The sequence below is a fragment of the Nipponia nippon genome, unplaced genomic scaffold, assembly GCF_047370975.1.
Source record: "Nipponia nippon isolate SJK-2023a ecotype South Korea unplaced genomic scaffold, ASM4737097v1 scaffold_22, whole genome shotgun sequence".
In the NCBI taxonomy this organism is placed as follows: domain Eukaryota; kingdom Metazoa; phylum Chordata; class Aves; order Pelecaniformes; family Threskiornithidae; genus Nipponia; species Nipponia nippon.
In genome coordinates this window covers 8,861,866-8,989,965 of record NW_028262339.1, presented here as the reverse complement: position 1 = coordinate 8,989,965, position 128,100 = coordinate 8,861,866, and the positions used below count along the sequence as shown (strand labels likewise).

Below are 128,100 nucleotides of genomic sequence, written 5' to 3'. Positions count from 1 at the left end.
AAAACAAAAAAAATCTTGAGTAATGAGAAACTGAATTTTATTTTATTTTTAAGAGATTTGCTTTCAAATCTGAATTTCAAAATACCAAAACTTCTGGAAACCAGAAAGTCTGACTTCAGGCAAGTTCTACATAGGAGCCTTTGGACCCCTGTGTCAGTCTGTTCCAGGTAGGCAAGCAACCTCCCCAGCAGCTAGCTGCTGGCAAACACCAGCTATAGCACTATCCCAGCAGAATAAAAATGTGAAGACTTGGAGCTGGCAAACATTTCTAAGAGCAGTGAGCTGCACCATGATCACCATGAGCAGTGAATAAGTCAATCATCTTTTTAATTACAGCAAACAGAACAAGATTTTACCTATAGCTATGTGCAAATTAGGACTGACAGCACTTGCCTGGGCACTGAGTCCAATCCCCCTTTGGTAAAAAGCAACTACATGGCCTCCCTCATGACTTGCTCGAGCTATACATGGAAAGCAGTGGTCCTCCTCCTGCCCTGTACTTCCTTGGGTTTATTATAAAACCTCAGTGTTTACAAATCTTCTTTGATTTTTCCATTAAAATGTATATATTTGTTCCTATGTGAAGGCTGCCCTTTTGGTAGCATTTATTCCCTGATGTATTTATAGGCAGCAACTCTATCCCTTCTCAAACTGTGTTTTGAAAGGTTAGATAGAAGTCCAAAAGAGCTTAGCTTATCAGAAAATAAATGCCCCTTCTTCTTCCAATCCCATTAACCCTCTGCAACTCTTCAAGTTTTAGTTAATCTTTTCTGAATGTACACATGCTAAATTATACATTTAATCTATATGGAAAATACTTCTGCTACATGTGAAACTGCTCATAGCAAGCACACAATCAAGTGGTTTGCCTGCTCTTCTTATTTGTTTTCCTACACTAGTTTATTTCAGGAGTTCTCATAAGCAGCTCATCAGCACTCAGGAATATGAGGTTTCATGCTGCTACAGTCTTCACAATACTGCTGCAATAGCTTGATTTTCAACTGCAACAGTAGTGTTTCCCAGCTTCATTTAATTGGCGCATTCTCGCACTTTGTGAAGGCCCCTAACAACAATATTTATAAAAGTGGGTCCTAAAACCAATCTTTGAGGAACTTCAGTAATATCTTCTTTACTGCTCAGTGCCTCTTTTCTGGAGATGACCTATTATTTTTCCCTGTTTTATTAAATCTTTACTTTACAGTCCTTATCCTCTTCACTTTAATTAATACTCACAACTGAAATTATATCAAATAATTTATTGAAATCCTGGTAAAGTAACCCAGAACATTTCCTTTGTCCAGAGAGATACTAGATTAGTTTGGTACAAAATCATTTTAGGAAATATGTATTCCATTTTATCCTTCTTCCTGCTTATTCTATAACTTTCCTTCATCTAAAGATATCTAGATCCCTTTTCTCCACTGAAAGTGAGGTACATTTATTATTCTCTCGTGTGGCACCACCTTCAGCTAGACACCAGACCTGCAAGCTGATTGTTGCTTCTTTCAGCTCTGGGGCTGTAAATTCCAAGCCATTTGAACGCCTTAATCTCTGAGCTTTATTCTGGATGGGGTGGTCTGTTCTTATACTTGCTTTTTGTTGGGTCCTCTGCTTCTGTTCCTGTGTCTAGCAACATGGAGGCAAATACTTCAGTTGTGGAGCCACACCTGAAGTTTAATTTTTATTCTTTACATAGGGGCCATCTCCCCTCTGTTGTTCCCCCAATCCCCTTCAAATACTACTAAAGACCCTTTTGTGGAGTATTAGAGTTTCCTCTGTAGGGTCTTGACTGGGAACGATTCTCAGGTTTTTCCATGCACATCTTCACCTCCAAGCCACAGCATCCTTTGCTGAGCCACTGCTTTTACTGCTGCTAGCAGATTCTTTGTTCATTCTCAGTATCATTCACTGTAGTTATACAACCACTGAGGGCTGGATTTGCCCCCTAAAATATTTACACATTATTCAGGACACAAGTTTCAAACAGCTTTTGTACTAAGTGAACAAAAAAATTCCATGCCACTCTATTCCATGCCAAGTCCTCATGCTTCTCAATCCAGGTGACTTCATTAACTAGTTTCTGTAATTTATTTCTCTAACTGCTGTCCTTGAAATTAAGAATCTTGATTGTCCTGGTGGGTTGACCCTGGCTGGATGCCAGGTGCTCACCAAAGCTGCTCTATCACTCCCCCTCCTCAGCTGGACAAGGGAGAGGAAGTATAACGAAAGGCTTGTGGGTCGAGATAAGGACAGTTTAATGAAAGCAGAAGCAAAGGCCACATGTGGAAAAGCAAAAGGAAAACAAAAAGATTTTATTCTCTACTTCCCATCAGCAGCGATGTCCAGCCACCCCCCGGGAAGCAGGGCCCCAGCACGCGCAGCGGTTGCTTCGGAGGACAAACTACATAAAACAACGAATGCCCCCCCCCTCCTCCTTTCTCCTAGCTTTTATTACTGAGCGGACGTCATATGGTATGGAATATCCCTTTGGTCAGTCTGGGTCAGTTGTCCTGGCTATGTCCCCTCCCAAGAGACAGCTTTGATGCTGCGCAAGCACCACTCAGCAGCAGCCAAAACACTGGTGTGTTATCAACACCCTTCCAGCTATCAATACAAAGCCCAGCACTATGAGGGCTGCTATGGGGAAAACTAACTCCATCTCAGCCAGACCCAATACAATTGTAAACATTTTTAACCTTCTACTTTATGTAATTAATTTTTTATCACTCAATATAAGGTTATTTTCTGTAACCAGCTTGTATACAATAATTTCCCCACATCTAAGAAACAATGTTAATGACCATCAGCTCAGGCTAGTTCCCTGGATGTCTAAATTGAGCAAGCAGTGGCTGGTGCAAGTGGCTTCTGTTAAAAGCCACTAGCAAACTCTGAAGTGTGTTATAGGCACAGGAAACTACCAAGTTACTCCCCCGTCTGTTGTCACAGTGTGAACTGGCATTAGGGAAAGAGAAATGACATCTCAATGAATAAGAAATAAGCAGAGTTGAGGATCTTGTCTGTAATTTACAAAAAGTTGTGAAGTGCTTCCTGGTAAACATTTCCCCAGAACTGCAAACTCCATACCCCTAGAAACCAAACATGTTTTACTACTGAGAAGATAGTCGATGCTGGTTAGAGCTACTCAGGCAGATCACTGGCATCAGGATACTTTGTCCTGCATGGTGACTTTTTCTTCCTTAAGAGTTTCTCCAAAAAGGGAAACGGTCTAACAAAGCCTCTGTTGGGGCCATAAGACCACAAGCCAGATATCTAAAGGAAGGGGAATTTGTGGGACAGCAAGTTAAAAATAACAACTCTGAATTCCTGTGACAGTGTCTTATTGACCTAAAGCAGTTAAACCAAAATAGGAAGTACCTGGGATGGGGGGTAGGATACCCCCATGGCAGAACAAGCAGAGGAGTTTGCAGTTATAGACTTACAGCTGCAAAAAGACTCACTAGACCATTCTGTCTGGCTATGCATCACCTTACCCAGTCACTCCTGGCACTGAGCCCAGTAGCTTGTGTGTGATTAAAGCTTTGCTTCTGGGAAACACATGGTTTGATCAGAAACCTTCAAATGACAGAGCTGCAAAAACTTAGGGGGACTTAGGATTTCCCTTAGGAATCTCCTCCAAAGGATGTTGAAATGACATGCTTCATATCTGTTTTTCATTAGTCTGACTGTAACACCAAGCTGTTGGTTCTCATTCTGCCTTGCTGTTAGTTCAGGATTCTGAACAGTCCCCATGTATTTTCCCATATCCTAACCAAAGAACCTTTCAATAGCCACCTTGATAAACAAATCAAATGAAGCCCTTTAAGTTTCTTTCTGGAGGGCATTTTCCCAGACTTAGAGCAGTCTGTAATTTTTTCCTGTGCCCTCTCCAATTTTACATCAAAGTTATTTCAAAGATGTAGACACCAGAACAGGACTCTGCGTCAGTCTCAGCCTCACCAAAACTGATCATGGAGGAAGAATCCCTTCCCTGTTCCCACTTACTGGTCCAGGATCCTTGGCTAGAAAAGCATTAGCTCCTCCTGGCACAGCATCCTGGTAGGAATTCATACCATTCTGCTCATAGGACTCAAGACCATTTTCCAGCACATGGATTTCCAGGAAAAACTCCTTAATTTCTTAAGCCTGCCCTGCCCCCTGCCCACATGCTTGGCTTTCATGGGCCATGCTTTCCAAGAGATCCAGGCCACTTGGGCCTCACAGTTAATCCTCACTTTGACAGATTTTGAGTGCAGCTCGGATTTTACCAGAGGGCCCTTGTATTAACCTCCAAAACAGAGATTACTCCCACCTAGAACCAGTTTCCCACCAGCGGCTCCTGACAGTCAGCCTAGCAGGGCATTTCACAAGGGGAAGGAACTGTTCAGCCATCAAAAATCTCCAGAAGCTGAGTGGTGCCACTCAGCACCCATCTTCCCCATGCATTAGTGCCAGCTGCAGACACACAGCCACAGGACGGAGGCTGCATCTTTCACAGAAGGGCACTGGTCAGATGCAGAGAGATGTAGTACACAAAAAAAAGAGCTTTTACTCATGGCTACCTGGCTTAATTGCCTGAATCAGGCTTATAAAAAGCTAATGTCTCTCAAGTCCCGTCAGCACATGCTAGCCTTGATCTTCTGCAGCCTGTGCCCAGGAGTCAGGCCCTCCTGCATGCAGCGGCAAGCAGCAAAATAGCTGACAGGCAATGATCTCAGAAGGGATTTGCAGCCAGAGCTCCCACTGGCAAGACTCGCTGCAATGCAGTGGTTGCTGGGTGAACCCACGCCCACGACTGCTATACAATAGTGCAAACATAAAAGAGCTATGGATCGAACAAGCCAAATGGCTCTGCCCAGCACAGTGGTGCTGCCAGGGCACAGCATGTCCCCCTTCACAATGGGACGGGACTTTATTCATTTTGCCAGAATCGGAGGTGAAGAGAAGGGGGGGGTGAGCCTGCTTATCACAACCACAAAGCGTTACTTGTCTCCCATGCAGCGTGGGCACTGTGGGTCTGCCCTGCACAGCACCTGTGGCCAATGTCCATGCACTAATCAGCTGGAAACAAAGTCACCCTGGAGAAGGGCTGGGAAAGAGCTCCGGCTCAGCAGCACCCACAGGACCAGTCTTGCCTACTGAGCAGGCTCTAATATTGCTGGGTGACAAATGGAGCTGCGAGGGGCCGTCATAGAAACTAATTTCTTAGAACACAAGCAGTATAGCCAAAATATGGTCTCTTGGGCCAAAATCATAGAATCATAGAATCGTTAAGGTTGGAAAAGACCCTTAAGATCATCCAGTCCAACCGTTAAACTAACACTGCCAAGTCCACCACTAAACCATGTCTCTAAGCACCACGTCTACCCGTCTTTTAAATACCTCCAGGGATGGAGACTCAACCACTTCCCTGGGCAGCCTGTTCCAGTGCCTGACTACCCTTTCGGTGAAGAAGTTTTTCCTAATATCCAACCTAAACTTCCCCTAGCGCAGCTTGAGGCCATTTCCTCTCGTCCTATCACTTGTTACTAGGGAGAAGAGACCGACCCCCACCTCACTACAACCTCCTTTCAGGTAGTTGTAGAGAGCAATAAGGTCTCCCCTCAGCCTCTTTTCCAGACTAAACAACCCCAGTTCCCTCAGCCGCTCCTTATAAGACTTGTGCTCTAGACCCTTCACCAACTTCCTTGCCCTTCTCTGGACACGCTCCAGCACCTCGATGTCCTTCTTGTAGTGAGGGGCCCAAAACCGAACACAGTACTCGAGGTGCGGCCTCACCAGTGCCGAGTACAGGGGCCCTATCACCTCCCTGGTCCTGCTGGCCACACTATTCTTGATACAGGCCAGGATGCCATTGGCCCTCTTGGCCACCTGAGCACACTGCTGGCTCATGTTCAGGCGGCTGTCAACCAACCTTTTCAGCCAGGCAGCTCTCCAGCCTCTCCTCCCCCAGCCTGTAGCATTGCATGGGGTTGTTGTGACCCAAGTGCAGGACTCGGCACTTAGCCTTGTTGAACCTCATACAGTTGGCCCCGGCCCAACAATCCAGCCTGTCCAGGTCCCTCTGTAGGGCCTTCCTATCCTCCAGCAGATCGACACTTCCACCCAACTTGGTGTCATCTGCAAACTTACTGAGGGTGCACTCGATCCCCTCATCCAGATCATCAATGAAGATGTTGAACAGGACCGGCCCCAACACTGAGCCCTGGGGAACACCACTCGTGACCGGCCGCTAACTGGATTTGACTCCGTTCACCACCACTCTCTGGGCTCGGCCGTCCAGCCAGTTTTTAACCCAGTGCAGAGTGCACCCATCCAAGCCGTGAGCAGCCAGCTTCTCCAGGAGAATGCTGTGGGAGACTGTGTCAAAGGCCTTACTAAAGTCCAAGTAGACAACATCCACAGCCTTCCCCTCATCCACTAAGCGGGTCACCTTGTCATAGAAGGAGATCAGGTTAGTGAAGCAGGACCTCCCTTTCATAAACCCATGCTGGTCGGTCCCGATCCCTCGGTTGTCCCGCACTTGCTGCATAATGGCACTCAAGATGATTTGCTCCATGACCTTCCCCGGCACCGAGGTCAGGCTGACAGGCCTGTAGTTCCCCGGATCCTCCTTCCGACCCTTCTTGTAGAGGGGCGTCACATTTTCTAACTTCCAGTCATCTGGGACCTCCCCGGTTGACCAGGACTGCTGAGAAATGATGGAGAGTGGCTTGGCCAGCTCCTCTGCCAGCTCCCTCAATATCCTCAGGTGGATCCCATCTGGGCCCATGGACTTGTGCGCATCCAGGTGGAGGAGCAGGTCAGTGACTGCCACCTGTTCGACAACCGGGACTTCACTCTGCATCCTATCTCCATCTCCCAGCTCAGGGGCCTGAAAAAGCCAAGGATGACTAGCTTGATTATTAAAGACTGAGGCAAAGAAGGCATTAAGTACCTCTGCCTTCTCCTCATCCTTTCTGGCAATGTTTCCCTCTGCATCCAACAAAGGAAGGAGATTCTCCCTGGCCCTCCTTTTGTCGCTGATATATTTGTAGAAACATTTTTTGTTATCTTTAATGGCGGTGGCCAGTTTAAGTTCCAGCTGGGCCTTTGCCTTTCTAATTTTCTCCTTGCATATCCTCACAACATCCTTGTAGTCCTCCTGAGTTGCCCGCCCCTTCTTCCAAAGATGGTAAGCTCTCCTTTTTTTACTGAGTTCCAGCCGAAGCTCTCTGTTCAGCCAGGCCGGTCTTCTTCCCCGCCTGCTCGACTTGCGGCACATGGGGACGGCCTGCTCCTGCGCCTTTAAGACTTCCTTCTTGAATAACATCCAGCTTTCTTGGACTCCTTTGCCCTTCAGTACTGCCTCACAAGGGACTCTGTTAACCAGACTCCTAAACAATCCAAACTCGGCCTTTCTAAAGTCCAGGGTAGTGGTTTTGCTGACCCCCCTCCTTACTTCTCCAAGAATTGAAAACTCTATCATTTCATGGTCACTGTGCCCAAGACAGCCTCCGACCACCACATCACCCACCAGGTCTTCTCTGTTCATAAACAGCAGGTCCAGTGGGGCACCTCCCCTGGTTGGCTCGCTTACCAGATGCGTCAGGCAGTTATCTTCCACACACTCCAGGAACCTCTGAGACTGCTTCCTCTCTGCTGTGTTGTATTTCCAGCAGATATCTGGTAAGTTGAAGTCTCCCACGAGAACAAGGGCTAGGGATTGTGAGACTTCAGCCAACCGCTTGTAGAATGCTTCATCTGTTTCTTCATCCTGGTTGGGTGGTCTGTAACAGACTCCCACCAGGATGTCTGCCTTGGTAGCCTTCCCCCTGATCTTTACCCATAAGCACTCAACCTTATCATTACCATCATTGAGCTCTATACAATCAAAACACTCTCTAACGTATAGAGCTACCCCACCACCTCTCCTTCCTAGCCTGTCCCTTCTGAAGAGCTTGTAGCCATCCATTGCAGCACTCCAGTTGTGTGAGTCATCCCACCATGTTTCCGTGATGGCGACTATGCCATAGTTTTCCTGCTGCACAGTGGCTTCCAGCTCCTCCTGTTTATTGCCCATGCTGTGTGCATTGGTGTAAATGCACTTCAGTTGAGCTATTGATCTCTTCTCCAACACAGGCATGCCACCCCTAGGCTCATCCCTAGCAAGCCTGGTTTTATCCCCTTCCCTCTTCAAACCTAGTTTAAAGTTCTCTCAATGAGGCCTGCTAACTCCTGAGCTAGAATCTTTCCCCCTTTGCGACAGGTGAACCCCATCTGTCTCCAGCAGTCCTGGTGCCGTGTAAACTGCCAAAAGGACCAGTCCCCTGCTTTGCAAACACCATACCCATGCTCACTTCCTCTTCAGACAATTAGAGACTTTATAAACCCCAAGCCAGACCTGGCCAAGGCTCTATGGCAGCCTTATACCACAACAGAAAGATCCCAGACATTTCTATCTGTCTTCTCTGGTTTCTGTCTGCTGCTAACTTCTGGCACATGGCAATGCTTTGCCTCTCACCCAAAGTGATGCAGCTCTTCAGGGGATAGGAGAGCCCAGAGGCTTTGGACCAGAGGGACCTGTGCAAACCAGCCCTCCCAGCCTGAAGGGCTGCCTGCCCTCCTCCTGATTTTCCTGGGCTTAAACTCTGCATTTAGTGCTGGCATACAAGGGAAGCATTGCCCAAGCAAGGTGCTCTGACAAATTAATTTTGTTTCCTAGGTTTCTTGGCAGGGCCTTGATATCACATGCACCCAGGTTCCTTTGCTACCCTAATCTATGCCTTTTAGCTGGCAGTAGCGCAAGGCAGAAGGCATGTTATTCAGCAGTGCTGACCCTGAGCTGCAGGAAGCACTCCCTGAGCACAAGGGCTTTGGGGTGTCCCAGGGCCACACAGCTCAGTTTGGGGACACCTACCTACACCCCACCGTTGTGTTAGAGACCAGCCAGTATTTCTGCCTCCTGCAGAATCAAAGGACTCCCTAACAAATCCTCCTACAACCTCATTAGCTCACCAAACCAGCATTATCAACCAAGCTGGCCCTTGTAGGTCTCTGACCCAGTTGTGCCTGGATCTCCTCTTCAGTTATATTGACTTCCAGCACATGTGATGCCTGAGGAAGCTGATGCTGCTGGCAGAATGCAGTAGGAGTGCTCCCAGGATGCTCATATAGCAGCTGGGGACCTGACCCCATGCACCTCTCTGCACAGTATTTTCTCAGTACTTTCTTACCTTAAACCCTTCATAACCTCTCATGGCTTTTTTTAGCATCAGTTTTGCTGCCGACGTGCTCCAGACCAGGCATCCCTTGCTTCAAATGCTAACAGAAGGCATCAGGCTCCCCTGGGATGCTTTGTCACTGCTAGAGGGACTGCATGTCCATGCGGGCAAGGACAACAGGAGCTCCTGTGGATGCGGTGTGGGTTGGGGCTCAGAGCATGCTGCATGTGGTGGATTGAACCTAGCTGAATGCCAGGTGCCCACCAAAGCCACTCTATCACTCCCTTCCTCAGCTGGACAGGGGAGAGAAAATATAACAAAAGGCTCATGAGTTGAGATAAGGACAGGGAGAGATCATTCAGCAATTACTGTCACAGGCAAAACAGACTCAACTTGGGAAAAAAAAATTAATTTATTACCTATCGAATCAGAGTAGGATAATGAGAAATAAAAAACAAACCTTAAAAACACCTTCCCCCCCACCCCTCCCTTCTTCCCAGGCTTAACTTTACTCCCAAATTCTCTACCTCCTCCCCCTGAGCAGCACAGGGGGATGGGGAATGGGGATTGTGATCAGTTCATCACACATTGTCTCTGCTGCTCCTTCCTCCTCAGGGGGAGGACTCCTCACACTCTTCCCCTGCTCCAGCATGGGGTCCCTCCCACGGGAGACAGTCCTCCATGAACTTCTCCAACATGAGTCCTTCCCACGGGCTGCAGTTCTTCACGAACTGCTCCAGCGTGGATCCTTTCCATAGGGTGCAGTCCTTCAGGAACAGACTGCTTCAGCGCGAGTCCCCCACGGGGTCACAGGTCCTGCCAGCAAACCTACTCCAGTGTGGGCTCCTCTCTCCATGGGTCCACAGGTCCTTCCAGGAGCCTGCTCCAGCACTGGCTTCCCATGGGGTCACAGCCTCCTTTGGGCATCCACCTGCTCCTGCATGGGGTCCTCCACGGGCTGCAGGTAGATATCTGCTCCACCATGGATCTCCATGGGCTGCAGGGGGAGAGCCTGCCTCACCATGGTCTTCACCAGGGGCTGCGGGGGACTCTCTGCTCCAGCATCTGGAGCACCTCCTCCCCCTCCTTCTTCACTGACCTTGGTGTCTGCAGGATTGTTTCTCTCACATATTCTCACTCCTCTCTCTGGCTGCAATTGCCCAGTTGTGCAGCAACTTTTCCCCCTTCTTAAATATGTTATCACAGAGGTGCTACCATCATCGCTGATTGTCTTGGCCTTGGCCAGCGGTGGGTCCGTCTTGGAGCTGGCTGGCATTGGCTCTATCGGACATAGGGGAAGCTTCTGGCATCTTCTCACAGATGTAGCCACCCCTGTAGCCCCCCTGCTACCAAAACCTTGCCACACAAACCCAATACACTGCAACATACTGTGGTAAGCATAACCAATGCTGCTGCCCCAGGCAGGAATGCAAGATGGAGGGAATCAGGGGCAGCATGAGAAAGCCCATAGCCCCACACGATACCAGCGTCCATCTGCCCAGCAAGTGGAAAAGCCCAAAACAGCAAGACTGCAAGTTTGTGCAGGCGCTGTAGCAATGTGCTCCCAGGAGAGAGATGCATGGGTGGTATCAGTAGGCAGCTGCAGCTGGTAGGAACACAGCTGCCCAGGGGAGCAGAAGTAGGGCAGATGCTCTGCACTGTGCAGATAGGAGCAACCAGTTCCCACTGCTGCTCAAGTGATGCCAGGACAGCCCAGAGCTACCAAAGCAGGAGACTGTCCCTGAACGGGGAGGTGGCCCAGGGCACTTGGTGTAGGCTGCTGCACCGCCGAAGCAGCCCAGGCAAAGGGTGGGATCGTGCTGTGTGGAGAAGGGCAGCAGGAGCACAACTGCCCTAGCTCTACAGCTCCCATGAACACCTTGCTCTCTGCGACTTGGCATTAAACCCGCTGCAGAATTTACGGTGTCATTTTAAAGGTTAAAAGCAAACCAACCCCCAAAACTTTGACAGTGGCAAGTCCCACCTGCCCGCCCCAGAGGGCTCTGCCCATGGCTTCAAGTGGACAATCTGAGAAGACAGAAAAATGAGCTGGCATAAGCCACCAGTCAGCAGCAGAGCCGACATGTACTCTGGGTCCTCCTGAGCCCCAGGAGGAGGCCTCATGTAATGTGGTGAAGACTGCATGAAAGCTTTCCCCTGGGCCATCTGAGAGGTCTGGCCAGGTATTCCTGTGGTCTCTTATGGGCTTAAGACACCGTGAACTGATGAGTCCTTTCCTGGTGGCAATTTAAATAGACCTTCTTGTTACGCAGAGACTCTTCTCTAGCAGGCATAATTACAGCAGGAATGCAGAGAGTACAGTTTTAGTTACAGCAGATGCTGGTATTTCCCTCCTTCCACAATCAGTCTTCCAGCATTTTATTTGTCTGACAAATCAGATCCCATTTTGTTAGAGGGGAAAAGAGTTAGCAAAACACTTAGCAATAACAAATTGTGTCATTAAGTCAGGTAATCACAGAGCTGAGACTTAATGCCCTAATTTATCTACTTCCCACAGAAGAGTTCCTCAGTGCTATATCCAGCTGTTGTTGCTGATGGACATTATATGCATCCAACACTGGAGAGCAATGGAGACCCTTTGCATTAGATCTGGACTGACATTGTCCCTTCCAAGAAGCTCCAGACCTTTCAGCTCCTACCAGGATGGCAGAGATAGGAGTCTGCCAAGCCAAAGCTCTGGGGAAGCATGCTACAAATTCAAACCTAAAGACAGTCCCCAACTGCCAAGGAAAAACCCTCTGCAAACAGCAGACTCTCCTCTCCTACTCAAGACCAACTAGATCAACCATCTCCTTTGGCAGCAGTCCCTACAGAAAGGGATACAGTTTACATGAAGGGGGCAAAGGAAGAGCAACCGGGTTGTTTTGGAATAACAAACCAGCGTGAACACAGTGAGAAGATATAATTGAACAAAGATGTTAATCACTGAAACGAAGAAAGAACACAGAACTACATGACTATTTTACATATATATATATGTGTATATACATATATATGAGAAGAGGAAGTAGAAAAGATCTGTAAAACATCACACTGAGTTTGGCCAGTGTGGGCAGAATGCACCAGGTGTTAAGTACAAAACCTGGACAACTGCAAAGTCATCTACACATGCTGCTGATTTTCAAGCAGGACAACAGAGAAACCTAGGCCATTTATTATTAAGCTGCAGACCAGCCTCTTTCTCAAACTGTAGCCTCAATGGAGGATAAAAATCTGTCTGAGAAAAACTGAAGTTTGCAAACCCCAGCAAAACAACGAGGAAACCCCACCCCAGAGCCAGGACTCCCAGGTCCCCTGTGAGCTGCCTGTCGGCAGGGCAGCCTTGGCAGCATTGCTCTCCTTCCTTGCTCTGCTGCCCACTGCCAGGCTAATGCCAGAGGACAGCTGTGGGGCCCATTCAGCGCTCAGCACATCAGAGACCCAGCCCTGGCCTCTCGCTCTTGCTGCAGCAGAACCACGAGGGGATAACAGGGTCAAAAGAGCAGTAACGAGCTCTGGGAACTTGTCAGACAAATGTGTTTTTAACTGAATCTCAAATGAGTCACTGAAGGGGAGCATTAGTGCTGTCACGTGGAGCACATGATTTTGGAATTCATTAAGCCTTTGATGCAGTGTTAGCACTGCTGTCCCCTGTCTCAGCCATTAGCCATCTGGCTGAAAACTGGCCAAGTTTCCTCCACCCCAGGACTGGAGGAACGGCCTGCATTTGCAGCAGGTTGCAGGAGCTACAGACCTAGAGGATGCATGCACTAGACAGGATGATTGCACTGGTCTTGAGAAAAAATGGCACATCTTCTTGGAGTCCTTGACACAAACATGCCACTCCCCATGTCCTATGAGGCTTCTTCAGAGAAACCAGATGCTTCCAGAGAAGCTTCCTTTCTTCTTTCTCTGAGACAGGTTACAGAGGAATGAAAAATTTAGTTATGGAGAAGTGGAACTAGAGCTGGAAGTCCTGCATTTAGTTACTGAGAACCAGAACAGAAGCACTTCAATTTGGATGAAACCAGAACAGAATTGCAGCTGAAAGCTAAAGGCAAATGTTACTGAATGTTGTCGGCTATGGCATAGGGTCATGTTTTGCAGCACTATCTCAAATACAAAGTCCCCTCCGAAACTCCAACTCTCCCTTGTTTGAGGGTTGTAGATTAACCATGCTGTGGATGCGAAGACACAGAGGTGGCTCCATCCACAACCAAGACACAGTAAACATCTTTATAGTTTGCTTTCCAGTCTAGAAAAAGCTCAGCTGCTTTTTCACAAGAGCTGAATCAAGTATCTGTGCAATTCCATCTCAAAACACTAGGGATTGTGCACCAAGACACCTGTGCAGCTCTGTGCAGAGGCCACGTGGTGCCCCATACTCCTGGCGGATGCAAGCAGCATGATGCAGAGCTGGCTTGGAGCCAGAGCAGCACCCATGCTAACACCCACCCACCCCACCCCCCCCGCAACTTCGGCATTAAGGAGCACAGTGCACATATAAAAACAGCTCTGCAGGAAACAGCTAGTGTTAGGTGTAGTAGCTCTGGATCAGGGGTGACCATGCCAGATCCAGGCTGGCTTCTGCAGAAGTTTTTCTGTGTCCTTGCACTGGCAAGTACTTGCCATTACCTGTCCCGTTGGGACTGTAGTCCATTCCCCCTCACTCCCCATCCGGGAAAATAGCAAACCTGTAGGCATACAAATACACAAGTTATATCTCTTACAGCCTTAAAATAAAGTGATAACTGCCTATTCCTAACTGGGATCTGCATGGCGTCACGGCCTCAGTTCCTCCCGGGGAGCCGCCACACTGTCCTTGGGCTGTGCAGAGCTCCCACAGTACCTGCCACTTTCACCCTGCACTCCTACCAGCACAGTACATGCAGTGGGGTGAGGTTGGAGCAGCCTCAGCTCAGCAGGCCCTTGCTGTGTGGTTGCTGTCGCTCCAGCCTGGGCAATATCTGGGTGAGACGATGTCTTTGGCAGAGACTCAGCAGCTGTGCTGATGCCCACCACAATGGCCACAGCAGGGCTCAGTTGCTGGCAGACACCTCCGAGGCACAAAAGCAGCAGGAGAAAACCTGTGAAATGCTCTCCCAGAACTCTTGACACTGTGAAGTGGTCTTTCTTCCTAATTTGCCAAACATTTTTGCTTGACTGGAAGCCAAGCACAGCTTTGGGAACAAAATCTGCACTGCACCGGGGGTTCCCCCAGCTGTTAACTGCCAGGATCTGTGATGCTAAGAGCTGACCCTGGACACGGCAAGTTCAATGCATAGACCAAAACCGAAGCTGAAAACCCTCCAGCCCAGCCTGCCCTGTCCCAGAGCAGCTGTGAGTCTCAGAAATGCTACACTTCCTCCAGGGACCATGCTGCGAACATGCCCATCTGTGGGCCTGTAGTCAACAGCATCCTAAAACGCAATGATAGCGGGGTCAGTAACTGCCCAGAGCCTCATTCAGGTGTGAACGTACCACAGAAGGGGCTAAAGACTGGCCATAGCTTTGCTGCTGGACGCAGGTCCATGGTGCTGCTTTGGGCTTTAATCCTGCACCTTCATTGGATGCTTCATGTCCCAACCTCCTCCAAAGCGGCTTTAAAGGAGCTCAAGGTGAAACTGCTGAAATCTTAAGTGGTGTGTAACCTGCTGTGTAAAGCTAGCTGCGAGTGACAAGTTATTAAAGCTGAAAAACTATAAAAAAACACAAACCACCCCAATACAAAAAAACATTTTCACACTGGAGGCTTGCCAGAGAGTGAACAGATAACAGAGGTGTGAAAGACCATTCAGAGAAGATAGAGGCAGAGCAGAAAAGCACAATGAGTTATCCACACTATCAAGGAACGAAGGGAAATTCCCACACTACAACCTCCTTTTACAGGGAATGGGACAACCTGCTTCAAGTGAAAGTGTCAGCAGGGTATGTTTCAAAACAAATTTATAACACGAACAGTAAATTACATAGATGGCATTTATCCAAGAGCTCTAGAGGAACCTAAACACAGATTTCTTAGCTGCTATGGGGCATGCAACCTACTGCTTAATTCAGCCTGAAACCAGAGGAATGACAGGAGGCAAATGAGATGCCAGGGTCAGGGTTTTGGGTTTTTTAAGGGCTTTGGGTAAATTTGGGACCTATGGCTTGTGAATCTGAGTTCCACAATGGGAATTAGGAATAGCATTCCTGGGCACACAGAGAAATGGGATTAAAGAGGAAGAAACAACCCCACTCTAGCAGAAGGAAGTCATGTCTCACTCCTTGAAGGAGTGAGGAATCCTGTTTCATGGGTGTGGCTGGATAGATGAATGCACTTGGATGCCCAAAACACTTTCAGCAAGGTCCTGATACAAAAATTCACGGATGCTTCTCCTCACAGTCCGAATCTCCTCAAGGGAGAAACGGAGTATTCAGAGAGTCCCTGAAATGAAACTCAATAGCAACGAAGTTATTACTAAGCAGGTATTCTTTATTGCAGCGCTGGGCAGCACTGGGGATTCTCCACCATAAGTGCTCCACCGATTTGGTGGACTTTCAGAGATTATATACTATAAAATCCTACATATTCTCAGGATTTCCGAGAAATCATTTACATAAACATGAGGTTTCCTGGAACTCATTAACATATGCAAATGTCCGATCCGCATGCGCAGTCGTCTCCCGTGGTGGTCTTCAAGTGGTCTTTGGGGGTCTTCAGATGAAGGCTCATAGTCTTCTTCACTGTGCTCGCTGATTGACCTTTGCTTCTGCGCAAACTCAGTCCTAGGATCACCTAAACTGTGTCCTTCAAGGCTGTTGTCATTCTTTTGCGACTTCCTATCTTCCATGCATTTGTTCTCCCAAGGCCCAGCTGTCTGAGATGGGATTATCCCGGAGCCCCCTTATCTTACAACCATTCTAACTACTCCCTAAATCCCAAAGGCCTTTCTTTTGTTTAGTTAAGTGACTAACATATTTAAATATACTCCTTGCCCCTAGGCTTTTCAGGAGGCATTTTGATGCAGTGGCTTTGTCTATCTTGGCTTTAACTCTTTCAAAGGATTTGAGATAACAACAGATTAACTAGAGTGTATTAAGGAATTTGTATCTGTTAACAGTTATCGGTCGTAATATTGATTCATCCGTTCTCCGTACTAGTCTACCTGATCTGCACCATGCTTTTGTTTTTGCTGTGGGTGTTGAAGATTGGTGTGGGTTTTTTCAGTTTGCTGTGCTTTGCCATAATGAATGATGTTTTGCCTGGAAGACTGGTTATTAAAACACTGACCTTGAGTGCTATCTGGTATTTGGATTCTGTAGTGAAGCCATTACTGTACTTCGGGTACCACCTCATGGAGACAATTAGCAATTATACCTCTTCTTCTGAGAGTTTTTTTAGGGAGGAAATACAGAATGGCACCTTTGTTGCTTTCTTCTGTGATGTTTCCTCCTTCATTACAACAACTTTTCAGTATCATCTTGAGCATCCTTGGGTAGTTAAGATATATCCATTGGTAGTTCTTGGGAATTTTGTTTCAGTTTTATCTAAGGTTAATAAGCAGCTTAAGAATATCATCCAGAGATCTGCTCCAACGCTGGATAGTTATGAGTGGCAGGGTGTGTGGGAGAGTATGGGCAAATACCTAGGACAATGGGCCCCTCCAGTGTTTTGGAACTTCACCCCCGAACAAGTGCAGAATCCTGAAAAACTAGTAAAGTATTTGGAAAATGTATGTTGTCACCCTGGCAACTCCAGAGAGACACAGATCACTGCAACGTGCTGGGGCCTGGCCCGTGCCTACCGAGCCCTATTCAACACTATGCAGTACCCTCAAGGGAAAGAGAAGGTCTCTGGATCGGATGACAAAATGCCGGCCCCCATGGCTGCGCCGGCCTCCGTGGCTGCGCTGGCCCCTGCCACAGGCACAGTGGCTGCGCCAGCCCCTGCGCCGGCCCCCGTGGCTGCGCCAGCCCCCATGACAGGCACTGCGGCTGAACCAGAGAACGAACCCATGCCAGTATCACTTGCCCCTATACAGAAGAAAAAATACACAAGGAAATCAGCTCGTTTAGTAAGGGCTGATGATGAACCAGGGCCATCAAGAGAACAGGAGGAGGAAGAGGCAAAACCCATAAATGAGATGGTAACCACCCGATCCCTGTCCCTGAGTGAGCTGCGAGATATGCGAAAAGATTTCAGCCATCCTCCAGGTGAGCACATCATCACCTGGCTGCTCCTATGCTGGGATAATGGGGCCAGTAGCCTCGAATTAGAGGGTAGGGAAGCCAAGCAGCTGGGATTCCTTTCTAGGGAAGGGGGCATTGACAAAGCGATTGGAAAAGGGGCAAAAGCCCTCAGCCTCTGGAGGCGACTCCTGTCAGGTGTGAAGGAAAGGTATCCCTTCAAGGAAGATGTTATATGTCACCCAGGCAAGTGGACCACCATGGAGAGAGGTATCCAGTACCTGAGGGAATTAGCTGTGCTGGAAGTGATTTAAAATGACCTGGACAACGAGCAGTTACCCAAAGATCCAGATGAAGTCCAATGCACACAACCCATGTGGTGGAAGTTTGTATGGAGCACACCATCATCACACGCAAACTCATTGGCAATAATGACCTGGAAAGATGAAGAGGGATCAACGGTGGATGAAATGGCTGGCCAACTTCGACAATACGAGGAAAGTCTCTCTTCCTCCCTACAGGCCTGCGTCTCAGCTGTGGAGAAACTGTCCTGTGAGGTCCAGCAACTCGAAGAGGATATATCCTACTCCTCACCTGTATGGACCAGTATCTCAGCAATTAGGACTAAGTGTCCCTCTGTTCAAGAGAGAAGATATAGTGGATACACACCACGGGCCACCCTGTGGTTTTACCTGCATGACCACGGAGAGGACATGAGGAAGTGGGATGGAAAATCTACCTCAACCCTAGAGGCACGGGTAAGTGAGTTGCAAGGAAAAACAACTACAAAAGGTGGTTCTCCCAGGAGAGTTGCGGCTCCAGTTTCCAGCGAGCAGTTCCCCAGACAGAGTAGAAGGGCTGATTTTGTTTCCAATCCTAATAAAGGGATTTTTGATTCGCATTTACAAGAAGTGAGTAACGAATGCTATGACCAGGACTAGAGGGGCCCTGCCTCCAGCCAGGTGGAGGAAAGGGACAACCAGGTTTACCAGACTGTGTGGATTCGATGGCCTGGCACATCAGCCCCACAGGAGTAGAAGGCTCTAGTAGACACCAGTGCACAGTGTACCCTAATGCCATCAAGCTATATAGGGGCAGAACCCATCTGTATTTCTGGAGTGACAGGGGGATCCCAAGAGCTGACTGTATTAGAGGCCGAAGTGAGCCTAACTGGGAATGAGTGGCAGCCAAGTGGTATGCCACCACTGACATCGCTAATGCGTTTTTCTCAATCCCTTTGGCAGCAGAGTGCAGGCCACAGTTTGCTTTCACTTGGAGGGGGGTCCAGTACATCTGGAATCGACTGCCCCAGGGGTGGAAACACAGCCCTACCATTTGCCATGGACTGATCCAGACTGCACTGGAAGAGGGAGGGGCTCGGAACACCTGCAATACATTGATGATGTCATCATATGGGGCAACACAGCAGCAGAAGTTTTTGAGAAAGGGAAGAAAATAGTCCAAATCCTTTGCCATAAAACAAAGTAAGGTCAAGGTACCTGCACAGGAGATCCAGTTTTTAGGAATAAAATGGCAAGATGGACGTCATCAGATCCCAATGGATGTAATCAACAAAATCACAGGCATGTCCCCACCAACCAGCAAAAAGAAAGCACAAGCTTTCTTGGGTGTTGTGGGTTTTTGGAGAATGCATATTCCAAATTAGTCTCATCATAAGCCCTCTCTATCAAGTGACCCAGAAGAAGAACGATTTCAAATGGGCCCCTGAGCAACGACAAGCCTTTGCACAAATTAAACAGGAGGTAGTCCATGCGGTCGCCCTTGGGCCAGTCCGGGCAGGACAAGATATGAAAAATATGCTCTACACCGCAGCCGGGGAGAATGGCCCTACCTGGAGCCCCTGGCAGAAAGCACCAGGGGAGACTCGAGGTTGACCCCTGGGGTTTTGGAGTCAGGGATACAGAGGATCCAAGGCTGGCTATACTCCAACTGAAAAAAGAGATATTGGCAGCATATGAAGGGGTTCGAGCCACTTCGGAAGTGGTTGGTAATGAAGCACAGCTCCTCCTGGCATCCCGACTGCCAGTGCTGGGCTGGATGTTCAAAGGGAGGGTCCCCTGTACACATCATGCAACTGATGCTATGTGGGTCGCACTCATCACACAGTGGGCTCAAACAGGAATCTTGGAAGTGATCATGGATTGGCCAGAAGGCAAAGATTTTGGAATATCGCCAGAGGAGGAGGTGATGTGTGCTGAGGAGGCCCCACCGTATAATAAACTACCAGAAAATGAGAAGCAATATGCCCTGTTCACTGATGGGTCCTGTCGTCTTGTGGAGAAGCATCGGAGGTGGAAAGCTGCTGTGTGGAGTCCTGTATGACAAGTTGCAGAAACTGCTGAAGGAGAAGGTGAATCGAGTCAGTTTGCAGAGGTGAAAGCCATCCAGCTGGCTTTAGATATTGCTGAATGAGAAAAGTGGCCAATGCTCTATCTCTATACTGAGTCATGGATGGTGGCAAATGCCCTGTGGGGGTGGTTACAGCAATGGAAGCAGAGCAACTGGCAGCGCAGAGGCAAACCCATCTGGGCTGCTGCATTGTGGCAAGATATTGCCACCCGGATAGAGAACCTGGTTGTAAAAGTACGTCACATAGATGCTCACGTACCCAAGAGTCGGGCCACTGAAGGACATCAAAACCACCAGCAGGTGGATCAGGCTGCTAAGATTGAAGTGGCTCAGGTGGATCTGGACTGGCAACAGAAGGGTGAATTATTTCTAGCTCAGTGGGCCCATGACACCTGAGGCCATCAAGGAAGAGATGCAACATATAGATGGGCTCGTGATCGAGGGGTGGACTTGACCATGGACACTATTGCACAGGTTATCCATGAATGCAAAACATGTGCTGCAATCAAGCAAGCCAAGCGGTTCAAGCCTCTCTGGTATGGAGGACGATGGCTGAAATATCAATATGGGGAGGCCTGGCAGATTGATTGTATCAGACTCCCACAAACCCACCAAGGCAAGCACCATGTGCTTACAATGGTGGAAGCAACCACCGGATGGCTGGAAACATATCCCGTACCCCGTGCCACCACCTGGAACACTATCTTGGGCCTTGAAAAGCAAGTCCTATAGCGACATGGCACCCCAGAAAGAACTGAGTCAGACAACAGGACTAATTTCCGAAACAGCCTCATAGACACCTGAGCCAAAGGGCATGGCATTGAGTGGGTATATCACATCCCCTATCACGCACCAGCCTCCGGGAAAATAGAACGATACAATGGACTGTTAAAGACTAGACTGAGAGCAATGGGTGCTGGGATGTTCAAATGCTGGGATATCCATTTAGCAAAGGCCACCTGGTTAGTCAACACTAGGGGGGATCTGCCAATCGAGCTGGCCCTGCCCAATCAAGACTTTTACGTACTGTAGAGGGGGATAAAGTCCCTGTAGTGCACATAAAAAATATGATGGGGAAGACAGTCTGGGTTACTCCTGCCTTAGGCAAAGGTAAATGCATTCATGGGATTGCTTTTGCTCAAGGACCTGGGTGCACTTGGTGGGTGATGCGGGAGGATGAGGAAGTCCGATGTGTACTTCAAGGAGACTTGATTTTGGGGGAAAATAGCCAATGAACAGAATTATATAATGTTAGTTGCTATATAATACTGTATGTCATCACTTCTATGGTGACTATATGCCATATCAACAGTATACGGTAAGAATCACTCAAATTAATGAAGAATGAACTCTGAGGAAACCAAGCAAAGTGCAGAGGTAATAGAACTAGAACTGTCTTCAGCATGCTACAGTCCAACACCACACACTACCTCTCCTGCCCAGAAAGACCGTTATGACGGATGAATCACAAAGTCATGGACTAAATGAACTCAACAAACGTTCTAGAGGGATAGCCTATAGACTAAGGGAATGATACCCGTGTATTGTATCAAAGGAAAGGAAGGGGGTGGTGGTTAATGAGGATGTGTTGGATAATGTGGGACCTGGGCATGACGTAAATGGTATGGAATAAGGGGTGGATAGTATCCTGGTTTCAGCTGGGATAGAGTTAATTTTCTTCTTGGTAGCCGGTATGGGGCTGTGTTTTGGGTTTAGGATGAGAACAATGCCAATGCGGATGATATACTGATGTTTTCGTTCTTGCTAAGTAGTGCTAAGTAGTTGCTAAGTGGCACTCACACTCGTGAAGGACTTTTCAGCTTCCCATGCTCTGCCAGGTGCACAAGAAGCTGGGAGGGAGCACAGCCAGGACAGCTGACCCAGACTGGCCAAGGGGCTATTCCATACCACATGACGTCATGCTCAGTATATGAGTGGGAGGAGTTGGCCGGGGGAGGGGCAACGATCGCTGCTTGGGGGACGTGCTGGGCATTGATTGGCGGGTGGTGAGCAATTGTAGAGTGTATCGCTTGCTTTGTATTACTATTGTACTATTATTACTTGTTTTTATTATTGTTATTATTACTATTACTACTGTTCTATTTTTATTTTACTTTAGTTATTAAACTGTTCTTATCTCAATCCACGAGTTTTCCCCTTTTGCCCTTCCGATTCTCTCCCCCATCCCACCGGTGGGGGAGTGAGCAAGCAGCTGCGTGGTGCTTAGTTGCTAGCTGGGGTTAAACCACAACACCTTGGCACCCAGAGCAGCAGATAGACAGGACCAAAACAGAGACAGAAGATTTGAGGAGAAAGAGGTAGGAAATCAGTACAGGTATCTGTGAGAGAACATGTTGTTGGGAGATATCCAGTTTGTGACTATTAACAGTGCGAGGCGAGGGGGCTCCAGGCACATTGAAATATTGACATGCAGGCTGTCAGGCACTGTGGATCTGTGCAGAGTGCGACTGTTCCCATCCTCTCCCCTCTGCCAGAACGAGACTGGTCCAGATACTGCAGTCTGAGCCACTGACTGATACCAAAGACTTAAACAATTTAGTAAAAGATCAGGCCCCTTTTTGTCCTTTTATGTAAAGTTTGTAAGGTGTAAACTTTGTAAGATAAAGGAGTCTGCATGTCAAAGGTCTCAATAGTAGTATCTCCTGGGTTGTAAAGCCTGACAGACTGAAAGCTGGATGTGATAAGGAGGAACTGAAACAATGAGATGAGGAGGGAGGAATGATTACATGTCCGAAGGAATAGTTACATGACTGCCTAAAACCAGTTTCTGGAGGGTTGAGGCTTTAGAAACTTGTCCATAATCTCATTATGCAAATTACTAACCAATCATTGTAAAGAGAATGAGCTTTGCAGTTTTTGTGTATAAATGTATTGTGGAAGTCCTGTTCGGTGTGCACTTTAGGAGGAAAGATCCCCCATGCACCCAGCACTGCAATAAACCAATGTTGGCTTTCTAAACTATCATTTGGTTTGGAGAGTTTTCTTGGTTACTATTTTCGGTAACAAGACCATCGGAGGGCTGAAGAAAGTTCATTTCTGCAGCAGTCCTGTCTAAAGGCACAGGGCCAGCTGGGTACAGAAGAAAAAAAAAAAGGCTGCTGTATGTCTGGCTATGTTCAGTGCCACTTTGACCTGCAAGAAAGTCAGGAAACATAACTCAGTGGAGGACATAGAAGGAGGGCTCCATTCAGCAATCCCAGTACAACACACTGATGTGCGGCAACAGACTCCACAACCCGTAAGGTTGTAAAGTAGGTATGTTTATTCAGCGCTGGGCAGCACGGGGGTCATCCCGCCAAAATCGTGCGTGCCCGTGTGGTAGCTTGTCTTGGATTTATACAGCAAAGTGTTACATATACATAAGGTTTCCCAATACGCCTATACATATGCATGACCTATCCCCGCTTCGTATTAAAATTAGCCCCAAGAGGTCGTTTCCATAAACTCCTCCCAACTGCGCTTGCGCAGTGCTTCCTGGTGGTGGTCGCGGGGGTCGTGGGGATGAAGGCTGATGACTCCTCTTCGTCACTGCTATTAACCCCTTGTTCTTGCGCAGACTCAGTTGCTCCTTGGCTCTTGTCCAAATCGCAGGGTCGGTTTCAGCTGGTTCTTGAGACAAGTTTCTGTTCTTATCAGGGACTGTCCTTTGTTGTGAGATTACAAGGCTCCTCACTTTAATCATCTTGCACAATAGTTAGATAAGCGTTAAGCAATAGTCAAACTTTTATAGTTAGCTCTAAAGCCCCTTTTCAACACTTGCAGTCATCTATGTAGATCCCACAAGTTTTGTTTTTTTCTTCTGCCTAGCCTCAGGCACAAGGAGCATCCTCTGGGTACATCAATACCCACATACAGGAACAAAGCAACTGAGTTAAACACTTCAGGGAGAGGATTTTCTGAGCCATCAAGAGGAAGACAAGACAGGCTCCAGCTAAAAAGCTTTGCTCCAACACGAATTCCTGGGAGCAGAACCATGCAGGGAACTTGGCAATCCTGGTGCAGGGCTGCAAGCCCTGCAGCGAGTCTGCAGCCAACAGCATGCTCTTCTGATCCCTCTCCATTCCCAGCTGTTACAAATCCAGATTTTTCCAGAGCTGTACAACAGCTCCACTACTGCTTCCTCTTGACTTCAGCAACCGAATGGGACAGGGATTTACCCACTGACTGCACAAGGGAGCTGTGCATCCACTAGATGCTTCAGACAATTAGCTCATTGGGCATAGCCAGCTGTGTCAGAAGGCCCTTCCTGGCCCCCTCCATATACTCCTATAACCCACCCAGTATATTACAACCTCAGCAACCAGCTGTGTCTCCAGCTGCTGAGACTTTATTTAAAGTCCTTATTTAAAATCCTCACAGACTGCTGCCTTTTCTTATGTTCTCAGCCTTGCCTTCAGCTCATTGCTTCTGCTACGCCCCCCAGGGCTCTCTGCCCAGCATCCGCTTCTGATATGTGCCTCTCTCCACAACATTAAACCACTGCAGTTGACTACTGTAGGTGCAGATATGCTAATAGTACTCATCCTTTCAGCCTTAGGCCTCTGAATTGCAGCCTTTAACAAACTGTGAGCTCCCTCCAGCAGCCTTGTTATTGTACTGCAAGCACACTGTGCACCACAGGTGCTAGGAACCCAACCTTATGCTGATTGTTCCTATTTTTCCTGGTCTCTTTGCAGTCCTGGAATAGAAGCTGGCAGTTGCTCTCTGTTTTTTCCTGCTATATTTCTAGGTAGTTGTTGGCGAAGAGATGCTCCAGGTGGAGCAGGTAGGAGGGGAAGAGCCCCTTTGCTCCTCCATTTCCCAGGGAAGCTGCAATTGCTGTCTGCCCTCCTGTGTGTCATCTCCTCTTACCACGTCACTTGGGCTGTACATCCTCAATGCCGTGGGCTCGACTGCAACTCCGTACAGGAGCCATTCAAGGGAATGGAAGAGAACTGCAGTGAGAAGCAGAGAGCATTAGAGGAGCACTGACTGGGTGGCTGGCCACATCACAGCCCCTTGTGTTATGGACTTCTCTTTGGGCATCTCAGAGAGTCTCTACCAGGGTCTCTCCCAGCCTAGCACTTTCAACGAGCACAGTCTTGATCCCAAAACCACTGAATAAAACCTGTGACCCAGGAGCTAGGAAACTGAGCACTACTTGTGGAAGCCTCCTCTCTCCTGCCCCTGGGCAGGGCAGCTCCACATGTCCCACTGCAGCCATGGGTGACAGGGCTGCAGCAGAGGATATGCACTGGAAGGCTGGAGCCGCCCCAGCTCACCTGCTGAATTTCCTGCATCGCCAGGCGTGTGGAAGAGTGGAGGCAAGGGAAGGCCCGCTGGCTGTCTCCCTCCCTCCTTGCCTGGGCTTGGCTTTGTCCTGCTCTTGTCCAGGCTCTGTTGCTCTTGGTAATTCTTTGTCCTCCTGAACCACACACATCTGAGAACTGTGGCTGCTCCTGACTTCAGAGCGGGTCTACCGGCGGGAGGCCTGGAGGGGCAGGGCTGCTCCTCTGGAGGGATCTCCTCCTAAGCCACTGGTGGACCCAGCCTGAGGCACTCCGGGTCTTCGTAATCCAAACTCTCACTGCTTTTCTGAGGGAGGGAAGACCGGATTCAGCAGTGGCTTGCAGATCCTCCACACACCCCAAATAGCACAAAGAGGAATACCCAGCTGCGTCCACTGCTGACATTCAGGGGGTAGGGAAGTGTCACCCACCTGCCAGGGACTCTCCTCCACCCCAGGACTCCCCAGTGCCCAGCTAGCAGTGTTCCCCAGTGTGTGCAGAAGAAGCCAAGCTGCTTGGCCAGAATGGGACACCCCCAAGAGAGATGCTGCCACAGTGACTCTATCAGCTCAGGACACAATCCATGCCCCATCCCCTTTTCCTGCTGCAGATCCTCAACATTCACCTGCCCACAGGGAACAGTCAGTATCTCCATGAAGGGCTGACCGCCCATGGTCTGGTGATACTGAACCAGTTCAGTGAGCGAGGCATGAGCCCAGTCTTCCTCCAGGATGATGTAGTGTGCATTGGGCTGCATCTCGATCATGTGTCTGCAGTGGCCTTCACCCCTGGGGAGATGGACAGACAGAAATAGTCATGGCATGAGGCTGCAGCATCTCTCCAGGACCCAGTCATTGCTTTTTGCACTTCTTGTATCAAGAGGCCAGGTGTGATCAGGAGCTACAGTAACAAATATCACAAAGATGCAGGAGATGTTCCATCCTAGAGTGTCACGCACTGTGCTAATAGGTGCTGGAGGAGCAGCATTTTCCCCAAAGTCAGTGACAGGGGCAGGAGAACCCTGGCAGCCGGATCCAAACCCCAGCAGACTGTACTGCCTCCCATGCCTGTTGTCCACATTACAGCTCTGCCCTACCCCTTTCCTGATGCTGTACAAAGACCATGCCCTTGTAGCACTTTGATTGCCTCTCCTCAGGCCCTCCTCTAGACTCATCTCCTCTGCTCAAGTCAACGCTTCTTCCAACCCAATTTGCCCACTCAGCCATATAGCACAGCCCAAGCAGGACCTGCATCCTGCATGCCTTGGAGCCGCAGCACCCTACCCACAAACAGATCTAGTTTTTGGCAAGAGACAGACTGTGCAGTGTCCTGTCTGCTACTCCAAACTGTCTGAGGCACCCACAACAGGAGAGGCTGAGCATCATCCTCAATGGACTCCTCTGTGGAGGAGGTTAACTCCTCCAGCCATGCTGTCGCGAATGAGCGGTTAGGTCGCTTAAATAATCACTGCCAAAGATATTTGCAAATAGTGATTTCAATAGAAATTTATAAAGGGGTGATTTAACAAAGCTGATGGCAAGGTTCACTCTATTACTTATTAAATGAATGGAATATATGTATATAGAGAGAAAGAGAGAGAGAAGAGAAGATTGAGATAGAAGGAAATACAAGGAGGGGTAAAGGAGGCCCTCCTGTTGAGTCACGAGGTTCAGAATGGACCCCCTTGCTTTCTGAACTCCTTCTCAGAGAGAAGCCTAGGTGCGGCTGCATCCAATCCTAGTCTCAGACTTGGTCAACGGTTTATGGCTAAGGATTATATGTATTTAGCAGCAACTTAAGATTTGTTCACGCCAAGGAGAGAATCACAAGAATTTAACAGTAACTAATCATTGGTTACTCTAGCATCTACAAAGTGATTAAACGAGGTTTACTACAATATTTGTATCAATACATGCACACATACAATAGGCCTAATAAAAGGTACCTATTAAAATTCCCTAGGGTTTAGTAAAAATAAAATATGCGCAGATAAAGGTACCTGGTAAAAATTCCCCTCGAGTTCAGTGAAATACTCACTTCAAATGATTGTCTCAACAGGCGAAAGTTGAGCCTCAAGGAGCGAAGGGCGCTGGACATCAGCCCAGGTCCTGTTGCCAGGCCTCCGTATACAAACTTAAGAGTTCGCAACTCTGAGAGGACTCCCACTCAGAGGGAGATACTGGCACAGCCCGCTATGGTCCAGAAGAGCTCAAAGGGTCTCCCTTGGTACCGCTGTTTATAGGCTTGTGAGATGATTGACTTTAGGCATCAGTAAATTTCCATTCTGGCCACAGCTCTGGTCGGTAATTGCTGAGTTCTCATCAATCTCAGCAAGGCAGGTACGATCCTCCCGTACCGATCCACCTGAGTTACGATCCACAATGATATGTTCCCGTGCTGTCAGGGGGTGACTGATTATGCCAGGTGAGATCAAGGCATTCTTGTTCCCCAGCTCAGCCATGCAAGAGTGCCTGGTACGACCAAGGGGCGCTTAACCGCCAGACTCATTGCTCAAAGGCCAAGCCTTGATAGGAGTCCCTGTGATCGTAAGGTGGTCTAGAGGAGGGGGGGGGTGTGTGCACCACCACACATGCATAGCTCAGTGTAGGACCTTCTTTCTCCTCTGCAAGGCTCATTACCTGTATGTCAGGGTGTTGCCTGGTCAGCTCTGGCTGATCTGAACAAGGAAGCAACCCAAAGGCTTGTCAATCAGCAAGTTTTCAGCTTCCCTGGAAGCAAGAGTTTTTCAGTGGACAATGAGCAGCTGCCTCTGTGCAGGGATTCCCAACTTATTGGAAGAGGCTGGTAGTGCACCATGGTAGTGCTCCCAGTCCACAGGGAGGCCAGCATCAGCCCCATGTGTTCCCAGCTAGAGGTTTCCAGACTCAGGCTTGCTGGTGCAGTGAGGCATTAGCATGCTGAGAAGGCACAATACTCTCAGCCAAAGCCTCTTCAAGCAGGGCTGCTCCAAACCTGCTCCAGCAGTCTGACTAGTGCAATAGCAACAGCTGCCTTCCAGCACAGAGCACATTACAAAGCATTGCTGAGATGAGGAGGCTGTGTACATGTGCATTTCCTACGCTCCAGGGCTGACGGAAGAAGTCAGGATGCTATGGGATAGTGGTGCTCAGCACAAGGTAAGCCCGGTGCCTTGGAAAACACCAACTTGGATTACACCACTCTGGCTCTCTAAACTTCCTGCTGGAAGGAGGTCTTCCCCCTCTCTGCCCAACAGACAAAGCACTACTTTGTGCTCATCATTTGCATTGCTCCAGGCTGAAGGTGACTGCAAATCACCAGTGCAATTTGGGATTGCTCTGGCTGCTCTATGAGGCTGAGCTTACAGTGCTGTACAGAGACTTAAATCCAGCAACAGGAAACACCACTTAAAAAGTATTTAACTTCAGTATCTTTGGGAAGGATCTGCAGGCAGAGAACCTGCTATGTCCTTCATTGTGAAGTGCTCATGGCTAGCCTATATTCAAATTCAGACAGTTTTGTCTTCCAGGTGCTAGTTCCTCTTCTGCATTCTTGGATCTGCGGACAAAAGCATTAACGCAGATGGGGACCTTGTTAATTATCTTAAAAAAAGAAAAAAAATGCAGCTACCAGAGAGTTGTCAGCTACTGTAGTGTCCTTTACTAAGCTAATGTGCTGTATAATGTCTCTGAGTAATGTTCACATTGACAAGCTAACAAAATCCAGCAACTTGTGATCTAATAAGACTGAAGGAGACTTGCAGCTTTAACAGAAAAAAGTTACAAACCGGAACAAGATGATAAGGGTGTTCAAATGACAGGCACATTTGGCAGCAATGCCCACACACAAGTCCCCCTAAATAAGGGACACTGGCAGTTAGCAAGCATGCAACACCATACATTAATTTGCACACAGAGCTATAGCCAGAAACTCTGACATCTACCTACTAACCCCACTGTCTTGCTCCTATCTGATCACTGGCATAATCAGCATTTCACTGATTATCACACTGCTTGGAAAGAAGTAGTGCTTGGCTCAGCCAAGAGAGTGAAGTGGAGACATACCCAGTAGCAGAATTTCAGGCATTTAAATAGAAGTTTTGCCAAAAAAGCTTGAGAGTTCAGAGTCTCCTAAACATCTTCACAAGAAGGTAGGGCTTTGTGGATGTCTTTCCCAGCCTAAAGGGTTATAAATTCCACCTATGCTGCACTCTCCTTAGCTGGGCAGAGGTATCAACAAAAAGCCTTCCTTCTCCCATATCTGGGGGCTTTGGGGAATCTTGCTATTGGGTACTCACTAAAGCCCCTCTTAATATTTTTTAAAATAAACATACATTGAATTCTGTATTCTCCTGCTGTAAACTGAGGTCTCCTCCTGACCTAAACTGAGAGAGATGAGAACAGTCTGTGCTGGTTTTGGCTGGGGTAGAGTTAATTTTCTTCACAGTAGCTAGTATGGGGCTATGTTTTGGATTTGTGTTGAAAACAGTGTTGATAATACAGGGATGTTTTTGTTACTGCTGAGCAGTGCTTACACAGAGTCAAGGCCTCTTCTGCTTCTCACACCACCCCACCAGCGAGTAGGCTGGGGGTGCACAAGAAGTTGGGAGGGGACACAGCTGGGACAGCTGACCCCAACTGACCAAAGGGATATTCCACACCATATGATGTCATGCTCAGCAATATAAAGCTCGGGGAAGAAGAAGGAAGGGGGGAACATTCAGAGTGATGACGTTTGTCTTCCCAAGTAACTGTTACACGTGATGGAGTCCTGCTTTCCTGGAGGTAGTTAAACACCTGCCTGCCGATGGGAAGTAGCGAATGAATTCCTTGCTTTGCTTGCGTGCGCGCGCGGCTTTTGCTTTACCTATTAAACTGTCTTTATCTCAACCCATGAGTTTTTCTCACTTTTACTCTTCCGATTCTCTCCCCCATCCCACCAGGGGGGAGTGAGTGAGCGGCTGTGTGGTGCTTAGTTGCCAGCTGGGGTTAAACCATGACACAGTTATAATGAGTCAGACCAAAAGTCCATCTTCATTCCATATCATGTCTCTGCAAATGGTTCAGAACAGGGTAAACACATTTGTGTATTTCCTCTTCAAGTACTTTCCCAGCCTCCCTTCCCTGCACAAGATCTGTATTTAGGAACCCACAGTGGATTTATTTCCCATGAGTTTCCACAGTCTTTCCCTGGACCCATGTAAAGTTTCAGCATTTGTATCCTGTGAGGGGGAGCTCCAAGCCTCCACCTAATGGTTTGAAGCTCACAGCCTAAAAGTGAAAGGATATGCAGGTCACTCCCTTGCCTTAAGGAGGCAAATCCCAGCGAATTCAACCTACGCACTCTTCCTAAGGACACAGCAGCTTCTGCCTGCCTGACACAGCCCAAGCTGCGGCCACTGTGTCCAGTGTACTCACCTCCAGCTGATCATCCCATGCAGCCAACTTGGAAAGGCCCCATCATCCTGCATGATCTTCTGGGCCTGTGTTTCTGAACCAGCAGAGAGTTGCTCCTCTCTGCATTTCCTCATTTTTACCTCTTCTCCAGTCTGTTCCTCTGTCTCCATAACAGGGTGAGGCACAGAAGTGTCCAGGAAGTTATTGAAAGGAGTGGACTGAAAGTGGGGAGAGGGGGAAAGTGGGCACAAAAGCAAGGTCAGAGGCAGGGGCCCTTTGAAGGGATCACTTTGGTAGTGATCCCATTCCTGAGTCCCTTAAGACAACACCAGTTGCAAACTATCAGATGCTGCTTTCAGTTCCTCAAAGGTCATGACCACACTTTTTAACTAACCAAAGTAGGAAAGGACTCTCTTGCTTCGTCTAAGAATGACAATGTTCTCCTGGGACCACACGCAGGAGAATATGCACATGCAGAAGGTGGAAGGTGCAGGAAACCAGCACACCTGGCTAAGGGGCCCCAAGCAGAGCCAATATCACTACCTCTGTTAGTTTGCTGCATGGCCGTGGCACTGGTGGCTGTGGTAGCATATCAGGAGGATGGGGACAAGGCTGAGGGCACCTCTTCCATGGCACAGGGACTGGAAGGAAGATTCTTTCTGCAACAAGAGGAAAGTAGTAGATGAAATCTAGGATCCAAGATCCATGGGATCCATCCTCCATGTGCCCAGGATAGGGACAGGCTCTCTTGCATGGAGCGGATGGGAAAGACACAGCTTGGCGCTCCTCCCAACACAGCCAGGCAAATGACCTTCACCACGCTGCTCCTCACAGAGAAAGCAGCACTTTCAAATGGCAGAAATGTTGGCACCTCCCTGCCCACTGCATTGGTGGAGCCCCAGCCCCACGAGAGCCAAGGGCAGGCCATCATCACCTGGAGCTTACAACACTTCAAGGTGATCATAGCACAAGTGGCCATGCATGGGGGCAGTGGGAGTGGGAGCAACTTACTCTGGGTCTCTGCTTCCACCACCAGCTGCCTGCTTCTTTCTCTCTCTGCCTCCTCCTGTAGCCGCTGTGCCTGAGCTCTCAGCTCAGCCACCAGTTTTTAGGTAACTCTTCCTGCATCTGAATCACCTGAAAGCTGTTCAGAGAAAAGCTGTGGTTAGAAAAAAAATGCTGACCATGCCTTTGACACTCCCTGGGGGAAGCACACTGGGTGATGTTCCTTCACCCAGTGGAACAGACAGATCCAGTCCATTAATACATGGCTCCATGGCTGGTGTCAACATCATAATTTTGGGTTTTTCAATAATGGGATGGCCTACACGGCACCAGGCTTGCTGGCATCCGACGGGGTTCACCTTTCTCAAAGGGGGAAGAGGGTCTTTGCTCAGGAGCTTGTGGGGCTCATTGACAGGGCTTTAAACTAGATTTGAAGGGGGAGGGAGTCGACACCAGGTTTGCCTGTGACAAGGGGTGGGATGGCACGGTGTGGTTAGAGGGACAGGGTACTAGTGGGGGATGGGATGCTAGCCGGGGCCCTCAGCCTGTTGATCTGAGGCATGCTGGAGACACTGCAGCACAGTTGAAGTCTTATGGGGATGAGCGGGGTGCTCTTGAGGTAATAGGAGCCAACAGGGAAATATCAGAGAAATTCCTCAAAAGAACCAAGGGGTGTTCCTCCAAGAAGGTGATGTGGCCGACAGCCCAGCTGAAGTGCCTCTATACCAATGCACGCAGCATGGGCAACAAACAGGAAGAGCTGGAAGCCACCATGCTGCTAGAAAGCTACCGACCTAGTTGCCATCACTGAAACTTGGTGGGACAAATCCCATGACTGGAGTAGTTCAGCTATCGAAGGCTACAGGCTGTTCAAAAGGGACAGGTGAAGAAGGAGGGGCGGAGGCGTTGCCCTCTATGTCAAGAAATGGATAGAATGTGAAGAAGTGTCCCTGAAGAACAACCATGAGCAGGTTGAAAGTTTATGGGTAAGAATTAGAGATCGAGGCAACAAAGGGCACCTTGTGGTTGGGGTCTACTACAGGCCGCCTGATCAAGGGGAGCCTATTGATGAAGCCTTTTTTCTTCAGCTACAGGAAGCTTCGCGCTCACAGGCTCTTGTCCTGCTGGGGGATTTCAACCACCCCGACATCTGCTGGGAAAGTAGCACGGCAGGTGGTAGGCAATCCAGGAGACTCCTGGAGTGCATAGATGACAATTTCCTAAGCCAGGTAATAGATAGCCCTACCAGAGGGGACGCAGCACTGGACCTGGTGGTCACCAATGTAAGTGAGCTCATTGGTGATGTCAGGATTGGAGGCAGCCTGGGCTGTAGTGATCACACACTGGTAGAGTTCACAATCCGGAGATGTAAGGGTCAGGTGAAGAATATAGTCAGGACCCTGAATTTTAGGAAAGCAAACTTCCAGCTGTTCAAGGAGTTAGTCAATGGGACCCCCTGGGAAACTGCCCTCAGGGACAAGGGAGCAGAACAGAGCTGGCAGATCTTTAAGGATGCTTTCCATAGAGCGCAAGAGCTCTCGATCCCCAGATGTAAGAAATCGGGAAAGGAAGGCAAGAGACCCACATGGCTGAGTCAAGACCTGCTGGTCAAACTAAAGGGCAAGAAGGAAATGCACAGGCAGTGGAAGCAGGGACAGGTATTCTGTGAAGAGTATAGGGATGTTGCCCGGTTGTGTAAGGATGGGGTGAGGAAGGCCAAGGCACGGCTGGAGCTGAACTTGGCAAGGGACGCAAAGAATAATAAGAAGGGCTTCTATAGGTATGTCAGCCAGAAAAGGAAGGTCAAAGAAAGTGTACTTCACCTGATGAACACGACTGGCAGACTGGTAACAATGGACGAGGAGAAGGCTGAGGTACTCAACAACTTTTTTGCCTCAGTCTTCACTGGCAACCTCTTCCCACACTTCTTGAGTGGATGGACCTCAAGGCAGGGACTAGGGGAGAAAAGTCCCTCCACTGTAAGAGAAGATCAGGTTCGTGACCACCTGAGGAACCTGAATGTATATAAGTCTATGGGTCCCGATGAGATGCATCCCAGAGTCCTGAGGGAATTGGCTGATGTAGTTGCCAAGCCACTCGCCATGATATTTGAAAAGTCATGGCAGTCAGGTGAAGTCCCTGGGGACTGGAAAAAGGGAAACATTGCACCCATTTTTAAAAAGGGTAGAAAGGAGGACCCTGGGAACTACCGACCTGTCAGCCTCAGCTCTGTGCCTGGGAAGATCATGGAACCGATCCTCCTAGAAGCTATGCTGAGGCACATGGAGGACAGGGAGGTGATTCAAGACAGCCAGCACGGCTTCACCAAGGGCAAGTCCTGCCTGACCAACCTAGTGGCCTTCTATGATGGAGTGACTGCATCAGTGGACGAGGGAAGAGCTACGGATGTCATCTACCTGGACTTCTGTAAGGCCTTTGACATGGTCCCCCACAACATCCTTCTCTCTAAATTGGAGAGAGATGGATTTGATGGATGGATTGTTTGGTGGATGAGGAATTGGCTGGATGGTCGCATCCAGAGGGTAGTGGTCAATGGCTCAATGTCCAGATGGAGACCAGTGACGAGTGGTGTCCCTCAGGGGTCCGTACTGGGGCCAGTGCTGTTCAATATCTTCATCAATGACATCATAGACAGTGGGATCGAGTGCACCCTCAGCAAGTTTGCAGATGACACCAAGCTGAGTGGTGCAGTCGACACACCTGAGGGATGGGATGCCATCCAGAGGGATCTGGACAGGCTGGATAAATCGGCCCGTGTGAACCTCATGAGGTTCAACAAGGACAAGTGCAAGGTCCTGTACCTGGGTCAGGGCAATCCCTGGTATCAGTACAGGCTGGGGGATGAAGGGATTGAGAGCAGCCCTGCGGAGAAGGACTTGGGGGTACTGATAGATGAAAAGCTGGACATGAGCCAGCAATGTGCTCTTGCAGCCCAGAAGGCCAACCGTATCCTGGACTACATCAAAAGAAGTGTGTCCAGCAGGTCGAGGGAGGTGATTCTGCCCCTCTACTCTGCTCTGGTGAGACCCCACCTGGAGTACTGCATCCAGCTCTGGGATCCTCAGCACAGGAAGGACATGGACCTGTTGGAGAGGGTCCAGAGGAGGGCCACAAAAATGATCAGAGGGATGGAACACCTCTGCTATACGGAAAGGCTGAGAGAGTTGGGGTTGTTCAGCCTGGAGAAGAGAAGGCTGTGGGGAGACCTTATTGCAGCCTTTCAGTACTTAAAGGGGGGTTATAAGAAAGATGGAGAGGGACTTTTTAGCAGGGCCAGTAGCAATAAGACAAGGGGTAATGGTTTTAAACTAAAAGAGTGTAGATTCAGACTGGATATAAGGAAGAAATTTTTTACAATGAGGGTAGTGAAGCACTGGAACAGATTGCCCAGAGAGGTGGTAGATGCCCCATCCTTGGAAACATTCAAGGACAGGCTGGATGGGGCTCTGAGCAACCTGATCTAGTTGTAGATGTCCCTGCCAATTGCAGGGGGGATGGACTAGATGACCTTTAAAGGTCCCTATGATTCTATGATTCTGCCTGCAAATCCAGGCTGTGAAACCATAGTGGCACTTTTTGCTAATATCTCGCATAGCAAAGCAGAAGTGGTTTTCCTTTTTACCTCAGTCAACTTGCGCTGTGCCAGAATCTATATCCAAGGTAATTCTTTTCTCAAAAGCATCCTATGATTTTTGTGTCTGAAAACACACTGTGCTGCCTGTCTACCATCACCTCTCTCATCCATGAGATTCTCTCTTGACCTCACTTGCGTTTGCAATTCTTATTAATTGTCAGTATTAATTTATCATCAGATATTATTTATCATCAGTAACTTCACGGAAGCTCTGTGAGGGCTGGAGGAGTGATCTTTTCCAGGAGAACATTCAAATCCTTTTCTAAAAGACTAAATAAATAAATAAAAATCAGCTGGCTGCCCTACATGCTTCATTCTCATTATCAGTCACAATTGACCATGGCAAGAAGAAGGGACTGGGAAAGTGGAGGAGAGGAGGTGGGAAATTGCTGCCCTAGATGTAGGAAGGAAAACACTGACAGGGTAAGACTGCAGAGCCAGAATGACATTTACGTGTGTAAGGAACAAACAGTCAGGTTCTGAAAGTGCTGCGGGTATATTATGCCTGTACACATAAAAAATTCTTGGACCAGAAACATCCTCTCTAGCCTGGGAGACATTCAGTGCTGGCTGCTTAATCAGCATTATTTTCTTCTTCTCCCATGAGACCATCAGGGAAAAACCTGGAGAGGCACCTGGCAACTGTGCTGAGACCCTGCCATACTGAGTTCAGTGGACATCCTTGACTCCCTAAATTGAGTATATTAGCCAGTTCTCATTCCACAGGACAGCAAGACTTTATAGCAATTGAACTGAATTGCTACATAGCAATTCAAGAAAGATTTCATTCATCATTGTACCAAATGCTTTTTAAACACTAACTGTCTTTGTCTAGGAATGTGTTCCCCATCACCACAAAAACCCATCCTCACTTTGTTCCTTTTACTCAGTTTGCTATGCTACCCTGAGAGCAAAAGTCTCTGAAGAACAAACTGGATTACACATGTTAGCAAATAGTTAATTGAGGCTTTGAATATTACTGTGCATTTAAGAATAGTTATTGTATAGGGTAATTTAGAAAAGATGAATTACATGAATTGTATAACTACAGGTGTGTTATATTAATCTAAGTCCATGCTACACTGCTCATTTTGTCCCTGTATAACCCTATCCCATGACTGGATTAATCACCAGCCGAGTTAATCAGTAGATAAAGATAGATGTAGTAAGAAAAGATGAATAACTGAACAGCTGATTAAGACATTTTAACTGATGTAGACATTAGATGAGAATAAGGGTAAGGTAAGCATTCATAATATAAGTTAAGAGGTCAGATTCTTAGAATTTAAAGACGGTTTTAAATAGAGCATTGTGAAAATAGACGTAGAAGGGAAATAAATGACTTTTATGATCTTGCATCAGACCAGTGGTTGAAGTGGTCTACGTGGTCAATAAACAGGAACTGAAACGGAACGCAAAGAACCGGTTTACCGATGGGAAATCAAGAACTGTCTGCTGACCAGAAGAATGAAGAATTGAGAACACGGTGGAAACCTTAGGTGGACTTTGATAATAATGTAATTGTTATAGAAACATATATAAGGTGACAATTGTAACAGTTGCCACTCACTGAGGTGATGGCCCAACTCTGAGTTGTTAATAAAGCAAACCTAGAGATACCCACTTTCTGGTGAAAATTCTTCAACAACACATAACAAAGTAAGGGTTCCTACCTTTCTTTTGTGAGGGAAACATCTGGTTTAACTAGAAGAATTCCATATCTGTGAAAGACAAACCAATTCAGCAGGGTAAGAGCCCCATCCTTGATGTGCTGAGCTGATCTGTCACCCTCATAGCAAACAACAATAAATCAGTGTCCTTCCCACTCAGCCTCCCACAGCAAACAACCCCATGATCTCAGGCATGTGAACTTTAAAGAGGTAGTTTAATTCCCTGTCCATATCTGGTTACCAGGGTTGCTTTCCTAACAATATCTAAGAGGGAACATTCAGAGGTTTTAACAAACCTTTCAGCAAATTCCTCAAATTAGGGTCTCCAGGAGAAACCACCTCTTTGGATCCGGATCATCTCCAGCAGCCCCAGAGCTGAAGCAGCACCACAAAGAGGATCAGATAAACAAACAGAAATGGGTCATTAGGACATCAGTTTGTCCCTCTGCGGCCAGAAATTCCTTCATTCAGCCCTAAAGCTCTCTAGTTCAAAACAAAAAAGTTTCTTTCTGAAAATGTTTCCTTGGTTAAAGACTGAATTTACCACATCCTGTAACTCTGATGATTAACCACTCTCAGTTAAAAGTTGGAAACCATAAAAACCAATGACTGAAATAATTTCACCTTCCAGCCACGGGTACTGCTTTGCCCCTGTCCCTTAAAGGATAGCCTTCTACTTCCAAATCTGTACACAGAAGTACTCTGAGGCACAGATGAACTTCCCTCTTAATCCTATCCTTTCTTATATACATTAAACAGGCCACAGAGCTTTCTGAACTCTTCTAATCATTTTCAGTATTCTTTAAAGTGTCTGGATCTCAGACCTGACACAATATCCAAAGACAGTCACATCAACACATATCAGCTCCTATCAAAGCGATCCCATCTTGGCTCCTATTCAGAGTTGCCCTGGCTGATGGGTGAGAACAGTCTCCTCCGGGAAGCATAATTTTTTTCCTAGAGTACTGTCTGTACCAGTTCTCATCCAGGAGATGCAAAGACGAACCCTAGTACCTGACAAGCAGATCTCATTGCATTAATGAAAAAGAAATGGGAGAGAACTAAGATTGCAAAACCTGGACCTAGCAGTCTGTGTCACAAAACCAACCAAGTACCCAGAACCTTTACATGCATAAAAAGTGTGCCTGCTCTTTCTCCTGCAAGAAGAGACTCAGACCAGTCAGCTTCCAGCTATCTCCATAGCCTTTCAGTGGGGTCTGCCCTCCTCACTGAGATGTGGCAGAAGTACCTGTAAAGGACACTGGTTTTCCTCACTTTCTGCAGCACCACCTGGCTGTCCACCACACCTGGCTCCTTCTGGCTGTTGGGGTTTATACAGCACACAAAGTGGGGGTTGGCAGAATACATCCTCTCCATGAGCACCATCAGGGAATGCTGGTGAGGGTAGAGAAAGACCAACAGTCCAGCAAGCCAAAGCACTGCGAGAGCCCAGTGTGCAATATCCTGTAGTGAGAACTGTTTTCCCACCCCACAGCAACTTCCCAGGCTCTGACAGCAACTGGGTCACTCCCACCATGATCAGCTGTGCTTGGCACCCAGAAAAAACCCTGTCTACATGCTGGATGCTTTAACTATGCTTAGCAGGCTGAAAGCTCTCACAAAAATATCACTGCACTCATCTCAAGGGGCACTGCAGGGCAGCAATACTTTACCTAGAACTGAGCTCCGACAGACTGCTTTCATGTGCTGTTGAACTTGTCGTCTGCTCCTGGTATGACCTGAAACCAGACCCAAACAAAAGGATTACTCCTGGAAGGAGTGCTTGATTATCATCTAAAGAGCTCTGCTGGAAAGCAGATGGCAAAAAGGAGAGAGAATGGATTTCAGGGGAGGAAAGAAAAGTTAAACATATCAGTAGAGTGTGACTGGTACACCCTGCTCCCAACTTCTGGTAATATGGTTAGCATAACTAATGCCATTTTATAAGGCAAGTGGCCATTCTCTGTGACTGAGCTGGTCATGTATTAGTCCCCTTTCCCCTCATTATCAGGCCCTGAAGGTCCTGTGAACCAAGTAGACAAACCAAGCAGATTTCTTCTTCCCCTCCCTATCAGCCTCAGGATTCCTGGGCACCAGGCTGATTACTCCCCTCCTTACCGGCCTTGAAGGTCCCAGGTACCTGGCCAACCAGGTGGTGGTGATGACCCCATCACAGAACAGGGAAGCATAACAGCGCACAGAGCACTGTCTATGAAATCAAGCAGTTACAGGTACTAAGTGGGAGAACTTGGACTGCTGCTGGACAGTGAGACCTGTGACCCCCTGGTGGCCAGGGATGCCTCCACTGTCATCTGCTTCCTCTGAGGATTGAGTGACTTGTATTCTTTTATATGATTTTCGAGTCTAGATTATGATTGTTATGTTGATACAGCAAACCAAGTATTAAGATTTGACCCAATCTGCAGAGGGTCCAGGTGATTAGAAACCATAAGCTAAGCAGTGCTATAAAATTCTGTACTGCGCTACTTATAAAATTGTACTACACTGATTCTGCTTATAGAAATCTTGTGCTATTCTGATTATAAATTCTATGCTATGCTAATCATAAAATCCTGTTAAGAAAATAAAGCTTTAATTATAACTACAGCTTAGTGCTGTCATTCTGCCAAGGATCCCTAAAAGAACCTGTCTGTCCCCTTAGTGTCAGGTGACAGTAGAGGCAAGCAGAAACTCTGTAAAAAAAAAACAAACCCAACAACAACAACAAAATAAAGGAGAAATTGTTGCAAGCAGATTGCTGTCTGCTCTTATTTTCAACCAATTCCTGTCTGTTTTCATTTTCAGCTAGTTTCTCAAATAATAAATATCAGGTAACTATGCCATCATTTATCAATTGTCATGTGGACCTGAAGTGCAATACCTTGGCTTTCATATGAGGCATCAGTGTCCCCATCCTGGAGATAGTGGCTGGAAGAACAGAGACAATAGTTAATTTTGTACCTTTGCTCGCAATCAGCCACATCTAAACATTCAAACCTCACTTCACACACAAGTTTCCCTACAAATACTGAATCACACACAGGACTTTAGGTTTCACCATCTGGAAATAGAGCTAAAGAAAGGGAGAAGAAAATGCAAATATATGAAGCATGCCATCCAGGCAATATTATTTTCTGCCACTGAGAAGACAAGGCAATCAGGTTATTGAACAACCCTAAATGACCTTCAAAAGAAATATCATCAACAACAGGCATCTAACAATGCAGAAAAAAGTATAGATAGCAAATGGGAAGCTCACCTACAACGGTCAACATGGGAGATCATATAAAATCAGATAACTTAAAACTAATTCAGTGACAAGATGAAAAATTCAGGGAAGTTGAATTTACCGAAGGATCTAATGACAGTCTTGCACACCCTTGATGCAACAGTCTTATGTGAATCATAGAAACACAGAATGGTTGAGGTTGGAAGAGACCTCTGGAGATCATCTGGGCTCTGACTCAGCAGGGCCACCTACAGCCTGGTTGTCCAGTCCTGGGCAACCAACCTGCACTGAGAACAGGTTATCTCTGCTGTTTATGAACTTTCAAAGAGTTGGAACTAGACTAAATATCTTCAGTAACAGTGAGGAAGTGGTAACAAAGAAAGATACTCCTGAGCAGAAGAGCTGAAAAACACAACAGAGAATAGAAATGAAATTCATCAGTTACTTGTAAATCCCAGGAAGTGGCTTGGACTGAACAGAACAACAACAACAAAAAAATCTCAACCAGAAGCACTGTGTTCAGCCAGACAAATTCCAAGGAAGCATCCACCTGACTTTTCTTTACATGTTTACTTTCATAGAAGCTTTGGAGACTCTGAAGGTTTATCAATAACTGGAAAAAGGGAGTGTAGTGGTGGGAGAGAAATAATGCATGACCTCAGGGTTTTTTTAACAAGTTGTATCTGGAAACCAAAATGTGTTCAAAAAGGATCATCTCTACACTCATCGCTTGTGGCTCTACAGCACTCTATTTTCAGTGTGAACAGTTAGGAGCTATGGCTTTGTCCACCTTCATTTCTAGACAAGAACAGAGCATATGGAAAGGGCCAGTGGAGACAGTCCTGCACTGGCCCTGGAGAAGATGGGCTATCTGATCTGAGAGAAGACATCTGAGCAATGGCTAATTCTCTGGAAGAGGATACAACCTGCCTTGCTTTCCAGCCATGGTCAAGCCAAAAGATGCTGGCTAGAAAATCTACTGCGTAGATCCCAGGAGGTCTTGCTGATGGGAAAACTCTCATCCTGCCTCAGCAAAAAGACAGCAATTAACCAAAAACTGATCCCTGGAAAGAGCAGGCTCTGCTATAACTAGCATCTGTAAAGAAGGTCAAGCTTGTGGTCAGAACTATGCCTATGCAGTGGCCCTTCAGTTCTATAGGAAGAACACCTCTGAAGGCTATTCCTGCTATTGTGCCTAGGGGAACAAACAGCTCCAACAGCTCAGTATGCCAGCAGCCCCACTCCAGGCTGCAGCCTTCCCAGAGTCTCCCTGAGGCTGCCAGCTGTGAAACATATTCATAGTACGTGAGCCTCATCCCCACACTTAAATCTTGCCAAGGTGGGCCCTGATTCATGTGGGATATCCTATTGTAACAGAGGGACTTGCCTGTGAACAGCACACTGAGCAAGAGGGTGATGCTGTTGATGCAGAAGCCATGAACATTAGCTGGCAAGGTGTCTCTGTTCTTCTCTAGAAAGCCCCCAGCAGTATATTGTACCTAGGGGAAAGAGCAGCAAGTCACTAAGGCCAGCAATGCTCACAGGCTTGCTGTGAAAGCCACCTCCACAGCTTGCCAGGAGCAACTGTTAAGCTGAATGTACACTGGCTTGCAAGTGAATTCTGTAAATGCATATGCACCCCATTCAGATGCAAATCCTGAGGAACAAAACCCAGAGGATGGCACTGAGGCATTAGAACCACGGGAGTGCAGCATAACACTGAGACATTCACCTTTTCTTGTTCTGCTTTCCTTGATTATGAAGTTTAATTTACTTCTGGTTTATGCTTCACTCTTTCCAAGTTGTCTCCAAGTTTGTTTCCAAGAGGCTCCAAGTTGTACTTGGAAAATTGAATGGTTCTGTTCCTCCTGGCCCACAGCTGCAAAATGTTTAAACACTGTGGGCAAGAGGAGGATGCAATTGATGGAAAACTTGCTGACATTCTAAGGAGGAGGAGACCAAATCAACAGGACCTACTGCATGATGCACCTACTGATGGGAGATGTTTATTTTATTGTCTAGAGAAATGCAAGAGAAGACATTTGGGAAGCAGAACTAGACATAATTTGCCGTTTGCACTTTTTTCTTCCATTTCTTTTAAGCAATAATCTAGGAATCCTGGGATTTCATGCTTTTTTTAAAAAAACAAAACAAAACACACTTATTTTAACTGAACCTTTTTGTGCATATTATCTTGGATTATTTTCTTTTCTTATTGAAAGGGAAAATAACATCTTGCGCTTGTTACTTTAACATACTTCCCTTTCATCTCATTCCTTCCCTGATACTGTGCTATCTCACTGATTTTCTCAGTTATTTCTCCATCTACTACCTAGAGCTCTGCACACTGCCAGCACTCTGCTACAGGAGCCTTCCCGTCTTTTGTACAAATACCTACAGTTTTCTTCTAGGCTGGATTGAGGGAGAAAGCAAGGATAATTCCTTGGTTTCTCATTTAATCTCTGCAGTCTCCTGGAGATCAAACAAAAGCAGCATTAATGGTCCTACATGTCAGTAAGAGACTAAGCAGATAAACACTGATATACTTGCCTCTGTGCAAGAGGAATGAGGAAGTGGCACAGACATCTTTGTTCCCAAGAAGTTGCACATGTGTGGGAATACCCTTCCATCAAATATGGGTCAGTCTTTCTAGCCAGCACATCTGCAATTCATTATGTTTCTTACCTTCTGCCTGCTGCTGGGTGTGAAAATGCTGAATCTGCTCGCCTCGGGTCACCAACATTGTACAAATGAGGCATTTTAACAGTTCATCTTCTTGGACTTCAAACTGACCCTGGGAGAGAGGAAATAGATGAGGACAGTAAATACTAAACCTTTATTCTACATGTGAGGATTGTATCTCCTTGTGTCTGCGTGACACCCAGTGTAATGAGGCCATGATTCAGATTAAGGCTTTTGAGTTCTGCTGTAAAATAAGTATTACTGATAAGATCTTGCAGCACTGGAGTCAGATGCACGCTCTGAGATCTGCATTATCCCATACAGTGACCAAGCTCACTCCTGAGCTCTCTCCGAAATACTTTCCGTTTTCCTCTCCCAGTGCTGCTTTTCATCTTTGGGAGTCACACCAGTCCCTGCTGAATGGTTTAATGACTTACTGAACAGCACCACACCGGGATGACTGTGCAGGTGCTGAGGTGTCTGAGCTTCAGCAGACATCAGAGTCACACGAATCCACAAGAGACAGGAAACAAAGGGAACTCAGATGCAACTGAAATCCTCAGTGATTGCTTTAACAGGAATTCCCCTCCCGTGGGCAAAAACCAAGGAGCAGATTTTAAGACAAAAAGAAGTTGGCTGCTGAACAGATGTAGGTGGTTGTTTCAGGTATGGTGTAGGAGGGAAACAGGCAAAGAGATGGGAGTGAAACCAAAAGCCAAGGGTGCTGGGATTTCAAACAGGTCAAAATAAAAAGACATAGAAAAGGCAGAAATATGTTACATTTTTCTGTTCTGTGTTGCTAACAAAGCAGGATAATGTATCCATCCTATATAATAAAAATGGGATGGTCCTGGGGAATATATACTTCTTAATCTGTGATAATTTCATGTGAAATAGTAGAAAGTTTAATTCAGGATTACCAATAAAAATTGATAGCAGTTAAGGTGGTATCCTTGGACAAGATCTGTCTAAACCACAAAACTAGTGTTTGGATACTGCACACCTGAATTTCTCCAAGGCATCATACTTAGTAACATATAACATTTGATTTTAAAAAGCTTGCATTATATGAAGTCAACAAAAAAGGCATGTGTAGTATCACCATATGCAAGACACTGGTCCTAGATACACAAGAAATAGAAGCTGGGAAGTGTCTCTTTGGGCATCAACAGCAGTGAACACAAAGGCAGTCATGGGGTCATACTGTGCATTTCTGGAAAAACTCCTTGTTCCTCGGGAGTATCCATACTCTGAGGCAGAAACATCCTCTGCCATCTCTGGCAGGAGCAGCTCCTGCAGTCACACTGCCAGTGGGAACCAGCATCACATCCGTAAGGTTTCTGCTAACTCTTCTTGTGACTCACCAGCCTTCAGCCATCCCCCAGGAGGCTTCACTCACTTTTACAGACCCGTTCCTCTCCTGAGGCTCAAAGGTCACGTTGCCCAGAGACAACACACCAACCAAGATTGCCTGCATGTCCACTTGCTCCTAAAACACACAAGAAGGGCAAGTGAAAACCTATCAGCATGTAACATATACAATACAGAGGCCCCAGAAGGTGGAGAGGTGAGGGAAAGGCACAGGCAGCCTGTGTGAAAAGGCCCTACACAAAATCTGACAGATTCAGGTGATTTGGAAGCAATATGGAAAATCCAGAAGGGAGGGAGAGAAATAGGACTGATCCTCAAAACAGCAGCCAGAAAGAAACCCTATGCCTGCAAGAAGCACAGATGGAAATGAAATGACCCCAGAATTGACCTGTTCTTGGAAGCCCACCATGTCAAGGGCATTGCACACCTTTTGGTATTTGTGCTTCCAGCGCTGAGCTACATCCTGTGTACCAAATCACCCACTTCTTATGTACCTGAGAAAGTGTCTATCCCATACAAAACCGTCACACAATCAGCACAGGAAGTCAGTCCTACCCCAAGGGAACAAGGCAGATCAGCAGCAGTGAAGACATGAAAGGGAAAGAAACTTTTACAAGGTAATGCAACAAAGAAGACTCCAGACCTCCCGGTTTCCATGATAATCCATAAGATCTCTTCATGTAGCTCCATTCAGATGCCACTCCAGTTTCCATTCATTTGTTTACCTATGCCAGGCTCTACAGGTAGAGTCATAGGGCAGAGGCATAGGCTCCATTACGTTGCTTCTGCCTCCACCCCCCCATCAAGAAGACTAAACTAGGGTCTGCCTTTGAAGTACCTGTAGAGTGAAGGATCCAATAGCCCATACATCTCTTTCTTCTCTGAAGAGAGTCCAGCAAACATGTAGTAGAAGATATGGAAATTCCTCTCCCTGGTATCTTGTTGCACTACCCGTGACTTCTCTAACAGGTACTCACTCAGCTTTGCACCTCAGATTACACACAAGAAGGTGACAGGGTAAACTTTGCACTTGGGGACATGAAGCTGACTGAGCTGTCCCGCATCTCTTAGTTGTGATAGGAGCATGGAGTTGTCTAAAATAACTTTCATAGAATCATAGAATAGTTTGGGTTGGAAGGGACCTTTAAAGGTCATCTAGTCCAACCCCTGCTACAACGAGCAGGGACATCAACTAGATCAGGTTGCTCAGAGCCCCATCCAGCCTGTCCTTGAATGTTTCCAGGGATGGGGCATCTACCACCTCTCTGGGCAACCTGTTCCAGTGTTTCACCACTCTCATAATAAAAAATTTCTTCCTTATATCTAGTCTGAATCTACACTCTTTTAGTTTAAAACAATTACCCCTTGTCCTATTGCAACAGGCCCTACTAAAAAGTCTGTCCCCATCTTTCTTATAAGCCCCCTTTAAGTACTGAAAGGCTGCAATAAGGTCTCCCAGGAGCCTTCTCTTCTCCAGGACAAGCAACCCCAACTCTCTCAGCCTTTCCGTATAGCAGAGGTGTTCCATCCCTCTGATCATTTTTGTGGCCCTCCTCTGGACCCACTCTAACAGGTCCATGTCTTTCCTGTGCTGAGGACTCCAGAGCTGGATGCAGTACTCCAGGTGGGGTCTCACCAGAGCAGAGCAGAGGGGCAGAATCACCTCCCTCGACCTGCTGGCCACATTTCTTTTGATGCAGCCCGGGATATGGTTGGCTTTCTGGGCTGTAAGCACACATTGTCGGCTCATGTCCAGCTTTTCATCCACCTGTTAAGGGAGCAGCAGCTGCCCAAGCATTCACACACCATCCAGGGAGTCGCACACACACCACCCGAGACTTTAACTGCTAGGACCGGAGTCCCTTCACAGCTCCACTGAGCTGACGGGCGCCCCTTTTGGACTCCTTGCTCACACACACACTCAACCTCAGGCACTTCCTCTCCCTTCAGGCCCGACCCTAGGTTTCCCCGAAGCAGAGTCTCCGACATGAGGTATGCCAGGCGAATTTATTGAGTGGTACAGTGTTGAAGAGCAGCTCGAGCTGGGTGCCTCCAGAGAGGGACCCCGAACAAAGAAATCCCTGGGCAATTATACCCTTACAGTCTAAGTTCCCCTCCCTTCATGCGAACGTTCAGCCCAATAGTAATATTTGGGTCTGGGGTCTTCTTGTTCCTTATTGGATCCTTTACCTGTCTCCAGGCAGGTCATTCTTTTTCTTATCTTGATTAGCTGCAGCTTCTGCTGATGGTTGTGGCTACCTTATCTTCCTGGTTTGCACCGGTTTCAGGGCCTTCCTTCATGTAGCTAGGTAAGAGTTCAGCATACGGTCAGCGTATCTGGGTGAAAGTTCACAGCTTGCAGTCTAAGGCTTCAACAGGCCTTTGGATCCTTATTTGAGCTAAAAATGACTTCTACAACACCACCAGTACCCCCAAGTCCTTCTCCGCAGGGCTGCTCTCAATCCCTTCATCCCCCAGCCTGTACTGATACCAGGGATTGCCCTGACCCAGGTGCAGGACCTTACCTCATGAGGTTCACACAGGCCCATTTCTCAAGCTTGTCCAGGTCCCTCTGGATGGCATCCCATCCCTCAGGCATGTCAACCGCACCACTCAGCTTGGTGTCATCTGCAAACTTGCTGAGGGTGCACTCGATCCCACTGTCTATGATGTCATTGATGAAGATATTGAACAGCACTGGCCCCAGTACGGACCCCTGAGGGACACCACTCGTCACTGGTCTCCATCTGGACATTGAGCCATTGACCACTACCCTCTGGATGCGACCATCCAGCCAATTCCTCATCCACCAAACAATCCATCCATCAAATCCATCTCTCTCCAATTTAGAGAGAAGGATGTTGTGGGGGACCATGTCAAAGGCCTTACAGAAGTCCAGGTAGATGACATCCGTAGCTCTTCCCTCGTCCACTGATGCAGTCACTCCATCATAGAAGGCCACTAGGTTGGTCAGGCAGGACTTGCCCTTGGTGAAGCCGTGCTGGCTGTCTTGAATCACCTCCCTGTCCTCCATGTGCCTCAGCATAGCTTCTAGGAGGATCGGTTCCATGATCTTCCCAGGCACAGAGCTGAGGCTGACAGGTCGGTAGTTCCCAGGGTCCTCCTTTCTACCCTTTTTAAAAATGGGTGCAATGTTTCCCTTTTTCCAGTCCCCAGGGACTCACCTGACTGCCATGACTTTTCAAATATCATGGAGAGTGGCTTGGCAACTACATCAGCCAATTCCCTCAGGACTCTGGGATGCATCTCATCGGGACCCATAGACTTATATACATTCAGGTTCCTCAGGTGGTCACGAACCTGATCTTCTCTTACAGTGGGAGGGACTTTTCTCCCCTAGTCCCTGCCTTGAGGTCCATCCACTCGAGAAGTGTGGGAAGAGGTTGCCAGTGAAGACTGAGGCAAAAAAGTTGTTGAGTACCTCAGCCTTCTCCTCGTCCATTGTTACCAGTCTGCCAGTCGTGTTCATCAGGTGGAGTACACTTTCTTTGACCTTCCTTTTCTGGCTGACATACCTATAGAAGCCCTTCTTATTATTCTTTGCGTCCCTTGCCAAGTTCAGCTCCAGCCGTGCCTTGGCCTTCCTCACCCCATCCTTACACAACCGGGCAACATCCCTATACTCTTCCCAGAATACCTGTCCCTGCTTCCACTGCCTGTGCATTTCCTTCTTGCCCTTTAGTTTGACCAGCAGGTCTTGACTCAGCCATGCGGGTCTCTTGCCTTCCTTTCCCGATTTCTTACATCTGGGGATCGAGAGCTCTTGCGCTCTATGGAAAGCATCCTTAAAGATCTGCCAGCTCTGTTCTGCTCCCCTGTCCCTGAGGGCAGTTTCCCAGGGGGTCCCATTGACTAACTCCTTGAACAGCTGGAAGTTTGCTTTCCTAAAATTCAGGGTCCTGACTTTACTCTTTGCCTAGTCCCATATCCCTCAGGACTGCAGACTTCATGATCTGCATGATCGCTGCAGCCCAGGCTGCCTCCAACCTTGATGTCACCAATTAGCTCACTTGTGTTGGTGACCGACAGGTCCAGTAACGCAGCCCCTCTGGTAGGGCTGTCTATTACCTGGCTTAAGAAGTTATCCTCAATGCACTCCAGGAGTCTCCTGGATTGCCTACAGCTTGCCGTGCTACTTTTCCAGCAGATGTCAGGGTGGTTGACGTCCCCCAGCAGGACGAGATCCTGAGAGTGCGATGCCTCCTGTAGCTGGAGTAAGAAGGCTTCGTCAATAGGCTCCCCTTGATCAGGCGGCCTGTAGTAGACCCCAACCACAAGGTGCCCTTTGTTGCCTTGGTCTCTAATTCTTACCCATAAGCTTTCAACCTGCTCGTGGCTATTCTTCAGAGACACCTCATCACACTCTATCCATTTCTTGATGTGTAGGGCAACCCCTCTGCCCCTCCTTCCTCGCCTGTCCCTTCTGAACAGCCTGTAGCCATCGATAGCCACACTCCAGTCATGGGATTTGTCCCACCAAGTTTCAGTAATGGCAACTAGGTCGCAGCTTTCTAGCAGCACGGTGGCTTCCAGCTCCTCCTGTTTGTTGCCCATGCTGCATGCATTGGTGTAGAGGCACTTCAGCTGGGCTGTCGGCCACATCACCTTCTTAGAGGAACACACCTTAATTCCTTTGAGGTATTTCACTGATGTTTCCCTGTTTGCTCCTATTACCTCAGGAGCCCCTGGCTCCTCTCTGTAAGACTTCAAGCGTGCTGCAGTGTACCCAGCACACCTCAGATCAACAGGCTGAGGGCCCTCGCTAGCACCCCGTCCCTCTAACCTTGGCATGTCATCCCACAGTTTGTCACGGGCAAGCCTGATATTATCCCCTTCCCCCTTCAAGTCTAGTTTAATGCTCTGTCAATATGAGCCCCGCTAGCTTGTGAGCAAAGACCCTCTTCCCCCTTTGAGAAAGGTGAATCCCATCTGATGCCAGCAGGCCTGGTGCAGTGTAGGCCATCCTGTTATCAAAAAACCCGAAATTGTGGCGGTGACACCAGCCACAGAGCCATGTATTAATAGGCTGGGTCTATCTGTTTCTTCCAATACCACTGCTTGCAACTGGAAGGATAGAGGAAAAATTACCTGTGCTCCAAATTCCCTTACCAACTGTTCCAAGGCCCTGAAGTCTCTTTTGATTGCCCTTGGACTACACATTGCAGTTTCGTCACCACCCACATGGAAGAGCAATAATGGGTAATAGTCCGAGGGCCATACCAGGCTAGAAAGTTTCCTAGTGATGTCCTTAACCCAGGCCCCAGGGAGGCAGCAGACTTTCCTAAGAGGAGGGTCTGTCTGACATATTGGACCATCTGTTCCCCTCAGAAGGGAGTCACCTACAACTATAACCCGTCTTTTCTTCCTTGCAGAGGTGGTCTTGATACGTGGGGTAGGCCTTTCTGACCTTGGCAACACCTCTGGTGTAGTAGATGGATCATCATCCACATCATCCATTGACTGGCCTTCCACATCCAGAGCCTCATGCCTGTTGTACAGAGTCACCTGGGAAGGCAAGCTGGGCAAGGAAGGGGGTTCTCCTGCCACCCCGAGTGTGGACTTGCCTCTATTCACTCCTTTCCTTTAAGCTACTGCCTTCAGCCTGGTGGGGGGAAGACACAGGATCCCCTTGATCCTGGGTTTGTTCTGGTGGCTGTTCCTGTTTCTGTCTCAGGGAGGGCAGAGCATGGTTCCACCAGTCTATCTCTTTCTCAGCCTCCCTGATGCTCCTTAACCTTTCTACTTCCTCTCATAGCTCTGCCACCAGGCTGAGCAGATCATCCACTTGGTCACACCTCACACAGCTGTTCTCACTGCTGCCATCCTTTACTAGTGAAAGGCTCTGGCACGCCCTGCAGCCTGAGACCTGGATGGCTGCATGTTTTCGTGGGAGCTCTGACTGGGTTGCCACATCCATTCTGGCGAGCACAGAGGACATAGCTTTCTGCCGGGTGGATACCATAGCTAAGCTCCTTCTGAGAGGGTGATGACCACCAACTGAACTCACCTCTTGAGCTGGTAGGGTGACGATGCCCTTCCTGCGCACCCTTCTGTGCAAACTGCCACGCCACGCTCTGTTTGCCCACTCTGTTTGCAGTGCTCCTGATGGCTAGCGCTCCCTAGGCTGCTTTTTATAGGTGTAGGGGTGGCCGTGGTTGCTCTGGCAACACCCAGGCCTTGTCAGTGTCTTTCATGAGAGCTGCTGGTTCCTGGTGGGTCTCTCCACTGCCCTGGCGTTTCCCTGCCTCAGGAACCCCCCTGTGTGCCAAGACCTGCCGCTCTGCTATGGATCGGGCCAGCTCTGGAGCAGCTCGCCTCAGTGACTTTCTTGTGTACTGCACCCTTTAGGTTGCCCAGCACCCTGGAAGTGGGCTTCTCCATGCTTCCCATCATCTTGGAGATGCCTGCTCACCTCCTTTAGCAGCAACCAAGGCTTCTGGCACCATAGAATATTACTGATACCTCCCCTGAGCCATCACCCCCATATCCTTCCCATACTCCCACACTGTCCAAACCCAGGCCTTATCCTACAGCCGTGGCTGCTGTAGCATTTTACTGAATTGCACATCCTTCCCACAGGGAATCAAGTGTCAAAATTTCACCTTCCACAAGTTCTGGCTACTCAGTCTGCTCCCTCCAGGGCCTAACCATCCCCCAAACTAGTAATTTCAAATATTGCCCTTGACTTTACCTGTATTCTTCTGAAAACGCAGCTGTATGTATTTTCTAAAGTGGCTGCTGTTGTCATTCATCACAGTCTGGGCATTGCCAAAAGCTTCAAGCAATGGATTTACCTAAAACAAGTAAACAAGTAGAATCATAGAGTCATAGAATGTCCTGAGTTGGAAGGGACCCCCAAGGATCATCGAGTCCAGCTCCTGTCCCTGCACAGGACAAACCCAAAATTCACACCATACGTCTGAGGGCATTGTCCAAATGCTTCTTGAATATTGTCAGGCTTGGCGCCGTGACTACCTCCCGGGAGAGCTTGTTCCAGTGCTCCACCACCCTTTGGGTGAAGAACCTTTTCCTAATGTCCAACCTAAACCTCCCCTGGCATATCTTCCTGCCGTTCCCTTGGGTCCTATTGTTGGTCATCAGGGAGAAGAGATCAGCACCTGCCCCTCCTCCTTCTGCACTAAAAACAGTTTAATAATTGAAGTAAAATAAAGTAGAATAGTAGTAATAGTAGTAGTAGTAGTAGTAATAATAATATAATAATAATATAATAATATACAAAGCAAGCGATGCACAATACAATTGCTCACCACCCGCCAACCAATGCCCAGCCCATCCCCAAGCAGCAATCGTTGCCCCCCAGCCAACTCCCCCCAGTTTATATACTGAGCATAATGTCATATGGTATGGAATAGCCCTTTGGCCAGTCTGGGTCAGCTGTCCTGGCTGTGCTCCCTCCCAGCTTCTCGCTGGCAGGGCAGGGGAAGCTGAAAAGTCCTTGACTAGTGTAAGCACTACTTAGCAACAACTAAAACATCAGTGTGTTATCACATTATTCTCATACTAAATCCAAAACACAGCACTATACGAGCTACTAGGAAGAAAATTAACTCTATCACAGCCGAAACCAGGAGAACAAGAAAGACATTGAGGTGCTGGAGCATGTCCAAAGAAGGTCAACGAAGTTAGTTGGTGAAGGGTCTAGAGAACAAGTGTTATGAGGAGAGGCTGAGGGTACTGGGGTTGTTTAGCCTGGAGAAGAGGAGGCTGAGGGGAGACCTTATCCCTCTCTACAACTACCTGAAAGGAGATTGTAGCAAGGTGGGTGTTGGTCTCTTCTCCCACGTACCAAGTGATAGGACAAGAGGAAATGGGCTCAAGTTGCGCCAGGGCAGGTTTAGATTGGATATTAGGAAAAATTTCTTCACCAAAAGGGTAGTCAGGCACTGGAACAGGCTGCCCAGGGAAGTGGTTGAGTCCCCATCCCTGGAGGTATTTAAAAGACGGGTAGACGTGGTACTTAGGGACATGGTTTAGTGGTGGACTTGGCAGTGTTAGGCTTACAGTTGGAGCTGATGATCTTAAAGGTCTTTTCCAACCTAAATGATTCTGTGATTCTATGATTCTGGACAGAGGCTCAGCCTCGCAATGGCATGGCAAATCTCCTAACTTTGGTGCCTTGGTTAAGTGATAAACATAGGTGGGGAAAACCTGGGCTTTAATGTCCCAGTTTTCAGTAGGGTTTTCCAATTTTTTTTTAAACTCTCTCACAGCTTCACTGCTATGTAGGTGGTCAAAGGACATGAAACAGGGAAATTTGCACCAAAACCAACAGGACGTTGCCTCCTTGCTCACTCTGCTTATGGTCTCCAGCCACAGCCTGCTGCCCTCCTCCTGCAATGGGGTGGGAAGCAGTGGAGAGACCCTGCGGAGGTACCTCCTCGAGGGAGACAACCCAAGCACCCCCACACACAATTGCATCACCCAGCATGGGAGGTTTGGCATGCACCTGTGGTTTGACATCCAAATGTTGTGAACCAAGAGCTCCTAGAGAGAGGGGTCAGCCTTGAGGGATCTCTTAGGGGAACTCTGTTTGCAGAGCTGCAGACAAGGGCAGCCGCCCCTCAGCTGTGTAGCTCTAGTGACCCTCCCTGTGGATTAAGCTGGTTTGTAAACCAGGGAGATGTTGCAATACTAAAACTTCATTGCATTTGGACCTCTTGGGAAACCCTTCCAGAAGCAGAGCCAGAAAAAAAAACAGACTGCAATCGTAATTAAATGCTGATTCATACTAGAGAACCATAGATTTCCAGTGAAAATTATGCTGGCATGCGGTTAACACTGGCTTTTCTTAATTTGTAAGTGCATGTTTACAAGGTCACTGTTGTATGCAACAGTGACTTTATATTGATCACTGTTTCTAACACATCAAGTTCCCTTTTAGCGCTCCTTGAAGCTGTCAGAGATGATGTTTGTTCCCCAGTACTTTTCTGGCTAATGTCCAACTTCTACTTTATCTGCCAGAATGACTGAACGGATGCAGTCCTGGAGAAAATATGTTCAGAACATCACAGTGCGATATCATGGGCTGCTGCAGCGGCTCAGTGCCAACCCGGGGAGCATGCACTGCCCAGGAACACTGGTGGAAGTCTAAGGTGGGACAACTGTAAAACACAGGCTGGGGTGAAAAATCATGGGAATGGGCACTCCAGTCTCTAGGTCCAGATCTTTTGTAGCCCGGTGTGAAATTCATACACCTGTATCAGGTTCCCTGACTTAATCCCCTTGAGGAACCAGCTTAGGGTGCCCCACCACGGAGCACAGACCCCAACTTGCCCAATGCTCCTCCGACAGCTCGTGCCAGGAAGCTGCGAGCACTGCCCACGTTCATTACCTAACAGTATGGGTCCTTCCCTCACTGGCACACAACTTGTATCTCTGAATTTTAATTAATTAAATTCACTGTTCACATGCAGAATTGTGCAGTAGTATTCAAAGATGACCAAGCCAGTTTTGAATGTGCTAGTGTGGGCCTGGCAGCAGGATGGCTGCCTGTGTCCATCGCTTTGCCCAGGCATTACTCTGTGTTGATATATTCCCCTGTCCTATGGCTTTCAGGGTAAAACAGGGACAACTAGACTTTCATTGCCCACTGGGATGTCACCAAAATTGCAGTAGCCACTGTGATCAGTTCTTGTGAGGGGATGGTCTTCGAAGTAAATGCTTCTGGGGATTGATAAAAATGACTGATGATTGTGCTTAACAAGCAAGCACAGTGGCTTTAGATCATCACCTTTTACCTGTGTGATGCAAAACTAGCAGGGAGTCCAACAGAAGCCTCCTGCCCTTGAACGCATCTGCACAACTGTATAGGTGCTACCTGACCACTACAGGGCTGGCCAAAAGTTAAAGCATGTTATTAAGGGCATTGTCCAAATGCCTCTTAAACACTGACAGGCATGGGGCATCGACCACCTCTCTAGGAAGCCTGTTCCAGTGTCTGACCACCCTCTCGGTAAAGAAATGCTTCCTAATGTCCAGTCTAAACCTCCCCTGGCACAGCTTTGAGCCGTTCCCACGCGTCCTGTCACTGGATCCCAGGAAGAAGAGATCAGCCCTTCCCTCTCCACTTCCCCTCCTCAGGAAGCTGTAGAGAGCAATGAGGTCGCCCCTCAGCCTCCTTTTCTCCAAACTAGACAAGCCCAGAGCCCTTAGCCGCTCCTCATAGGACATGCCTTCCAGCCCTTTCACCAGCTTTGTTGCCCTCCTCTGGATGCATTCAAGGACCTTCACATCCTTCTTAAATTGTGGGGCCCAGAACCGCACACGGTACTCAAGGTGAGGCCGCACCAATGCTAAATACAGTGGGATAATCACCTCTTTTGACCGGCTGGTTATGTGGGAATAAATGAGATTGTGTTTTACTTTGACGAGATGCAGCTGTGCTCTTGAGGCTTGTTACAAACAGATTCGCAGGAATGCAGCTGTGCCCTTGAGGCTTGTTACAAACAAGTTTGTGAAACTTAGAGGCAGAAAAATAAGGACGAGATTGGATACATCCCTGAAAGAGGAATTCGCGTGCACCAACTTGAAGAACCAATAAGTAACGCTGAAGAGACGCGTGGATGCAAGACAGTAACCAATGAAATAAGTTTTGCTTGCTCGTGAACACTAGATCATAATATAAAAGGGATAGATTGTAAAAATAAAGTGTCTTCGCCTAAACTCATATGCAGAGTCCGTGTTTAATTGCCACATGGTTATACTGTGTTTGATGCACCCCAGGATGCGGTTTGCCCTCTTGGCTGCCAGGGCACGCTGCTGACTCATATTGAGCCTGCTGTCGACCAGCACCCCCAGATCCCTTTCTGCAGGGCTGCTCTCCAGCCACTCCTCTCCCAATTTGTACTTGTGCTCAGCGTTACTCTGCCCTAGGTGCAGAATCCAGCGTTTCGACTTGTTAAATGTCATCCTGTTAATCATAGCCCAATGCTCCAATCTATCTAGATCCCTCTGCAAGGCCTCTTGTCCCTCAAGAGAGTCAACAGCACCTCCCAGTTTGGTATCATCAGCAAACTCGCTAATGGTGCATTCAACTCCTGCATTCAGATCATTGATAAATATGTTGAACAGGACTGGCCCTAGGATTGAGCCCTGAGGAACACTGCTGGTGACCGGTCGCCAGCCAGATGCAGCCCCATTCACTACAACCCTTTGAGCCCTGCCCTTCAGCCAGTTCTTCACCAAGCGCACCGCAATCCCACTCATCCCACAGTTGGACAACCTCCTTCTGGAGGATGTGCTGTGAGGGACAGTATCAAAAGCCTTACTAAAATCCAGAAAAACTACATCCACCGCCTTCCTTTCATCCACTAGGCGGGTGACCTTATCATAGAAGGATATCAAATTAGTTAGACAGGACTTTCCCTTTGTGAACCTGTGTTGACTGTGCCTGATGATTGCATTATTCTTTAAATGCCTTTCAGTAGCACCCACTATGATCTTCTCCGTAATTTTTCCAGGAACTGAGGTTAGACTAACAGGTCTGTAGTTCCCTGGGTCTTCCCTCACACCCTTCTTGTAAATTGGAATAATGTTGGCTATCTTCCAGTCAGCGGGGACCTCCCCAGACTCCCAAGACCTTTGGTAGATGATTGAGAGGGGTCCTGCCGTAACATCCGCTAGCTCCTTCAGTACTCTGGGATGAATCCCATCAGGCCCCATGGATTTAGCTGTTGCATTTTGACAGCAATGGCAAAGAACAGCAAAATGGTCGAGACAGCTCTTGTTAGAGCCGGGCAGTAAATGACATCCTCTGCTCCATCCACAAAGAAATGTTTATCATCTGTTGCCAAAAAACACAGTGCCCTGATGTTTCCTCAGGCTTGCTTTCCATTTCTACAGCCACCGAGGAGGCTGTTACCCTTGGGAAGTCTCATTTAGAATAAACAGAATCTTTATGTTCATTATCATAATTCCCAGAGAAAGGGCTGGAGGTAGCTAATTAGCAATTAAGCATGACTGATCAGGCAGCCTGGAAGCCCCAGGCTGGACCCAGCCGATCTGCTAGTGCATCTTCCAGGCTGAAGAGCCACATCAAACCTTGTGACTCTTCCTCCAGCCTCAAGGACACCCGACACCCGGGCTTTGAGCTGGGGAATTTCTTCTTTTTTTTGGGTGACAAACAGTTCACTGGGGGGGGGGAACCTAACAACAGTGCTGTTTCAGGAAATGACCGATTTTAAGGAAAAAATAAGAACCTGAGTGCCAAAGTGTTTCAGTTCCTCATTTAGAAGCAGTGTTTGCAGATCAGAAGTGACCAACCGCTTCTTGAAGGCAAAAAGGAGACTCCAAACAGACAAGCACAGGTGTTTTGAGGGAGGCCTAAATTGCATTCCTTGATTTTTTTCCAGTTCAGCCTTTGAACCTCAGTTCATCCCTGCTTCAATCTCACCCCCGTAATGATGGCACAAGCCAGCTGGACTCAGTGAGCTCAGAGCCGGTCACCGGCATCGCTCAACCAGGAACACCCGGCGATGCTCACAGCCTCCTCAGCTGCACAGACCGAGAGCTTCGGAGCAAGATTGCAGCTTGGTTTAGGCACAGCTGCCAGGGCTGGGGACTCGCACCCACCTTTGCCCGGTTTGTCCCTCTCCTCCCAGCATGCTGGGGGGTCCTGGACCTGGTGGCTGTGGTCCATCATTCAACCAGTGAGGGGAAAACAGGTCTGATAAGCAACCCTCCTCAGAGCAGGTCTGTTTTAAATCCAAGCAAGATGAACCATTTTGCTATTTAGGGAGTTGCTCACAGACTTTGCCAGTGGCAGATTTTTGTTTCGGTTTGATGCCTTCACCCTAGATTTAGCTCAACTCCTAATAATAGGGGTTAATCTCCTCTTGTCAACATGGCTTATTAAAAGATCACAGTAATTCCTCTGTGGGTTCAAAATCTACAAGTTAAAAATGTACTAACGTACTCAAAGCGATGGCAGGTTAAAAGGAGTGATACTCACACTCTGGCTTATCTGTAAGTTAGAGGTTGGATTTTGTTCTGCTGGTTGTACTACCTGAAATAGCCGTTTGCTAAGATATAACTTGATTGCTTTCTGATGTTTTGTAACAGGCACAGAGATTGTCTCACTTTTGAAATTTCTAAGATTTCAAAGTCCCACAAAGACAGTCTTTCAATTCCCACTGGCCTGCAGGAAATGCTTGTAACCCATAAGTTTGAATCAAAACAGTGCATTTTTATCAAATCTTGTTCAAGTTATTTTTCCATTACCAATTTCTCCCCCAAATCATTATTTTCTTATATCATAGAATACCAGGTTGGAAGGGACCTCAAGGATCATCTGCTCCAACCTTTCTAGCACAATCTAGACAAGATGGCCCAGCACCATGTCCAGCTGAGCCTTAAACGTGTTCAGCGTAGCGGAGTCAACCACTTCCCTGGGGAGATTATTCCAATGATTGACTGTTCTCATTGTGAAAAATTTTCCTCTCGTGTCCAATCGGAATCTCCCTGGGAGTAACTTGTACCCGTTACCCCTTGTCCTCACCATGTGACTCCTTGTAAAAAGGGAGTCTCCATCTTCTTTGTAGCTCCCCTTTAAGTACTGGTACATGGTGATGAGATCACCTCTAAGCCTCCTTTTCTCAAGGCTGAACAAACCCAGCTCTCTCAGCCTATCCTCATATGGCAGGCTTCCCAGATCATCTTGGTGGCCCTTCTCTGGACCCCCTCCAGCCTGTCCACATCTTTTTTGTATAGTGGGGACCAGAACTGTACACAGTATTCCAGGTGTGGCCTGACAAGCGCTGAGTAGAGTGGGATAATGACTTCTTTATCTCTGCTGGTGATGCCCTTGTTGATGCAACCCAGCATCCTATTGGCCTTCTTGGCCGCAGCAGCACACTGTTCACTCATGTTGAGCTTCCTGTCCACCAGGACCCCCAGGTCCAGAATTATACATTCTTTGCTACTTCGAAACATAGGAAGAGAGAACAAATGCATCAGCCAGCAATGCAATCATCTCTGGAACCACTAATGGCTTCTCACTCAGCAAACAGATTTTGATGTAGGCACATCGAATTCAGAGAAGGAAGCCAAGCGAATGGCACCATTTCACTTGAAAACACACAGAGATGACCAAAACCCTTATATAACACAAGCTGTGTTTTTTTAAGTAGACGAGGAATCACATCCAGATTTCCCCCATGTTTGCAGAGCCTGGGTTAGCCAATGTGTGTTGGACGTGGAGGGAGAGCTTTTCAACTGCACCAAGTGGAGCGTGCACTGGACAATCCCATTTGCCTTTCCCAACTCAGCCTGCCTGAACTTGTCCCTGCGGGCCAGGACATGGAAAGGAAAGCAAAGAAATAAGGTCTGGCATGGCATCCCCACAGAAGGGTGGGGGGTTAAAAAAAAGGGCAACATTAAAGTTTCCTGTTGAATTGAAAGCAGGGGAGCACACACAGGATGAACTGAAAAGGCCGGTCTTGATCTGCACGGAAATTCAGCATCTCCCTCCTGCATGATGGCACAAGGATCCCAGAGGGCACTAACCTACTTTCTTTTCTCTAGCATTCCCAAAGGACCTAGAAATGCATGGCACTGTCTTGCAAAAGCAGGACAGCAATGAGGCAGTCCTGTGGCTGGGGTGACACTGCAGAGCTGCTCCCTTCTCACAGTGACCAGCTTCCCCTGCCACCGAGGTGTTTGGAGCCAGCAGTCCCGCTCCTGGCCAGCACAGAGGGCTGTTGTACAGGGATGCCCAAAGAGCTGGGCAGAGCCTGGGTACCCCTTCCTCGCCCCTTGGCTGAACGCTGCTACATGCCCAGCACCCAGCATCGCCTGGCAACCTGAGGCTCCAGCAGCCCTCCCTCCACTGCAGCCACCAAACATGTTATGGGGTCGACCGGTCTGTAACCCACCAACGTGTGGGCAGGTGAAAGGGGCTCCCAGGATATACAGCTCTGGGACAAAACCCCTGAAGGCAACTCTAGACCTAAAGCAAAATGCATCCCCAGCTCCCAAGAAGCTTGCAAGAGGATACCCGTACAGGTACACTCTGTGCACTCTGTGGGGGATCTTCAAATGTAAAAGGTCTGGAAAAAAGGGACAGAGCATGGAACAGTACTGCAAGGGAAACTTGTAAATAAGGCAAGGTCTTTTCAGTGAAAAGAAAAAAGGAACAATGAAAGGGAGGTGGAACAGAGGGCTGAAACTCAAAAACAGTGGGGAGCAGGCAGATAAGGAGCAGTGCTGTGCCGTGTCTCACTTTGTAAAATCCAGGGAGGACCCAAGGAAATGAAATTTAAAAAAAAACCCAGATAACAAGTACTTTTTCATGCAACACTAAACTGCAATATTTGGAGTGAGGTGGAGGTTAGAGGATTAAGGAGGTTCACACAGGAGTCGGACAAATTCATGAGGACTGGCTCTGGGTGGGCACCACAGGCAAAAGCCTGCCTGTCCCCATCGGCACAGGCAGGCGTAGAGACGCTGCCAGCTGTAGATGGGAGGTACGCACAGCAAAAGTCATCCCCAGCGCTGCTCTTGTGCTGCCATCTGCCAGCATTTTATTTAAGCTCATACTAAGTCACTCACTGCCATGCTATCTTAGCCCCTTAGAAATTGATATCAGCTGAATGCTGGTGGCCTAAGACTGCATGGTCTGCTTTGATTTACTTCAAAGCTCTTGCTGCAAATGGGAATGTCGAGCAAGAGCAGCTTTCTCTCAGCCTGCCCAGCTACCTGGGCTGGTTTGAAGGCAAGATAAAGCAGCCCTCCAAGTGTTATGACAAGAAGCCTTTTAGCAAAAATGAAGCAGAGAGACTCTGTTTACAAGAACCGCTTGTAAATGGAGAACAAAACCTGAATTTGAAAGGAAAACCACATGGCCATAATCTCTCTCCCATGAAAGGAGCAGTAATTCTGATGTCACCCTGCAAGCTAAATGGTCTCCTCTAACCAAACAAGGATTACAATTGCATTCCTGGATCATACCTGACCCAGAGAGCGCTCTGAAGTGTGGGGAGTGGAAAAGGCCTCTCCCCTTACTGCATTACACCACCCTGGCACAGCTGAACAAAAGGCTATGGAACAGCTCGGTTAGTTTACAGAACAATTCAAATTATTTTTCTGGAATGAAACCTTGACGTGAACATTTCCAGCGGGGATGGATACCAGCCTGCTTCTACTGTTTCATTGTCAACAGGAAACTTGTGACGTATGCAATGGATTCACTTCTTAATGCTGCATTTCATAATTCAACTTATAGGTGCAAAGTAAATGTGGATTTAGGAGGCTGTTGCAGTATTTATTTTGCCAGTAGACATTCCATGCAAAGACTGGACTTCGGCTTGTACTTCATCCCAGCTGAACGATGACCTAGGTTTGGATTTGCTCTGAATGACTGTGTAAGACAGGGAGTTCACAGTGGGCCAGTATATGCCTACATATGTGCACATGGACGGATAGATACATGAGCCAGCACTTCTACAAGCAACAAGCCTTTATACCAGGGCTTTTAATGCCTTAGAGCTGCAGCAAGGAGATTTCACCCAGGGATCTCTGAACCTCCATTCTGGCCACTGAAATGCGCATGAACTCCAGGGCTGACTGCCTCCAAAACTCCTCCTACCTCCAGGCATGGCACCCGTGGAAATGTAGAGCTGGCAGAAAGTCTAAGAAACAGCCAGTGGTGGCAATGCAACTGGCAAAAAAATATGGGTTATTGGCTTTGCTAACACTGTGTAATGTAACAGGGAATAAGAGACAGCATTTGAAAGACCAGCACCAAAAACAAAGTCCCGGTTAGAAGGTCTTTCTCAGCAGATCTCAAAAGGAGGCAGCAGTGTGTACTAACACAGGCCATTAAGTCACCGGCATAATTAATGTATAAGAAAACAGACAAGTCCTTGTTCTCCTTGAGAAAACGGGGGAGACAGAGAGAGAATCTTGTACCCACATGGTTAAGCATCCTACTGCACAGCCCTGCAACACAATTCTCACGGGTTTTACTCCTTCACAAAGTGGGCATGATCAAAAGGCTCACTGCAAGGCAATCACATCAGCAGGGACCTCCTGTACTCAAGATCATGAAAGGGTTAAAGCCAAGATAGACAAAGCCACTGCCTCAAAATGCCTCCTGAAAGAATTAAAGCCTAGGGGCAAGGAGGATATTTAAATATCTTAGTCACTTAACTAAACAAAAGAAAGGCCTTTGGGATTTAGGGAGTAGTTAGAATGGTTGTAAGATAAGGGGGCTTCCGGGATAATCCCATCTCAGACAACTGGGCCTTGGGAGAACAAATGCATGGAAGACAGGAGGGCACAAAAGAATGACAACAACAGCCTTGAAGGACACCGTTTACGTGATCCTAGGACTGAGTTTGCGCAGAAGCAAAGGTCAATCAGCGAGCACAGTGAAGAAGACTACGAGCCTTCATCTGAAGACCCCCAAAGACCACCTGAAGACCACCGCGGGAGACGACTGCGCATGCGGATCGGACATTTGCATATGTTAATGAGTTCCAGGAAACCTCATGTTTATGTAAATGATTTCTCGGAAATCCTGAGAATATGTAGGATTTTATAGTATATAATCTCTGAAAGTCCACCAAATCGGTGGAGCACTCATGGTGGAGAATCCCCAGTGCTGCCCAGCGCTGCAATAAAGGATACCTGCTTAATAGTGACTTCCTTGCTATTGAGTTTCATTTCAGGGACTCTCTGAATACTCCGTTTCTCCCTTGGGGAGATTCGGATTGTGAGGAGAAGCATCCGTGAATTTTTGTATCAATCACCGCACGATAAAAAGCAGACACTCACATGAAGTCTTTGCCCTCAAACACAGCCATCCCCTCCTGACACCTACGGTCACCAGTCCCTCAGTACTCAGGGAAACAAAGCAATTCAGTAAACACACGCTGCTGAGCACTGCAATGAAGACAGAGGCAGTGGTGCCTGCAATTCACAGCACTCTCTCTGACCAGCACTTTGTGTGGCAAATGCTCACATTAAAGTGCCTGAAAAAACACAGTATTCCAGGTGTGGCCTGACAAGCGCCGAGTAGAGAGGGATGACGACTTCTTTATTGCTGCTGGTGATGCCCTTTTTGATGCAACTCAGCATCCTATTGGCCTTCTTGGCCGCAGCAGCACACTGTTCACTCATGTTGAGCTTCCTGTCCACCAGGACCCCCAGGTCCAGAATTATACATTCTTTGCTACTTCGAAACATAGGAAGAGAGAACAAATGCATCAGCCAGCAATGCAATCATCTCTGGAAACACTAATGGCTTCTCACTCAGCGCCTGCCCCTCCTCTTTCCCTTGTGAGGAAGCTGTAGACCGCGATGAGGTCTCCCCTCAGTCTCCTCTTCTCCAGGCTGAACAGACCAAGTGACTTCAGCCGCTCCTCGTACGGCTTCCCCTCTAAACCCTTCATCATCTTCGTGGCTCTCCTCTGGACACTCTCTAGTAGCTTCGTATCCTTTTTGTACTGTGGCGCCCAAAACTGCACACAGTACTCAAGATGAGGCCGCACCAGTGCAGAGTAGAGTGGGACAATCACCTCCCTCAACCGGCTAGCAATACAGTGCTTGATGCACCCCAGGACTCGGTTGGCCCTCCTGGCTGCCAGGGCACACTGTTGGCTCACGTTCAACTTGCCGTCGACCAGAACCCCCAGATCCCTCTCCGCGGGGCTGCTCTCCAGCCTCTCGTTCCCCAGTCTGTATGTACATCCAGGGTTGCCATGTCCCAGGTGCAAAATCCAGTGCTTGCCCTTGTTAAACTTCATACGGTTGGTGATTGCCCAGCTCTCTAATTTGTCCAGATCTCTCTGCAGGGCCTCTCTGCCCTTGAGAGTGTCAACGGTTCCTCCCAGTTTTGTGTCATCGGCAAACTTTGATAACAAACCTTCAAGTCCTGCATCTAAGTCATTAAGTCATTTATGAAGACATTGAAGAGCACTGGCCCCAAGAGGGATCCCTGCGGAACCCCGCTAGTGACTGGTCGCCAGCCCGATGTAACCCCATTTACTATAACCCTTTGAGCCCGACCCGTCAGCCAATTGCTCACCCATTGCATTATGTGTTTATCCAGCTGTATGCTGGACATTTTGTCCAGGAGGATACTGTGAGAGACAGTATCGAAAGCTTTACTGAAATCCAAAAAGATTACATGGACTGACTTCCCTTGGTCAACTAGGTGGGTAACCCTGTCATAGAAAGAAATTAAGTTTGTTAAGCAGGACTTTCTCCTCGTGAAGCCGTGCTGGCTGGGACCAATGACTGCATTGTCTTTCAGGTGTTTTTCAATAACTCCCAGAATAATCTTCTCCATAATTTTGCCAGGCACAGAGGTGAGACTGACAGGCCTGTAGTTACCGGGGTCATCCCTGTTGCCCTTCTTGAAGATTGGGACAACGTTTGCCAGCTTCCAGTCAACTGGGACCTCCCCAGATTCCCAAGAGCATTGAAAAATCATTGAGAGAGGTCTCGCTATGACATCAGCCAGCTCTTTAAGTACCCTTGGATGAATCCCATGAGGCCCCATTGACTTATAGGGATCCAGCTGGAGCAGCAAATCCCGCACAAGTTCGGGGCTGGTTGGGAGTCTGTCGTTCTCGCAGTCATGGTTCTCTAGCCCACATCGGTGTTGAAGACCGAGGCGAAGAAAGCATTAAACATCTCTGCTTTGTCTATGTCCCTGTTTGTGAGGTGACCATGCTCATCAAGTAACAGGCCAATGTTATTTCGCGCCTGCCTTTTGCTATTTATATATTTAAAAAGCCCTTTTTATTGTCCTTCACAGTACTGGCCAGCTTCATCTCTAGTTGAGCTTTGGCCATGCGTATTTCCTCCCTACAGTGGTGAACAGCATCTCTGTAGTCCTCCCATGTCGCCTGACCTTGCTTCCACTGGTCATACATTTTCTTTTTTCGTCTTAGTTCTAGAAGAAGATCCCTACTCAGCCAAGCCAGCCTTCTACCTCACCTGCTTGACTTCCAACATTTTGGAATTGCTTGCTCCTGTGCTCTTAGGAGGTGGTACTTAAAAAGTGACCAGCACTGATGGACCCCAGCACCTTCAAAAGCTTTTTCCCAGGGGACCTTACTAAGTAGTTCCCTGAGCAGCCTGAAGTCAGCTCTCCTCATATCCAGAGTTGAGGTCTTGCTGGCAGTTTTCCTCCTGTTACCATAGATTTTAAACTTGACCGCTTCGTGGGCGCTGTGGCCAAGGCAGCCACCAATCGCCACTTCACCCACAAGACCCCCTCTGTTAGTAAGCAACAAATCGAGGAAGGCACCTTTCCTGGTCGGTTCCCTTAGTACTTGTATCAAGAAGTTATCATCCAGATGGTTTAGGAATCTTCTGGACCTGCTTGTACCAGCTGTGTGGTATTCCCAGTTGACATCTGGGAAGTTGAAGTCCCCCATAAGGACAAGGGCAGATGACTTAGAAGCATCCCTTAGTTCCTTAAAGAATTGTAGCAAACACTACACATCAAAGTTATCCCACTAGATCTCCAGCCAACACAGGCTTTATACCCCCAGCAGTAGGTGTGTCATGTTATAAGGGGCGGAGACAAGGGAGGGTCGACCCTTAACTCTTTCCGTACAGCACGTGATCTTCCGGTCGCCAGCCCTTATCTTTACTACATTTCCCCCTCCCTTAGCTCCAGTAGTTCTGGATCTTGCTGGGGAAGCTGCGTGTAAAATAATTGATATATGGTAAGACTTATACAGACACGCATCCGTTACGTTCATAGATTTTGCCCAGTCCAGCCAGTAGTTCGTCGCGGCTCCCTCATTACTCCCCCACACCATCAGGATGCATAGGGAAATGGTAACCTGTCAAGATAAGACTCAATAGATTGATTAATGTCTATACGGTCGAATATTTCGACTGGGTACCCATTCTAGCGTCCCTTTCTCGGTTTGCACACACGCATACCCACGTCCCAAGCAACGGAGGGAATAAGGCCCCCCCCATTCACGGGTTTGCAGGTCCCGTACTTGAACCAAAGGGTAAGGCCCTTCGTCCTCATCGAGCCGGAAATGTGCCTGGGTTGCAGTCTGGGTTTTATAGGTGTTCCCTCGAATGGTATGATTTAAGGTAATTAGTGCCGTCGTCAACAGACGCTGTGCCCGAAATAAGGGAGGGTCAAGGGGAGGGGGAACCCCTGTTCCTGGGCTTATCTTTTCCCCCTCCCTAAGTCGGTCGAGTAACTCTTTTAATGTGCGGTGCGCGCGTTCTACAATGCTTTGGCCCGTACTGTTATAGGGAATGCCATGACTCAACTGAATATCCCAGCGCGCGCAAAAGTCCTTTGTCTTCTTGCTGACATATGCCGCTCCATTATCTGTTTTAATTTTTTGTGGGATGCCAAGTTGCACCATACAGTCCTGCCAATGTAAAATAACTGCGAGAGCATTTTGTTTAGCATGCATAGTCGCTAAAATAACTCCACTGCAGGTATCAACTGTGACATGCAGATACTTACGTGGATTAAAGGGTTCATAAATCGTAACATCAGACTGCCATATTTGGTTGGGCTGCAACCCTCGAGGGTTTACCCCTGCCTCCCAGAGGGGACCTTTGGAACACACAGGACAAGCAGCAATCACAGAGCGAGCATCTTGCAACGTAATGCCAGCGAGCCTAGCTAAACCGCGAGCTCCACAGTGGAGGAGCTCATGCAGGCGGAAAGCTCGCCTTCGGTTAGAAGTTTCTTCAACCGCCAGTACGCTCTTTGCTAAGCTGTCCGCTATTTCATTCCCAGCAGAAAGAAAACTCGGTATGGAACTATGACTATTAACATGGATAGGACAGACAGGAGCGGTTCTCATTTGCAGTGCGGTGAGCAACATTCCGGCAATCTCTGACGTTGCCCCAAGTGCCCATCGGCACTTCTTCAGTAACTTATATACATAGCAAGAGTCTGTGATTAGATCCAAGGCCTCTTCGGGCCATTGAGTGAGAGCCATCCATACCGCTTTGGCCTCAAGATACTGCACAGATTGCCCTTGATCTTGATAACTAATGTGGGTCCACTGACCATCCTCCTGCCATGTAACGACAGCTTTCCCAGTAATCGATGACGCGTCGGTAAAAACTGTGCGGCCTCCGGTGGGTTGTTCAGCTATGGCACTAGCTGGCAAAAAATGGAGTACCTGGATTATCTCCCCACAGGGGTGTGGTCTTAGACCTTCAATACGACCCGTAAATTCAGCTATCGCCGCTTGCAGGAGCCCCACTTGTGGAAGTACCAACTCCCACTGTGCCAAAGAACAGGGCAATGCGATGATCTCCGGGTCCTTCCCTGTTAAGTGTTGAGTTTGCCTCCGACAGCGGAGAATAAGCTGGGATAATAATGTTGGCCAAGAAATTAAAGCCGTCTTTGGTTTGCCTTGATACAACCAAGCAAAAGGCCAGCCTTTTTCACCATTATTTTGAATTAGTAAACCATGGCCAGCGGTGTCGGTCATGTAAATCAGGGCAGTGACCGGTTGTTCAGGTGTAAATCGAGCGAGACCCCAATGCTGGGCTCGCTCCATAATTGTCCTAAGAATCTCCTGATGGTTTCTTGAAAGAGTCCTTGGAGCTAGGGGGCAATCTCCTCCTTTCAGGAGTTGATATAAGGTAGTCATTTCTGCCTCAGATATTGGAATAAAGTTTCTAAGCCACAATAGTTGTCCAATTAATTTTTGTGCCTCATGGAGTGTTGTCACTGTAGTCCGAATTTCAAATGATTGTGCTGTCACGCTTCGTGGCCTCAGTTGAGTACCTAAATACTTTACTGCACGCCCTACCTGTGTTTTCCGAGGCTCAATGTGTAACCCATGTCGCTCCAAACTGACTATCAGCTGCACGCGTGCCTTTTCCAGTAACTCCTCTTGGTTGGACGCCAATAACACGTCATCCATGTAATGGAAAATGATGACCGTAGGGAAATTTTCTCGAATAGGGCGTATCGCAGCAGCTACAGCAATTTGACACAAGACTGGTGAGTTTTTCATGCCCTGGGGTAACACCTTCCATTGATATCTGGCGCACGGGTGTTGATTGTTAGGCTCAGGAACAGTAAAGGCAAAGCGTACTCTATCTTCTTCATGCAAGGGAACACTAAAAAAGCAATCTCTAATATCCATAACCACTATTTGATAGTCAGGTGGAATCATGGCTGGAGAAGGGAGGCCCGCTTGTAGCGGACCCATGTCTTGTATGCATGCATTAACTGCGCGTAGATCATGTAGCAGTCGCCACGCTCCCGATTTTTTCTTTATCACGAAAACGGGGGTGTTCCAGGGACTTGTAGAGGGTTCGATGTGTCCTGCGTCAAGTTCTCGTTGTACCAATTGTCGAACAGCCGCCCTCTTTTCCTCTGTCAATGGCCACTGCTCTACCCACACTGGTTTATCTGTCAACCAGGTGAGTTTTAATGGGCGGACACAGGCAGTGGCCATTATGATAAATTCGTACGCAGCACTATATTCATCTTCTGCAAGCAACATCGTCCCAAGATGACAATGGGTAACTCAGCAATGACGGGGTTACACCATGCTACCCTAGCTTGTCCGGATTCCGGATCCTTCAACATAATTTGCATTGGGTTCCTGCTTTGATGCGAGGTCTGCATGCCTCCCACGCCTTGCAGCGAACCTCTCGGTTCGAGTGGCCAATCATCTGGCCATAGATGTGATGGGATTACTGTAACATCCGCTCCTGTATCTAAAAGGGCTCTTAACACGAGGCGTGGTGTTCCCCCCAACTCTGGGAGCCATGGGGTAACTATAATATCTACTTCTGGTCGTGTGGTCATGTTTAGGGTGAGTGCCACATACGGCGAGGCTCTATCCCCAACCTCCTCTATTGCGCGCTCCCATCTCCCCAAGGCAGCTGAGTTGGATATTGCATCATTGGGACCGCAGGCGACTGTGCTGGTCCCGGGGAAGGAGAGACTCCCTGTGCCATACATTGCGCTGCTGTTGTCGGGCCTGTTGAGCTGATCACTGGGGCAGGTGGGGATGGCACGGCCCTCAGCCATCCCCTCTTCTCGTTTCCCCAGCCCGGTCTCCTTTGCTGACTCCCCGATTTGCACTGTCGAGCTCTGTGGCCTAGTCGCCCGCAGCGCCAGCATCGTAGGTCTCTCTCTCCTTCCCCTGTTCCGGGGGTGTTTATTTTTGAAGGGCATTGCCCCCCACACTTATGGCACATAAGTCGTGCGCCGCGGCAGGCCGCATGGACTGCGGCCACTACCGGTTGCATACTTTGCGCCTGTTCCTGTTCCAGCACGTAACGAATCATCTGTGAAAGCGTGGTCCCTATAGGTAACTGTCTTAGCAACACTGCAGTTTGTGGGTTTGCTTGCGTACGTGCACAGTCAAGCAATATCGCCTCCTTAGCCTGCTCAGGAAGTCGAGCAACCTGGAGCGCCGCTTGCAGCCGGTCTAAAAACTTTGTGAAGGGCTCACTTAACGATTGCCGTATTTGGACCCATGGAGGCTCCCTTTTATCAAGAGCCGCGATGATGCGTATCGCTTCCTGGGCAGCTTTCGAAGATGCAGCAAAATCTCGCCCCCGCATTCGCTGAGCCTGTGCCTGAGGAGTTGCGAACTGCCCTTCACCCATCAGCTGCTCTAAAGTCACTCCTGCCATGGGATGGTTGGCCTGTTGCGCCTCGATAACAACTTGGGTGCACCGATTCCTCCACTCCTCCCTAAACAATACCATCATCGAGGGGGTCAATACGGCCCGCATCAACTGAATGATATCAAAAGGTGCAAGCGGCGTTGCAAAAACACAGTCTAATAGGACTTGGGTCTCTGGGGAATTTAATCCATGACTTTTCACCGTTGTGACCAATTCTTTCACCAACTTTGCATCTAACGGTTGCCACTCATATCCTCCACCTGGGGCTGCTCGGATAGGAAATGCTTGAATCGGAGGGGCCTGGAATCACACTCCTTCCAAGACACAATTTTTTGCAATCATCTGCCAATCCGTCCCGTTTGCCCTCTCTTTCGGCATTCCCCCTGGCATAAGACTTTCCGCATTTGCCACCACCCCTCTCAATCGGCTGATCAATGCCTCGAGTTCCCTTGAAACCTCGTTAGTCCGTCTCGGAAGCGGGGGCGGATGAGCAACAATCGAGGATCCCTCGTCACCCCCTTCGCCCTCACTGCTATTAGAGCTCATCGGGTAATAGTGTACAGGCTCCCTCCACTGTGAGGGAATACCAGTTTGATTTCCCATTGCCCTAGGGATAGGGGTTCCCTCTGGTGGCTCAGGTATCACTGGCAGTGCCGGGGGAGCCCTACCACCCCCCCTCGATGTCCTGCGCTCCGCTCTCTGTGTGTCCAGCACTCGTCGATCACTGGGATACAATGGGGCGTCCTCAGGTGTTTTGCCTTCTTTTTCTCCTTCCCGCCATCTTCCTTCACGTAGTTCACGATACTGCTGGGATCCCACATCAGCCCCCGGGACCCAATCCAGCAACCTATCAGTCAGCTCCCTTTCCACACATTGTTGCAACTCGCCCCAGGGGTATTGAGGAAGTGGCAGATCCGCCGGTGCAGGAGGTGCCGAAGGTTCCGTGGGCGGCCGCTCTAAACTCCCCACTTGTATCGGGAACACCTTTCCCGAATCCTTTGTTCCCGCTGTGCCATAGTCTCCTTGCACCTCCCCTTCCTCCGTTGGCTCAGCCCCCAGTAACAACGGTTCCGTCTGTGTCCCACAGGCCACTCCTTCCCAGCCAGCCCGTGTCCCCTCCGAAACTAAACTTGTTGGCTTTTCGTTCCCAGGAGATTCATGCCCCATCAGCACACCACCTGCAGCAGGTCGGCGCCGCCTTGCCGCAAACCCCCTCTTGAGCACCCTTGTCGTTACCGACTTTAGTACCTTTATGAGTTCCGCGAGCTCCATCGCTGTTGCCTGATCACGTCGGGGTCACCACTGTGTAGCAAACACTACACATCAAGGTTATCCCACTAGATCTCCAGCCAACACAGGCTTTATACCCCCAGCAGTAGGTGTGTCATGTTATAAGGGGCGGAGACAAGGGAGGGTCGGCCCTTAACTCTTTCCGTACAGCACGTGATCTTCCGGTCGCCAGCCCTTATCTTTACTACAAAGAATAACTCATCAGTGTCGTCATCCTGGCTGGGTGGCCTATAGTAGACTCCCACAACGACATCCGCTTTATTTGTCTGTCCCTTAATCCTTACCCAGAGGCTCTCAACTGTGCCATCGTCAACTGCTAGCTCCATGCATTCCAGCCCCTCCGCTGCATACAATGCTACCCCCCCTGCCTCGCCTGCCCATCCCTCCTGAAGAGCCTGTAACCATCCATCATGGCACACCAGTCACAGGACTCATCCCACCGGCTTTTGCTTATGCCTATGATGTCATATCTCTGGGACTGGGCCAAGGCATCTAGCTCCTCTTGCTTGTTCCTCATGCTGCACGCATTTGTGTAGAAACACTTCAAGTGTGGTTCATTGTGCCCATTACCTCGTGTAGCAGCCTGAGGAATCTCACTAGCACGCAGCTCCTCGAACTTTGGCATGCCATCCCGTTGCTCATCGCTGACTAGCCAGGTATTGTCCCTTTCCCCCTTCCAATCTAGTTTAAAGCTCTATCAATCAGCCCTGCTAGCTCCTGGGCAAAAACCCTTTTCCCCTTCTGAGAAAGGTGCATCCCATCGGATGTCAGTAGACCTGGGGATGAATAGACCATCCCATGATCGAAAAACCCAAAGTTCTGCTGATGACACCAGTCTCGGAGCCACGTGTTGATTATCTGGGTCTGCCTGTTCCATTCAATATTCTTCCCTGCTACCAGAAGGATCGAAGAAAACACCACCTGAACACCTGATCCTTCAACTAACTGCCCCAAGGCTCTGAAATCCCTTCTGATTGTCTTAGGGCTTCTCTTTGTTCTCTCTTCGCTGCCGACATGAAGAACTAATAGTGGGTAATAGTCTGAGGACCTTACCAGACTAGGGAGTTTTCTAGTGACATCTCTTACCCTGGCCCCTGGGAGGCAGCAGACTTCCCTGTGGGTTGGGTCCGGTCAGCATACGGGACCCTCCGTTCCCCTCAGAAGGGAGTCACCTATGACAACTACCCTTCTTTTTTCTTAACATGAGTGGTTGTGATGCAGGGGATAGGCTGCATAGACAACCCCTCCATCCCAGAAGGACCTACGTCCACATCATCAGTTGTCTGCCCACCCAATTCCAGGGCCTCATACCTGTTGTGTACGGGCACCTGGGAAAGTGAGGCAGGCTGAGAGTGGATTCACCTGCCGCCCCGAGCAGTAACCTGCTTCCATTCTCGCCCGTCTCCTGGGTCTCCTCCTTCTGCCTGGTGGCGAGAGGGTAGAATTAGTAGCTGCAGTTTTTTGGACCATTAGATACTGAATAATGAGTTAGATGTGTCATTTCCTACATACCAACTAAATTCTATTGCCCCCTGCCCATAACACGTGTTATAAAAAAGACACTTATTTTAGTTCTAAGCTCTGCTTTTCCAAATATAGACAAATACCAAATGAGAAGTTCCTACAGTTTGACCATCAAACTCAGAGGGAAGCAACAATTGCCCTGCTGCGTGTATGTATCCAGGGAAGGGAAATTCTGAGACTGGACCAGAAAAGTAGATAAAATGCATGCCTCACTGTAAGCGCAGAAAGCTGTCCTACAGACTCATGAACATAAAATAGGGCATGTATTTACATGCCTTTCTGAATGACAATCTCAGTAACTTCCCTTTCTGGAACCTGCATCACTGGTGTTCACAGCTCAGAGCTGGGTTTTCCAATAGACATGCTTCCCCCATAAAAAAGGTGAAGGAAAGTGCTCCTTGGGTTTGTCCTTGTGCTTCACCCTCCTCTTTCCAGACTCCCTCCACCAAAGTGGTGTTGGCTGAGTCCCAGCAGCAGGGAAGGGACACTATGATAATGACAAGTCCACTCCACAGGACGCAGGAATTCCTCCAGCAGGGAGAGTCCCTCTGAGCACAGCTGGCTGGGAAGGTTCAGCTTTCTGTCTGCATCCGGCTAAGATCTGTGTATAGACCTTTCTCATTTCTGATTCACTGTATGGTAACTTTTATAACACATAATATCAGAAACATTTCATTAAGATTTATGGATAAACACATATAGACACTCAGATAGAAAAGTGACATTTTCTTCAGCATACTTAAAGTTTTATAAAGCCAGACCAGAGGAATCATTTCCAATTTTAAGCTTGGTTACCACAGAGCCAGGGAAGTCATTACCTTGTAAATTATTTATTACACTGTGGCTCCAAAAGTAACACACACACACACACCCCACACCCCCCAAGAATCCAAAATAAGAATATAGAAACATCTACACTCATGTCTAGTTTAATTACTAGGCTCATGCACGTAACAACTTTGTTTCATATAAATACTATGTATAATTTTATTAGAAATATTATGTTGATGCTAAGACATCAAGTTATAAGCACAAGGATAATAAAGTTCGTTATTTTATTAATATTAGAAACATATTTAACGGAAACATTTGCAAGAGTGTGTAGTGATGGGAAAATGCTGATTGCTAATGGGTTTAACAAAACCATAAAGCTTGGAAAATGTTCTTTCAACACTGTGCCCAGTACATACAGGATTAGTCTTTCTTGCAAAGCTGAAATATTGACACGGAGGAATTCCTATACAGTCAGGCTAAACCAGGAAAAGGAGAGGAAAACTGATTGTAAATGGAATTAAGGTAATCCCTGGAGTTATTGTTGGTATCACAGCTTGAATAACCTTCTTCCTAGAAGTATTTCAGAGTTAATACGTTAAGCCCCAGAGAAGCAACAAAAGATGGGGGTGGGGTCCAAGAATTTGTTAATTTTACATTAAAATCAATATGTTTGTTCCTATTACACATTCCAATAACTATACTGTTCACTTGATTTATATAAGTATATGAAATACTAAAACGTGTATAAAATTATTTTGATTTTATGATGTATTCATAATTAAAAAGATATTTTTTCTTATACTGTTGGCAGCTGCTTTTGTTACACATCCTTTCTCTGAAATACAGAAATGTTGGCTGGAAGAGACAAGTAGCAGGAAACTCCCTTATGCTGCCTTTTAGCTTTATTCTTGGAGCTGAACTATACGCACTTCCAGGAGCGGGACTATGGGGGCATGAGCTCTTGCAGAATAGGGCAGGTTTCTGTCTTTGTAGAAATAAGGCATGCACCCACCTCCACTATTAGGATAGTGGCTCCAGCACCCCATGAGGGCTACATGACACTGGCTCCAGAATCCTTACCCCATGCTGCCGGTGTACACAGCTTCTGTGCAGCCTGGGGATGCGATACGGGGGGTCCAAGGCTCCTCTGGCATCCTGCCACCGGTACTGGGGAAAAAGGGGGAATAAGGTAAAGGCTCTGGCAGGCCTCGCCTACCCTTTGTGCCTGCCTGAGGCTTCACAGACCACGGGGAATGGGGCCGAGGCAAGGCCACCCTGTCTCCACAGGACTCCCTCCCTCACCCCCACTCCAGGGTACTGTCCGGTCCTGGGTCCTAGCGACTGTCGCTCTGCATTGTGGTTTTAGCACCAGGCTGTTTGAGACATCTTGTTGTTTTACATCAGCAGTTCTCTACACCACCCCGTGGCTCAAACAGTGGTGCGATTCGAGTTCCATACTTTACATCTTCATCTTCGGTGGTGATTTGAATATAGCGGATAGAAGGAGAAAGAGAGGACAGGAGTTTAGAAATCATACACCTAACTACTGCAAGGCCTATTATCACTGACAGAAATATCGTTAAAATCATAATTCCAATATCTACAAGCCATTTTCCCCACCCCGTGAGTCCAAGAGACTTCAGGAGAGAGTTGAACCAGGGTCCAGGGCTCCAGCTGTTAAACCGGTCCTTCGATTGCATTGCTCGGAAAAGTTCTCCAGTCTGCTCAGATACTTCTCTCATCTTCTTTCGTGCTTCTTCTATGGTGGTAGTCGCGTTGTGAATGGTGAGACAGCATTCTCCATCGGTGAGATTCAACATTCCACATACTCCCTGCTCTTTTAACAATAGCATATCTAAAGCTAATCTGTTTTGTAAAGTCATTTTAGACACCTGTTGGACTTGCAAATTTAGTTCCCCAAAAGCATGTCTGGTCCAATTACTCAAAACATGTGCTTGCCAGGTTAGGTTTTCTAAGACAAACTGGTGTCTTTTAAGGGTTACGTATGGAGTAAATATATTTTCTAACATCAAAGATGTTGTCATGCCCCAGGTATAATAATCAGGTATTCGGACTCCCTGCACTGCCCATTCCGGTGCAGTCTGAGGTGCCTGAACGTCCCGTTTCCTCCGGTTATATTTGGGGTTGTTAAAGCCAAATGTTTTGGAGGGGCACATTGATGGAACACCGATGGTGCAGCGTAAACCCGCCATTTCATATGCATGCAGGTGTGAGTACATTTTCCCATCTGAACATGCCCAGAGGGTACCCTGAGGGGCTGGATACTTAGCAGTGGAGCATGTTGATGGGTCATGGGGTTCGGTTATTGCGACTCCTTCTTCCCACGCAAAATTCCGCTTTGCCTCGTGGGTAAGCGTGACTCCACATTTTATTGCAATTTCTGTATTAGTAATGGTTCCATTACACATGGGATCTCCAGGTTTAAACCCTGTTACCGGAAAACCCCAACAAATGCACATATCCCGAATAAAGACTCGCAGTTCGGGGATATACCATGTTTCTATGGGGTCCCATGTTAGCAATCCACAACTAACTGTTCGTGAACACGTCATTAGAGGGGTATCCTCATAAGGTAGGGGATTTATTTCTTGTGCATCAATTGTACTATCTGGGTTGGACAAAAAATGCTTAAGGGACCAAGCATATTCATAACGAGAGCGGCTATAGTGAGCATAGCCACCCCGTTTGTTAGGAATCTGAATACACCAACCCGGGGAAAATGGGACATTATATTCATGTTGCAAGGGTTCACCGTGAGAGGGAGGGTCCCACCAACGTACAAGATTGCAAGGGATCTCCACCTCCCGGGGGCACCACGTCCAATTCTTTTGGGCTGCAAGGGTGGCACTTGTAGTTCCCCTGCAGAGCTGTTGCTTCCAATAGGTGGCATTCCACATATCTCTCCAGGGTATATTAACCGGAAATCGATAGGCCACTGGAGAGGGTTGGTACCAAGTCGTCCCGCTGTACTCTTGGAATGGGAGCGAGTCAGTTCCCCACAAACATTTTCCTTTCCAGTGTGCATTTTGAATACATTTTTGGTTTAACGTTTCTAGCTTTGAATTTAGAATTCGTGAGAAATTTAGCCAAATGATGGCGAATTTAAAGCCCTCCGACGCGGATGTGGGGAGGTCTACACAAAGACCTTGGTCTGTTCGATTCCAGATCCGGATGAAACCTGTAATTAGTTCCCATGCCAAATTGGGTTGGTTATTCAAATTCCCAGTTGACTGAGACAAGACTATATATGCACAAAGTAAGAATATAAACTTCTCCCACACCATTTATCCCTAGTAAAGAAGAAAAACATGCTTAATAAAATCAGACCAACAACACAAAAAAAAATGACCCATCCAACAACAGAAAACATAAGTCCCACGGTGAGCTTCTGACAACCTGTAAAACATATACATAAAGATGAACAATGATTAATAGGATGGGACAATCCATCGGGTATGAATTCGGTGATTCTTCCCGCGGGCGTCAGTAGCTTCCCAGGCATACATTCCAAGAGGTTTCGTTAAAACCAGTGGAACTGTTCCCACAGTGGGAAGCTCCACCAGCACGGGTTGTCCTGGGTAATGATGTGGGTGAATGGGGTCCTTGGTTCCTCTTCTTCCTGGAAGTATGGTGGGAGGTTGGGGACAGAAAGCGGTGAGTCGTGGACACCCATTTATCCCCCAGCGACTATTCATTTTATAAACTGCATCGGGCAGTCTCTCTGCCCACCTAGGATCGTGAGGCCTCAGGGCACGTTTCAAAAGCCCATTTGTGCGTTCAACAATTCCATTCGCTTGAGGGTGATAAGGGGTGTGGAAGATCCACTGAATCCCTTCTCTCTGCGCCCACTCCTTAACTATTCCTGCAGTAAAATGACTTCCGTTATCTGATTGGATCGATTGGGGCTTGGGTAGGTAACTGAACCAGAGTTTTAAACCTTTTACCGTGCTTTCCCCAGTAGCTCGCTGCACTGCTTCTGCTTGTGTCAGCCCTGATACCACTTCTACCCCTACTAATACATACCTTTTCCCATTGGAAAGTCGAAAGGGACCGATATAATCTACTTGCCATGTCTCCCACAGCCCCTTCTTATCTCGCAAGTGTAAGGGTGGGTCTTTCAAAGGGTCATGTTCTAATCTTATACGGCATTGACTACAAGCAGAAATGATCCTGTTACACAGCTCTCGGGTTACAGGCCAGCCCCTGCTGCCGGCTTCTTTGAAGAGGTCTTTAACCCCTGAATGGCCGTGTTTCACATGTAACTACTCTAACAGATGTTCCCATTTCTCCCCTTCACTTTCTACAGCTATATTTGCTAGGCGGGTCAGCGAGTCTACTTGGTTGTTCAAAAGGTGAGCTGGATTGTCTCCTGCTTGATGTGCAGCGACCCATCCTACCAGAAAGGATTTTTGTTTGGAAATATTCAGAATTTCCTCCCACTTTTCCCGCTGCCATACTGGTATTCGGTTTACCTCCCATCCATTTTGTTCCCAAAAAGGAAGCCACTCTGTACATCCCTTGAACACAGCATACGAGTCTGTATAAATATACACTGGTTCTCTGGTCTCAGCTTCCCTGGTGACCACACTCCACACAGCAACTAATTCGCCCACTTGGGCACTCCCCTCACCCTCCGTTATGATTTGGTCCCCAGAGTCAACATGTAGTGCTACTGCTCGGTACTTCCACACCTTTCCCTCCCTCCTAGAGGATGCGTCAGTGAACCACACATTTTTCAGATGGGGCTCAAATGGAGGAGCAGGTTTTATGCATGAGGGAGGGGGTTCTGTGTCTGGGTGATCGGTGGGCGGATCTTGTATTTGGAGTATTTTGGGCGTTCCTTCCTCTATTTTCCGTGTGTGGCAATAGTGATCCAACTGTGCATACCACTTCCTTACTGTTTCTCGCTGTGCCACCCCAATGGGAGGTGGGGTTCCAGACAACACTGGCTTCAAAACCTTAAAGGGCCCTCGTAAGATGATTGGTTGCTGCCGTATGATCCTTTCGGCTTCCTGCAAAGCTAGACTAACCACAAAAAGACCCTTCTCCCAAACTGAGTAACGTTTTTCTGCATCTTTAAAACTGCGTGAGTAGAATCCTATGGGACGAGTTGGACCTTCAGGCCCATGTTGCCACATATGTATGGATAGCCCATGAATTGCAAAACCCCATTCAATGTGGAGTGGATCTGTTGGGTGTATTGGCCCTAAAGCCTGATACGTGCCTGCTTCAAAAATCAACAACTTTAAGGCTTCCTCATGGACGGGGGTCCAATCCCAGCTGACTCTTTTGCGTGTTAGATCATATAAGGGACGGGCTATGATAGAAGAATCTGGAATGTGTTTTCTCCAAAATACCAGCAGACCTAGGGCATGTTGCAGTTCTTTTTTATTACCAGGCATTTTTACTTGTTCAAGAGTAGTTAGAGTTTCGGGGGAATGCACGCCATTCCTCCCCTCCACCAAATGCCTAGGAATTTTACCTCAGAAGAGGGAAGCTGTACCTTTTCTGCTGGGATTTGGAGTCCTAAATTCTCTAGGTGACTGATTATCTCCGTCTGGGTCTGTCCTACTGCAGCAGCATCAGGGCCGCCTATCAACACATCATCAACGTATTGATATACCTTGACGCCCTCTCCAGGAGTGACTTGAGCAAGCTCTTGTGCTAGTGCATAGTGCGCAATGGTCGGTGAATGACGGTATCCCTGGGGAAGACGTGTGAAAGTGAATTGCACACCCTCCCACGTGAAGGCAAAGCGGTCTCTGTCAGCCTCCTGTAAGGGAACCATAAAAAACATATCCTTCACGTCAATGGTTGCTAAAATCTGATGTGCTTGCTCCTGTATGGTCGCGAGCAATTCGGCTATGTTAGGCACTGCAGCCGTCAAGGGGCCTGTGTTGGCATTTAGGCGCCGATAGTCAATTGTTAGTCGCCATTTTCCATTTGGTTTGCGGACTGGCCATACTGGGGAGTTGTAAGGTGAGTGAGTTGGGATAATTATCCCTTGCTCTCGCAACTCCGTTATCACAGGGGTTATACCCTCCCGAGCCCCTAAGGGAAGAGGGTACGGTTTGACATTAACAATTTTGGAAGGAGGGAGCACGGGTGCCGGTTGTAAAAGTCTTATAGAAACCATGGGGAGTCCGAATTTCCACTCCCTTCCTTTTGAGTCTGTCCATACTCTCCCCTTCAATAAATCAAGTCCTAAAATGTTCATAGGGAAAGTACCCAATATCATTGTGGTCTCAACAGGAAATGTGTCTCCCGGTAACCAGCATCTGATTCGAGCCGTTGGTTGTGGCTTAGAGTTTCCAAAAGCATCTGTGACCCAAATTTGTTTTTTATCAGCAACTATGCCATTGCGATTAGCGAGATCCTCCTGAAGTGCCGATATCTGAGCACCCGTGTCAACTAGGAAAGTAACTGGGGTTTTAAAGGGACCAAGGGGAAAAGTAATTAACAAGTCCCCTTTATTATTTTCTGTGAGCCTTCTCAAATGGACCCACTGGCCGTCCCCCGGCTCACTTACTGGGGACGGCGTGTCCAGTTTCCCGTCCCGAGATCAATTAAATCCTTTTCGGGGGCGTTAGGTACCTTAGAGGTAACTCCCGCAATGTCATTAGATCGGGGCTCTGCCCTCATACTCTCTCGAGTGTGCTGGTCAATTTGGAGGGGTACTTTCTGTTTGTTTTTCCACGCTCAAACGAGCTTCTCTAAGGTTATAGTAGGCATACCATCCATTAACTCCCGGGGAATCCCCTTCTCGATTCCCTCCGCCCACAATAGGTTTCTCCTCACCCCTGAGGCCTGAGGAGGGGGCCGATTTTCTCGCTGTTCCACTCTCCTTACAGCAGTTCTTGATTTTATAGCCCCCCTAGTGAGACCTATTCTCCTACCATAATTTATCAGTTCCTGGGCTACCTCCCCCAAGTCATGGCCCCTCTCTCTCGTTGGTTTCGTCTCCCCCTCCCCTCAGAGCCAGGATATCCCTTAGACGGTCCTGCAGCTGTACCGCGTACAGCTTCAGTGAGTCCGGAAGACCCCGGATCAGGGAGTCATCCTATCAGGGTGTGCAATTAACAACATCGGGGAAGGCTGTTGAGGGACTAAACGCCTGTCATGCATCAACTGGAGGCAAGCAGCCTTTTGTAAACTTTCGGTTAAATGATTTATATCAGGGGTCTCAATATATGCCGGGTCTCCTCGTTCCAGGGGGTCTAAACCTCCTGCCCAATATGCGGCTCGTTGAGTTAACGACCATGGCTCTCTTTGATCATCAGTGGTTAAAAATACACCGGGCCCCCAGTATCCCTGCGCCTCATCTTCTGACAATAAAATTCGGTCTCCGCCAGACAATGATACCCTCCATACATATTCAGTCTCAGATTCTTGAGCCCGTCTACTATATTTTTCCTGGATTTTTGTTAGTTCGGTTGCCGAATACGGCACCATCCGGGTGGTGACTTGCGGAGCTCCTCCACCTTGGCCTTCGGTGGTCTCCGTTTTGATTAATGGTCTCAGAATTGCCTGCTCTTTTTCGGCTTCAGGGTAAGAAATTTCTTGACTAATTTCCAATTCCTTGAGCGGGTATAGAGGTTTTGAATTGGATGCCGACTTTTCGGCTAACTTTGCCAAGCTTGAAAATCCCGGCTCACTATCCGGAATCGAGTCACAATCTGTTTGATTGTAAACCCCCCGCTCATTCTCTTCTAATTCAGACCGTAAGATTTTTTCTCGGTCCAATGCATCCGCTAGAGCCGCGCAAGCCCTCTGAGTGGCATTACGCTCCACAGTTAGCTGTTTCTGTAAATTCTCGCTTTTCTCACGTTCTGCTGTTAATTGGTCCTGTAAAGACCTAATTGTTTCTCCTTCTGCCTGCCTCGCCAAATGCCTTTCCTTTTGTGCCGCTGTCAGCGCAGCTCCTAATACAGCACACACCAGAGCCTTTCCTTTTCCCGCTCGCCACTTCTGCTCCTTTGCAAGGGTGACTATACGATTTACCACTGTCTCAGGGTCGTGCCAATTATCGTGAGCCCAAGCTATTCCAGGTGGCGTAGGGCACGCTTTGTACTCCTTCAACTTCCCAAAGATTGGGGAGCAGTCAAGCATTGACATTTCCCGGGCAGTCATGACTTGCCACTGCTCGAACCTCTCCCGGCCTATGGCTGAGAGGTCACTTCCCGATTCTCCCTGTCCGCATTCACTGGATGGAGAATCGGTATCCCCTTAGGACCTTCCAACACCGAGGGGATCCTGTCCGTGACGCCAATTTAAAAAATGTCACGTCCCACCTGGGGAGGAGGGGGAGGAGTGACAAAGATTCGCAAATCCTCTCGGTGTGCATTAAGGTGGGCCAACACTCAAGGTCCGTACACAAACACCAGCTTTAATAGAAAGCTTCTATAGAGACAAATATTGAGTACAAATATTCGATACCCGCCAACCCTCTCACAGTTATATTCAGCCCAGCTATGCAGTTTTACAGAAAATCAAGGTAGGCCATGCAGTACTTGACTTCAATTTAACAACTTTAACAACTTAATCACCTTAGGAAAAGTGAAACAAAAAGAGAGAGAGAGAGAGAGAGAGAGAAAGAGAGAGAGAGAATCACCAGTCCTGGATCCAGCGTTGGTCCTGCCAACAAGGGTATTCGGTGAGGGAAGAAGAAGATTCTTATAGAGATGTTAATTCTGCGCAGGGTGCTCGGTGAGAATAATTCCACAAATCACGCACGCACGAGCATGAGCACGAACGTAAACACGAGTACCGGTACACACACGAGCACACACCAGGCACAAACTACAGCACATTTATCAGGCTACATGATTAGTATAAACCCGCCTAAATTTACACTTATTGGTTAGTGATTAACATTTCGTACACTATTGGTTTACTGTATTTAAATTAGCCTCGCTTGCTATGTAAATTAGCACGCATGCTCCTTTCAGGTGTGGGGGGACAAGTCTTTTCGGTTCTGAATTGAGTCGGTGGTCGTGATCTCCCCTCGCCACATTTACCTTTCACCTACTTTCTGCAGTTTTATCTTCTCTGGCCACCGTCCAGTCTTCGGTGCCAAGATGTTCACTTTTGTCGGCTTGTTAGCTCTTCTTCAAGGTTAGAGCCGTTAGTTTTCCACAGTTTGTTATCTTTTAGCTCCCTCCCAAATTCCTTTCCCAAGGCACAAGTGGTTAGTAGTTTTGCTAATTGGAAAATTACATCAGTGACCAGTCAAAACCAAGAGGAGTGATACCAGGACTGTCCCCCAGGCAGTAGGTGTGGGGGGGGAATAAGAGGCTTCACAGACCACGGGGAATGGGGCCGAGGCAAGGCCGCCCTGTCTCCACAGGACTCCCTCCCTCACCCCCACTCCAGGGTACTGTCCGGTCCTGGGTCCTAGCAACCGTCGCTCTGCATTGTGGTTTTAGCACCAGGCTGTTTGAGACATCTTGTTGTTTTACATCAGCAGTTCTCTACACCCCCCTCCTTACTTCTCCAAGAATTGAGAACTCTATCATTTCATGATCGCTATGCCCAAGACAGCCTCCAACTGTCACATCACCCACCAGGCCTTCTCTGTTCGCAAACAACAGGTCCAGCGGGGCGCCTTCCCTAGCTGGCTCACTCACCAACTGTGTCAGGAAGTTATCATCTTCCACACACTCCAGGAACCTCCTAGACTGTTTCCTCTCTGCTCTACTGTAGTTCCAGCAGGCATCTGGTAAGTTCAAGTCCCCCACAAGAACAAGGGCTAGCGATCATGAGACTTCTCCCAGCTGCTTATGGAATATTTCATCTGCCTCTTCAACCTGGTTGGGTGGTCTATAACAGACTCCCACCGGGATATCTGCCTTGTTGGCCTTCCCCCTGATTCTTACCCATAAACACTCAACCCTATCATCACCATCATTAAGTTCTAGACAATCAAAACAGTCCCTAACGTACAGTGCATTGGCGTAGATGCACTTCAGTTGGGCTATTGCTCCTGACACCTTTTTGGGGGGAGAAGCCCTAATTCCTACGTGACCGTTCTCAGGTGCTTCCGTGGTTTCTAATGCATCCATAGCCCTTGCGTCTTTGCTGCTGCATGGCTCTCCATCCCCTGCCTCCACTGAGACGGCAGACCAAAGGACCTCGCTAGCACACTGTCCCTCAAATGTTGGTGTGCTGCCCCCAGGCTTATCTCCAGCAAGCCTGGTTTTACCCCTTTCCCCTTTCAAATCTAGTTTAAAGCTCTTTCGATGAGCCCTGCTAAGTCCTGTGAAAAGATCCTTTTCCCCCTTTGAGACAGGTGTACCCCCCTCTGTCACCAGCAGGCCTGATGTCATGTAAACCAAGCCATGATCAAAAACCCCAAAATTCTGCCAGTGACACCAGACTCGGAGCCAGGTATTGATCTGCTGGCTCTTCCCGTGTCTTCCCTCATCATTCCCTGCAACTGGAAGGACAGAAAAGAACACTACTTGTGCTCCTGATCCCTTAACCAGTTGTCCCAAGGCCCTGAAGTCTCTCTTGATTGCCCTTGGACTTCTAGTTGCAACTTCCTCACTGCTTACCAGAAAAATCAATAATGGGTAGCAATCTGAGGGCCATACCAGGGTAGGAAGCTTTCTCTTCACATCTTTAACCCAGCCCCCAGGGAGGCAGCAGACTTCCCTAAGAAGTGGGTCCAGTCGGCATATTGGGCCTTCTGTTCCCTTCAGAAGGGAGTCTCCTATGACAATGACCTGTCTTTTTTTCTTTGTGGAAGCTGTTTTGATGCAGGGTGTAGGCCGACTTAACCTTGGCGACACCTCCGAGCTGGATGTGCTATCATCCCCATCATTGTTTGGTTCCACTTGCAGAGCCTCATACCTGTTTTGTAAGGGCACCTCAGAAGGTGGCGCAGTCACAGAGGTGACACACCTGCTGCACCGGGCAGGAACTTGTCACCATTGCCCCCTATCCCTTAAGTCGCTATGTTCAGCCAGGCGGAGAGAGGATAGGGAACCTTCTGCGTCATGGGTCCTGTCTACCTGTTGGGCCTGTCTGAGGGAAGGTAGGGCTCAATTCCAGTAGTGTCTCTCTCTCTCTCTCTCTCTCAGACTCCTGATACTCCTCAACCTACTCACCTCCTCCCAGAGCTCTGTCACTAAGCAGAGGAGCTCCTCTACCTGGGCACACCTCCTACAGGCGTGCTCACTGCTGCCATCCGGTACTGACATAAGAGTAGGACACACCCTGCAGCCTGACACCTGGGTGGCAGCATGTTCCCACTGGAGCTCTGTCCGGGCAGCTGCGTCTGTCGTGGTGTGTGCAGAACTTAGCGAGGCCGTGACTTTTCGCCGGGTGGAAACCATTGCTCCCTGGTCGATCTTCAGCGTCCTTCCGCGCAAACTGCCGCGCCACGCCCTATTTGTCCACCCTGGTCGCTCGCGCTCCCTAAAGGATTCCTTTATACGGGGGGGGAGGGGGAAGACGGACTTGGCGCCGTTGCTCCTGGCCCCGCCCAGGTCTCATCAGCCGCTGTCGCGCGAGCTGCGGGCTCCTGACGGCTCTCTCGGCTGCCCAGGATCGGGAAATCTCCCTGTGCACCGTGCTAGAGCGCTCCGCTGCCGATCCTGCCGGCTCCGGAGCTGCTCACCTCGGCAACTGAGATAGCGGCCGGCCCCGCCGGGGCACGAAACTACAGCTCCCGGCTATGCCGCGCCCCCAGACCCGCAGGTCCCAGCATGCCGCACGGCTTTCCTCGCCCAGGATACCCTGCACAGGAGAGCTGGCTCCTTTACGCCTGCGCACTGCGGACGTCACTGACGTGCGGCGAACAGACTCCCCTCTAGAAGCCCGGGGCCGGCTCGGCCCTTTCTGCCGGGCCGGGCCCGGCTTTCCTGCCCCGTTCAGACCTCTCGGTACGCGACTCCGGGCTCCATTTCCGTCGAGCCCGGCGGCGGCCCTCTTACCCGCTCTATGCAGCAGCTGTGGGTCGTGCCCGCTGCTGGGGGGGAACTACAACTCCCGGCGTGCTGCGCGGGTCGCGGGGGTTGCTGGGAGGTGCCTCCCATGGTTCCTGGCGGCGGCGGCTGCTGCTGCAATGGGAAGGCGATGAGATGTGGCTGTTGGTGGCGGCCGCCATCTCGTACAGGCGCGTGCACCGGTGGTTGGGGCTGGGCCCGCGCTCGCGCCTCGACCTGCTGCGCGACTTGGTGACGGCGCTGGTGCGGCACGAGCGCATCGAGGCGCTGTGGCGCGCGCCGATGAGATGCGGGGCTACGCGGAGCGCGTGAGGGGCCCGGGCCCCGGGGGGGGGAAGGGTTGCCGGCTGAGGGACCCTGTCGTGGTTTAACCCCAGTTGACAACTAAGCACTACACAGCCGCTCGCTCACTCCCCCCCGGTGGGATGGGGGAGAGAATCGGAAGAGTAAAAGTGAGAAAACTTGTGGGTTGAGATAAAGACAGTTTAATAGGTAAAGCAAAAGCCGCGCATGCAAGCAAAGCAAGGAATTCATTCACTACTTCCCATTGGCAGGCAGGTGTTCAGCCACCTCCAGGAAAGCAGGGCTCCATTATGCGTAATGGTTATAAGACAAACGCCATCACGCCCAATGTCCCCCCCTTCCTTCTTCTTCCCCCTGCTTTATATGCTGAGCATGATGTCATATGGTATGGAATAGCCCTTTGGCCAATCTGGGTCAGCTGTCCTGGCTGTGCCCCCTCCCAGCTTCTTGTGCACCTGGCAGAGCATGGGAAGCTGAAAAGTCCTTGACTAGCGTAAACTCTACTCAGCAACAACTAAAACATCAGTGTGTTCTCAACATTATTCTCACCCTAAATCCAAAACACAGCACTATACCAGCTACTAGGAAGAAAATTAACTTTATCCTAGCTGAAACCAGGACAGTATCCACCCCTTATTCCATACCATCTACATCATGCTCAGGTCCCATACTATCCAGTACATCCTCATTAACCACCAGCCCCCTTCCCATCCTTTGATACAATACACAGGTATCGTTCCCTTAGTCTATGGACCACCCCTGTGAAATGTCTGTAAAATGTCCACAAATGTCCACAAAATGTCCATTGAGTTCGTTTAATCCATGGCTTTGGGCTCCATCTGTGATGGTGGTCACTCAGGACAGGAGAGGTGGTGTGTCGCGTGGAGTCATTGGGCACCAAAGCCAACTCAGATTGGGTCACTGCTGCACTTGCACTGCTTCTTGTAAGGCTTGTCCTCCATTGGTTCAGGTGGTTCCTGGTATGGTAATTCCTATAACATGCAACTCAGATCATGGGTTACAACAGTTTAAAGGTATTTCCATTACAATCTCCACCCCGGTCCCTTTGGACCAGACCATTGGGTTTAACACTGCAATGGACTCTTCCCCTTGCCCCTGCTCCGGCTTGGACTTAGCCACAGACTGCAGTCCCTTAGGGGAGTACCTGCTCCAAGTGGAGCCTTGTCTATGAGCCAGTCTCTCCAGGGGTATACCTGCTGTGGCATAGACTTATCCACAGTCACTTAGAGGTGCACCTGTTCCAGCATGGCCTTCTCCATGGGCCACAATGCCTTCAGAGATATACCTGCTCCAGCATGGCCTTGCCCACAGCCCCAGTCTCTTCAGAAGTAAACTTGCTCCAGCATGGTCTTACCCATGGTCACACGCTTTGAGGTGCTCTAGCATGTCCTCATGCACAGCCACTGATGCTTCCAGGTGTACCTGCTGCAGCATGGACTTATCCACAGCCACAGATGCTCCGAGGTGTACCCTCTCCAGCGTGGACTTGTCCTTGGGCCACAATCCCTTCAGAGGTATACCTGCTGCGGCACAGACATAACCATGGCCACAGATGCTTCGAGACATACCTGCTCTGGCATGGGCTTAGGCACGGCCACAGATGCTTCGGGGTGTCCTGCTCCTGCGTGGACTCATCCACAGGTGACAGTCCCTTTGACTCGAGTTCACACTGGAGTTCCAGCCTGTCCAGTATAGCAGCACAGAAACAGCAGCTATGCCCTGGCCATCTGCCAGCCCAGGCACATGGCCATTTCTGTTATCAAAATGTGCCCAGGCACAGCAGAGTAAGATGATAAGCAGTACAGCAAGCAGCAAAAGCAAAAAGCAGCCACTAACGAGCACTAGACTCTAATATACAGTAAGGCAAGCAAGCCCCGTGGCAAGTACAGAAGCCTGCCGATTAAAAGCTAAACAGCAATAACAGCTATAAATTCGATCTAGCACATTCCAATCAAATCTGTCATTATCTTGAACCCTTCGTGCCCCACGGTGGGCGCCAAAAAGGACTGTTGTGGTTTAACCCCAGCCAGCAACTAAGCACCACACAGCCGCTTGCTCACTCCCCCCCTGGTGGGATGGGGGAGAGAATCAGAAGAGTAAAAGAAAACTCGTAGGTTGAGATAAAGACCGTTTAATAGGTAAAGCAAAAGCCGCGTGCGCAAGCAAAGCAAAGCAAGGAATTCATTTGCTACTTCCCAGTGGCAGGCAGGTGTTCAGCCATCTCCAGGAAAGCAGGGCTCCATCACGCGTAACGGTTACTTGGGAAGACAAATGCCATCATTCCAAACGTCTCCCCCCTTCCTTCTTCTTCCCCCAGCTTGTGCTGGAGCTGAACATGCTGCCCCACAGGAGAAGGACCTCACCCACAAGCTGTTCAAGGTGCTGGCATCCCAGTTCCAGCCCCACCCTGGCAGCTACACCCACCTGCTGCAGATCCCCAACCGGGATGGCCTTGACCACGCCAAGATGGCTGTCATCGAGCTCAAGGGGAACCCCTTCCTGCCACTCATCCACCTATGCTGCAACACCAAGGAGACACTGCTCAACCAGCTCCTGAAGGGCTACCAGGAGGATATGCAGCAGGCTGCATCCCCACAGGCCCCTGAGGGCACCCCTGTCTGGGCATCCCCCCCTGCTTTGAGGGAGGCCCCATGCATGCACAGGGACAGGGCTTGGCATGAGCTGCCCATGCACCAGCCAGCGAGTTTGCTGTCCTGGAGCACAGGAATGGAAGATGTCCCAGGAGGTCTGAAGGTTGATTCCTAGCCTTTAATTGTCATGATGGGGGTACAAGCTCAAAGTTTACCTGCTTCTTCCTGTGGTTTAAATAGAGACTTGGCAAGAGAAGGAAATCAAGCTGGGAGCCCTAATATTCTCTGTGTAAATAAACTCTATTCAGAAAGTGAGTTTGCTTCTATTTGAATTATATTCCTGTGCACATGAATTAATAATTTATTCCAGCAAAGACTGGGTTTGTTACAGCTTCTGGTCCAACAGCCCTACTCTCTGGGGCAGCATCTCCACTTCACTGTGACAGAGCTAAAGTTTTTTCTAGAAGCCAGTGTGCTGCCTTTCAGGGCTGGAAATTCAGTGAAAAATCAGGTTAGTTTTGCTGTTTCAGAAGTGCTGAATGCAAATTAGGATGGTAGCACTGAGATAAGTTTTAAAAGAGGCAGTACCAAAGGAACTTGGGTTATAATAAGGAGGCAATGTGGGCAGGAATAATAGTCTCTACCAAGAGCTTGGTAGACATCTCAGTCTCAGGTGTAGGGTTGCAAGAAATCTCTGTATTACCCTCTTAGAACAAAAAGGGATATAGCAGAACTTTTTCAGAGAGGGATATAACTACTGGGAGATAAGAAACTTAATTTGCTAGTTTTGTCTTTGATTTGTACTTGAAAGTCCTAGCTGTAGCTTCTCAGTGAAAAAAACAGACATGTTGGGTTCCTTCCTCCCTCCCAAGGTTCACAAATTAAGACAATGGAGTAACCTTAAGTAGTGAGGTGTTAGCTGTATGGAAAGACAAAAATCAAATTATGTTAAAGAACTTAAAATTTAGTAATTCTCTCTTTAGGACACTTATCTCACACAGTACCACTTCTGTTTTAATGAATTCCGGTGAGAAATTAAAGATGTGTGATACTGTTTAAGGAAGAAGAAAAAACAGTCAAACTATTAAAAAGTCAGTGTTCCAGAGAGACCTTAATCATCTTTATATTTCTTATGACCTTGAAATTGCCCTCCTTGCAGTTGATGGCCTAACATCTTGTTCAAACAGATGTTTTCCCCCTCAACAGAAGAGATGAACCAAACCGCTATTGCTGCAGAGCTTCCACATTATTAAAAATGTTGAGGCTTTAATGTTAAATTCTCAAGAATAATAGCCTATCTGTATTTCTTCCTTAAATTGGTCTTTCATCCTAGTAAATTGAACTGTAGTGCATTACCAGTGATTGACGACCCAGAATGCTGACTGTAGCCCTCTGAAGATTTTTACTGTGCTTTAGGAGCAGAGATGCTGCCCAAGCTTTTCACTGTAGCATTTCAAAGCATACTGTATACCTTGAAGGCAAAGGTCAGTGCTGTTTCACCAGCATAATCACTTAGGATTCAGATTAGAAATGTGAATGCTGTTTGATAAGCATAAGTCTATGTTACCTACTGGTTTATTTCAGATAGTTCAGCAGATTAACTTTTCTGTGGGATTGATGAGAAACTGAGAGGTAGGATTTTAAGCACTGAATTATTTTCCCTTGATCTGCCCACCTGTCACTTTCTTAGAGGAGGAGGGACAATAACTGTCAAACTATTTTGGTAGAAAACTGAAGGCTATGAATGATAAAAATCTGTCAAGGAAGGAATATTACTGTGTCCCTGTAGCACTAGCTGAAAATACAGTGTTATACCCATGTTACTGTTATCCAAAACATCCGTTTTAATCAAAGGAGCCAGAAGCAAGAGCAGGTAGACGTATATGTAGACAAATAAATGTGAAAACACTGATTTAGAAAGACAGTTGGATAAAAACATTTAATGAGGGAAAGCAAGTCAGGCTCTCTTCTACTTGTCCTTAATAATCTGAGGAGAAAAAGTGTAGAAAAGCTAGAAGCTTCGAAGCTAAGTTGGGGAAAAGTCTTGATACAGATTCTTAATATACAAATCCTTAGTGTGCATACCAATTTTTTGCAATATCTGTATTGAGATTAAGACATCTGACAAAGCTTTCATAATCTCACAAGCACAGTGTGTAGTCCATCTAAATGCAACTCTCCTACTATATGTCCTTGAACATTTCCTAAGATTGTGTAGGCTTTGACCAAGAGGGGCGGTTGTACTGACAGTTTGTCTTGTACTCAGATGGGTCAGGCTTTCAGCTTCCTGTAGAGGAAAACAAAGGGAAAGTTCACTGTTAATACATGAAATCTGTTATTATTCCTTTGCATCCTGGCTGCCAGAGTCAGGTCTTCTCTATCAGCCTTATAACCATGTAATAGATGCAAGTATACAGGTCTATATGATTGGTTTTGTGTTCTGCCCCCTTCCCTCAGCCCCCTCCACCTCTGGAAAAGAGAGGCCTACCTGACTGCAGCTATGAGACTCCAATACCAGTCATTAATATCTTGTTGGTCACTGGACATCAACAACAGTGTCTTGTGCTGAAAGTCAAACAGTATCTGGTGCCACTCTGTGACATTCCTTACCAAGGCAGCAACTCTGATAAAGGGAGAGCCATCACCATTGAACTCAACTCAGCCCTGCATGCTGATTTCCCCATTTTCTTTCCCAGATAGAAAAATTTAGCATTGGTACTGGGAGAAGCCAGAGGCTGGACAGTATAGAGCAAGTGCCATACTTGTCCATTCTTTCCAGCTACAGATGACAGCTCACTTTGACTTAATAGGGTGTTTGGAAGTGGGCAATGACAGTCCTCAGCAGCAATTCATCCATTTTTCTCCCTTATTCCAAGCTGCCTCTAGGGGTCCTTCCACTACCACCACCTGCAAATTCACAGCTTGCCCAGTCTTCCTTGTCATAGCTCACAAGGAATGAGCTAACACAAGCCCCCCAAGTGCTGCAACCTAGGAAGACCTGAACTTGAAACCCCTACCTAAGGCATCAGTCCCAGTCAAAGACCCTGCGGCCCTCAAGAAGTTAGATGCACGAGCAATATCTATTGTGATAATACCCATATATTTCTGCATTCTCTGTTTTTCAGGGTTTTCTATAAGCTCAGTCTACAGTTACTGTAATGCTGCATATTTCTCATCACATGACTGTGGGGCTATCCCCCAAACATGTGCTCTGCTGAGGGCACGTCAGAGTCTTATCAGACCCTCCTCACCTGAGCTAAGTGAAGCAACCAGCAGCCTGTACCCTAGAGTGCTCAGGAGGGCCTATACCATGAAGGGAAAAGGACCACCTGCATCACCCGAGAAGGGTTGCCTTAACTCAGACTAGTTCATTACATTTGCTATTGTCACCACTCTCACCATCTCAGTCCTGCTGCTGCTGAGACAGCTAGAGACCTGCCTTGCAAGTCTGACCCCACTGATGCTTCTGACAGGCTTCGACAGGTCTCGACATTGCCGTTCTACCGCCGTCTTCTGGCTTCGACATCCAGCCCCCGACGAAACCACCACAGGACGCCCGCGCAGAGACCAGGGCACGAAAGGTTGGACCATGAACTGCACGTACGCCTGCGCACAGACCAGGGCGCGAAAAGCAGAAGCGCAAACTGCATGTACACAGACCCGTTCTGCGCATGTGCATTGCCCTATAAAAGGACCGCGTGCGCCTTTTGAGGCTCTCTCTTTTTCTTCTCCTACCCTGCACACTCCTCGGAAGCTGCTCCTGCGGACACAGAGGCTGGACCGACTGGACCTTTGATCGACGGGATAACGCCGGACTCGGAGTGGCGGTAGCTAGTTCCCCTACGTGGCCCTCTTCTCACCTACCTGAGCATGCTCTTTCTCTCTTTTTTTCTCTCACCTGCTCTTTTGCTCGTTCTCTCTCTCTCTCTCTTTCCCCCCTTGTCTCCCTACCCGGTCCTCACCCCTTCGTTCACCAAAATAAAGTCAAAAGGCTGTACGGCATTTGACCTCATTTGTCTCTTAATCTCATCCTTGGGATCGTATTGAAACCTCCCCTGACATTGGATTGGGACAAGCAGCAATAAAAAAAATGGCATCTACACAAAATGGAATAATTAAAGCAGTGCCTCTAACCAGAAGGATTATTGTACAAGATAGCCATCAACTCATGGGAATTATGAAGACACCTGCCAGTAAGAAGATTATTTATAAAAATTTAAAGCCATAATAAGGTATTGCCACCTGGCCTGGTCTGGGAAACATCTGCCAGAGAATTTCAGCCACTGTTTTTTATGCCTTAACTTCTGCCTGAGCTAGTAAGTACTTTTTAGAAAACAGCACAATTTTGTTTTAATTATGGATTGTGTCTTACTTAGTATGCTACACTCACAAAACATAGAAGCAAGTGAATTCCTGCTTAGCTTACTCCACAGGAACCACTCCTCTTATCTGAATAAGAAACTGAGAAAGAGAAGGGTGAGGTGTAAGAATCAGTCCAAGTTTAAAAAACAAATGGAAGGAAGGTGTCAGCAGCATGGGGCTTGACTGGAAACTGTTTCCCTCAGGCTAAGCTGTGATCAGACTCCCTGGCATACAGCCTGAGCTGGACTGTGCTGGAAGCCTTGGGATCCATGTTCAGGATTCCCAGGGGCACATGATTTAGGAAATTCTTGTGAAAAGAGGGCAGAGAAACATCCCTAGGGAAGCTAGGGATGACAGAACAGTGTGCTATGTTAAGGAGGCAGTTCTGGCCAAGATGGTATTTGCCCTATATATGGAAGGCAGCAAGAAAAGCAGGGTCTCTTCATTGGGAGCAGCACATCTCAGAGACACTGACAAATGTGAGATACCCAACTCCAAAGCTACCCCTTTTTCCTGAATCTATAGCATAGCATTATGTTTTATCACCTCTTCCCTCCTAGTAACAGGATGCAATCTTAAAAGTTTTGCAAAAGCTAGCTTGTTTCTGGAAAGCTGGCCCAAAACTAGCAGGCCCTAGCTGCCTCTTACTTTTCTGCTTCTCATATCCAGTAGTACCTATTTTACTCCTGCTAATGGAAAACACAGCCATCACAATTCTCTGTCCTAGGTAATGGAAAGTTATCTATAGACCCTCAACACTTGTCCTAGTACGTCTCAGAATATTTGGAGACCAAAAAAGTAGACCCTACGCTTTTAAATTATGGCCATCTCTGGTCTAGTTATATTGGTTTGTTTGGGTTTTTTTGTCATGTGGTTATCTTATTAGTTCTGTCATTCAGGATAACTGATTTACCTTTTTACTTATTCACTATCCTAATGTGTCCAGGCACCCCCACACATGCTCAATGCTCAGTATAAGCAGAGCACACCAGACCACACCTGTTAGCTCCCTTTCAGCTAGCATCACCAAAAACAGAATGGGAAAGAGAACTGTAAATTAATCTGCACACTGACTGAGCATCTTGGAGAATTATAACCTCTGATAAATAACCTCTTTTTCTACCTTCACCCAAAATCTACATTTATGAAGTGCAACCACATTCACAGGTACCTGGAGGTGCATCTTAGAGACCTTTACATGCGGTGGCTTTAACACTCCTCTCCAACTGCAGCACTATTTCTAGATGACCTCTGCAATAGCAGTGTTTAGTGAGGGTACAGGTGAAGCCCCAAGTGGCCATTTCATAATTGTCCAGATTGGACATTTCTCACAATATTCCATACGTAGCTTGGAGTGTGCTCTGGGCGTAGAGAGCACCCAGTCACACAAGAAGTCCTAAAGAAACCTGTTATCCAATTAGATGGTCTTACATGCCAGTGACTCTGACTTTATATATCTCAGCTATCAACACAATTTCTTGGATTTCTGCTCCTGCACTTTCTCTCCCAGTGAGCCCTCTGTTCTTCCACAGTGTTTGCTCTGGCCATAAACAGCAGGGACGAGTCACTCATGGCAGTCTCAGGGCTGATATACAGAAAGGTAACCGATCCTGAAGAGCCAGGAGAGATGGACACACAACAAATGCATAACCTAGGCTGCAGGATAGGATTCTGAGCTACTAACTCTACGCTTTACTATGGAAGAAGGGAAGTCAATTGCCAGCAACCGTTATTAACAGTTTCCTTCTGCATTCTTATTTGCAGGTACAGGAGCCCTGCATCAACCAGAGCATTAGAAAGACCAGACTGTGAAAGCAAGAGCAGTACATTACGGTACATCTGTAAGCAAATCTCAAGTTTACAATCTCACCCACAAACTGCTGCTTCCTGTGTTTTGCCCCATTCTTCGTGCAAAATTCTCAATAAACCCAAGGAAGCTAGTGGGTGGAAGAGGTACTGTGGATAGGAGTAGAAAACAGCCATAAGATTTGTCTTGGGGAGGGGAGAGAGAGAGCGAGAAAGAGAGCACTCTTGCTTGTTTTCCCATGGAGGTTCCCAAGAAGCGAGTGGTTTGCATTGTCATTTTCTAACAGTAGTTTGTGTTTTTAGAGATGAGAGAGACTGAGCAACTGCTGTGAATCACACTATCCACTTATTAACCAGCTTTGCTGCTGCTCTTTTCTTCTGCAAGAGCATCATGGTTTTATTACAGAGAAAAACACTAACTCTTTTATCACCCTCTCTCAGAGAAAGAAGCATGCATTACCAGAGCATCGGTTAAATATTGCTCTGTCTGGCAGCGCAGGTTGTTGCACACTTGCCATGGCATGAAGTCTGCAGTTTCTGTGGAAGCTGAGCTACCCCCACAAAAGTTCTGACTCCCATACGGACAAGCTATACTAATACAGAAAGATGTGTCGTTGTAGAGAAGGGAATTTGTCAAATACAGTCTTCCAGAGACATTTCAGATATCTGAATCAATGTCTGAAACAAAAGTTTCACATCAAATGAGTACAAAGACTCATTTACTGTGTTTGCAAAAGTCCAGATAGCTGAGGGATACACACGGTATTTTATAGTAGCAGGAGTTTCTCCAGAGGTTTATTCTCACATTCACTCAGGAAAGAACCACAAGCCTAGCTGAAGCCAGGTCTTTGTCAGAAAGGGCAGACCTGACATCCCTATGGCCAGGGAGGCAGCACTGCAGGGAATACTATGCAAGAGCTTAGCATTAGCATGCAGTTGCAAAGCACTCACCAATAATAGACTAAAAGGCTACCATTCACAGAGCATCTTTAGCCAGGGTAGGTTTCAGTCGCGATTGTGAACTATTTTCCTTCTGCAGCCCAACTTGTTTGTTGTTTTTTTTTAAAAAAAAAAAAAAGGACAAAAAAGTTACACCAGGTTTAACCATCTCTCGCTTGCATAAAACAGTGCAAACACTCCCATTATTCCAAAATATATTAAATTCTAACTCTTTCAAGTCTATAGGGTGAGAAATGTCTGGAACCTGTGGGTAGACTAGAAAATACTTCATCTACAGGTGACAGAAGCACACCAGCTTGCTTCTCCCTTCTCAGACTCAGAATAGAAACCACTAAATACTTTCTGTAAGATTAACTACTTTATTATGCCCTGTTAGCAATATTCCCTGTGACATTTCTAGATTTTCTATTTTCAATATCCTCAAAAAAAATTCCCTTCATTATCATAGCATAGCCACTCTTGATATGTCTCTGAAGTCTTAACCAACTTGTGAGTCAGATCCAAGGGCCATACAACTCCACATCCCACCTCCAAGGACAGTGACTGCTGTGAAAGAGGCTGCAGGAAGGCTCAGCCTCGGAGGCCTCAGAGCCTGCACGTAGCCTCAGAGTAGCTCTTATCTGCTCCCCCCTTCTGCTGACTGCTTTAAACTGGCTCACCACCTCAGCAGTGCAGCCTTTCATCTGAGAGGTGGCTCAGTGCTGACCTGAGGCAGGACCTGCAGGGCCCCACCCCAGCCTCGGCCACCCCACCTGCGGCCTGGGATAGCCCCTGGGGTGGAAGCTGAGTGCCCTACAGCACTCCTCACGCACACCTCATAGCACCCGCCAAGCCCACAACGAGGCCTGCTGTCGCCTCAGTCTGGCCTGCGGCCCCTCAGCCTGAGCCGACCCCACAGTGCGGCGGGAAAGCGGCCACACCCTTGCCCCCAGCCCCACGTGAGGCGACACCTCGTGTTCAAACAGCAGCCCCGCCTTGGCGGGTAGTCCCAGGTCGGAGCAGGAGTGGGGCTGGGCTGGGAAGGGCGAGTGGCTGGCGGCGCTGGGAGCAGTCCGGCATGGTGTTGCCGGGGGAGCATCGCCCATGATCTGGGGCAGCCGGTGACCTGGCAGAGCTGGATGAGGTGGCGCTACTGAGCGGCTTGTGGGAGCGGTTCCTGTGGCAGCAGGTCTACGTGAGTGCGGCGGAGCCGGGGGCTGGGGCGGGGAGTAGCAGTGGGCGCTCGGCTGATGGGCACTCCCCTCACCGCCAGACCAACGTTGGGGACATCATCATTGCTATGAACCCCTTCTAGCCCCTGCCACTATACAGGAGAGAGGTGAGTGCTAACGGACTCCCGCCAGCCGGGCTCCACTGCCCCCAGCCCCTTCACCATCTCTCTGCCACCTGTTCCCCCCAGGTCTCTGAGCAGTGCCGATGCCACGAGATGGGCAAGCTGCCGCCCTGCATCTTCGCCGTAGCCGACTGGGCCTACCATGCCATGCTGGACCGCTGGGGTGGTGAGCCCCAGAGCCAGTGTATCGTCATCAGGTGAGGTCTGGGTGGGCAACTGAACCGGGCTGGTGCATGCTGGAGCCAGGCAGAGGTGGGGGCTGCCCTTATGGGGGTCTGGGTTGCTGCCAGCGATCTCTTGCTGGGCTCTCCCCTCCAAAGTTTTAGGTGAAGCTCATCTCCAATGCTGTTGGTAATTCAAAACCCAGCTGCACTTGCAATGCATCAGTCTTCACGACCTGTCCACTTTCCAGACAGAAGAGTGGGCAGATCATGAACGGAGGTGTGCGCTGAACAAAACTGGCTTTTGTGGAGCAGCTCAGCTGCCGATGCTGGTAACTCAGCTAAATACGTCTGGTTTGCTTCTGGAAGGATGTGGCATTGGAAAGATTTAACCAGCTCTGGGGAAAGCCATAGGGTGCTCTTCTTTGGCAAAACAACTGCCACTGTAACTGCTGTAATAAAGGCTATAAATAATGGAAGGAACCTGTTTTCCCAAAGTAGAACTTTGCATATATAACCAAAGAGCAGGGGAAAGAAGAACAGATGCTTCTTTGCCTTAAGACCTTTGGGAATCTGGTCAGGGAAAATCTTATTGTCGTGGGAAGTTCTACACACTAGAAGGGAAAAAAATGGGCTCTTGTAACCAAAGAGCATACCAGTGTCATGAGCATTTCACTCCATGATGTCATTATTGTTCTGCTGAAACTGTGCAGGGCAACAGATAGCATCAACTAGCAGAGAAAGCCTGAAAACACTAGCTAACTGCCTATTCTGGTTATTGTAGAGAACAGTTTAAATGTCATCTCAGTTGAAATGTTAATTGCCAGCTGTTTGATTTAATATTTCCTTCTTTATATTGGCCTTCTGATCATTTTATCAGTATACATGGTGTGGAAATGACTTGCTGAATCACTGCTGAGTGTTGTGGTGGGACTTGGAGCAGACCTTGAGGGTCCAGCCCCACTCATTTCTCTAGCCTGCAAGCCATCAGTGCCTGTGCTTTACATGAAGTGCTCTCATGAAGTGCAAGTGAAGTGGTGGCCATGGAGTCAGCAGATGGAAGAGGTGCTGCTGGCAGGGTTCTTGGGGATGGAGAACAGTCATAGAATTTGTCTTGGGAGATGGAAGACAAGAACGAGTAACCTGTGGGTGTTTGCTGAGAAGTCAGTGGTCTGTTTTCTGACAGCAGTTTGTGGTCTCAGAGATGAGAGTCTGAGCTACTCCTGTGCATCTTGCAATCCTATTAACTGATCTGTGTGTTGCTATAACAGGAAGTTCATGGGTTTGCTCTCTGCAAGTGGTGAAACACTCATTAATAAGATTACCTGGCATGAGCAAAGTTGGGGTGGAGGGGGAGGAGGAGGAGGTCCCTCCTGTTAGACCACAGTTCATCAGAACAGCATGGGGATGCACCAGGCTTTACTATTCCTTGTGCTCTCTTTGGTCTCTCCAACTTAGTCTGGGAGGTCTGGATGGCATGTTTCAGAGGCTGATGTTGAACACAGCAGCTGCCCCCAGGTGATAAAGGCTCATTGCAATCAAGTTGTCCTGTGCTGCAAATTCCACTGGCTCTTCTTGCCTTCCTGACTGATGTTAGTCACAGCCTGGGTATGCTGTGGTACAGCACTTGGGTCTCCTGGAGATGACTTTGCTTTTCTTCACAGCCTGGGGCGGTTACACACCCGCAGCTGGAGAGTGTTTGCAGGACATGATGAAGCTGTTGCACTTGTTGGAGGGTACAAAGATGAGCTTGAACTGTGGGAGTGCTGATTGATAGTGCTTTTGTGGAGGAAGGAAGTCACTGAAAACAAACAAAAAAATCTTATATATTGAACAGGGATGCTGTCTGGATGGCATGTTCTCAACTGGCAAAATGGTCTTATTTTGGTTGTGCATATTCAGATGGTGGCGGCCTGATCTGTGCTTGAGATCAGGTATCTGTCATAGTATTTGAGGTATTTAGCCACCTATGACAGATACTTGATCCCAAGCACAGAGCCACTGGGAGCTACAAAGCAGTAAAGCCACACCAGATGCTCAGGAGTGGAAACGGAGACCTGCCCTCAAGTATACCTTCAGCATTTCCTGCGGTTTTTTTTTTTTTCTACACATACACTGAAGTTCTCTGCTGGTATGATGTTGTCAGTCAAGGACATGTTGCCTTACTGATTGTACATTCCCCCTCCCAGGACTGGGGAAACTGTGTTTTCCAAGTGCTGCTTGTTTGACTTGGAGGCAGAGGTGCCGGGCACGTGTGACATCAGAATGACGTGCACTGCTGACGCTATGGGTGTGCAGGCAGCTCTGCAGTGGTGTACCCACATTCTCAACCATCTGAGGCATGTGAATGTGTGAAGTGCCTGAGATTTGAGATTGCTACAGTATCACAAGATCAGTACTCAGTTGTGGACATGAGAGGGATGGGGCAAATCTCTTTGAAGAAAGAGGAAGCTGTTGACCCCAACATATGTGCACCCCATCCAGAAGTGACAGCATGGGGTATATCTGTACTCCCTTGCAGATGGGGAAATATTCCCCTGGGGAGGGATCAGGACCTCGTGGAACCCCCTGTGTGAAACTGTGGTGCAAGTTTGTACTCACACACACAGTGTAGCTGAAAAATTTGTGAAACTCTTGGACAGGAGAACACTCTCAAGCAATGGGGCACTAAAACATAAAGGACAGAATAACTATACTTTACAGCTGCTGGAATTTCCTTTGCTTTTTCTTGGCAGTGGAGAGAGCGGTGCAGGGAAAACAGAGTACTAAGCTGCTGTTGCAGCACATAATGAACCTATGCAAAGGCAACTCACAGCTGGAGCAGCAGATCCTTCAGGTCATTATAGGATGATTCTTGTAGATGCAGAAGCAACACTGCTGCAAGACAGCTTGCATTAGGCTCAAGAAGCCTGCTGATGAATCACTACTGGAAGTGGGGGAACAAAATATAAGACACATAAGAAAATATTGGGTAAGGATGGTGAAATAGCTGACCACAAATTAGAAGGGTCAGTAATTCTGTTTGCTGGGAATGTAGTGGTTTTGGTTCTTAAATGATATAATGTTAAGGGAGCAGCAGCCGCCCGAGCATTCACACACCATCCAGGGAGTCGCACACACACCACCCGAGACTTTAACCGCTAGGACCGGAGTCCCTTCGCAGCGGGCAGCTCCACTGAGCTGACGGGTGCCCCTTTCTGACTCCTTGCTCACACACACACTCACCCTCAGGCACTTCCTCTCCCTTCAGGCTCGACCCTAGGTTTCCCCGAAGCAGAGTCTCCGACATGAGGTATGCCAGGCGAATTTATTGAGTGGTACAGTGTTGAAGAGCAGCTCGAGCTGGGTGCCTCCAGAGAGGGACCCCGAACAAAGAAATCCCTGGGCAATTATACCCTTACAGTCTAAGTTCCCCTCCCTTCATGCGAACGTTCAGTCCAATAGTAATATTTCGGTCTGGGGTCTTCTTGGTCCTTATTGGATCCTTTCTCTGTCTCCAGGCAGGACATTCCTTTTCTTATCTTGAATAGTTGCAGCTTCTGCCGATGGTTGTGGCTACCTTATCTTTTTGATTTGCACCGGTTTCAGGGCCTTCCTTTATGTAGCTGTGTAGGAGTTCAGCATACAGTCAGCATATCTAGGTGAAAGTTCACAGCTTGCAGTCTAAGGCTTCAGCAGGCCTTTGGATCCTTATTTGAGCTAGAAAGTGACTTCTACAACAGTCCTCCCCATGTTTTTTTTATTAAGCATTCCTGCTTAATATGTCAGACAAAGGTCATTGATTAGTCCCTAATGCTAATAGAGAGGATCCTAAGGGGTGTTCCAGTTTGTCAGCTGGTTGGCTATCCCTCACTCGTTTGATGTATGAGTGGTGTATCCAATTTTCTTTTCCTGAAACTTTAACAGCAAAGTAAGAGCATAGTAAAACAGTATATGGCTCTTCCCATTTCGGTTCTAGCTTAGACTTTCAAGAAAATATCTTTATTAGAACTTTATCCCCAGGCTGTATATCATGTACCTCTACTTCAGGTGGTGCCAATTGGTACCATTTGAGCATAATTTTTTTTTTTTCTTTTTTTGGTCTGCAAACTGTTTCTGCATACTTATACTGGGTCAATCATTCATCTCCATCCAACAGGCTGGTCTTAGCTGGGATATAAGTCCCTGGTATGGCCAAATGTCTCCCAAAGAGAATTTCTGCTGGCATTAGTCCTATGGGTTGTCACGGGGCATTTCGCACATCCCATAGAGCTAAGTGCAATGCGTCCGGCCACTCCAAACCACTGTTTGTGGATATTTTTGCTATCTTTTCTTTGAAGGTTCTGTTCATTCTTTCTACCTGTCCCCCTGTCTGATTCAATTGATTTGGGAATTCCATATCTGGGTATAATTTCCTTTAATAATGCTTTTACTACTCCCCCTGTGTCTGCTTTTCTTGTGGAGAAAGTTTCTACCCAACCTGACAATTGGTCTACTATAACTACTAAATGTTTGTATCCACTGGTGGATAGCATATCTGTGTGATCTATTTGTCATCCCTGAGAAGGGAAGTAGGCCATGGTCATCCCCCTAACTCTGAGCTCAGCTTGATACTTGAAAAATTTTGGCAGGTTGGGCAGCTACTCATGATCCTTTTTGTGGCGGCATAAATTCCTGGTGCTGTCCATATTTTTTGCACCTGCTTAGCCACTGCCTCTGCTCCTCCATGAGCTTTGTCGTGAAACCGCCTGGCCACGGTAATTAAATATTTCTTGGCAAACTGGTTTTCCTCCAATCATCCATATTCTGCTGTCATCTTGTTTTGCTTCCCACTTCTCCCATTGTTTTGGGGTCTCTTAAATTTGGTCATTCATTCTGATTTTCCATTGAGATTGCAACCATGCACTCTCTCAGAGGTTGCCGGGCTGCAGCCTTCGCAGCTGCATCAGCTAAGGCGTTTCCTTTACTAATTTCTGTAGTGTCCTTTGTATGGGCTGGGCAATGTATCACAACAATTTATTTGGGTAGTTGGACCGATTCTGGCAAATTGCTTATTTCCTCTCCATTGGATACCCTTTTCCCTGATGATGTGAGATATCCTCATCTTTTCCATAGCATTCCTATCGCATGGCACACCCCGAAGGCATACCGAGAGTCCATGTAGATATTGACTTGTTTTCTCTTTCCTAGATGAGCTGTGCGCATCAAAGTTACTCAGCCTTGTCGGGAGTGGTTCAGCTTCTATCACTTGTCCTTGGCTGACCACAGCGTATCCAGTCCATTGTTGTCCATGCAAATAGTAGGATGAGCCATCTACAAACAAAGCCAAATCTCAGTTCTGCAAAGGAACATCAGTTAAATCTGTTCCTGGTTTGCTAGAAGTAAGCATTACCCATTCACACTGATGATGTTCTTCCCCTTCATCAGGCAATGGTAACAACATCGCAGGATTCAGGGTATTGCATCTCCTCAGAATAACATTATCTGCCACTAGGAGAATTATTTCATACCTATGTGTCCATTGTGGTGATAATGCTTAGGTCACATATTGCTTCAGTAGTATTTCTGCTTCATGTGGGACATAAACTGTCACTGAATGTCCTAAGATAAGTGGGTGACTTTTCTCCAATATAGCCGTTGTTGCTGCTGCTGATTTAATACAAGCTGGTGCTCCTGCCACCACTGGATCAAGCTGAGTTGAATAATAGACGACTGGCCTGTGATGCAGACCCAATTTCTGCATTATTACTCCACTGGCTATCCCTTTTCACTCATGTACATGCAAATTAAAGGGTTTTGTATAGTCTGAGAGTCCAAGAGCGGGAGCTGATGCCAAATCTCCTTTTATTGTTTTAAAAGCTTGCTCCTTTTCCGGACCCCATGCAATAGGTTCTACCTACTCATTACTTGTTGCTTTTGTCAGTGATCTTGTTAATTCTCCCAACCCAGGAATCCATGGTCAACAAAATCCCACAGCTCTAAGGAACCCTTGCAACTGTTTCTTTGTGACTGGACGCAGAAGCTTTATTACAGCTTCTATTCTTTTCTGGGTCTATTACTTGCTGCCCTTCCCTTAGGATAAACCCTAAATCTTTAACTTCCTTCTGACACAGCTGAAGTTTGGATGGAGATGCACGATGACCTTTCCCTGCTAAGGCAGTACATAGATGTATAGTGTCTTTTATACAGGCATCCTCATCTTTACTCACTATTAGCAAATCATCTACATATTGTACAAGAGCCAATTCGCCCGGTAATTTTATATCTCAAATAATTTTTCAGTATTCGTGAAAAGATTATAGGAGACCTTCCAAACCCTTGTGGGAGACGAGTCCAGGTTAATTGTTGTCCTTTCCGCGTAAAGGCAAACAAAGGTTGGCTGTCCTCACCTAAAGGGATGCTAAAGGCAGCAGCGGTTAGATCAATCATAGTAAAATATCTTGCCCAACGCGGTATTTGTAAAAGTATGGTAGAGGGATGGGGCACTACTGGATGAGTCGTCACTATGTACTGATTAACCACCCGTACATCTTGTACAAAACAATATTCCGGGTCCCCATCTTCATCTAATCTATTCTTTTTTACGGGGAGTATAGTATTATACGGTGACACCCACGCTTTCGGAATCCCTTGGGCTAAATACCGGTCTACTTGCTTTTGAATGCTCTTCTCAGCTTCTTGAGGAATCAGATACTGTTTCACAGCTGGAGGGGGGTCTCCTCCCTTTCTTTTTTTTTTTGTTTACAGGTTGAGCTGAAACTAGTAATCCTACATCCGTGCTAGTTTTACTCCACAGCTTTGTTGGTACCCGTTTAAATATTTCCGGTATTTTTAGCTCATTATTTGGGCTTCCAGTGACTACAGCCATTCCCATGATTATTAAATCTGTTCCTTCAGGTGACAAGTGTAATTCTACATCTAGAGTCTGCAAGAGATCTCTCCCTAACAGGCACGCTGGAGAGTCCCCCGCCAATACAAATCACCCCCATATACTCTTGTTTCCTATGGTTACTAATAGGGGTTTACTCAAATTCTGCTCTCTTTGTCCTGTGACTCCTGATACAAAGATGGGTTGGTGGGGCTGCCACCTCCCACTGCTCCCCTGGCTTTCCTGCAGTGGATGCTGTGGGAGAGCTTTGCTAACAGCATCCATGACTTTAGCAAGTTTTCCACCTGCTCTTTGTGTTGGCCCACCTTGTTGCAGATTTGCGCGTAGTTTGCTTTTCACGTTTTCTCTTGTTGTAGGAATTATACAGCTGCTACCTAGACCATGGTAGGAATTATGCCACTGCCATCTAGACCGTGGTAGGAATTAAGCGGGTGCCACCTCAACAGGGCTCATCCCTAGGTTCCGCTTTAATAAAAGAATCAGAGTTCCTTCTTCTGCTATGTTTAATAGCCAATAGTAGCTACAGCTCGAGCTGGGTGCCTCTCAAGAGGGACCCCACCTGTCAATTGTTACCGGATTTTATAGTCTCTATAGGTCACTTGATTTCCTGATGGCGCTTCTGCTCGTCCAATCCTGTTCACGGAGTCTGAGGTCTTCTCTTCTTCTGATTTGCTCTCACAGCCTCCAGGCACCCTTTTTGTCTGTGTCTTGAGACGTTTCCTTATCTTTTGTTACAGAATAACCTGTACTTAAAGTTTTACTTATACTTCCTTACCTACTGGTTACATTTCCATAGATAAAAACAAAGGTTAAAGTTGTTGTGGTTTAACCCCAGCCAGCAACTAAGCACCACACAGCCACTCGCTCGCTCCTCCCCAGTGGGATGGGGGAGAGAATCGGAAGAGTAAAAGTGAGAAAACTCATGGGTTGAGATAAAGACAGTTTAATAGGTAAAGCAAAAGCCGTGCACGCAAGCAAAGCAAAGCAAGGAATTCATTCACTACTTCCCATGGGCAGGCAGGTGTTCAGCCACCTCCAGGAAAGCAGGGCTCCATCATATGTAACGGTTACTTGGAAAGACAAATGCCGTCATGCCCAATGTCCCCCCCTTCCTCCTTCTTCCCCCAGCTTATATACTGAGCATCATGTCATATGGTATGGAATAGCCCTTTGGCCAGTCTGGGTCAGCTGTCCTGGCTGTGCCCCCTCCCAGCTTCTTATGCACCTGGCAGAGCACGGGAAGCTGAAAAGTCCTTGACCAGTGCAAACTCCACTCAGCAAGAACCAAAACATCAGTGTGTTATCAACATTATTCTCATCCTAAATCCAAAACACAGCACTCTACCAGCTACTAAGAAAATTAACTCTATCCCAGCTGAAACCAGGACAAAGTACAATTCATATGGCCTAAGGCTTCGTTTACTTTAGTCACTAGCACTAAGCTCTGGCACAAATTAGTCTCTCACTACACTCTTTTGGGTGCATCTTCCTGTTCTGGAGCGATGCTGTTGTTTCCTTCTTGGTGTCTCCCTGGAATTTCTCCAGCTTTTTCAGTTCCTTTACAGCCTTTCTAAGTAGAGTGCCTTTACATCAGCCCTCTGCTACAGGATCCCTGGGTCTGTGCAGCCTTTTACCTGCTTTTGAGGAACCTGGGGATTAGGAAAGAGGGCGGCAGAGGGGCCACGGGACTGTGCTCTCACCCCGAAGCGTGGCCAGCTCAGTGGTGGGGCATCCTGCTAAACCTGCAGCTTTACTACACGTGTCCTCCTGACTTTATTATTGCCTTCATGTCAACATTTCCCCAGGGCAGGGCTCCCAGGAGGCTCTGCAGCAGTCCTGGGACGCTCCAGCAAGGTGGCAACGCTGACTGTGGTTTGAGCAGTGTGCAAATCCCCATGGGCAGCCACGGTGCCAGTGAGAAATGCAGTGGGCACAGGCTGGTAGAGCTGTTTGCAAGGCCAATCCCTATACGAGGGCACCCGGCAAAGCTGTGACACACTTAGCATCTCAGTTTTGGGGTGATAGGATGTGGTGTGCCGGGGGTGATTGTGCAGGTCTGGGGGCTGTGGCTGAGGATGCTTCCCCATGGATGTTGGGCATTCATCAGCACTGGGTTTTACCCAGCTGCAAGACCTGCTCACAGTGCTTTGCACGCTGCTCATGTCTGCTGTGCCTCTCTGAGCTGCAAACCCAGTGCTATTTGCCTCCTTCCAGCTCGGGCTCATCGGCACAGCAAAGCTGAGCAGCAGGGTCCCCTTCAGCCCCACTGCAGACCTTCCTCTGGGAGGAAAACCAGCCGTTGCTCCTGCATGGCAGGCCTTGGTCATGGTTGTTTACGCACTGTGAACACCTTTGGAAACACAGGGAGCTGGAGGAAGCAGGAAGCACTTTGCAATCACACGCAGTGGATTGCTGCTGTGGTGTCTGTTGCACAGGTGCTCACAGGTAGTGTATTGGTTAAAAAAAGAAAATTTAATTTATTGGGATCTAGGCATTGGGTAATGCTCATGTAGGTGATCAGTCAGTCACTCTCCGGATGGAGAAGGAGTCTCTGTTGCAGGGGTCCTTGCAGCAGCACATCCAGCAGGGTCAGATGACACTCCCTGAACCACTCCCTGTTCAGCTCTTGTCCGGCTGTTGGCCATGCTCCAGTGCACGCATGATCCATCGCTACTGCTTGTCTCAGCTACATGGGAAACAGCACTTACATGTCTTAACTGCGTGCAGAAGACTGTCCTATGTGGCCATTTCTGCAGGGACTGTTCCTAGCAACTGTTTACAAATGTCTCATCACTGAACATCTCAGTGTCCAATGTCTCAGTGCCCAACATCTGTCTCAATCCAGCTGTTGTTCCACCTAAGCAGATGGAGCTGGAGAGTTCCTGGGTGGCTCAGGGACTCCACGGCTGGTCAGTACCAAGCCATGCTGCAGTGACGACAAAAGAATAAATCTGATTTTCAAGCCTATAATGTCACTTATAAATGAAGTCCAGTAGCTTCTGCCCCCTCCGCCATGTCTGTGGCTGGCACTCCTGCCAGCCCCCTAGTCGAGACCTGTCGTGGCTTAACCCCAGCTATCGACTAAGCACCACACAGCCGCTCACTCACTCCCCCCCCGGTGGGATGGGGGAGAGAATCAGAAGAGCAAAAGTGAGAAAACTCATGGGTTGAGATAGACAGTTTAATAGGTAAAACAAAAGCCACGCACGCAAACAAAGCAAAACAAGGAATTCATTCACTACTTCCCATGGGCAGGCAGGTTTTCAGCCATCCCCAGGAAAGCAGGGCTCCATTGATACAAAGATCGGTGTTCTCCAAACCCCCTTGCTTTCTAACTTTCCTCACCGAGGTGGGAAGCTAAGTGTGGCTGGGTAAGGAAACCGATGTAATGAAACTCAACAACAACGGAGTGTTATTAAGCAAGCATTTTATTGCAGCGCTGGGCAGCACTGGGGATTCGCCACCATGAGTGTTCCACCGATTTGGTAGATTTTCAGAGATTATATACTATAAGATCCTACATATTCACAGGATTTCGGAGAAATTCATTTACATAAACATGATATTTCCTGGAACTTATTAATATATGCAGATGTCCGATCCGCATGCGCAGTCATCTTCCTTGGTGGTTTTTGGGTGGTCATCAGGGTCTTCAGATGAAGGCTCGTAGTCTTCACTGCGTTCGCTGATTGACCTTTGCTTCAGTTCTGGGACCATGTCCTTCAAGGTTGTTGTCGTCATTCTTTTGTGACTTCCTATCTTCCCTGCATTTGTTCTCCCAAGGCCCAGTTGTCTGAGATGGGATTATCCCGGAGCCCCCTTATCTTACAACCATTCTAACTACTCTCTAAATCACAAAGGCCTTTCTTTTGTTTAGTTACAAAACTAACCTTGAGGAGGACTGGAAAGCCACGAGGTAGCAGAGGGATGTGGTGGGCAGCAGCCCCACAGAGGGGCCTCCCCAGGACCCCTGAGGATGAGCATGCCCCTGGGCAAAGGGACCACCCCTGGTAACCCCCCCCAGCATGGGTTTGCAGCAGGGATGCCAATGCCTCCTGGGCAAGGGGCTTGCCCTAGACGGGGGCAACTGGCAGCTGCTTGGAGCAAGTTGAGGGGCATTTAGGGCCACCCCTGAGTGGGTTATGTCTGCAGGTCATCCCATGGGAACTCTGCTTCCCCGCAGGGTGGGCGGAAATGTCTTCACACGCAAACGCACCCTGAAAGGAAAGATCCTGCTGAGCTTGTCCCCATCCTGCGAGGACGCAGCTTTACCCACCCTGTGACGGCACACTTTGGCTGCAACCTGGCCCCCCAAGGCAAGCAAAATCAGCCTCTCACATAAAAAAAAAAAAAGTAAAAATCACATCAGCTGTGGTTGTGTTTTTTAAAAAACTGCCCTCGCTTCCCCTCTGAGGCAGCTTCTGTCCCCACAGGTCCCCCTGCAGAGGGAAGGGCTCATTGCTATGTGCTGGCCACAACTGCCCTTCCCTGGGGACATCTGGATCCCACCCCCACCCCCCCATTACCCTCATCCAGCTCCCTGGGCTCATTTCCTACTTTATCCTAATCTGAACTTCCAACCTGTGACATCGCTCCACACCTGCCCACCAGTGGCAGAGGTGACATCGGCATTCTGAATCTAGCTGCCTGCCTTGTGGTGCCTTCATATCCATCTCTGCCAGATGCCTTTCCAGCCCCAGGACTCCCTGCAGAGTTGGGTGATGGAGGTAATGGTATCGATAGATGTGAGATGTTAGTAAAGTGCTTCCTTTGTGCTGCACAGCACCCTAAGTAAAACATGCACAGTCAAAGCCCCCATCCTGTCCTATCCCATCCATCCCATCCCTCTGGGTTACAACCAGGAATTTTACCCTTCTCTGCTACTGCGTTTCAGCAGTGCTGCTCAATCTGCTTCTGTGGACACCTGCCAAGCTTGCGCTTTTGACACAAGGTTTTTGGCAGGTCCGTGGGTGAACCCGAAGGCTCTTGCAGAAGCGTTACAAATATAACCCAGCAGCAGGGATGCTGGCACATAAGCCATACAGTCCATCCAGCCTGGCCCAGCCCCAGCAAGGCCAGTGCACACTGCCGTGTGTGACGTGGAGCAGTGGCTGCCACCTCCCTGGTACCTCAAACGGGGCAGCTTGTCCCTGCCAAACAGCACAGAAAGGCAGGGGCTGGTGTCAGGCCAAAAGGATGGAGCATGGCATCCAGGGCAAGGGCAAGGGCAAGGGCAAGAGAGCCACCAGGGGGGATTTTTCAGGCCTCTGTGAAAAGCCTGTGAGTTTGTGACTGTGTAAAAGGCAACAAGGAGGAGCGATGTGTTAGGAGAGGAATGGTTTCCACTCACCCCAGCCTTCAGGGCCACCCGGACCAGAGGGAGAGGCGGTGAACAGCAGCAGCAGTGGGGCCCCAGGGTGTGCTGGGGCTCGAGGCAACCACTGAGTGGCTCCACCACCCCCAGTACACACACCACAGCCCTGGTGCCATCCAGTGCCACAGACACTGCTGTCCTGGTATTTAGGCACCTGAATCCCACCTTAATTTTCGGTTGCCCACAGCCCCATGCCTGCTCTGGGCACTGCAGGGAGCAGAGCAGCAGCTTGGGTGCACAGGGACAGTGCACACCCTGTTGTGCACATCCAAAGCCCCTAAGAGCAGTGATGCAAACACAAGGAAGGTTAGTGCGTTTAGTAAAGAGACTTGGTTGGACCCCAGTGTCCTGCTGCAGTTACTTCTTCCTCTTAACTCCTGTAAAAGCAAACGTAGCAAAATTAGCAGCCAATATGCAGAAGATGCTGGGGAAATGTTATTGCTGCTAAAGCAGAAGGCAGGGCGAGCCTTCCCTCCTGCACAGCACTGCAGCTTGCCTCTGCCAGGGATGCCCCGGCACCACATGGGTGACACCCTGGCCAGGCAGTGGCACCAGCAAAGCAGGGAGCAGTTAAATGTTTAAACAGGTAATAATTTCCAGCCTGCATGCACAGGAGAAAAATTCCCAAAGGCGGCAGCTGATGCTTTCCAGGCTGCTATTAGGGCCTTAAAAACACCCCCCTGCCCCTGCCTCTCCACAGATGTGCTCATCCCCACATTCCTCCAGCACTGCCTGGGTCACACAGACCTCCTCACGTCGCCTGTCTGTAAGAGACTGAAGTGTTAAGAACAATTGTCTCAAAGCTTGCTTGTGTGTGTTTATCTGATAAGACCAGACAGCAGATCACTCTTCTTTTGTATGAGAAGACCCGAGGGCAGGCCATTCTTTGGCTTATCAAGTACCACTATCTTGCAAGGAAACTTGTGCAAACTTGCTGAAGCAGCAGGCCATTCTTTGGCTTATCAGGCACCACCAAGAATAAGACACCAACTGGTATCCGGGCCAGGCCCCTTGCCCACCAACAATATATATTGTGTGATTGGATGTGCCTGTGTTGGGTACGTGCTGTTGCCCTGGGTAACCAACTGAAACGAGAGGGCAAACTCCCTCTCCAACACCGGATAAAAGATGGCACAACGAAACCCGAGTGTGGCCATCCACCACCAAATACTGAAGACCTGATACAAACATTCACAGATGCTTCTCCTCACAGTCCGAATCTCCCCAAGGGAGAAACGGAGTATTCAGAGAGTCCCTGAAATGAAACTCAATAGCAACGAAGTTACTATTAAGAAGGTATCCTTTATTGCAGCGCTGGGCAGCACTGGGGATTCTCCACCATAAGTGCTCCACTGAGTTGGTAGACTTTCAGAGATTATATACTATAGTCCTACATATTCAAAGGATTTCTGAGAATTCATCTACATAATGAGATTCATTTACATAAACATGAGGTTTCCTGGAACTTATTAACATATGCAAATGTCCGATACACATGCGCAGTAATTTTCCTTGGTGTTTTTTGGGTGGTCGTCGGGGTCTTCAGATGAAGGCTCCTAGTCTTCTTCACTGTGTTCGCTGATTGACCTTTGCTTCTGTGCAAACTCAGTCCTAGGATCACCTAAACGGTGTCCTTCAAGGCTGTTGTCGTCATTCTTTTGTGACTTCCTATCTTCCCTGCATTTGTTCTCCCAAGGCCCAGTTGTCTGAGATGGGATTATCCCGGAGCCCCCTTATCTTACAACCATTCTAACTACTCCCTAAATCCCAAAGGCCTTTCTTTTGTTTAGTTAAGTGACTAAGATATTTACAATATCCTCCTTGCCCCTAGGCTTTAATTCTTTCAGGAGGCATTTTAATACAATGGCTTTGTCTATCTTGGCTTTAACCCTTTCATTCCCCCCATTTTCTTTAAACTTTGTAAATTTCTTTACAAAGGTCTTAAGTTTTCATATTTTATCACCTTAGGCAAGGCCCAAACTCTCATAGCCAATTTCTTCAGCTTATACCACAAAAGGCAATTGACAACTGTTAGTATAATAACAAACACCAATAATATCAAGAGTGGGTGGACTAGAACGTTCAAAAGTTTTCTCTGCAGAGGGTGAGTATCCCGAAAAGATATCCCAGCAATGATGGGCGGTATCATCTTTAATTTGACTACACAGTCCAACAAGTTTGTCCTTAGTTATTATTGTTTTAATGATGGACTCAGCTAGTGTCTTATTTCTTTCTTTCTCTGAGTTCCTGAGATTGGTTCAAGATTTTGTTTAATTTTTCCAGAGATATGCTTGCACGACCTGTATTTAAGCTCTCATAATGCCAAAACCTTGCCACTTGTTCTTCTGTATATGTGAAAAATGAATATGTTTCTCCATGCCAAGTTAAATGGGTTATATTCTTAAGACATCCTATAAAGGGAGTGATTAGGTGATATTCTTCAACTACCGATCGGTTGTTAGTCACTAAACACACATCTGGCATTAATTTCTACAAACATTTCAAACACATCAGGAGACAGGATCATCCATTTCCAACTGTTAACAGAATGTTCTAATAAGCATGGTTCATATAATTGAGACTGTTGTCCACATAAGATACTGTCAGAGGTGGTTTCACAAAGATCTAAATCATATGTTTGTCTCAGGTAGTGGCAAAGATTTTTCAGGAATTATACTTAATACCTCACCTTGTTCCGCAGCTCGTCTCGCCTCGTGATCAGCCAATTTATTTCCCACTTCCCTGTCAGTGTTACCTTTCTGATGCCCTTTGCAGTGCATAATCGCCACTGCTGACGGAAGTTGTACAGCATCTAAAAGTCGCAAAATTATATCAGCATGTTTTATACCTTTCCCTTGAGCAGTTAAGAGTCGTTCTTTCCAAATTGCTCCATGGGCATGGACTACACCAAAGGCATACTTTGAATCTGTCCAAATATTCACTCCCAGTCCTTTGGCAAGCTCCAATGCCCTCACTAGAGCAATTGTTTCGGCTCCTTGTGCAGATGTGTCCTTAGGGAGTGACTTTGCTTCCACCAGTTGGTCTGTGGTGGTCACAGCCTATCCTGCCATTCGAATTCCATTTTTTACAAAACTGCTCCCATCAGTATACCACGTGTGGTCGGCTTCCTCCAGCGGCTCCTCCTTCACGTCTGGTCTGCTTGCATACACAGTCTCAATGGTTTCTATGCAATCATGCACAACAGTCTCCATTTCTTGTTTATCGCTCAAAAAGGAAGCAGGGTTTATAAGAGTAGATGTGACAATTTCTATATCAGCCTGTTACATTAGCACTGCTTGGTATTTCAAGAATCTCAATGGCGAGAGAACAACCAGAAGGGCTTTGTTATATCAGGCAGGCCCAAAGCTGGAGCCCTCATTAGTTCCAATTTCAGTTCTTTGAACGCTCTCCTAGCTTCACCAGTTCATATTAATTGCGTCTGGCTATTTTTCAGTAGTTCATATAGAGGTTTAACCAAAAGTCCATAATTATAGATCCATAATCGGCACCAACCTGTCATTCCCAAAAAGGTTCAAAGTTCTTTTACCGTGGTTGGTTCTGGGGTCCTGCAGATGGCTTCCTTTCGGTCATTCCCGAGCTGTCTTTGTCCCTTAGAAATCACGAATCCCAGGTATATTATTTCTTTTTTCAAGATCTGGGCTTTCTGTAATGAGACTGTAACCACTTAGTCCAAGAAAATTTAACAAGCTCACAGTCCACTCTTTGCATTCTTCCTTCTTTTCTGTGGCTATCAAAATATCATCCACATATTGCAAAAGAATCCCATTTCCCGGAGGCCTCTCCCAGGTCTCTAATTCCTTGGCTAATTGATTTCCGAAAACGGTGGGGCTATTCTTAAATTCTTGAGGTAACACTGTCCAGGTCAGTTGGGTTTTTCGTCCTGTGTCAGGGTTTTCCCATTCAAAGGCAAATAAACTGCAGCTTTCAGGAGCCAAGGTAAGGCAAAAGAATGCATCCTTTAGGTCTAATACAGTAAACCATTCATAGGTTTCCCTTAAACTGGTCAGTAAAGTATATGGGTTTGCCACTACCGGATACAAATCTTCAACTATTTGATTTATTGCCCGCAAATCCTGCGCCAATCGATAAGTTTTCCCATCAGGCTTTTTGACAGGCAGAATAGGAGTGTTATACTCTGAAGAGCATTCAATTAATAGTCCGAATTTTATAAATTCTTCTATAATGCTCTTCACTCCTCACCTTTCTTCCAATTTCAGGGGATATTGCTTTACCCTAACAGGCCGTGCTCCCTCTTTGAGTTTAACAACAACCATTTCTGTATTTTTAGCCTTTCCCGGTATTCCTGAGGCCCATACTCCTGGGTATACTTGGTCTTTTATTTCTTGTATAATTTCTTCTTCCCTAATTCCCTTCTTTCCTAACAGGACCGGGCACCATCAGCACCCCGTGACCCCCCTGGCAGCAGGGGCTATTTTGCAGAGGCTGTGGTCCCCAGCGGGACCGTCATTGACCTGCCATGCCCAGCCCCACACCCCATGGGGAAGCTCTTCCAGATCCTCCCAGCTTCTCCTTTCTCGCCTGTATTCGCTGCCAGTTGGATTTCACCATCCTGCGGCATCGCCGTCCTTCGGCTCAGGCTCCGCTGCCGGCTCCGTGCCGCGACCGCTCCAGGGTATTTATAGCCAGCAACCCAATCCCCCAACTCAGGTGAGCCAAGCTCCATGACCCCACGACGACGGGAAGGATGTGTCACTCATGGAGGGGACACCTGCAGTGGCACCAGCAGGGACAGTGAGAGGGGCCGTGATTCCCGGCAGCCCCGGCTGTGGAGGGACCCATGCTGGAGCACCCAGGAGTGCTATGCCTGCAGCTCCGCACGGGCAGCTTGGGTGGCCTGCACCAAATCCCAGGAGGGGAGAGGGACACCCTGCCCATCGCTTAGCACAGCATCCCTCACGCATCCAATCTCTGCGGGACCTTGCAGGTCCAGCAGTACCAACAAGACCCATGGTGTCCCTGTGCAGCCACTGAGCCCGACTCCCCCATCATCCCCTTGCACCCCAAATCCCCAGGGACCTCCCCAACCCCATCCCCCCCGCCCCCAGTGGGGAAACCCACACCCAGGGCACTGGATGGTCCCCAAGGAGACACCCAGATCCCAGGCACCCCCTCCCCAGAGTCCAACTCCCCCTGCACCCCACAGCCCAAGACCTCCCCGAAATCCATGGTGGGGACTCAGAATGTCCCCTTCCCTACCAGCTGGCTGCTGCCATGTGCCCACAGCCCCACAGCCATGTGCCTCCTCAACCCCCCCCACCAGTAGGGACACCCCTCCCCAGGACACCCCTTTGCCAAGGCCCCATCACCCCCCTGCACGCCCCTGCCCAGGACGTTCCTGAAGCCCTGGTGGGGACCCCCAGAACCCAGGCAACCCTTCCCTCAGTCCCCGCCAACTGGGGGCCACCAGACCTGGAGTGCCTCTTCCCTAAACCCCCCCACTGGAGACCCCAGAGCCCCTCCCCAACCTCTCCACTGGGGACATCCCGAACGCGAGCACCCCCTACCCCTCCCCCAGTGGTCACCGCCAGACCCGAAGCGCCCCCTCCCCAGCCCCCCTCTCTGGGGACACCGCCCCCCCGCCCCGCGGTGCCGCCCATCCCCGTGCCGTCCGGCCCGGCGGGGAGCGGCGGCAGGGGGCGCTGGCCGGCCCGGGGCGGTGCCACCCGAGGGAGGGCGCAGGCGGCGGGGCGCAGGAGCCGCGGGCGGCGGCGCCAGCGCGGCCCATGTCTCCGCGGCTGCCGCTGCTGCTGACGGCGCTGCTGCTGGTGCCGACGGCGGCGGGCGGCGACACCCGATGGGGCGGTTGCCAACCTGACGGTGACGGTGGTACTGCCGGAGCGCAACGTGAGCTACGCGTGGGCTTGGCCGTGCGTGGGGCCGGAGCTGAGACTGGCGCTGGAAGCGCTGGAGCGGGGCGAGCCGCCGCTATTGCCGCGGCCCTTCTCGGTGCGCGTCGAGTTCGTGAGCTCGGAGCTGGAGGGCGCTTGCTCCGAGTACGTGGCACCGCTCAACGCCGTGGACCTGAAGTTCTACCACGACCCCGACGTCCTCTTCGGGCCGGGCTGCGTCTACCCCGCCGCTTCTATGGGGTGCTTCGCCTCGCACTGGCGGCTGCCGCTCATCACCGGCGGGGCGGTGGCGGCCAGCTTCAGCCGCAAACGGGAGCATTACAGCACTACGGTGCGTACCGGGCCCTCGGCCCCTAAACTGGGTGCCTTCGTCTCCCACCTCCACGCCCACTTCAACTAGAGCGCCCGCGCTGTCCTCTTCTACGTGGACCTCAAGACCGACGACCGACCCTACTACTTCACCGTCGAGGGTGTCTATCAGGAGCTGCAGGACGGCAGGAACCTCACCGTGCGCCACCACATCTACTCCCCCGACGAGGGCGGCCCCGACACCGCCGTGCACTTCATCAAGGCCAACGGGCGCGGTGCGTGGGGCGGCGCGGCGTGGGGGGGGGGGGCCTGGGGGAACCCCGCGCGGGGCAGGGCTGAGCGCCCGGGGGGCAGCAGAGGGGGCTCCCAGCGGGGGAATCGCGCAGGGGGACAGGGACACAGTGGGACCCGTGTGGGGCACAGCAAGGGGCTAGGGGGCAGTGGGACCTGTGTGGGGCACAGCAAAGGGGCAAGGACACAGTGGGACCTTTGTGGGGCACAGCGAGGGTCTGAGGACACAGCAGGACCCGTGTGAGGTGCAGTGAGGGGCCAAGGACATGGTGGGACCCGTGTGGGGCACAGTGGGGGGCCGAAGACACAGTGGGACCTATGTGGGGTGCAGCAGGGGGTGAGCACAGTGGGACCCATGTGGGGCACAGCAAGGGGCCAGGGGTGCAGTGGGACCTGTGTGGGGCATGGAGAGGGGTGGGCAAAGCGGGTTGTACATAGGGCGCAGCAAGGGGTAGGCGCATTTGGTTGCAGTGGGGCTGGGGGAGCAGCAGGACCTGCACTGGTGGCCCCCAGTTGGTGGGTGCACAGGGGACAAGGCAGTCCCTGGGACCCCCGAGCCACCCCAGTGCCAGCAGGGGGGTCCAGGGCAGGGCAGGGGGCCATGAGGTCCCCCTGTCACCCTGTGCTGGGGGAGAGCCGAGGCAGACCCTCACCCTGGTGGGATGCATTGGTGTGAGGGGCACCGGGGCCACCCTGCCCTCTGCGTTAGCGGGATCAGGGTGTTCCCAGGAGCAGGTTGGACCCAGCCACCACTTTGGAGTCTGTGGGTGATGGTGTGGATGTGGCCAGCTGAAGGGCAGCGCTGGCTGCGGTTACACACCCAGAGCAGCCCAGTGCCGGAGGCCGGGCCCTGCTCAGGGAGAGCCCCCCCAGCCTGGCACCTGGGTGCCCCGGGCTGTGCTGGTCTCCACTGCACCCCAGGGACGGGGCTGGGGATGGTCCCACTTTGCTGATGGAGGGATAAGTCAATTTGGTGCCTTGAGAGCACCCTGGGAGAGTGGCTAATTTGGGAGCCGGAGGAAATGGAGGGGCTTATGGAGGCAGCTGGAGAGCAAGGGCAGCCTGATGCTCTTTCATTATTTATGAGCAGGGTGTATCAGTCCTGGAGCCAGCTGCTCCATGATGCTTCTTAATGGATCCTAAGATGCTGTGTCATTAAGAAGGACATCAAGCTGGGAGGAGTGGAGCCAGATGGGCCAGTGGGAGACATGGCTGAAGCTGCATGGAGCCAGGCTGGGGACATGTGTCTGGGGCACTTTGGGGTGCTGGACCAGGTTCCCCTAGGACTGAGACCAGTGGGGCTGGGTCCATGGGGCTGGGTATCCCATGGTGGGCTGCGGGAGCTGAGCAGCTTGTGGCTGCCCCTCTCATTTGCTTGGCCGAGGGGCTGGGATGGAGGCTTCCTGTGTGTGCCGTCACCAGCCATGGGGTGTGGAGCTTCATTTGGGACAGGGGCAAAGGACCACGCAGGGAAAAAGGCTAAAATCAGCAATTCCCATCAACATTTCCAGCTTGGTGCCGTAAATCACCTCGATGGGAAACAATCCCTCCTGGTGCAGGCAGGAGGTCGTGGCTGCTGGGGGCCAGAGGAGGAGGCCGGGCGTGGGCAGAGACCTGGGGGCCCTCCAAGCTGGGATGTGGGGGGGTCTGGGCCCTCTGGCCACAGCCCAGAACTGGGGGCAGGGTGTGGGGCTGGATGCTTGGCCCCATGGGGATGGGTCCTCAGGGCTGCGATGCTGATGTTAGATGCTTTCCTAACCCAGGGATGTGGGGCAGGGAGCAGGGACCCTGCAAGGCTGTCCCAGGGGTGCCCACCCCTGTGTGGCATGGCATGGAGAGGGAAGCAGGAGCTTCGGTCACAGCTGCATCCATGTCCATGCCCTACAATGACACCGCATGTCATCCCTCTTGGCATCACCTTCCTTCTCCCAGGTGATGGGCAGGAGTTTGGTGAACCTTTCCTGGGGAAAGCTGCTTCACTGCTGCACTGTGGGCCCCTGAAGCTGCTAATCCCTGACGTTCATGGCTCTAAAGAGCAGGTGCGGGGGGATGTGGGTGCATCGTCCCATCCCATATATGGCTGCTTTGTGCTTCCTGTTGCCCCTCTCTCTAGTGCCTGGGCGATGTGCAGGGGCCCACATCTCTCCTGCCACTTGCAAAAGCACTGATATAATTAGAGCTGTGGTTGAGGGAATTACCGGAGCATCTTCCTGCAAAGCCCAGGTCCCCTGCCCGGGGAGATGGCCAGGTGCTGCTGCTGGGAGAGGAGTGCATTTGGTCCTCATCCCCGCAATCTCTGTGGGTGTGGGATGGCTGCTCAGACAAGGTGGGGGTCTCTGCACTGCAGTGCTCTGCACTGGTGGGGCTGCCCGAAACCGGGATTTGCAGGGATTTTCTGCCTGAAACCAGGATTTGCCCTTACTTTAGGGTTTTCTTCCATCATGCAGGGGTCAGACAGTGTCCTGCCACCCCATCTGCGTGCTCGGGGTCCTGCCCGTCCCCTGGGGACGTGCACTCTGCTTCCTGTATCACGGGCACCCTCTAAATAAATGCCTGGAGGCTGCGTGCACCTCAGCCTTACAGGACCCCATTCCCCTTGTCCTCGGTGATGCTGAGGCTGCTTTTGGCCATTCGCCGACCCCCGGGAGGGTGCATGAGCAGGCAGGGGTGCTGCTGGCCGGGCAGGAGGCTGCCACCTGGAGGCAGCTGCCAGCATCATGGAGAGCCCCAAGCGTTGACCCTTCTGCACAGCTCCTGCAACCTGTCCCTGGGGAGCCGTTGAGGCACCGTCGTGTCCCCCCCCCAGTGGCCTTTGACCAGGTGGGGTTTTGCCACTGCCACCGCGGGGGCTGCCTGCCCAAGGTGTCCCACCATCTGCCACCAGCTGTTGTGGCTCCCCAGCCCGTGCGGTGCCACACGCTGCCTTTTCCTGGTGCCTGCGCTGGGATGGGGAGGGTCCCATGCTGTGTCCCCATGGGGAGACCCTCAGCCTCTGCGTGCTGGGGAGATACTGGGCTGCCTGTCCCAGCAGAGCGATTTGGGGAGTGGGAGATGGCACATTTCTGGGCGCAGGACCGGCAAAGTGGGGAAGCAGAGAGTGTTTATTCAAAGTATTGCAGCACTCAGAGGGAAACCATTTCTGACCCTGAAATGGGCTTTTGCTCATGCACAGCCCAAGCTGCCACGATTTCCCTCTCCCCTGTGCCCAGGAGCAGCTCCCCACATTGCTGCGGGTTTCCCGTGCCCAGAGTGGCTGTGCTGGGTTTCTTCTCCCACCCATGGACCGCCTTGCTGCCCCCATGGGTGACCCCCTGCCAGTCCTGCTGCCTGCATGGCCAGGTGCCTGCTGGCAGCAGGGACCCCATCCCGGGGCACAGGGACCCCATCCCGGGGCGCAGGGCTTCCTTGCTCTTCCCATCCCTCCTTGCGCTCTGGATCCGGCTGGGGTGCTGGGTCCCATGCAGAAGGGCTGTGTGCCAGGGCCAGTGCCCAAGCGTGGCATTCCTCCGGCACCCACCGCTGCCATCTCCTCTGTTGCTCAGTCCCAGGTTCCCAGCCAGGCTGGCTGGAGCAGGGCCCTGGTTTTCTGGGAGGAGGCAGTGGCAGGATCCTCTGCGAGGGTGAGGAGGGCCCCTGCTCGAGGGGGTTACGGACACTCTCGGGCGCCTGTCCCCATGGCCCACAGTGCCCTGTGCAAGCCCCCCGTGCCCTCCATGCAGCGCCCGGGTGAGCATCCCATCAGAGCTGGCTGAGCCCCCAGCAGCGGGTGGGGGCATGCAGGGAGGCTGGCTGGGGCCTGGGCACCCCCTTTCTGCGTGGGTCACACCAGCAAAATGCTCTGTTTCTAATTAGCGCTGGCAGCCGCCAAAGGTTCTGGAATCTGGGAACCTGCGCATTCCTGCCACACAGCTGACCAGCCGCGAACCCAAACATGGGTTTGTCCCATTCCCCAGCCTGGGTTCCCCAAGGGCCTCTGGCGCATAGCCCCGATGCCTCTCCTGGCCCCTGGGTCCCCTGGCTGGAGCTGGTGGGGAGCAGCTGGGGAGCTGATGCTGGGGGAGGCATCCCCTGGATGGCTTTTGCCAGAGCGGGGTGTGCATGGGTGCCAGAGTGGTGTGTGTGGGGTCTGTGCATGGGCACACATGGGGTGTCTGCCCCATATTTTGGAGCATTCTCCTTTTGGCCCCTTCAGCCCAAGGTGGCTGATGGGGCAAGAGTGGGTCGGGGCCAGCAAGGGTGATGGGGCCAAGCAGGCTCTGTAGCCATGAGGCATATGGCATGAGAAGGTGGTGAACCGAGCCCTGCCCCATCTGCCTGCTCCATCCTCCACTCCCCATAGCCACCGAGTGTGCCCCTGGGGTTGCTCTGCCTCATTGCCCTGAGGGAAAGCATCCCACCCTGTGCCTGGCCGGGGTGCCCCAGGGTGGGATGGCATTGCCCCCCTGACACCCTGCACCTCGCCAGCAGTGGCGTATCTCTGTGGGCCGCCGGAAATGCTGCACCAGATCATGCAGCTGGCACAGTGGGAGAACCTGATGAACCTCACCAATGGCGACTATGTCTTCTACCTGGACATCTTTGGGGAGAGCCTGCGGGGCGACTCTGCCCGTGACCCCTTCAAGCCCTGGCAGCGGAGCCCAGGCCAGGACTGGGGGCTGCACAAGGCTTTCCAAGTGAGCTGCGCCTGCCTGCCTGGGGATGGGGACCTCCCCAGCCTGGCCCCGGTGCATGAACTGGGGTGCTGTGCTCGGTTGCAGATGGTGCTGGTGATCACCTACTATGAGCCCCAAAACCCCGAATACCAGCACTTCCAAACCCAGCTCATCCTGCAAGCCAAGCAGAAATTTGGGGTGCAGCTCGACTACTCCCTGGTGAGTGAGTCCCCCTGCATGATGGGGTGGTGGGGACCCTCCTCATGGGGCTGTGGCACCTCACCAGGGTGCAGAGGGTGGGACATGGCCACAGGCAATGCCAGAGGGTCCATCCCTCGTGGGAACAGCCACAGGCAGTGCCATCCCTGCAGGGTGCATGCACGGCCCGGGTGTGGGGTTATGGGGCCATGGGTGCATGCGTGGTCCTGGTGTGGGGGTCCTGGGGCTGGGGTGCCCCCATGCACGTGGCCATGGGTGTGCTGAGGTATCCCCCCGGCAGATGAACCTGGTGGTGGGGTGTTTCTATGACAGGATGCTGCTGTACGCCATGGTGCTGAACGAGACCCTGCGGCAGGGTGGCTCCAAGAAAAATGCCACCCACATCATTGAGAAGATGCGGGACCGCAAGTTCCAGGGTAACGGTGGGACAAGGGCAGCTGGAATGAGGGTGCCACGGCAGCAGTGAGACGTGGTCCCCATCCCGCCTGGGTCTCACTTCTCCCGCAGGGGTGACGGGGCTGGTGAGCATGGACAACAACAATGACCGGGACACTGACTTCAACCTATGGTCTGTGGGTGACCCCAAGAGCGGGCAGTATGAGGTGGGGGCTGGCACCAGGATCCTGCTGGCAGCTGGGGCTGGGGGCCGGTGGGGTGTGAGGGCTCAGCTCTCTCTGCCGTAGGTGGTGGGACACTACTCGGGTGTGGAGAAGCAGATTCACTGGCTGGGCTGACCCATCCCCTGGGTGAAAGGGCCTCCCCCCCTTGAACAACCCGCCCTGCATCTTTGACGTGGATGACCCCTCCTGTGATAAAAGTGGGTATACTGGGTCCTCACATCCCTTGGTCCCCAGCACCCTTCCCCGTGGGTGCATGGGAACCCCGTGCCCACGGCCAGCCAGGCCATGCTGACAGCCCCTCCTGCCTGCAGCCCCCTTCTCCATGCTGGCCATTGTGGCTTTGGGCACTGGCCTCACCTTCGTCATGTTCGGCATCTCCAGCTTCCTCATCTTCAGGTCAGTCGGGGCTGGGGGAGCCTCTGCCTGGGCACTCCTCAGCCTGGCAGGGGAGCAGGCAGGACAGCGGCCTGTGGGGGCCTGATCCCCATGTGCCCCCCAGGAAGCTGATGCTGGAGAAGGAGCTTGCCAGCATGCTCTGGAGGATCCGCTGGGACGAGCTGCAATTTGGGAGCCCCAAGCAGTACCACAAGGCAGCGGGCAGCCAGCTCACCCTGTCCCTGGTGAGAGCTGCCAGTCCTGGGGCACCACCCTCCTCCTGACCCTGCACCACCCTCCCTCCCTGCATGATGCTCCTCCCTTACAGGGCTGCATCATGTTGATCCCCTACACAGCCCTCCATCCCCTACAAGACTACAGCCCCATTGCATCGATCCCCTACACAGCCCTCCCTCCCTACATAGCTCTCCATCCCCTATAAAGCCACATTTCATCCATCCCCTACGTGACCCTCCATCCCCTACACAGCCCTGAATCCTCTACAGAGCACCAGACCTCATCCATCCTCTACGCAGCCCTCTGTCCCCTATGCAGCCCTCCATCCCTTACAGAGCCACATCTCATCCTGTCCCTGTGCAGCCCTCTGCCTAAAGGGAATGAGACACAGACTCTGCATATGAGTTCAGGTGAAGACAAGCGAAGACCCTTTATTTTTACAATCTATCCCTTTTATAATATGATCTAGTGTTCACGAGCAAGCAAAACCCATTTCATTGGTTACTGTCTTACGTTCATGTGTCTCTTCTGCGCTGCTTATTGGTTCTTCAAGTTGGTGCACGCGACTTTTCTCTTTCAGAAACGTATCTAATCACATCCTTATTTTGCTGCCTCGTGTTTGTAACAAGCCTCAAGGGCACAGCTGCATCTCATCAAAGTCAAACACAGCCTCATTTATTCCCACATCTGCCCCCTGCACAGCCACACCTTATCCATCCCCTACACCTCCCTTCATCCTCTGCAGTGCACCATACCTCATCCTGTAGACTTCACCCTCCCTACAGAGTATGCAGACCTTGTGCTGACCCCTTCAGAGCTTGTGCTGACCCTTCGGAGCTTGTCCTGAACAAGTGGTGGGAGCAGCAGCACATCCCCCCCCCCCCCCGACCTCAGCACCATCTGGGCTCTGCTTCTGCCTCCAGATGCGGGACATCCAGTTAAACCACCTGACCTGCTTCATCGGGGCGTGCATTGACCCCCCAACATCTGCATCGTCACTGAGTACTGCCTGTGGGGCAGCCTGCAGGTGGGGGGGACGCTGGGGGATGACAGACACTCCCGGTGACCTGGCTGGGCTGGGTGTTGAGGACAGGGCTGTAGATGCTGGTGGCCACCCAAGCCCCACGAGACTCACAGCAGAGCTGCCCAAACAAGCATCAGAGGCCGGTGGAGGGGAGGGGGTGCATGCCGCAGAGTGCCCCGTGGCTGGGTGCTCGGTCAGGCTGGTGCCAGTGCCGCTGTCCCGGGCGGTCAATGTGGCCTGCTCAATGTGCTGCTCCAGGATGTCCTGGAGAATGAGAGCATCAACCTGGACTGGATGTTTTGCGACTCCCTCATCAATGACATTGTCAACGTACCCAAGTGAGAGGCATGAGGAGCTGGAGGGGAGTGCCTGGGGGGGTGCCAGCTTCACCATGTCCATCTGTCCCAGGGAATGGCCTTCCTGCACAACAGCATCATTGGCCACCATGGCAGCCTCAAGTCATCCAACTGCGTGGTAGACAGACGCTTTGTGCTGAAGATCACTGACTATGGGCTGGCCAGTTTCCACTCGCCCTGCGACGGCGAGGACACGCATGCCCTCTACGCCAGTGAGTGCCCGTTGATGGGGACTGGGGGGACGGGATGGCCCTGCCTCACCACCCTATGGCTGTGTCCCACCAGAGAAGCTGTGGACGGCCCCAGAGCTGCTGCAGAAGGGGTGCCTGCCCACCCCAGGTATGCAGAAAGCTGATGTCTACACCTTTGGCATCATTGTGCAGGAGGTCGCCCTGCATAACAGCCCCTTCTACATTGAGGGCATGGACCTGAGCCTCAAAGGTGAGGGTGGGGGGTGGGCATGGGGTGGTCCTGTCCCTGCTGGGGGGGTCTGGTATTCACTGTCAGCCATCCCCTGGCAGAGATCATGCAGAAAGTGCAGAACAGCCAGAAGCCCTTCTTCCGCCCCTCCATCGACATCGGGGTGCACAGCGAGGAGCTGGTGGTGCTGATGGAGTGCTGCTGGGCACAGGAGCCGGCTGAGCGCCCTGACTTTAGCCAGATCAAGATCTTCATCCATAGATTCAACGAGTGGATGGCTGGCAAGTGGGGAAGGTGGCCCTGGGTGGGAGTGGGGACAGCCATGAGGGGACTGGGGGACACCTCTACCCACCCGCGATGCCAACTGCCTGCGCCCCAGCAGGGAGGGCAGCACCAGCATTCTGGACAACCTGCTGTCACAAATGGAGCAGTACGCCAACAACCTGGAGAAGCCAGTGGAGGAGCAGATGCAGGCCTACCTGGAGGAGAAGTGCAAGGCAGAGAACCTCCTCTGCCAGATCCTGCCTCAGTGAGAGGGGGATCGATGGGAGCGTGTGGGGCCAGGGGTTGGCATGGGGTCAGCATGCACCCGCCGCCGTGCAAGCATGGGGTCCCTTGCCAGCTCTCCGTGCTGGTGTAGGGCAAGGGGGGGCAGGGGGAACAGGGGGTGCAGGGTTTGGGGAGGAAGGGAGCCCACCACCATCCCACCTGTCCTCGCCAGCTCCATGGCGGAGCAGCTGAAGCGCGGGGAGACAGTGCGAGCTGCGGCTTTCGACAGTGTCACCATCTACTTCAGCGACATTGTGGGCTTCACTGCCCTTGGCGGAGAGCACCCCCATGCAGGTGAGAGCAGGGCTCGGAGGGGCTCGTACCCTGGCAGTGCTGTCCCCGGGGCTGGGGGGATGTGCCTGCTCCCAGCCCCACATACCCCCTTGCTCCTTCCAGGTCGTGACACTGCTGAATGATCTCTACACTTGCTTTGATGCCATCATCAACTTTGATGTCTACAAGGTGAGGGGGGGTGTGAGCAAGCGCAGCCCCCCCCGAAGTGAGGTGGGTAGTGGGGAGCCCGAGGTGTACTCACTCCCCCTGACCCTGCAAGTGGAGACCATCAGGAATGCCTACATGGTGGTGTTGAGGCTGCTGGTGCACAATGGGAAGCTGCATGCCCGTGAGATCATCCGCATGGCCCTGGCCCTGCTCGAGGCCATCAAAACCTTCAAGATCCATCACTGGCCCAACGACCAGCTCCGCCTGCGCAGCGGCGTACACACCAGTGAGCCCCTGCACTGGTCGGCACCGCAGCTGGGGGGTGCTCGCCTGCCCTGCAGCAGCCCCAAGCATCTCTGTGCCCACAGGTTCTGTGTGTGCTGGACTCGTGGGTCTGAAGATGCTGTGGTATTGCCTGTTTGGGAATACGGTGAACACCGCATCCCACATGGAGTCAAATGGCCAGGGTGAGTCGCGGGGCTGGCAGCCGGGGTCCGGTGCCACAGGTCGTGCCTTGCTCCCGAACCCAGCCATGTCCCTTTTGCCCCTCTGTGCCACCTAGCCCTGAAGATCCACGTCTCCTCCACCACCAAGGAAGTTTGGCTGTTTCAAGCTGGAGCTGCACGGGGATGTGGAGATGAAGGTGAGGGTGCAGGGACCCCGGCGGGGTGCCAGCCCTTCCTGCCGCAGGGGTGTGTGCTGGGTGGCTGGGTCAGGGCTGGGACCCTCTGTCCCCCTCAGTGCTGGGGATGGCACCCAAGGGGCAGCACCAGGGCCTGGGGAGGGTCTCACTGCCCCCTTCTGCCCGCCAGGGCAAGGGGAAGATGCAGACGTACTGGCTGCTGGGTGAGAGGAAAGACCCCAAAGTCATTTGAGCCCGGTGGCAGAGCTCCCAACCTCAATGGGCCACCATGCTTCCCAGCGCCTGGCCCCTTGGGATGCACCAGGGCTCTCTGCTACCACAGCCCCCCACCACTGCAGCCCCCCTGCTTCAGCAGGGCTTGGGTGGACCAGTGGCCACGGCACTGCCTGCCCCCCTCCATCGGCACCAGCAAAGCCCACCTCCCTCCACAGCCTCCACCGGAGTGGGGGAAGCAGCCCTGATCCAGCCTGGGGGACTCCATATCTCCCCACCCTCTGGGCTCTTTGCCCCCCATGCCCTCTCCCCCATGGCTCAGCTGGCTCTGAGCCACTCCTGGGGCCTAGCTGCCCTGCAGGGCACTTTGCCGTCTCTTTTCGGTACCTGGCCCCCAGCAGAAGTTGCACCCATGTCACCCCCTCCCGGGGGAGAGAAACAGGGGTTCCTGCTGGGACTGGCCCCTCGGCCAGAGCAGGGCAGGCTTCAATGCTGCAGCTCCCCCCCGCCCCAATCTCCCCCTCCCCTGTATATAGCCCCACAGGGTCATGTAAATACACCCCCCCAGGTGTAAATATGAGTCGCTGCAAACTATTTTGTTGAAATACAAACTTCCCCAAACCCCTCCATGCCCTGACCTCTGCTTCGCTCTGCCCCAGAGCAGGGTGGGGGGCCAGGGGAGACCCCAACATCAAGCTCAGCCTGGGCTGGGGACGGCTGCCCAGAGCATCCTGGAAGCATTGTACCCCAGCGGTCTGGCTGTGGTGTGGGGCAGGGGTCCAGGCAGATGCAGGGAGCCAGGACAGGGCAGCTGCGGTGCAGTGGCGGCTGGTGAGGGCTCGGGGTGGTGCTGGGAATGCAGAGCCGCTATGACGGGGTTTATTTGGTGTGAGGGCTGCAGTGTGTTCCTCTGAGCTCATGCTCTGGCCACGCCACCGCTGCCTCTTACTGGAACCCGCCTGTGCCTGGAGACAGGGACAGGGGCTGCCTGTCACCCACTGTGGGTGCCAGGAGAGGGCATGTCCCAGGGGACAGGGCCATGCCAGTGCTCTCCCTCCACACCCAAGGAGAAGGGTTGGGACCATGCCGTGCCCTGGCGGGCAGATGGGGCAGCAGTGGGGCTGCCCCCACGTTTTGGAGCAGTGGTGACTCGCAGAAGGGCTGGAGGGTGCCCCCACGCCTGCACTGCGTGGCCCCATGGGGCCCGGGGTGCTCGGGACTCCCCCTCCAAATGCCCAGCCTGAGGATGCCCTGGGGTGGCGGGGATGCTGGGACCGCCTGTGCCCCCTTGCTTTTTATTGCTTGTGTGGCAGCCAGCAGCTCTGGGGGGCACAGGGCAGGAGCTGCTCCAGGTACTCAGTGATGAGGGTGTCAAGGTCTATTCGGATCTCTCAAATTTACAGGACAACATACACTGTGATTTAAACTTTATTTCATGAGCTCATTAAGAAATACAATAAACAAACATGATGAACAAGGGTTCAATCCCCTTTTGCTTAGACTAGTCTATCACATTAATTCACTTATTCACCATTCAAGTCATAAGATTTCATAACTTATAACCTGTAACTCTTAATATCATGCACCTATGAGCAAAAGAAAAGAATTAGTTGCCGAGAGTGAGAGTGCTCACCCTTCCTCCTCCATCACTGTGCAGGCATCCCCTGTATCACACCAGGAAGCATGAAAACCCCAGCAGTCCAGCTGCTTCAAAAGCTTTTTGGGTAAGCTGATGTTTTATACCTTCCAGTTTGGAGGTTTGGTCTATACCATTTTCATAAGTTAGTGGATTCTGAGGAAACTGCCAGACAAAAGATGATGGCTGCAGGAGACAGCAATTTGCAGGTGATAATGGCTGCATCATGGCCCTTCAGCTCTTCCTGGCCACCTGTCCTGCCTCTTGCTTTGACCTAATGGTGCTGCTCCCATCATACATCAGGCCTTAGCATGAGCTGTGTTAGCCAAAATCTGAGCAGGAGTTGAGTGAACAGTCACGTGGGGGTGGAGAAGGCTGCATTCCTCTGAAAGGGACTGGCCCCAGTGCAGATGCTGGTGACACCCTGGAGGGGAGGAAAGTGGAGAGGTCCCCATCAGCAGCTGAGTCCCCCAGGTGCTGGCAAGGTAGGGTGCCAGGGGGCTTACAGACGGGCTGCAGGCTTGCTCCAGCCAGTAGCTGCGGGGCTGCTCCATGCAGTAGCTGTGGGGCTGTGGGCGGAAGCAATGTGACACCTGTGGGCAGGGGGGACGGTGTGCCCAGCAGGGGCCATGGGAGCCTTGCAGGTTCCCTGGGGGCTGTCTCCTGCCTGCTGCAGGCAAGCTCTGGCAGCGCCGGGCTGGGGCAAGCCGTACCTGCGTGGCAGGTAGCAGCGTGGGCTGGCAGCCTCTGATGCATGTCCTGGTGCATGGTGGAGACTGACTCCATGGGCATCCGTGGGGGACAGATCTCCAGCATCTCCTTCCTGCCAGCAGAGCAAGGAGGCACGAGCTGCCCCCCCATGACTCAGCTCTGGGGTCCCCCCCTGCCCTGGGCAGGCATCCACAGCAGGGTCCCCCCCTCTGGGGCATCACTCCAGGGGTGGGTGGCACATGGGAGCACAGGCTTGCCTGTATTTCTGGTAGAGCATGGACTCCAGTGTGGCCTCCCACTGCCTTGGGGGGGGAGTAGGTACTGTCAGCCCCACAGCTGAGCCCCCCTTGCTGCCTTTTTGTGGGGCATACAGCTTGGGAGGGGGGGCTCAGCCTCACCTCACCCCTGCAGTGGGGCCCTGTGCAGCAGGTGGTTAGGTATCCTTCGCGGTGGTGCTGTCAGTGGGCTGGGAGAGGAGCTGGTGGGCTAGCAGTCTGTGATGGTCACGCCAGTAGGCAAAGCCCTTGCTGCCCAGCTCCCGCCCTGGCACAGGGTCCAGGCGGTTCATGGCTCTCTGGGGATGGACGGCGGGGGCTGCAGGAAGGGGGCAGGAGCCCACCCTGCGATACCCCATGCCTGCTCCCAGCTTTTAGGCTTTTGATGGTCCCATGGGGCTCTGGGCAGGGTTGGGAGGTGGGTGTGAATCCACCCCCTCCTGCTGAGTGTCCCCAAACTGGGGACACTGCCCCATACCCAAGGCCATGCCAACCCTGTGTTTCCCCCGAGCTTTGCCCACCCAGAGTGCTGCCCCAGTGCAGGGTCCTGCCCGCACCGCTGTGCTGGCAGCACCTTCATCTCGGCTCTCCAGGTGGGCCCCCAGCGCCCTGGCAGCAGGGTGCACCACAACTGGGTCCTGCACTGGGCAAAAGCTTTACATCACCCCCAACATACGCCCGTCACCCTGAAACTGGGTGCCCAGAACAAGCCCTGGGAGCAGCCCCAGAGGCACAAGCTGCGAAAAGGAGTGACAATCTTTCCAACTGGCTCCCCAGGAAAGCTGGAGCAGGGGCACCTGTGGCTTGGGCAGGGCTGAGCCTCTCCTGCCTGCCAGGGGTCAGCTGGGTAAGCGCTCTTACAGCATTCAAACAAACCAGGGGGTCCCTGGGCCGTGACACGGCTTGGCCCCATGTCTCCTCTAGACCAGCTCGCCCAAGCAGGCATCTCCACATCCCTGCAATGGGCTGTGACACCCAGCTCCCTCTGCCCAAAGCCTCGCCATCACTCCTCACATGCCTGCCCATGCCTTTCACGCTATTGAATTTCATCCCCTTTCCATCCAGCCGGGCTCAAGGTCATCCGGGGAGCTCTGGCTCAGCCAAGGTCAGCTATTTAAAGAGAGGGGGCTGCCCAGGAGCAGGGGGCTTCATGGGGTAGGCAGGTGGGACGTGAATGGGGCAGGTTTTGAGGGGCATTTCCCCTTATGGCCCCCCCAGCTGGTGGTTACTTCCTCCTGCCGGTTGT

General features: G+C 49.8%; 1 protein-coding gene, 1 long non-coding RNA gene and 3 pseudogenes across 4 annotated transcripts; 3 read left to right on the top strand and 2 right to left on the bottom strand.

The window, feature by feature from the left end:
• The first annotated feature begins 14,587 nt into the window (after positions 1-14,587).
• Positions 14,588-22,264, top strand: LOC148055490 (uncharacterized). The gene is given in 3 exon segments (XM_087760280.1): positions 14,588-14,669; positions 16,344-17,965; positions 22,235-22,264. Coding segments are annotated over 3 exon segments (1,734 nt in total).
• Positions 22,265-24,634: 2,370 nt separating this feature from the next.
• LOC148055489 (uncharacterized) lies at positions 24,635-70,571 on the bottom strand (annotated as a pseudogene).
• A 1,798-nt stretch (positions 70,572-72,369) lies between these two features.
• LOC148055488 (uncharacterized) lies at positions 72,370-82,781 on the bottom strand. Of its 2 annotated transcripts, XR_015705382.1 has the most exons (4): positions 80,877-82,781; positions 77,889-78,038; positions 73,547-75,661; positions 72,371-73,411 (listed from the first exon to the last, which is right to left on the bottom strand). It is a non-coding gene; the product is annotated as an uncharacterized LOC148055488 (long non-coding RNA). The 2 variants fall into 2 exon arrangements; XR_015705381.1 differs by having other exon boundaries at positions 72,370-75,661; positions 80,877-82,395.
• Positions 82,782-84,348: 1,567 nt separating this feature from the next.
• LOC148055487 (large ribosomal subunit protein bL17m pseudogene) lies at positions 84,349-87,303 on the top strand (annotated as a pseudogene).
• Positions 87,304-113,757: 26,454 nt separating this feature from the next.
• LOC104012616 (atrial natriuretic peptide receptor 2-like) lies at positions 113,758-124,251 on the top strand (annotated as a pseudogene). Its single transcript, XR_015705357.1, has 20 exons — positions 113,758-114,467; positions 118,951-119,156; positions 119,241-119,354; positions 119,635-119,770; positions 119,862-119,956; positions 120,038-120,171; positions 120,286-120,370; positions 120,474-120,607; positions 121,448-121,613; positions 121,869-121,940; positions 122,019-122,178; positions 122,252-122,407; positions 122,488-122,656; positions 122,769-122,915; positions 123,108-123,229; positions 123,332-123,407; positions 123,489-123,662; positions 123,745-123,843; positions 123,939-124,019; positions 124,189-124,251. The product of XR_015705357.1 is annotated as an atrial natriuretic peptide receptor 2-like (transcript).
• Positions 124,252-128,100: the final 3,849 nt, after the last annotated feature.